Source organism: Brachycentrus maculatus, unplaced genomic scaffold (genome assembly GCF_059751285.1).
Source record: "Brachycentrus maculatus isolate JH-2025_06_01 unplaced genomic scaffold, ASM5975128v1 h1tg000049l, whole genome shotgun sequence".
NCBI classification, from domain to species: domain Eukaryota; kingdom Metazoa; phylum Arthropoda; class Insecta; order Trichoptera; family Brachycentridae; genus Brachycentrus; species Brachycentrus maculatus.
The window spans coordinates 2,010,459-2,132,354 of NW_028280803.1; the positions used below are offsets into that span (position 1 = coordinate 2,010,459).

The 121,896-nt window shown below is 33.8% G+C and overlaps 12 protein-coding genes across 14 annotated transcripts; 5 read left to right on the forward strand and 7 right to left on the reverse strand.

Moving 5' to 3' along the window:
* Positions 1–20,233: 20,233 nt before the first annotated feature.
* Positions 20,234–24,651, forward strand: Or22c (Odorant receptor 22c). Its single transcript, XM_088277641.1, has 5 exons — positions 20,234–20,237; positions 21,269–21,402; positions 22,775–22,876; positions 23,716–23,871; positions 24,595–24,651. Exons 1-5 carry the CDS (start codon positions 20,234–20,236, stop codon positions 24,649–24,651), a joined length of 453 nt encoding a protein of 150 aa, XP_088133767.1.
* A 16,661-nt stretch (positions 24,652–41,312) lies between these two features.
* Positions 41,313–49,094, reverse strand: scf (Calumenin B scf). 2 transcript variants are annotated; one of them, XM_088277720.1, is made up of 7 exons: positions 49,010–49,094; positions 48,374–48,600; positions 47,559–47,718; positions 46,523–46,649; positions 45,964–46,085; positions 45,262–45,374; positions 41,313–44,031 (listed from the first exon to the last, which is right to left on the reverse strand). In XM_088277720.1, the coding sequence occupies exons 2-7, from the start codon at positions 48,589–48,591 to the stop codon at positions 43,806–43,808; spliced, it is 966 nt and encodes a 321-aa protein (XP_088133846.1). In that variant the 5' UTR covers positions 48,592–48,600; positions 49,010–49,094; the 3' UTR covers positions 41,313–43,805. The 2 variants fall into 2 exon arrangements, with proteins under 2 accessions (XP_088133846.1, XP_088133844.1); XM_088277718.1 differs by having other exon boundaries at positions 48,690–49,054.
* A 1,575-nt stretch (positions 49,095–50,669) lies between these two features.
* Positions 50,670–51,894, reverse strand: LOC148312189 (INO80 complex subunit C). Its single transcript, XM_088277758.1, has 2 exons — positions 51,588–51,894; positions 50,670–51,497 (listed from the first exon to the last, which is right to left on the reverse strand). Exons 1-2 carry the CDS (start codon positions 51,751–51,753, stop codon positions 51,301–51,303), a joined length of 363 nt encoding a protein of 120 aa, XP_088133884.1. The 5' UTR covers positions 51,754–51,894; the 3' UTR covers positions 50,670–51,300.
* A 275-nt stretch (positions 51,895–52,169) lies between these two features.
* Positions 52,170–58,503, forward strand: Usp12-46 (Ubiquitin-specific protease 12/46). The gene is made up of 7 exons (XM_088277759.1): positions 52,170–52,239; positions 52,422–52,502; positions 52,761–52,977; positions 53,708–53,788; positions 55,027–55,460; positions 56,026–56,169; positions 57,139–58,503. The coding sequence occupies exons 1-7, from the start codon at positions 52,237–52,239 to the stop codon at positions 57,244–57,246; spliced, it is 1,068 nt and encodes a 355-aa protein (XP_088133885.1). The 5' UTR covers positions 52,170–52,236; the 3' UTR covers positions 57,247–58,503.
* A 1,507-nt stretch (positions 58,504–60,010) lies between these two features.
* On the reverse strand, positions 60,011–61,730 carry RpL21 (ribosomal protein L21). The gene is made up of 2 exons (XM_088277721.1): positions 61,351–61,730; positions 60,011–60,405 (listed from the first exon to the last, which is right to left on the reverse strand). Exons 1-2 carry the CDS (start codon positions 61,477–61,479, stop codon positions 60,055–60,057), a joined length of 480 nt encoding a protein of 159 aa, XP_088133847.1. The 5' UTR covers positions 61,480–61,730; the 3' UTR covers positions 60,011–60,054.
* Positions 61,731–61,891: 161 nt separating this feature from the next.
* Positions 61,892–79,129, forward strand: LOC148312192 (protein MMS22-like). The gene is made up of 14 exons (XM_088277722.1): positions 61,892–62,219; positions 62,290–62,587; positions 63,504–63,755; positions 65,935–66,246; positions 67,199–67,431; positions 68,503–68,791; positions 69,872–70,151; positions 71,820–72,153; positions 73,045–73,321; positions 74,210–74,380; positions 75,359–75,736; positions 77,057–77,259; positions 78,030–78,221; positions 79,021–79,129. The coding sequence occupies exons 1-14, from the start codon at positions 62,008–62,010 to the stop codon at positions 79,064–79,066; spliced, it is 3,477 nt and encodes a 1,158-aa protein (XP_088133848.1). The 5' UTR covers positions 61,892–62,007; the 3' UTR covers positions 79,067–79,129.
* An 87-nt stretch (positions 79,130–79,216) lies between these two features.
* LOC148312193 (N(4)-(Beta-N-acetylglucosaminyl)-L-asparaginase) lies at positions 79,217–86,537 on the reverse strand. Of its 2 annotated transcripts, XR_015839280.1 has the most exons (7): positions 86,076–86,522; positions 84,527–84,677; positions 83,657–83,882; positions 82,531–82,724; positions 81,654–81,761; positions 80,484–80,875; positions 79,217–80,208 (listed from the first exon to the last, which is right to left on the reverse strand). XR_015839280.1 is itself a non-coding variant. In XM_088277723.1 (6 exons), exons 1-6 carry the CDS (start codon positions 86,197–86,199, stop codon positions 80,617–80,619), a joined length of 1,062 nt encoding a protein of 353 aa, XP_088133849.1. In that variant the 5' UTR covers positions 86,200–86,537; the 3' UTR covers positions 79,895–80,616. The 2 variants fall into 2 exon arrangements, 1 of the variants encoding a protein (XP_088133849.1); XM_088277723.1 differs by having other exon boundaries at positions 79,895–80,875; positions 86,076–86,537.
* A 2,397-nt stretch (positions 86,538–88,934) lies between these two features.
* Positions 88,935–89,819, reverse strand: Tim8 (translocase of inner membrane 8). Its single transcript, XM_088277760.1, has 2 exons — positions 89,610–89,819; positions 88,935–89,255 (listed from the first exon to the last, which is right to left on the reverse strand). Exons 1-2 carry the CDS (start codon positions 89,709–89,711, stop codon positions 89,088–89,090), a joined length of 270 nt encoding a protein of 89 aa, XP_088133886.1. The 5' UTR covers positions 89,712–89,819; the 3' UTR covers positions 88,935–89,087.
* Positions 89,820–90,960: 1,141 nt separating this feature from the next.
* On the forward strand, positions 90,961–95,985 carry Clc (clathrin light chain). Its single transcript, XM_088277725.1, has 4 exons — positions 90,961–91,195; positions 91,477–91,581; positions 91,674–91,785; positions 95,510–95,985. Exons 1-4 carry the CDS (start codon positions 91,027–91,029, stop codon positions 95,691–95,693), a joined length of 570 nt encoding a protein of 189 aa, XP_088133851.1. The 5' UTR covers positions 90,961–91,026; the 3' UTR covers positions 95,694–95,985.
* Positions 95,986–96,136: 151 nt separating this feature from the next.
* On the reverse strand, positions 96,137–104,201 carry LOC148312196 (protein AMN1 homolog). The gene is made up of 5 exons (XM_088277726.1): positions 104,031–104,201; positions 100,592–100,863; positions 99,306–99,517; positions 98,941–99,106; positions 96,137–96,301 (listed from the first exon to the last, which is right to left on the reverse strand). The coding sequence occupies exons 1-5, from the start codon at positions 104,069–104,071 to the stop codon at positions 96,240–96,242; spliced, it is 753 nt and encodes a 250-aa protein (XP_088133852.1). The 5' UTR covers positions 104,072–104,201; the 3' UTR covers positions 96,137–96,239.
* Positions 104,202–104,423: 222 nt separating this feature from the next.
* Positions 104,424–107,310, forward strand: LOC148312197 (uncharacterized). Its single transcript, XM_088277724.1, has 2 exons — positions 104,424–104,520; positions 104,789–107,310. Exons 1-2 carry the CDS (start codon positions 104,436–104,438, stop codon positions 106,096–106,098), a joined length of 1,395 nt encoding a protein of 464 aa, XP_088133850.1. The 5' UTR covers positions 104,424–104,435; the 3' UTR covers positions 106,099–107,310.
* Positions 107,311–114,065: 6,755 nt separating this feature from the next.
* Positions 114,066–118,499, reverse strand: LOC148312198 (LIRP-like). The gene is made up of 3 exons (XM_088277762.1): positions 118,465–118,499; positions 115,560–115,722; positions 114,066–115,473 (listed from the first exon to the last, which is right to left on the reverse strand). Exons 2-3 carry the CDS (start codon positions 115,720–115,722, stop codon positions 115,274–115,276), a joined length of 363 nt encoding a protein of 120 aa, XP_088133888.1. The 5' UTR covers positions 118,465–118,499; the 3' UTR covers positions 114,066–115,273.
* Between the last annotated feature and the right edge of the window lie 3,397 nt (positions 118,500–121,896).

The following is a 121,896-nucleotide window of genomic DNA, read 5'->3' on the forward strand; positions in this document are numbered from 1 at the left end:
TTCGAAACATTGCACTTGAATCACTAGAATTTTCACTAGAGATATCTATTGGTTAGGTGAAGAAACTTTTGTTATTGAGCAGAAACTCTTTTATTTGTATGTGAGGTCTGAATCCTGGACTATAATCACATGCCAGAAAATATCATTGTCATTTAATTTTAGCTTATAATTTGACCAGATAATTTATTTACAACGTTTTGAGTATCCAAATTTTATGTGTTATTTTTGAACAAGCTAACATTTGTTCATAAATAAATGTTGTAAATATTAAATATGTATTGTTTTAATAATATTTAGACTGAATTAAAATACAACATCTCAATGACAGAAGCAGAGAAGATGACAGAAGGATCTGAAAAATACTTCACAAATACCCAAACCAATTGAATATAAGCCTTTATTTGCAATTGCCAGAAATCGAAAAAGGTTCAGTCTGGTCAGGAGTCGTAATAATCGATGTGTATGCATGAGAAGATGCGTGAATGCGATAGAGGCGAAGATTGTTTGCAAAGACAGATTAGTAGCATTCTATTTTCACTGCCTACCTCTACAGAAAATGGCGTGATGTTTAGATAGATAATCGTCCTATTCTCTAGTAACGCGTCACGTCCCGCGTAACTTGAGTCAGCGGGCGTCCAGGGTGGGACCGGGGAGGCGGTCATTCAATGAGATTGCCTCTGGGAGGTGTGGGGGGGAGGGGGGGGGTAGGGTAATGGATCTCTCCGGAATGGGCCGGATCAAGGAGCACCCTCGCCCCCCCCCCTCCTCCCCGCCCGTCACATCGCCAGGATATTGCGAAGTCAGAAACTCTTAAGATGTCAGTGATATTCCCATTCTTGGACTAACAACAATTTATTGTAGAAACGGTTTAATCTTTCAATTTTAGAATAAACCAATACATACAAGTAAATCACTCTCCTAATCATTCTTTCACTTTGTGTAATACCACTTTGAAGTGGTGTTACACAACCAATATCCAACCCTTAGCTGCACCCCAATGATGCATAGGGCACTGTATCATATAAACACAGTGTTATCTTGATGGTTAACACATGAAGGAAAGGTGATCAGCCCTCCGCTTCAGGTACCAGTCCAGGGTAAAATTAAATAAATATTAGAAAAAAAAATCACTTATATTTATTTGACCCCCCCTTGGGAATCGAACCAGGGACCTCCAGAAAGGTAGCCGAGCGTGCTGACCATTACACTACGAAGCTAATATTTCGGAAGCTAAGCTTCCATATTCAGGTCTGAATGATAACTAAAATTTAATTTAAAAAAATACTTTTCTATAAATAAGGAGAGGGGTGAGGTAGGGGGAGGGGGGCTAGTCAAGTAGGTGGAGTTTTTTGAAGACGGAAGCTTAGATTCTGAAACTAGTAGTCATAAATAAACTCAAGTGGTATAAAAACAAGTGTTGTATTTAATAATTTTAACATGTCTTGCCACAAAGTAAATGCCGAAACAATAAATAAGATAAGGAAAATGTTTAATTCAATATGTGTTTTTTTCTTCGGATATTTAAGGAGCTTACATTCATAATTAATTCCGGAATTTATCGCGAATTAATTGGATTTTTCTCCGCCCTAAGACCGCGCCATAAAATTAATTTTATTGGATCGTGTCTACCTGAGTAATTCCCTAAAAGTCAATTCGGGAGATCTCATTCCCCTTCCGTAATACTAAATTCCTGTATACTCCCATCACACGCTCCCGGGAGCTCGCAGTTTCCCCTTTTTCTATTAAATTGTTATATGGATCTGTCGTTTTGTAATTTTCTTGAATGGTTATGACTGGGCTAGGGCGCCCCGCCCGAACACCCAGCGCCGGCCCTGACCACATCTCCTTTCTGAATACATACTACTTTAAGTGGACGACCGCTTCAAACCTTATTAAATATTTATTTAAAATCCATAGAAAACACCCTCTCTGATAGACACACAAATACATACCTTTATATTATACTGATCCTTTTACGTTACATATACTAACATATTTTTTAGTCCGCCTCCGTGGTGTAATGGTCAGCGTGTTTAGCTACCGTGCTGGAGGTCCCGGGTTCGATTTCCAGGGGGGGTGAAAATAAATATTAGTGATTTTACACTGTAATATTTATTTAATATTACCCTGGACTGGTTCCTGAAGCGCAAGAGTGATCACCTTGCCTATATGTAAGTAATGATCAAGAAAACACTGCGTCAGTTCGATGCAGTGCTCTATGCACCATTGCGTACGGATAAGGGTTATACTTAATAAAATACTAACATATTATAATATATATTTTTCTTCTTCTTGGTATAGGCCTTGTGGCCTGTTTTTGAGAGGGATCAGCCTCCTGCGATGTCGATTCCCAGCTATCGATCCATCTCTTTGGTGGCCTGAACGGGAGTCGTCTACCATGACCATATAGTGCGATGTAGGGGAGTCTGGATGGTTTCATTCTCCTCACATGCGCATACCATTGTCACCTTCGTTGCCTTCCCCACCTAACGACATCTTCGATGTCGCATATTTCCCTGATCCTATTACATATAATATATACTAACAACATTTTGATTGTGTCCAAATACTTTGAATACCGTTCAATATGTATGACCGGTGTAGAGGAAACTAAGAGTGTATGCCAAGATAGAAAATTATGGCATTCTATCCTCTCTACGATCTCGTGGTAGTAGCAGTAATAGCCGTTTTAGTGTGTCCAAATCTTAGTGCATAAATGTGTGTTTCTAACCATAATTGACAACCACACTACTCAATTTTATGGAACTCCTACTTATGACATATCATTAATCTCACGACACTGTACATGTGATATCACTAGAGGAATCTTTGTTTGATTAAAAATGCTTTTATTTAGCAGATATCTTTTTATTTGGATGTATGCAAAATCCGAACCGTGGATTATTTTTACATACTTGGCAACGCCTGAAAACATTATTATAATTTTTATACAGCTTATAATTTGATCAGATTATTTTATTCACAACATTTTTCATCTATGTTGAGATGTCAAAAATGTAAAAATAACTCCTCAGTTGAAAAACCCAGATATACGAACAAGTATTTGGAAAAACTAAAAATGTTGTAAATATCAATAAATAATTTAAATATAAGTTTTTTTTAGGAATAACCCGCAAAGCCTCTATTTTAGAGGCTTGTCTGCAGGTAGGATAGTAAGGATAGGGAAGGTAGACGTTAAAAATACAGCACAAACACCCAGACTTATTGAAAATAAATATTTCTTGAATTAATTTTGCAACTGGCGGGAATCGAACATTGAACATCGAACGAAATTCATATGGAAGTATTATGAGCTTTTAATTTGATGAGCGTTTCCCTTAGCAAGGGTGATCGGTTTTTCGCTTCAGATGTTTGATGTTGATCGAGCCCATCACCTCGTGCGACGTAGTCAAGCGTGCTAACCGCTACACTACGGAGGCGGGCATTTAATATGAGTAAAGGAATAACATTCTCACCCTCCCAACCCCGTAATCCGATCTCCTCAGCACAACACACAGCCACCCCCATACAATTTTGTTATCAGTAGATTTTCTATTACCATTTGTCTATAAAAACTCCCTTTTATAACAATATTCTCCGAAGTGATAGCGTATTATATTTTGTATGAGAACATTCCATTTTCATATCGTATTATGTGAATTTCTTAAAATCTACATATGCGTACATACATACCTTTATACTTTCTTAGGCATTTGTTTATTTTAGTACTTGAATGTATATTTTGCAAGGTTTTATAATAAGAAAATTTCAAATTGTTTCAAATTTAATTTTAAAGTTATGGTTTGATTTCAACAAAACATTATTACTTCTATTCAATTATGTTTCTCAGTTTTTTTTTTGAAAAGCATCCGCCACCGTGATGTAATAGTTAGCACGTTTAGCTACCATGCTGGAAGTCCCGGGTTCGATTCCCAGAGGGAATGAAAATATGTATTAGTGATTTTACATTATAATATTTATTTTTTACCCTGAATCCCAGGAGTAATCACCTTGCCTTCATGTAAGTAACGAACAAGATAACACCGCGTCAATACGATGCAGTGCCCTATGCACCATTGGGTGTGCACAAGGGTTAGAAGAAGATTTTGTTCAAATCGGATTTATAATAATACATGTTTTATAGTGTAGTAATTAAAAAAAAATGTAATTTTTACAATCCTAATTTTATTCACCTGAAAAAAGGTCAGTTTTAAAATCACTTAACCTAACTTACTAACTAACTAACCATTATGCTGGTTTCTCTCAAAGGTAGGCAGAGAGAATAGATCGCCACACCAATCTGTTTTTGCCAACAAACTTTACCTTTTCTATTCCCTCGAACTCAGGCATCTAATCATCAATTCATTCATCTCCTCATAGATACCGCCGATACATATTCCAACTCCTGACCTGACCACGCCTAAGTATTTGAAATAATTGATCAATCCAATTTGTTCTCAGTCTTTTATCAATTCTATTACCAAGCACATGATAAGCCATGTCGTATAAGCCGTAGATAGATTTCAGAGTCACTTGGACGTTAGGTAATTTTAAAAAAATATCCACCCTTATCTGATGGCGTTACACGACACAAAGTGTTCATGATCCTGTGTTGAGTATGAATAACTACAGAGACACACATTTCATACAACCGCCGCTATAATGAAAATCAAACGGCCTCACGTAGAAGAAAGAGATGTACTGGAGGTAGGGGATGAAAAAAGGAAAGGAAAATTAAACCCTGCGTCGTTTACTAAGCAAAGGGGTCCATCCAACTCCGGATTTTCGAAAGGAAGACACATCCGTCACAATCAACGAAATGCGTCATACGAACAAATTGGCCTTTTGGATTATAAACCTCCGAAAATGCGAAAAGTGGGTGTTTGAAAATCTACCATGAATAAGGGGCGAGAATGAAAAGTAAGGTAGAGTGGCACATTTCAATCTTGAAATACTTTCTATTTCAAGGGCGGCTCAGGTTCGACCTCATTAAAAACTTGTATTAGAAAAAAATACAGAAGCGAAAACTTGAATCGAAATAAAAACACACGTTTAAACGTGTGCGTACTTATAAAGTTTACAAGGATAAATCGCTAAAATCGCTTACTCCTTTCAATAACGTCATATATAAAAAAACTTGATTTTTCAGAACATCTTTTTTAATGTTTAAGAATATAATAAAATGTATTAAAAATAAATATCAAGCCACTTTTTGAATTATTTATTGTGCAACAGATATTTTTCGATAAAACCTGAAGATTTTTGTTCCATTTTAAAAATATTTAGTTAAAAAATAATAAACAAAACCATTTCTTCAAATTGCAAAAACAACACTTTTTGCCCTGTTGTGGTTAAATATTATGATTATAATATGCCACTTTTGCTGGGATATAGAACATTTTCAGGGCATTCCAAAAACACGCACAACTGAAAATTTACGATTTTTGATATATGACGTTGTTGAAAGTTGTGAGCGATATGTGGAATTAATCACGTGACGCATAGCTTTTTTTATATTATATCACTTCTTTTACTTTTTACGTCATTTGACAAATAACAGCCAAAATTCGTACAAAACCTCATCTCGTTAAATGGATGGATACACCTAATTGTCCATTAAGAACGTTCATAGTTAATTTTATTTTAAAATTTATAATCAATATATGGGAAATAATTAAAGATGGTTTGGATATGTGGACCGAATGAGTAAGGAATGAACGGTAAATCAAAATTAAATGGTGAACACAATTAATGAGCTTAGTATAAAAAAGGAGCCAAGGAAGATCGAAGACAACTTGGCATGATCAGGTATGTCAAACACTTGAAAGTGGTCAGGTCAGGAGTTGAATTAATAGCCAGGCTGCCATTGCGGTAAAAAAATATGTTTTATCCTATCACAAGTAAAAACGCCTGGCACAGTTATAGGTAAAGACGGACGCATATTCAAAGATTTGTAAAAAATTCTACACAATTGGGGAATAATTTTATAAGATTTAAAATTTTGAACAAACCAACGTTTTAATTCATATACGATAGATGAATTGCAATGATGGGACATTGCTGTACGAGAAAGCACCTTGCAAAGATTGGTGTCTTTGACTCCACCATTTGCGAATGGCGTTTTGAAGAAGACCTTTACCATATATTCTTTGTTTGCCCATTAAACGACCAAATGCCGACCCAATTAAATACAACCTTTTACCGTTAAAAATTAACAGAATCAGTTTATAGTAAAAAAATAAGTTTCGCAGATACTTTGTGGCATATTTTATTAACTTTATAAAGTAAAACAATTTGGTTTTAACCACTTTTTTATTGGTACACTTTATCCAACCAATTTATTTATTTTTTATGATGACAAGGTTCTTGTCGAAACTGGTTGGATAAAGTGTACCAATAAAAAAGTGGTTAAAACAAAGTTGTTTTAGTTTTTAAAGTTTTCAATAAAATAATTTTATTAAATGCAACGCAACGCTATTCTATAAAAAAATCTTGCAATGAACTTCAAATAAGGAATAAGTAATTAAAATGTTTTAGATGCTTAAATGAAGGAATCAAGAAGTCATTTAATAAATATACAACATTTTGAGTGTGTCCATATACTTGTTCACAAAATCTGGATTATCTCAAATTACAGGAGTTATTTTCATATAATCTTTTGACATCTCATCAAAGATGAAGAAGAATATGGAAGTCTGGGCACTGACGGGGCTGACGACCGTCATTGGCTGGCTTAAGTGATCACTTTACACACGTGTAACATTCACCAATTCTACCCATTATTGACAACGACACTACTCAAATTCTTGGAAGTTCTATATATATGAACCAATTTTGAAACATTGTTCTTGAATCACTAGAACTTCACTAGAGACATCTATTGGTGAGAAGAAAATAAGCTTTTTATTCAGCAGAAACTCTTTTATTAGTATGTGAGGTCTGAATCCTGGATTTTAATCACACACATGAGAAATGCCAGAAAATATCATTTTTCACTATCGCCAAAAAAATATATAATAATAATAATAATTATAATAATATTTAATAAATACGTCACAATTGTTACAACCCTCCATATTGAATTACAAACAAACAACTAAAAAACGAGTTAACAAAGCGACATTTTCAAATTCACGTTTTTACATGAACTACCCTCGGGATTGCGGCTTCATGAAGAAAAATCTTCGCAAGTTTCTTAGGGCAGAAGTAGGTGGTGCTAATTGAAACAAAGTTGAGCGGTCCCCTCCCTCCCTCACTCCCTCCCCCCGCCGCTCCCAGCCACCCCCGAGAGTGCTCTGTGGGGATGAAAGCCGAACAACCCTGATGACATGTTAAACCCAAGAAAAATAACTTCTTACCCTTAATTTGAATGGTATTAGTTCAAACGTGCCCAACCACCTTAACACAGAGATTTATATTGTTTAAAATGTTAAGTCGGAGTTATAGGTTTATTTAGTGTATGTAGACAAAGTGTGTAAATATGTATATATATATATATATATATATATATATATATATATATATATATATATATATATATATATATATATATATATATATATATATATATATATATATATATAAATATATATATAATACTCTCTGTATCATTCATCGTTCACTTTGTGTAATGCCACTTCACACAATTTTTTAATGTGAACTTGAAGTTATATTAAGTCGGTTTTTTTATTATTATCATACTATATTTAATTATTATTAATATATTTATTTATTATTTTTGTATAAATATCAGACCGTAACAATTTCATTATAATGACCCGATGAAGAAATGATTTAATAAAAAGTTTATTAATTAATCTAGAAATTTTTATTTATTCTATCGCTTTGTATTGTCTCGTGGAGTCTCTTTTTCTCCTTCTCCCCGCGTTATATCTTTCTTCTCACTCATGTAACGAAATGTGCCTAACAAACGTGACGCGTCCTGTCACTTTCGCTTTTCGTCCGATTATCGTTTTTCAAATTGCTGAAGTTTCACTTCAAAAAACCGTAAAATAGTTAAAAATCAATTGAAAATCAATATTATTATGCTATTCAAATACTTAATAGGTGCATAGTTATCAAATCGTTAATTATACCCGTTGAAAATAAAAATTGCATTGATTTGTTTCAGTGTATACCTTGATTACTCATAACAGTACCAAATGAAGTAAGAAACCTATTAATTATAACTTGTAATATATACATTTTTTCAAGGTATTCCCTGAAACTAGTCATGAAATTAAATGAAAGCCACCATTCATGATAGCCGAGACACGAACCGCTACGTGCCATAGTACCATCTAACGGTGAAATTGCGAACTAAATAAAGACAAAAGACTTTGATGACGGCCATTGGCTTAACTTTGCTTTTGTTACCACTGTATTAACTTCACCAACCTCAAGGCACAATCGAGAACAGAAATCCAGGACAAATTAATTCAATTGTAAATACCGTGTTGCAATATTCGGCATGAATCCAAATCTTGGATTTTCACCAATTATGCATTTGATCCACTATGAGTAATTAATATCTCAACTTTTCGAAGAACTAGGGCTTTTTTAATCAAAAAAAGGTCCCGGAACTCACTTTATGTCAAGCTTTTTACTAAAAAAAAATATTACAATGATTAAAGAAAACACTTCGTTTTTTACCACTTGAGTTTTATTATAGACTACATGTTTCAGAAGTTAAACTTCCATCATTCAGGTCTTTATAATAACTAGTTATTATACAGACCTGAATGATGGAAGTTTAACTTCTGAAACATGTAGTCTATAATAAAACTCAAGTGGTAAAAAACGAAGTGTTTTCTTTAATCATTGTAACATGTCTTACCACAAAGTTAATGCCGAAACAATAAATAAAAAAAATATTTACAACATTTTGAGTGTGTTCAAATACTTGTTCACAAAATCTGGATTATCTCCAATTACAGGAGTTATTTATATATATATATATATATATATATATATATATATATATATATATATATATATATATATATATATATATATATATATATATATATATATATATATATATATTTTTTTTTTTTTTTTTTTTTTTTTTTTTTTTTTTCATCTCATCAAAGAAGAAGAAAAATATGGAAGTCTGGGCATTTACGGGGCTCACCATTCAACTCACTAAGCAGTAAACCATCATCTTCATCTATGTGGAGATATCTAGTATGTCAACTACTATCTGCCGGAGGGCCTTCATTTTGACAAACAAGAGCATTTGAAATCTGGAGGTGCTTTGTGACTAGAATGAAGAGTTCATCAAAAATATTATTGGTATACTAAGTCGGGTAACTTTGCACCAAAAAATATCACTCCTGGTACAATGTAACCCCACTTTATTTAATAATAATAATAAATAAAGCCCCTATCCGCACCCCAATGGTGCATAGGGCACTGTGTCATATTAACGCAGTGTTATCTTGATCGTTTACACATGAAGGAAAGGTGATCAGCCCTCCGCTTCAGGTACCAGTCCATGGTAATATTGAATAAATATTACAGTGAAAAAATCACTTATATTTATTTCCCCCCCTTGGGAATCGAACCCGGGACCTCCAGAACGTTAGCCGAGCGTGCTGAGCATTACACTACGGAGGCGGACAACAGTGTCACTTTACTTAAGGTGGTACAAAATATTTGACCAGTATTGTATTTCATCATATTTATTTTATTTTAAATAACGCCATTTATTTTTCTTATAGCAAATAAAAGCCTAACATCGAAAGCTAAACTGGCAGTGCACAACGGTCCTGGTACCAACGCTAATAAGTAGGAAAAGTAGACTGAACAAACTGAAATTGTAGAAAACACAGATTTGTGAACATGTATTTGGACACACTCAAAATGTTGTGAAATAAGAATCAAGTTGTGGTTGGTAGGTTAGAAAACAAAAACTATGACTTAAGAGCCGTACATTTAAACTTTTGAGAAGAGTATCACTGGATCACAAACTCCGTTGTGTCCGCCTCTGTAGTGTAATGGTCAGCACGCTCGGCTACCGTACTAGAGGTTCCGGGCTCGATTCCCAGGAGGGGGGGGTAACATAAATGTAGGTTATTTTTTCACTCTAATATTTATTCAATACTACCCTGGACTGGTACCTGAAGCGAAGGGCTGATCACTTTTCCTTCATGTGTTAACGATCGAGAAAACACTGCGGCTATATGATTCAGCGCCCTATGCACCATCGGGTGCGAATAAGGGTTCGAAAAACAAGAAGGATCAGAAACTGACTCGTTAAACAATTGATACAAGATTGGTTTTATATTTTTTGGGTAGGCACCATTGCTCTAGGTACCTACCTACCTCGTACATTAGTCGACTTTCCACCCCACTTTAAACAAACATGTCACACGCAGATTTAAAAACACATCACTTGCAAAGAGTTTGGCGGGAAAGCCGCTAAAGCACTCACAGTGTCCTCCATGTTTTCTATATCCCCACCCCTTTCGGAGCCTCCCCCACCCCCACCACCCGCTCCACCCGCTCCACCCACTCCACCCACTCCACCCCCACCGAGGCCGAATCCGCTCGGGACTAACCTTTCCGAATGGGCTTGGGCCGAAAATCAAAAGATTTGTTTTTCATATGAAGTAATGAAAAATGAAGGCCAATAAATAAATTAGATAATTCCTTTTGTAGTTCAATGTTTGTCTTATGGCATTCATACCTTTCAATAAATGAACATTATTTTTATTTTATTATTTTTTTAATACTTTAAAATTATCTTTTTTTACGTTTTCCAAAATGTGTTCTAGACTCTTCATCTTGTTGTACACCTTGTGGCCTATTTTTAAGAGGGATTGGCCTCCTGCGACGTCGATTCCCAGATATCGACCCATCTCTTTGTTCTAGACGCAAATTTAAAAAAAAAAAAGTGTTTTAAATGCAAACCTAAATGTAACTTACTTTACAACCACGTTACCTCCCCCCAGGGTTAGGCAGATTATTATTCTCACTATTGTTCTGACTCCTGACCTTACCTATTTGTACATGTTCAATTAATATTAATGCAACTAACGGAAATAAGGTAATGTGGTTACAATCATGGGTTGAATGGTGAATTTACAACATTTTGAGTGTGTCCAAATACTTGTTCACAATATCTGGATTATCTCTAATTACAGGAGTTACCTTCATATTATTTTTTGACATCTCATCAAAGATGAAGAAGAATAAAGAATAATTTGAGTAATGTGGTTGCCAATAATGGATAGAATTGGTGAATTTTACGCGTGTGTAAAGTGATCACTTAAACCAGCCTATGACGGTCGTCAGCCCCGTAAATGCCTAGACTTCCATATTCTTCTTCATCTTTGATGAGATGTCAAAAAATAATATGAATGGTAAATGTTACATATGTATAAAGTAAAACAAGCAAGTCAAGTATAACCACTATAACCAGCCTATGACTTGTCTTAATACCTGTGAATAACAACAACAAAAAAACATTTATTTGATGTATGTTAAAATTTCAAACGAATATATGTCCTATGCGATAGTGTTGTAAGTTCGTCACACTAGAAAAGGGTGTCAATCAAAGGATATATACAACCTCCGAAATTTGGATAGTGTGGTTGTCAATCATGGGTTGAATGGTGAATGTTCCGTCTGTATAATGTGATCACTAAACCTTTGACACATCGTTAGACCTATAAATACGCGAATAAATATGTTGAGATGTCAATACAAATATATCGTAGTCGTACAAGAGAAAGTGACCAACTAACAAAACGTAAAATGTTCAGGAGGGGCATTTAAGTCACTTTTGCTTGGCAATAAAATAAACATTAATGCAGTTAGTCATTTTTAACAAGTCAATATCTTATACTTCCAAGTTCAAAATCCTTTGGTATTTTTTCAGGGCAATATTAAGCTAGTTAGATATCAAATAATCAATGATCATGTATTTATAAAAAATGCACTTGGTCACTTTCTCCTGTATGACTACGATATGTTTTGGATGATAGGGCGTAGTATGTTTTTTTTTTAAGTATATGACGTAACAAATTGGTTGTTCGTCTGAGAGAATCACATATCAGGCTTGTGTATTATTTTTATTATAACAGAGACATCTCGTTTTTGTAAAAAACGCACTTGGTCACTTTCTCCTGTATGACTACGATATGTTATAGATGATAGGGCGTAGTATGTTTTTTTTAAGTATATGACGTAACAAATTGGTTGTTCTGAGAGAATCACATATCAGGCTTGTGTATTACAATATTTTTTTTATAACAGAGACATCTCGTTTTTGTAAAAAATGCACTAGGTTACTTTCTCCTGTATGACTACGATATGTTATAGATGATAGGGTGTAGTATGTTTTTTTTTTTTTAAGTATATGACGTAACAAATTGATTGTTCGTCTGAGAGAATCACATATCAGGCTTGTGTATTATTTTTATTATAACAGAGACATCTTAGTCGTATTGTGCATGGGATAGTAGGGCCGTATACAGTATCCAGCCCCCGCGTCACTACCCACCCCTGGCCCCCATCAATCCATTAGCCGCCAAAGATCCAAACGGTGTTCCACTCCGACGGACTTGGCGACACACATTTTCCATTTCTGTCCGCCCGCCCCACCCCTACACCCGCCCCCACCCCCAGCCCCTCGGGGTGGGTCCATAACTCTTAGCTCGTCCATAATTGAATGCAAACTGAGTCCATTGTCCAGCGAATGGATGTCGGAGGCCTGCAAGGGATTAAAATCACTATCGTAGTCTGTAAACAAAAATAAATACCCACCTTTTAAATCATGCACATTTTATTTGTCCGTCTCCGTTGTGTTATGATTAACGTGATTAGCTAGCGTGCTGGAAGTCCCAGGCTTAAATCCCAGGAGAGGTGAAAATAAATAATAGTAATTTTACACTCTAATATTTATTTAATATTACCCTGGACTGGTCCCAGAAGCGCAGGAGTGATCACGTTGCCTTCACGTAAGTAACAATCAAGATAACACTGCGTTAATAGGATGCAGTGCCCTATGCACCATTGAGTGCGGATAAGGGTTAGAATAGTATAATTTTTATGGACCGGGTAGATGATTTCGTTTATTTGGGTAGTATATTTTCTAGGCATGGAAAGATTGATAAAGTTATAGAAAGGAGAGTGAATGCTGAGAACAGAGTGAATGTTGCACTGAAATCGGTTATAGCAAATAAAAACTTATCAGCAAAACCCAAACTGGCAGCACACAACGAAGTCCTGGTTCCAACCCTTATGCATGGAAGCGAGTAAAAACTGGCTGCAAAGCAGCAACCGTCCAAAGAAAATAGAAGGATATGGAAAAGGCCTATATCCAGCAGTGAAGGACAAAAAGGTAAAGAAAAAGACGAAGAATATAAAATAAGTAATTCACTTTGGATAATTATTTCATAACACATTTTAAAATAAATTTATTCACTGAGTTCTGTACTTATTTTATATTATCTGTTTTAATATAAAATAAGTATATTTAGATTTTGTGGTATGGTAATATAATACCATCCTTATCATTCATCGTTTACTTTATGTAATACCACTTAAAACTCCTGAAAGTTTCAAGTGGTATTACGTAAAGTGAAAGATGAATGTTATTTCTGGAAAATATAAATTTGATTACAGATATTGTGATACTGTACCCAATAACGGATTGATTTCACCAGGAGTAGGCGTATGGTATACTCCGAGTGGATTAAAAGTTTACATTGTTCGAAAGACAATGTATTCAAAATCACAATATCGTATCCCGCGCAGGGCTCTTGTTGTCGAGCTTTAAGGAAATATCCTTTCTCTCTTTGCAGCGCCACTCGGCGGTAATGGATACGTCTCGTGAAAGCTCCCCGCTACACAACACACCCCACCTCGCCCCCACCCCCACCACTACCCCTCAGCCGAGCTTTGTTGGTCCATAATGCATACATGGAAGGCCTAATGCAAGCACTCTCAATTATTTGGCATTCAGTCAATTGTACAGCGGGAACAAAACGGGGTGTGGGGGATTGTGAGCCGTGCCTTTTTTCGACTTGGCATCTGACATAATTGACCGTTAGTGTATTTATTATTCGTACTTTTCAGACGTTACTATTTTGATGGACCAATTGATTAATTTATTTTATGATTTCCGGTGTCGGGTTGTGGTCCCGTGGTTAGTGTCGCGGACTCTTAAGTTAGAATTCCTGGGTTCGAACCCACTCTACCACAATTTGATACTTATTTTCAATAATGAGTCGCTTAGGCTCACAGAAAAAGAATGAAATTGAAGAATTTTTGTAAATTATAAAAACGATAATATTTCTATTTATCAAAAAAAATATGAAAAATAAAATGTATTACTTTTATTTATCATGTCGGATACTGGATTATTCACTCCACAGAAGAGATGGCAATTTTTTTAAAGGTGTCTTATATGACTCTATATATAACATGTATCATGATTTAAAAAAAGGAAAATGTGTTGAGATAGTTTTGGCATGTGATTCAAATGAGTAAAGAAAGGACGGTAAAACAAATTTATCAGGCGAATTTTGTTTGAAATAGAAGCAGAAGAAGACCGAGAAAAACGCGATATATCAAGTATTTCAGATACTTGAAAAAGGTCACGTCAATAATCGTCGAGTCGGAATAATCGGCGGGTATGTATAAGGAGTTGCGTGAATGTGGAAGAGACGAAGATTGTTTGCAAAGACAGATGAGTGTGTCGTTTTTTCTCTCTGCCTATCCCTGCGGGGAAGGGGCGTGGTGGTTAGTTAGTTAAGTAATATAAAAATTATTTACTGCACTATAAAAAACATACAATTTTTTGGTTGTAAAATAGAGTGATCTCCCAAAGTAATCTTTTAAAACGCAAAATGTGGATAGGACACAGAACAAAATCTCAGGTTTCTTGTAGGATATCAGCTTTAAATATTTTAAACCGACTTTTAGTACTTTCGCGACTGCTTACAATCCGATAAATCAAGAAACGTCAAAGTGGGGGCCGCGAGTCCTAGGATTTTTGTGGTAATTTCATACCTGGGCGAAAAAAATACCATTGAACAATCAAATCGCAGAGATTGTAACCCGTGAAGATGAAGAACTTGGACACTTTTAATTTATACAGGCCCCTTGAGAGCAGAATGAAAAATTGAGAACCACTAAGATAAGTGAAATACGAAACATCCCCGCTTAAACTAGATGGACCACAATATTTTGAGTGTGCACAAATACTTTTTCACAAATCTAAGTTATTTTACATTTTTAAATATTAAGAATAGAAGTCTGGGTATTTACGGAGCTTACGACCTATTGATTAATTTTAATTTTAAAAAAGAAGAGAAATATTTGTGTTTTTATTATTTACAGAAATATTCAAATTTCACTATTTCTATGAGCCCAAGCAGCTCATTATTAGAAAAAGGTATTAAATTGTGGTAGAGTGGGTTCGAAACGAGAAACTCTGACTTAAGGGTCCGCGACACTAACCACGGGACCACAACCCGACACTATCATAGGCTGGCTTGGTAAAATTAAAGATTTTTTTACCTTGCGCACAAGGTTTAAAGATTACTAAGCGGATTTTTGTTTCTTCTAATTTAAAAATGTATATTTTTTAATTTGTCTTGAGAACAGGACGGATAATATAGTGTGGTCCAATCAGGAACTTCTCAGCATTTGCTCATTGCTGGGAGAAAGCCACGTAAAACTCCTCAGGGGAAGCTGGACTGTTGTTGACTGTCGTCAACAGACCTTTCGTTCCACTAGAAGATGGTTCAGAATTTTTGTCCTAGCTTGAACATTAATGAATATTACAAATGTTTAAAAAATAACTTACTACAGGATGTAAGCCGTAAGTATGTTGAGATATCAAAAATACATGGGACAAATTATCTTCGACATGTGCTGTAGCGGGTACGCAAGTTTGAAAAGATGAGCAAATGATAGAGAAGACTGGAGACTGACCATCAAAGAACCAAACCAATCATCACACAAATTGTGATCCGCGAAGAAAAAGAACGCGGAGACTACTAATATATACAGGTCTCTAAAAAATTGAGAACCACTGGGATAAGTAAAATAAGAAATGTACATTTGTGCAAACTGGAATCCACTTTGTGTCCATTAAATCATCCACTACGGCAAGGGGATATGCTTCTCATACTTGTAAAACCTTTTTGCTGCTCGCTCCTACGCTGAGAAAATTTATTCAAGGCAGCTCTTAAAAGTAATATGTTATTTTGTAACTTTTCCATTAGATTCGGATAGGAAATATGTACATCGCACTGTATGGGTTAATCCACACGTTATCCTTCGGGCGGGGGGAAATCCGATGGAACCGAGCCTCGAGGAACTCATTACATAAATTGTATTACCAAATTTGAAAATGGTACAAAATCATAAAATCTGCAATATTCCATTTTAAAAAAAAATCTTCTTTTTCTTTTTCATGAGCCCTCTGATCTCCACTGCTGGATACAGGTCTCTCCCGTGTCCTTTTATTTTTTTCGGAAGGTTGCTGCTTGCAGCCAGTTTTAACTCGCTTCCATACATTGGAAGCGAGTTAACAGGGTTGGAACCAGGACTTCGTTGTGTACTCCCATTTTAGCTTTCTCTGATGTGTTTTTATTTGCTTTAACCGATTTCAGCGCACCATTAACTCTCTTCCTAGCATTCACTCTCCTTTCTATAGCTTTATCAATCTTTCCATGCCTAGAAATCATACTACCTAAATGTACGAAATCATCTACCTCTTCCAAAAAATTATAATATTCTTATCCTTATCCGCACCCAATGGTTCATAGGGTACTCCATCCTATTTCCTCTGGTCTGTTGCTGCTTGCAACCAGTTTTTATCCCCAACATTTATGTCGTCGGACCATCTCTTTGGGGTCTTCCGACACCCCTTTAGTTTTCTCAAGGTCTCCATTGTAAAATTCTTGGGGTACATGTCATGGGGTCCTGTCTTCCTATATGATATAAAAAATGTACCTGATAATACGAAATTGGTATATAACCATTTCAAGTCACTTCCAGTACGTAGAATATTGTCGATAAATATCATAGTGGAGCAACAAACTAATTAAAATAACTCCTGTAATTGGAGATAATCCAGATTTTGTGAACAAGTATTTGGACACACTCAAAATTTTGTAACTAGTAAAACGTATAAAAATCCTCTATACACAACTATGAGATCCGCTTCACCCACAACGAAGGGTTTTTTTTAAAGATAGGAGTCGGATTTATTATTTACCTTGCTCTTTATGTACAGGGTTTATGCGTAGATCATAAATTGGATTTTTGTTGGTACTGGCTAAAAAAAAATCATCTGTGATGGAGACAGGAGAAAAGATGATCAAATGCTGAGAAGTTTCTGATTTTCCCACCTGGGTGGAACTTCTCAGCATTTGCTCATTGCTAGAAAGAAATCACATAAAACTCTTCGGAAGAAGCCGGACTGTTGATGACTGAACTCTCATCAACAGGCCTTTTGTTCCACTAGAAGAAGGTTCGGAATTTTGTGTCCTAGCTTGGTTTATGGTACCAAATGTCCTTCACTGTTTTTTTTATCATAAATGATACCACTACCCATGCATGAATGAGGAAGAGGTGAAGAATGTTTGCAAAGACAGAGTTGTAGCGTTCTATTCTCTCTGCCCACCCCTGCGGTGGAGCGGTGAGATGGTTAGTTAGTAGTTTGTATATATATATATATATATATATATATATATATATATATATATATATATATATATATATATATATATAAATATATATATATATATATATATATATATATATATATATATATATATATATATATATATATATATATATATATATATATATAAATATATATATATATATATATATATATATATATATATATATATATATATATATATATATATATATATATATATATATTTATATATATATATATATATATATATATATATATATAATATATATATATATATATATATATTTATATATATATATATATATATATATATATATATATATATATTTATATATATATATATATATATATATATATATATATATATATATATATATATATATATATATATATATATATATATATATTAAGATGGTGCGTTATCAGTTTAAGAAGGGCATCCATTAGAAAGAAATACGACGTCAGGAATAATTTATGAGCTTTGAATAAAACAAATTTTTCCTGCTTTTAACGATTCAAAACATGGAAAATTACACATTGAAAAACTTTATATAAAAAACTCCCCTTGCCTTTGAATATTTGTAGGAAGGTAGGTACTCCACAGACTGTAATATAACAAAAGCCTCCCTATAACGTCACGAGAATCATGTAATAAAAATACGTTTATTTTTGCGTATAATCACTTACAAACTACGGATTCTGTTCCAATTTAACGATTTCAATTATTCATGAGAACTTTCCCAACTTACGAATGTCAGAAAATAATTTGGCCCGCAACATGTATATAGTTTAGCTTTTGTTGTTCTTTGTCTGACGTACTATTAAACTTTTGTATATTTACCAAATAAATTAAAAGCTTCTATTTCACTTATTTTTATTAACCTGTTGGCATCGTGTGTACGCTTTGAGAAAATACATTTAATATTTTGGGTGTTTAATATTTATATGACACATTTTACAAACTATATAAGTCCGCCTCCGTAGTGTAATGGTCAGCACGCTCGGCTACCGTTCTGGAGGTCCCGGGTTCGATTCCCAAGGGGGGTAAAAATAAATATAGGTAATTTTTTCATTGTAATATTTGTTCAATATACCTGAAGCGGAGGGCTGATCACCTTTCCTTCATGTGTAAAACGATCATGATAACACTGCGTTTATAAGACACAGTGCCCTATGCACCATTGGGGTGCGGATAAGGGTTTTATCATATAAAATAAAATTCAAATATTGTTTTTAACCACTTTTATTTTTGATACGTTTTCCGATTGATAACCGATTTCGACAAGTACCTTGTCTTCATGGTAATGGAAACGGGTGTTGTACAATTTTATTTCATTATAACCAAAGTTCTTTTGACCAAAAGAGGTTTGAATTTACAAAAAGTATGTGTTAGTGTGGTCATAAAAATTGTGTATTATAAACCTTTATTTTTTTCCACCTCCACTGTTTTTTTATTAATAACTCTTTATGTATTTTTTAAATGATTTAATGACTAATGGAAGTCGATTGAACTATATTGCATAATAATAACAACAAAAAAATGACTTAAAGATGTTTGAACTTATAAAAATGATGTGTTAGTGTGTTAACAAAAAATGTGTATAATAACCTGTATTTTTTCAAGTGTTTGAAAAAACTGTTGAAAAATTATTTTTACACGTCATATAATTTAAAAAGTTTACCGTGTTATCATACTTGTGCCTAAATACATACTTAGAGTTGTCCCTATTCATTATAAGTTCGACTGAAGTCATTACGTACGTAAATTCATTTTACACAACAAACTTTCAACTTAATACACCTTTAAAAGAGTTCCTTTCAAAGGCACTTACTCAGTTCTACCGAAGTACCGAAGACTTTCACGCGCAGAAAAATACACCTATATCATTTCAGGAGTTTAAAGAGAAACTTTCATTAGCGTTTCCCTCATTTGACTTTGAGGATTGGTTTTAAACGTTCTTAAAGTTATCAATGGCGAACTCAATGGAAAAAACGTTTATCGGACTTCAATTTACCCTTCAAATCAGCGGAATATGGCCTCATAATTTGTTTCCAATCAAATATAAAATCGCGTCTAAAATATATAATAAAGCATCGTGGATAAATATGGTTACGTATATAATCGTTATAATTTCTGAAATCGCATACGCTATCGACAAATGGCCCGATTTTGACGAAGTCACAACGACAGTCACTACCGTCATAACATCAGTGCTGACCTTCATCAAGATGTCAACTGTTTTAGCGAAAAATGACTGCATATCAACGACAGTCAAATCCCTCTTGCTCAACGATTTCGCGTTGAAGCTGCCGTTACTGCGGATTTTAAAATCGGTTGATTTTTCTAATAACAGGGCCAAAAAATCAATATCGAAGCTTGAGAAATACGTGAATGCGTCGTTAGAAAAGAAAACAAACGAATTTAGATACATCTTCTGGATTAATACGATTTTTATTATGTTAACTTTACTCGGATACTGCATCGCCCCAATAGTCAAGATATTTATTACGGGAAAAATAATATCCAAAACTGGAACTATTAATATGCGTAAGTATTTTCTTAAGTACACATCACAGGAAAACATAATTTATGAAATCACTCATAGAACTACACGATCTTTTTTTTTTTTAAACCCTTATCCGCACCCAATGGTGCATAGGGCACTGCGTCATCTAAACGCAGTGTTATCTTGATCGTTTACACATGAAGGAAAGGTGATCAGCCCTCCGCTTCAGGTACCAGTCCAGGGTAATATTGAATAAGTATTACAGAGAAAAAATCACTTATATTAATTTACCCCCCTTGGGAATCGAACCCGGGACCTCCAGAACGGTAACCGAGCGTGCTGACCATTACACTACGGAGGTGGACACGATCTACTACTCTCAAAGAAATCAAACGTGTACCACATACAGAGAAATCTTATTCACAGCATTTTTAGTGTGTCCAAATGCTCCTTTACCAATCTGGGTTTTCTCCACATCTGGGAAATTTTGGTATGTACAGGACTTGCGCATTTTTTTAAATCTTTTATTTTAATACGGTATTTTTCTTTTACTTCAACAGCCTTCAAGTCAAGAATGCCGTACGATTTAAGCACGTTTCCAGGATATCACTTGACATATTTGCTTCATGTGTGGGCCAGCGTTATATCTTTTTCAGGTAAGACTACAAAAACATGACGATTTTTTTAAATGTTACACTACTCACATTCGAGGAGTTGTATTTTTTTAATGAAAAAATAACTTCATTAATTGATTCGGCAGTCACTTTGTGGTAAAACCTATCCATTTTTTTCAAACTGAAAATGATGCGAAATGCATCGTAACATGTGTCATAGTAGATTTTAAGAAATTGTGGTATTTACTTAGTAAAAAATTAATTAAAAATGAAAAAATAACTCCTATGTGGAGAGAATCCAGATTACAGTCACGGGAAAACCCAATGAGGGTATATTATTGCAAATTTTAAATTGTAATTTTGTGTGTGATAAAGTATTACATTATAGCTCGACAATATATAAATAATATACTATCGAGCATTTTGTAAAAGCGCACATTCTGCAAAATATTTTTCAGGAATCGCCGGAGTCGACAACTTGATTTGCGCACACCTCATCATGACAACCCGTCAGTACGAGATGATCAGCCACATTTTGGAAAACCTGGAAGAGTACTCCTCCGCATTCCTGGCAATGCAACCCAAGAATAGGGTGACCGTTTTGCCTCAACGAAAAATTGGACGCGTCCCGAGAAAATGGTCTCAGCAGTATGAAGAAATGAAAAACCAAATCTTCAACCAGTGCGTGCAGCATTATGATAGACTTATGAGGTGACTGATCTTACTCAGAGCGAATGTCCAGTTACTGTTTGTTGAAGAAAATCCATATTAACATAAATCTATTTCCAGATTCATCGACACACTCAATTCTATATTTGGGTTGATTTTTATATCACAGCTTCTGATAAGTTCCATACAGCTATGTTTGGTCTTATTCAAATACAAAACGGTAAGTAAACATTATTTTGTGGTATTGGCGCACAAGATTATTCCGCACATAAACTAATTTATTCCCTACGTAGATTTTTAAAACATGTAAAAGATCTCTATGAGTCAGATACTTATATGCCTACCGATGCTTTTCTAGGCTTCTAACCTTCATTGTTTGAAATGGTTTTTGTCAAATTTTAATTTAACCATCCTACCTTCTGGTTATTTTCAGGCATATTTTTTTTATAAACAAGCAAAAAAATCACAACGTTTGTTGTCACAAAATATTGTCATGTATGAAACCTGACAAAAATTTGTCAGTGTATCCGGTACGCATTGAATATTTTTTGGAACAGATAGCTTTTCTCATGTGCGTAGGACATACGGGTTAGCGCGGAATGGTGAAGTAAAACCACGCGTATCACGTACGTTCATATGTGTAGCGCGGTTAAACATTTTACTTTCTTGAATGTTGTTTGAAGATACATTGTGGCACATTTAATTATGCATTGTTTTTAACCACTTTTATTTTTGGTACTATTCTCCAACCGGTTTCTACAGCACCTTGTCATCTTCAGTTATGGATATGTATTTAACTCAAACTGCGATATATTCATAGTTGTGCGAACAGGCGGGATAAATGAGTGAGTAATTTAATGAGGTTTGAAGTGAGGATGGATGTAGGCGTGTAGTTTTTATTACTAATATATCAAGGAATAGAGAAAATATTTAAAATAGAGCCATAACTTAAATTCAATTAAGTATTAATAATGATAAAATTTTGATTTAATGCTTTTAGAATTTCTAAAATCTCTAAATTATGCAATGAGTTTATTTTTTGTTGGAATGCAATATTTTTATACCATTTCTTTAAATTGTATAAAAATATGGTAAAGAATTATATAATAATCACTCAAATATCCTTATGATAAAAATGTATTCAACTTACGACAACGACACTCCTTCAATGTGTTTCGTCTTCACAAAAGAAAATAATTTGACATTCACGAAAATAAACTTTCCGTCGACGAACTGTATACAAATATTCATACATTACGTTTTTATATGAAGCGTTCTGTTTTTCTCATTACCAGGATCATAATCCAGAAAATAAGATGACCTACTTAATATTTATTGGTGCATCTCTAAGTCAACTCTTCTTGTACTGTTGGTATGGGCAAGCTATCATCAATGTGGTAAGTCATCATTCATTGGTATTTGTGTCATGTCGCTCACTTCTTTCAACAACGTCATACATTAAAAATCGTCAATTTTCAGTTGTGCGTATTTTCGGAATGCTAAAATAATGTACCATATCCCAGCAAAAGCGGCCTATTTTTAACTTAATATTTACCCGCTACAGGGCAGAAAGTGTTGTTGTTGCATTTTGAAGAAAAGGTATTCATTCAAACCCTTATCCGCACCCCAATGGTGCATAGGGCACTGCATTATATAAACGCAGTGTTATCTTGATAGTTAACACACGAAGGAAAGGTGATCAGGCCTCCGCTTCAGGCACCAGTCCAGGGTAAAATTGAATAGATATTAGAGTGAAAAAATTACCTATATTTATTTGACCCCCCCTGGGAATCGAACCCGGGACCTCCAGAACGGTAGCCGAGCATGCTGACCATTGCACTACGGAGGCGGAGGCGGAGTTTGAAGAAAAGGTTTTATTTAATTATTTTTTTTAATATACTAAATATTTTTCAAATGGAGAAAAAACTTTCAGGTTTTACCTTAAAAGATATCTTGCATAGTAAAAAGTTCAATAAGTGGCTTGATATTTTTTTTAATACATTTTATTATATTCTTAAACATTGAAAACGATCTCCTGAAAAATCTTATATATTTTATATATGACATTGTTGAAAGGAGTGAGCGATATGTCATATGTGTGTTTAGAAAACTTTTATCTAGCAGAAACCCTTTTCTTATTATGCAAAATCTAAACCCAGATTATTTAAATGCCATTTGTTGTCATTCATTTGGATACCCAATAATTATGTTTATTTATTTGTATGCGTTCACTCAGAGTTCCGCAATTAGTGACAGCATCTATGGAACTGCTTGGTACTGCTCCTCCCTTCGCTTCAGGAAGTCATGTCTGATGATCCTGCGACAGTCACAAAGGACTATTCACCTGTCCGCTCTGGGCTTCACCAATCTGTCTCTAGCCACCATGACGTCAGTAAGTTACAAATTCCTTCTTATGGATGAACATACGAGTACGTGGACCAAATTATCTCCGACATGCATTGTAGCTGATACTCCGAGTTGAAAAGACGAGCGGAGAATAGAGCCGGGTGGAGACTGACCATGAAAGTAGCAAACCATTCATCACACAGATTGTAACCCATGAAATGAACTAAATATTTTAAAATCTTTTCAAAATATCCGAAAATAATTTGTAGTAATCGCTTTGCATTTATTTAGTTTATTTTTTCAGAATTACTTGTACAGACGATTACATACATTAAATTTTCTTGAATGTTTTTCGCAGATACTTTGTGGCACCTTTTGTAAACTTTATAAAATTAAACAACTTTGTTTTAACCACTATTTTTATTTTATTATGAGTACACTTTAACCAACCGGTTTCGACAAGAACCTAGTCATCATCAGGGTTTATTAAATTCTAAAACATTGAAATACTAATAACATTAATAACTGTGTTCATTTCTTTGTTTGCATGCTGGTGTACGGAGTGTGTGGAAGTTTTTGGTAAGGGAATGTAATTAACTATGAGTATTTTAACGTTTTAGAATTTAATGAACCCTGATGATGACAAGGTTTTTGTCGAAACCGGTTGGTTAAAGTGTACTTATAATAAAATTAAAAAAGTGGTTAAAACAAAGTTATTTAATTTTATAAAGTTTACATACATTAAAATTTACTGACTTATATTTTTCAGATATGCAGTACGGCAGTTTCATACTTCACGTTATTGAATTCATTACTAGATGGATAAAACTCTGAAAATTTCATGACTGAAAACTAACTTAGTTAACGTCACTTCACATATATCTTATATATAAATTTATGGACCGGTTTCAAAGCAAACTACTTCTTTCTCAAGACTAATTTAAACTGTCGACGTTAAAATGAAGTTATTATAAGATATATTTATTATATAACAAGACGTTTTTTGAAACAAAGTTATTTTAAAGTTTTAACATGAAAATTTATTCAAATACTAACTTTATCTGGATAAACGTATAAGTATTATAATCACTTAGTTAATTTTAAAAAAAAGAAAACCTTTGTTGTATGTTTGATGGTTGAATTCGATAATTTATAAAATAAATGTATTCCTAGTAGAGCACAAATATTTTATTTTATTTTCTGTAACAACATAACAGTTTAGACATGTAAGGTGTCTCGAAAGAGACGAATCATCTTTTGAAACGAAGGTAATGTGGACACACAAAAAAACTGCTTCAACTTTTCATTTTTATTTATTTATTTGTTAAACAATACATACATAGATATCGGTCGTGTAATGGCAAAGGGGTATCTGTCAAATTTTTCATTTTCTAAGTTTGTTCCACAAAATGTCTAAAATAGTGTATTTCATAATCTGGCAAAAGGATATAGCTGTAGTTGCAATACTTATTTAGTTTTATTAAGCTATTGTATATAAAATGTATAAAACAATTCAGTTATTTAATTTCACTAGTTTGTTTTTGCTCTCCTGTAAAATTTGGTCTGAGACACATATACCCCTTTGCTTTTACACTACCGATATATACTCTTACATACATACATGCATAATTTTAATACATATTATTTTTTGCGAAGACCTATCAAACCACCTTACGTGACTTCTCGGTGGAGTTCTTTCAACACACTTTTTTTAATTAATCTATTTTAACATAATAAACAAACAAAAAAGGGGGAAAAAACACCATTTCGCACTATTCACCCTTGTTCATTTACCCTTTCCTTGATTTTGCTCTTTGGTCCGTATTCAGTTCATAACTTAACCATAGATGGTGCCGAAAACTAGCATGTGAAAGAAGGCGTCAATTGAAACAAAAATTTAATACTAACTAACTAACTAACGCCACACCACTCTGCTTTGCAAACATTCTTCGCCTCTTCCACGTTCATGCATCTCCTCATACATACCCGCCGATTGTTACGACTCCTAACCTGACCACTTTAAAGTATTTGGCATACCTGATCGTGCCATGTTTTTCTCGGTCTTCCTCTGCTCTTTTTTCCACTTACATTCGCCTCATAAATTTGTTTTACCGTTCTTTCCTCACTCGTTCGTTCTACATGTCCAAACCATCTCAACACACCTTTCTTAATTTTATCGATAATGCTTATCTCAGCTTTGCATTCCTTCCTTATTTCACTATTCGCACATCTACCATATATCGTTTTATCGCACATTCTTCTGAGAGATCGCATTTCGACTGCATTCAGTTTACTTTCATCCTTCTTTCGCCAACTCCATGCAAATGAATATGAAAATGAAATAAATTTAAAACAACTCTCGAAATTAGATTAGTATGGTTGTCAATCATGGGTAGAATGTGAATGTTACACGTGTATAAAGTGATCACATAAACCAACCTATGACAGTTCGTAAGACCTATAAATACCAATACTTCCATTCTCTTCTTCATCTATGTTGAGATGTCAAAATATAAAATTAATTCTGTTCAATTCTACTTGGGCATGTTTTTTTTTATATATATGTATAAGTACCTACCCACTTTATTTTGTGCAGGGATGTACTTAAGAGAATCTTCCACGGTCTGATTCATCCTTTAATGAAGTTCGCTGCTTCTGTAGTCTTTGGCGGAGTAATTAATGTAACGAGCATTCCCCGTTCGTTTTTCTAGTCCGCAAAAGGAGTATCATCAATATGCAAATGAAATTTCAGAGAACGTTCGTTCTTTACCGAGACGGCACTTTTATAGGGCCGGGACGCAGTCCGGGTCTGGTCACCAGACACTCCACACGTCAGCAACCTGAGACCTGCATACAATTCAGTCGATTCATTTCAAAACTGGACTTACCCACATTTCAGTAAAAAAATGCATTTTACCTTATTAAAATACAGTAAAACTCCAATTATCCGAAATCAGACTATCCTAAGCAATGACTTTGATTTACAGTATGGTACACTGACCATGGGCACATATATGAAGAAAAAAGGAAATTTTTAACGGCTTTCAAATAAAAAATAAACAAAATGCGAAGGGGCAAATTGAGAATAAGGCATGATGAAATGTTGAGAAAACAATCGTAAATCGGATGCGGTATCCCTACGAAGCTAGCTTGTTAGGTTGACCGAGATGAAGAAAGAAAAATGGCCGAGGGAGAAACCTTGTCAGGGTAGACTTTTCGTGACGTCACGAGTGTTAGCTAAATACACAAACGTAGTGTACTAATGTACATAGAACACTTGGAACCACGCTGTGCTTGTAAAAGCCTTTTGCATACATCTAAATACAAGGTTCATTGCTAAATAAAAGCTTTCTAGAACTAATCATAGATTCTGCCGTGAATTCAAACATAAAGAAATATGATATATTTTTGAGTTCCAAAAAATTGAGTCGTTGGTTATCAATCATGGGAAAAATGATGAATGTTACAAATGTAAAATGATCATGTAACCAGGCCATGACAGGTCATAGCCCTCTTAATATCCACACTTTCATATTCTTCTTCATCTATGTTGAGATATCAAAATGTAAAATTTAAATTTTCCTACTTTTTGGAAGTCATACATATACGTAATGAACAATCCCATGACGTTCTATGATTGAGTTCACAACAGCCAAATATGATTGGATTTAAAAAGCTTTTATTAAGCAGATACCATTCTTTATTTGTATGCAAGATCCGAACCTGGATTATTTTACATACTGGTCATCATATGCGTCTAAGACATCTGAGATGAGATGCCTAAAAATGTAATATAACTCCTAAGTGGAGAAACCCAGATTTATGAATAAGTATTTGGACACATTCAAAATATTGTTCCATATTTTTCTTAATCTATGTTGAGATATCAACAAAACAACTTGAAAATAGTTGTGAGTCTTATTTTTTAAATTTCCAACAATTTAATAACACGGAAAAGTCTCATTTTAACACTGAACGATTCAATTTGCGCTCTTGCATTATTCGAGATTTCATTTCTAAATCTACAGTTTCTTCAGTCGAAGTCCGTTATTTAAGTGATTTTATATATCTTTCCATCAGACTCGACTTCTTTTCAATGTTTTATACTATGCACAGTCAACAAGACCACACGTCTCATCTATATCTTTCAGAAATGCAGGTAACAAAATGCTGAAAAATCGTTATTAAAAACGACCTTAAGAAACCCTTGATAATGGTTTTTTGTGGTAATACCTTTCCATTTTTAATTTAAGTTTTGCTTAGTAAATATCACTTGTTTCTTGAATGTTTTTCGCAGATACTTTGTGGCACATTTGATAAACTTCATAAAATTAAACAACATTTTTTAACCACTTTTATATTATTAGTACACTTTTGCCTACCGGTTTCTACAAGAACCTTGTCATCATCAGGGTTTATTAAATTCTAAAACATCAAAATACTTATAATTAATTATATTCCTTTACCAAAAACTAATGGTAATAATTTATGAGTATTTTAATGTTTTAGAATTTAATAAACCCTGATTCTGACAAGGTTCTTGTGGAAACCGGTAGGGTAAAGTGTACTTATAATAAAAAAAGTGGTTACAACAAAGTTGTTTAATTTTATAAAGGTTAATATCACTTTAATTAAAATCTATTGTGACACGTGTTTCGATGCATTCAGCATCATTATAAAACACCGTATGTGAAGCTTAGTCTAAATATTAAAGTAGTGTTCTTGGGATGTTGAAATACGAAGAAAGGGTAGAGACATTATTGTATTCTTTATAATTGAGAATATGGACCATACCACATTTATTGATTTAGCATTAACTGAAAATAAAATATTTATTATTTTTATAAAAATAATAAGACAATTGTAAAACATCAAACACCGTATTTAATACGGTATTAGAAAATGATGTGGAATGCATCGAAACATGTGACACAATAGATTTTAAGAAAAAGAGATATTTACCAAGTTAAAATAAATTAGATTATAAAAATAAACTATTCATAAACAAATGTAGCTGTATATAACACAGCCGCTTTATATCGCAAATTCCACGAAATAACTCAATACACCTTTTTATTTATACAGCTATACTCAGCGATGATGAGGCTCAGTCTGGTTAAATTGAAAAGAGAATATAAAAACCCACGCGTATTTAAGTGCAACGTTGTGTCACAAAATCAAAGAAATCAATAAAATATTAAGGAGATTGAAGATTTGAGCAAACGCAATTTTTATTTACATAAATGGAGTAGACATTTTTAATGTAAATTGAGATTTTCGGGACACCAACCTTGTTGCGTTAGACGCCATTTTTTATAATTTTTTAAACTTAAAACTTAAAATGATATTGCAGTCTGATGGTGAGATATTTCATTGTTTTTTTCTGATTTGTTAAAAATAAACAATATTCAAGACGGTGTCTAACGCAACAGGGTTAGGGTCTCAGTCGATATGACACAGAACATTTCAGACTTCACAATATTGTTGAGTCTTTGTTGGATTGAGAAAGCTTTTATTAAGCAGAAACCCTTTTTATAATAATTTTAAAAAATCCACTAATTAAGACTTTTTATTTCAGCAATATTCAGAACTCCGTTTAGTACGTAATTAAAAATAATATTTTACCCATCCTTTCCGAAGTAATGAACACTTTAATTTTATTCAAATTAATTCGACTTCAAGGTGTTGACTTTAATTCGTCAACTTCTAACCGAATAATAATTTTCTAATCAAAACGTAATTTTTATTCCTAACGAGATGGAATCCAGGGGTAGTGAACTCGCACACCAAATTCCAATGCAAGCAGATAAATTAGACAAAACTTTTTTTGTGAATGGGAAGATGCCATCACAAGATTTAGTGTAGATATGTCCAATTTTTTTAAAATGAGAATGTGCGATCTGTCCGCCTCCGTAGTGTAATGGTCAGGACGCTCGTCTACCGTTCTGGAGGTCCCGGGTTCGATTCCCAGGGAGAGTCAAAAAAATGTGAGTGATTTTTTTACTCTACTATTTTTTCAATATTACCCTGGACTGGTGCTTGAAGCGAAGGGCTGATTACCTTTCCTTCGAGGGTTTAAAGAATGTGCGAAAGAAGGTATGTAGTTGACAAAAATTGATGAGGCAATAGGGCATAAAGATCTATCAGATTTAGTGGTGTCTTATTTCGATATGACAAATATATAAACTTTGTGAAAAATCTTGGTTTATATAAGATATTGAATCCATTATATTTATTGATCAACATAATTTATTTATTTTTTCAACACATTCACAATATTTTTTTAAATATATAAACTGAATTGTGCGTTAATTGTGCATCAGGCAAGGAGAATTTTCGTAAGCAACTAAAAATATTTTTAAAAATACAAGCCGAACCTCATGATAAGATTCAAATAAGATCTTCTTTAGTATAAAAACGGATGCTTCGTAGGATAAGATGAGACATCTTTTATTTTATTTATTTATTATATAAAACATTTTTAGTGTGTCCAAATACCAGTATTAGGTTAGGTAAGCCACATGAAAAATTAAAATCATGTTTTCAGGCGGGTCTTAAGTATGTGAAACATTACACAATGCAGTCCTGGTTCCAACCGTAATGTATGGAAATGAAGCATAAAGTTGGCAACATAAGAATGAAAGCATACTGAATACAGTCGAAACACGATCTCTCAGACTATTGTGCGGTAAAACAATGTATGATGGATATTCCAATGGTGATAATAAAGGCTAAGATATACATAATCGATAAAATTAATACAGGTGTTAAGCTGGTTTGGACATGTGTAACGAATGAGTGAAGAAAGAATAGTCAAACAAATTTATGAGGAAATAAAGTTGGAAACAGAAGCAGAAAAAGACTAAGAAAACTTCATCAATCATTTCATAACCAGTTTCGAGAACTACAGATGTTCACCCTATTTATTTATTGTTTGTCAGTTTTTTCATCTATTGATAAGAACATTTGTAGTTCTCAAAACTAGTCGTGTGTAAATCAACACACTCTAAAAGTGGTTTAGTCGTGTTTATTTTTATATTAAAATTTTTAATTAAAATTTTAAAAGTTAAAAAAATTAATTTATTACGTAGAATAATGAATCCAGATACATTTAAACCCCCTGGCGCAGAGGAAGTCAGAAAGTAGTTTGCATTTTAATTGCTGTCTGTCATTTTGTTATATTTAAAAATAAAACCATTAAATATTTTCATTGGATCAAAGGAAATGTCGCTAGACGAGATCATTTGAATTTTTTTTCGATAAGATTTTTTCATTATAATGATTTTTTAGTTTTCAAAAACACATTTTAGCCACATTAAGGATGATATTTTCTAATACAAAAAAAACTTAAAAATTAATTTGTTTTATAACGTAAAAAATAACTTTGTTATAAAATCATTATATGTTATGTCTTATTATAACGTCGTCCAGTTTCGAAGTATTTTTTTTTTCTTCAGGGCGAATTAACACCATTCAAACATCTCTGAAAGTTCCTGGCACATTCCCAGACCCTGTATAGAAGCTTTTGGTTTCTATCCGGACCCATCTATTTAAAAAAAACCTTTTTCTGAATCTTATTACGGTATTTAAACAATCATGCAGGTTTTTCGCAGTCAAAAATAATCGTAAAAAATACTAATGCTGTCAATGTACCTACCATCACTATCAGCGGGGCATGTAAGTTAGTGTGTATAATCCGCCACCATGTTCAATAGCAAGGGTGACAGCGGCAGGTAAGTTAGTAAACCTTCTAGGGGATCCCAGCGCCATCAGAAAACCACCTGCACTGACAGGCCAACCTCCAGCGATCTATAATATATACCCCCAAACCCAAAGTCCTAAGGAGGAATACCAAACAAGCTCACCTAACATCTATCATACATTGTTTTGCCGTACATTCGTATGAGAGATTCAGAGCAATCAGTCTACTTTCATCCTTCTTTTGCCAAGTCTCTGATTTACTTCCATACATTTGGGTTGGAACTAGAGTTCCGTTGTGTAGTGCCAGTTTAGATTTCACTGATAGGTTTTTATTTTCCATATTTTGAAAAATAAAGTACGTACGCAAAAATAACAAATCGTGATATATTAAATATGTAAGCACTCAGTTACCTAAATATGTGTATGTACATTAATATGAATACTTTGAAGGCACTTACGGAATATATTTCAGAGCACTTTGCTATGTAATATGAAAAACTTTTTTAATTTCCCAAATTCTTGAAATTTCCCCTCATCCGGATGTCAAAGTGAAGACGTAAATTATAAAATATCTAAGTATTACCATATTGGATAATTACATCTTCCAACGCGAGATGTTCCGTCGGCTGTTAGCTCTTATGAAATTGCAAACTATTTTTATTGAAATATTTTCATCCGGATTAAATAAAAAATTCTGAAATATTATCCGTAATTGCGTCTGATATCTTTTCTAACATATTTATTTCAGCTTGGAATTCTTGTGTTTGTAATATTTAAAAGCGATATTTTTAGGTATATTCTACGAAAAACAGCGAAAAAACATATCCTTGTTATGTCACGCGTCTTCAACCTCTCATTATGCCATCAATTGTCGCATTTTTTAGCATAGATCACGTGTGGTTGACATTTTACGAGTGTAAAACATATATATTTTTGTAGTATTGATCAGGAATCGGAAGGAGTTGAACGCATAGTAATATTTTTCACCAATAACAAGAATCAATGTGGCGTTTGTTTTTTTGTTGTTATTTGTTTGTATCATCAACAAGTTAAAATCCAAACTGTTTTATTTTAACTTGTCAGTGAAAACACGTGTAGTTATCGAAACTGGTCGTGTTTACATTAATAAACTCAAAAAGGAGTCTTAAACAAGCAATTTTAAACTTTTTTTTTTTCAAGTATTACTTGGTATAATGAATTTTTTAGCATTTTTAACCACTTTTCTTAATATCTGTGTACGGTGTGGTACGGTGTTTTAAAATGATGCGAAATGCATCGAAACACGAGTCACACTATTACATATTTAAGGAAGAAGTAAAATTTAAAAAAAAACAGATATTTAAAAAAATTAAACATTTTTACGATACCACATATTTATTTTTCTTTCATTACACGTGACTAGTTTCGAAAACTACATTTGTTTTCATCGACATGTGATTAGTTAAACTGTCGTTGAAAACAACAGTAGTTTTTGAAAATAGTTGTGTGTAATGAAATAAAACTCAAGAAGTAGTATCAACAAGTGTTTATTTTTTAATAAAATCAACATTTCATTCCACAAAATTAGTACCGAATCAATAAATATAATAAAAATGGATAGATATTCATGAAACCCTTTGGCTTGGAATCAATTAATGAAACACTTGGGCTTCTATAATTTATATTTGATAATTAAAATGATTTTTTTTTAAATCTCTTTAAATATTTTATTATAACTTAATTATAATGTCTACCGGTTTTAAAGCTAACCGTTTTTTTATATAGACTGATTAATACTAAAACACTATCTACTTAACAAAATTCAAAATATTTTAACGCTTAGGGAAAAAAGCTTGGGTAGATCTTGAGTGGCTTTATTTTTTTGTGTTGATTGGCAGTCACAGTCAAAAGGGATCAGGGATGATGAGTGAAATATATTTAATAACGGACTATTAGTAAAATCATTTACTTGTGTATTTATTAGTTGTAAAATATTATTTATTTCCTTTTTAATTTCTAATATTTCTAAGTAATCTAATTTAAGTCCTCTACTGCATGTGGGTAATATATTTAACCCTTTAATTTATCAAATGAGTGATTATTTTCTATGGAATGATTGGCGAATTGGGCTTCTTTGAGTTTTCCACAAAATCTATTACATTTCTTAATTGATCAGCATGTAAAACACCTTCAAGCCGGCTAATGAGGATTATAATATATTCAACTATTTACCACGGCTCGGGTGGGCGGGGGAGGGGTGGACGGGGTAGGGCGAGAGGGGGATGAAGGGAGCCGCATTATTTGCCTTGTTTAATTGCCCTAATTCTGTTGATTAAACCGCTTAAATCTGCTCAGCCTTAATTTCATCGCACTCAACGCTAAATAAAGTTCGCTCGTACCGCACGCACACTTTACATTAAAGGAGGAGATATTATTCATTTGGGTTAATACTCGGAGTCTCATGAGAAATTAATTATTCAAAATTAAAAGCAAATATTAACTTATTGTTTACTTGTTTCTCTCAAGAAAATTCGGGTTAGCGGTAAAAACTCATTAGAACTTCGTCGAACTAGAAATATTTTTTGAAGGAAAAGCGAGCGCACTCGCGAAATAATAAAATAGAAAATTTTAAAATTAAATTTGTGTAGTGAATGTTTAACTCCATCAAACACTGGATAACACACATACGTGTGTGTGTGTGTGTGTGTGTGTGTGTGTGTTTTTGTGAGACTGGCCACGCATCTACGCAGCAAATTATCTTTAAACTTTCTTTCATGTAAAATAATACTACCTAATAATTACATTTTTATTTAATTGACAATTTATTCGATACGAAAAATTTGAATGGTAGTATAAGCATCAATATGGTAGTATGAACATCCCACAGCTTACGACCTGGCACTAACTGGCTGTAGTGGTCAATTTATAAACTGAACGTTCACTATTCTGCCTACTAATGAATACCTATATTTAAATACAAAAATAAAATATTTGTGTGAGACCACTTTTTGTGTTTACGTGAGTTTTTGAGACGTTCTCATCAACAGGTAAAAATACAAACTGTATCGCCAACAGCCACACAGCCGACAGCCGTCATGAGCTGTATTCATGGTATCATGGAATTATCACCTCATAAAATAAATTAATAAATTAGATTTCTAATATCGAGACGTATCGATGACGGTGGCCAAAAAATAACTTTTCCATTTAAATATCTCTTTACGAAAATGTGATGTAGAGTAAGCACTACTTTTGTGCGTATATGGAATACACGCCTCTACTAAAGACAGATCAAAAGTCCTGTAAATGGCCAAATACTTCCAAATTCCCTTCCTATAATTTGCTTCGAGTCTAGTATACATATACTAGACTCAAATCAATTTATGGGAAGGCAATTTGGAAGTACTTGGCTATTTACAGGATTTTTGGCCTGTCATCGATAGATGTGTGCTTCAAACAAGCACAAAAGCCGTGCTTACCCTACCTTACTTTTTCGTAAAAGGATTTCGTAGTCGTACAGGAGAAAATGACCAACTACCAAAACGTAAAATGCTCAGGAGGGCCATTTAAGTCACTTTTGCTTGGCAAGAATTAAACACCAATGCAATTAGTCATTTTTAACGAAACAATATATTATACTTCCAAGTTTAAAATCCTTTGGGATTTTTTCAGGGCAATATTAAGCTAGTAAGATATCAAATAGTCAATGATCACTTTTTTGTAAAACAATGCACTTGATCACTTTCTCCTGTATGACTAGGATTTGTAAATGAAAAGGTGATTATCGGATTATTCTTACATAAGATAAAAAAAAATATATTGATAAAGAATGCACATTTTCAGTAGTATGCATCCCAGACAAACTTTTTCGATACCGATATTCTCCTTTTTCTACCTCCTTCCCCTATTATTACACACTTTTAATAATGCTTAGTATCACCGCGGCCACTCATTTCACACCTCACCCCTTTCTGTCGTAGCCACCCACTACCACCTACTCCACCCACCGCCGCCCACTCAGCCCACCCCACCCATCCCAACCCCGACCTCATATCTTCTCATCTTAATTTCCGCTGCTGAGAAAATTAATTAAATTGCCTTGGTCGTATTATGCAAGTCATGTATCATATTACGTTTGGGGCTTGTATATAATTAGTTTTGCCACCCAACAGGCTCGCGGCTGCACACTCGACGCGCTGCACTCCCCTCGACTCTCCAGCCTCCTGCTCCCCTGCGCCCCGGTGCCCGCTGCAGCCAGCTTCTTTATAATACGATTAATAATTACCCATTAAAATCGATCCGACATTTTCTTTTGTCTACGACAAAATGGCTACTACTACATTTTAACGGAGCTTTCCTCGTACGAGCGTGCCAGCCTAGCGTAAGAATTTCACATCTAATTAAAGTTGAGAAATGTATGGTCTGAATAATATATGTTTTTTAAACTGTAATATTTATTTAAGCGCAGGAGTGATCACCTTGCCTTCATGTAAGTAACGATCAAGATAACATTGCGACAATATGATGTAGTGCCCTATGCACCATTGGGTGCGGATAAGAGTTAAACGATTTTTTTATTTATTTATTTAACCATTTTGACCTTCTGACATTAATTCTTGTACATATGATAAATAATTATTCATCTTCAAAGCCTCATCTCCACTGGATGGTGCACAGGACACAGCAACATATAAACGCAGTGTTATCTTGATCGTTAACACATGAAGGTAAGGTGATCAACCCTTCGCTTCAGGTACCAGTACAGGGTAGTATTGAATAAATATTAGAGTAAAAAAATCACCTATATTTATTTGACTCCCCCTACTGGGAATCGAACCCCGGACCTCCATTATGGTAGCCGAGCGTCTGTTTTATTATATGTTTTTGCCAATCAGTAAATAATCCTCAGATTTAAAAAAACTTAACAAACAATCGGTGGAAACCGAACCCTTGACGCCAGTATACCCAAGAGTGTAGAAAAATCAGCCGTTATTTCGTATAATACTCGAACGTGAATTTTTAACAAGCTTTTATTGAACTTCATTTATTATTTTCCAGCGGTACGAATTTTGTGAGCTAATTTTAAAACACTTCCACATTTCCGATCGATTTCAAACTTTACAGACATGCCAGCCTATGTTAGCTCACAATATATTTATATCTCCGACCTGACGCCAAAATAATTTAATTTTTAATATAATAATGATTTAAATTATTATATTAATATTTCACCAGAACACGCCTGACCGATGAATAACATGATATTTGATGTGATAATATTTTCCTTCGTAAATTGGGTGTAAATAATATGTAAAGTGGGTGTATAATAATAAAATAAACAATGTGTTGCTTTGTAATTAAAGTTTATAATGAAAGTTTATTCTTAATTTATCTTTATAATATTTTTCTATCTATCTATCTGATTCTGACAGTTCAGAATATTCTATTTTTTCTATCTGACGTCTTTTGTTTTATTAAATGCGACGCATGCGACATCTGGTGGTGGATTTGTACTATATGTAGGTACTTAATAAAATCTATAGGTAGGTACCTGGGTATTTTATTACATTATATATATATATATATATATATATATATATATATATATATATATATATATATATATATATATATATATATATATATATATATATATATATATATATATATATAAATATATATATATATACATATATATATATATATATATATATATATATATATATTATATATATATATATATATATATATATATATATATATATATATATATATATATATATATTTATATATATATATATATATATATATATATATATATATATATATATATATATATATATATATATATATATATATATAAATATATATATATATATAATATATATATATATATATATATATATATATATATATATATATATATATATATATATATATTGTTTTCAGAAACCCCCATAACCCAAGCTAGGACACAGAATGCCGAACCCTCTTCTAGTGGAACGGAAGGCCTGTTGACGACAGTCTACAGTCCGGCTTCTCCTGTGGAGTTTCACGTGGTTTCCTCCCAGCAATGAGCAAATGCTGACAAGTTCCCGATTGACTTACACTAGATTATCCCCCTGTTGCTAACACAGATTCAAACAGGCGCCGCGCTCCGACTATGAATGGAGCGCTCGGCTCGTTGTACTGACTATACGAATGCTCGCATCGTAACGTGTTGCGTTACGACGAAATGACTCCGGTCACTCCCCATCATAATGAAAACATTCCCTTACATTTTGGAGAAAAAAATGACACAAAAAACAATATTCAAAATTCACATATAAGTATAAACATGTGACGCGCGTGAATGCTACACACAAAGAGAACAGTGTACTAGTATTTCCAAAAATATATCCCATATTTTTAACATAAATTTAGCGTTTTAAAAATTGGGAATTTTTCAGCGTTTCGTGACTTTTCGCGATATATTGAATGCATTGAACGTTTTTCAATGTGTCTCAACTTTATATGAAATATCTATCGTTCTTCCCTTTATGTTTATAAAAAAACGATGGAAGTCTGAGCAATCTAGAGCTTACAACCAGGGATTTGGCTGGCTTGAAGGATCACTTTATACATTTGCGTAACATTCACCACTATGTCCAATATATACAGTGAAGAACGATAGATGTTTCAAATCAGGCTGAGACACCTTTAAATTGACATCTAATCCGCAGGGTGAATAATCCAGTGCTGATGTAATAAATAGTATTAATGCTGTTTCTTTTCGGCGCGTGCGAGAACCCGCGTCTACTGTGGACGCACCCTCCCAGCTGCCCAGTCGGACAAGCTCCGCATTATTGGATATTTGACCATGGCGAAATGTAATACCGGCACCTGCCCCTCTCCAGCCCACCCTCCGCCGCCAGCAGCCCACGGGGCAGCGGGTAGCGGGCAGGACACGGCTCCGACTGCCGTACTGGCCGTTATTAAAGTTTTTTCTCCATATTAAACATTCCGTCCGCCGAAAAATACTGCTCCGGTTATGTATTGGGCAAGAAAGGCCACTTTTTGCGCGAGAATTCCGCCCGGCCGGCCGGAAAACTTGGGGTATTTTTGGAATGCAAATATTTGCGGGACTTGTCAACGATTTATATTGCATTTCAATTTCGTGCTTTATTTGGTTTCCCACTACGCGAAACTGAATTAAGCATTCCGAATTATGTTTTCTTTCGCAAAAACGCAGAAATAATGTAACTTACTAATCGTAACGCCATTTCCCCGTAGGGGTAGGCAGAGAGAATAGAACGCCTCACCAATCTGTCATATTTGTGCACCAAAGCATCTCCTCATATATACCCGTCGATTATTCCAACCTCTGATCTGAACAATTTCAACTATTTAAAATACTTTATTATACCAAGTTTTCTTCGGTTTTCCTCTATTTCTATTCACAAGTACACGCGCCTCATATATTTATTTACTGTTATTTCTTCACTCATTCGATTCACATGCCCAAAGCCATCTCAAACACAAATTTCTTAATTTTATCGGTAATGCTTATCTAAGCCTTGCATTCTTTCCTTAATTTTCCATTCGAACATCCATCATGCATCGTTTTGTCGCACGTTTGTCTAAGAGACCGCATTTTCATCCTTTTTCTGCCAACTCCATGCTTCCTTTACATACAAAATGACGCAAAACTGTGATTAATTAATATTGCTTTCAGTAAAGGGTAAAAACATGACATACGAGTATAATGAAAATTCGAAGGTTTTCGTTGATATAAAACACGTGCACATAAAAAAATATATGTAGATATACGTACAACACTAGCCTTGATGTAAGATCTTTGAATTAGATTGGCAATCAACCCTGAAGTGTAGCTAGCTATGAAAAAACTTATTATAAATCCACAACAAATTACATTAAAAAAATATTTTATAAAATAGTACTTCTTTTTTTTATTACATTTTCTCGTTGTAATACATTTTTTGGTTTCATATTTTTTTATTTATTATCCTTTTTGCTATACATTTTTCTTGGTTTAAATTTTACATTTTATTATGTTCAATTTTATTCACTTTACATTCTGTCTTTGTTATGGTGATTTAAGTATAAAAATAAAACACTTGTTTACGGCCACTTTTTTAGTTCAATAATATAACACGACTAGTTTCAAGAACTACAGATGTTGAGAACATCTGTAGTTCTCGTAACTAGTCGTGTTTACATTAATAAACTAAAAAAGTAATCTTATACGAGTACAAATCTACCGCCTCTTCAACCTTCAACGTCCAAGGACCCAACTCTAAAATTTGGAATTAGCTTCACATACGGTGTTTGAAAATGATGCGGAATACACCGAAACACGTGTCACAGTAGATTTTAAGAAATAGTGGTATTTACTAAGTAAAACATTAATTAAAAATAAATAAATGTGGTTTTAGTTACTTTTACTGTGTTCCCAAGTTTAGGTACCTGTTACTCAATTTATTAATTTATAATTTTGGTGTAATATGTTTTTGCAATATTTACTTATTCACAGTCTAGATATACCAAAAGCTTAGATTATGTTTCGTGTCATTACTTAGTTTCATTTTCACAATATTTACTTTGTTTTCGATTTTAAACCTGTTCTCTTATGATTTCTTTTTAATTGTATTAAGCATACTTTTTACATTATTCGTGCTTTATATTCCCTCTTACTATATTTTTTTCTGTACTTTTGTTTACATGTATAATAATTCAAAACATTTATTTGAAATATTTTGTATTCAATTTTATGTGTTTAATATATATGTATATACGCACCGATTGTTCCGATTCCTGACTCAAACATCTTCAAGTATTTGAAGTAATTGATCTTGCCAAGTTTTCCTTAATTTTTGTCAAAAGTAGAAGTTTAAAAATGGACAAATAGGTCATAATAATAGTCTAAACTCTTAGTGAATAAAAGTGATAATAAAAATCTAAACTCTTAGTCCTTTAGTGTAAAAGTTTAAACTAGAGGAACTTTAATTTTTGATCCAAGGAGTCGCCTTTTTATGGCCAAAAAATTATTGCATTTTTACCTTTTTTTCTTAAAAATACTATATTTGTCAACTTCGAGGGTTTCCTTTTGTTGACCTCAAGAATTTATTATTATTGACCCTAAGGGTCTACTACTATTGTACTGGTTCAATAAATTATGAAAATTAATTAAGGAAAATAATTAATTTAAAACATTGAGATGTTTTTAACAAATTTAAGTATGTAATTGATAGTGTCAGCCTCAATAATAAAGCTGCAAGCAAGTTTCAGTGGTGAATTGTGTGACGTCATAGGTTGCACGTTTCTTGTGCTAGAAACCCTGTACTGATCACTCCTTTCGACAACGTCATGTATCAAAAAACTTGATTTTTCAGGAGTTTGTTTTTAAAGTTTAAGAATATAATGAAATGTATTAAAAATAAATATCAAGGCACTTTTTTTACTGTGCTACTGATTTTTTTAGGTAAAACCTGAATTTTTTTTCTTCTCCATTTGAAAAATATTTAGTATATTTAAAAAAAAAATAAAACAATACCTTTTCTTCAAAATGCAAAAACATAACTTTCTGCCCTGTAGCGGGTAAATATTAAGTTAAAAATATACCGCTTTTGCTGGGATATGGTATATTTTCTAAGCATTCCGATAACATGAACAACTGAAAACTGTCAATTTTTTATATATGACGTTGTTGAAAGGAGTGAGCAATATGTAAGCAATGCGTCAAGATAACTCCGCAGCCATCTTATCTTTACACAACTAGGTCAGGAGGAAAATAAAATGCATAACAAATATTAGATAAGTGTTTATTACTAAGATCATAAAATTTTTGGCACTGTAGTAAAATCTAAAAACATAAACTAAGAAGACTAAGAAGTGTTCTAAATCATTATGTACAGTAAACATCATTATCTGCAATTGTGAATTTTGAAACTTGAGGTTAAGGGTATAAAAACATGGCATTTTATACAGTAAATTAATGGTTGGAGTTTAAAACTAGCATTTATTTCCATTTTTAATTTAAATTTCACTTGTTAAATAGCACTATTTCTTAAAATCATTGTGACACTATAGTTTTATTTACCTAATGAAATCTAAATTAAAACTTGATAGATATCACTACAAAGTGACTGCTGAATCAATTAATGAGAATATTTTTGCTGTTACTATACAGAGTTGAAAACATTTAATGCTGTGCTAGAGAATGGGAACAGAACTTTATTTTTTACCCTCCATTTTGTACATTTCAATTACTCCATCTAAAAGTTTCACATTAGTAAATTATCTTAGAAGAGTTTGAGTTTGTCTATGGTATAAACCAACCTCTTGAATGTGGATAAGAGAAACTGCGGATAGCGATGGATTACTGTACAATAAAGATCTAGCAAAGTACGTACACAAATTGTTTAAGATTCATTTAAAATTAAGTAAAATTCATGCACTACCAGGCACTTCCTCGGCGAATCTTAATAATATAGTGATAAATGCATTTGTCTAATATACTATACTAATCATAATAAAACTTTATTAAAATCTCATCATTTGTTCAAATATAAAGCAGCTTATTAATACAATTATTCTTTAAAAAAATATATTTGTTGACAACGACCAAAGGAACAAAAAACTAATCTTCTGATATTATAAGCCTTATTATAATAATTGTGCGGCAGTAAATAAAGGTGTATTTATTTGTAAATATTACGTGCATAACAATCATCTTTTCGGATGACTGATATTTTACTTTTCAAATTTAATTACATATAAGAATAAAATACATATAAATAAATAGATAGATAAATGAAATTATTGCTTGACTTTAATTGCTTTAAAAATACTGTTAAATCAATATTTTACATTAAAATGGTAAATGTAACTGTCAGTTAAAACCATTTATTATAACTAAAATAGGCAAGCAAAAAAAATAGGAATGAATTATTCTGGAAGAGAAAGGTATGTATGTACCTTCATTTAGATTAAATTGACAAAACTGAACTGGAAATGGAAGCAGTCAATTTGACCTATTTATGGTATAAAAATTAGGAAATAACATAAGATAATTACGAAAAAAATATGTATCTTTTTATAAAAATATTGGTATAAATTATGCATTACTATTTGTTCAATGAAATCATTCGCTTATCAGCCGACAATAATAATTCAACAGACATCATTTGAAAATTTAATATTGAATATAAACACAAAAATATGTTAAAGTAGATGTAAGGTCAAAAGCACCAAAAGCAAGGATATGAAGTACAGATCAACAATTCATATAATACCTTTAAACTGAGTACATAATATGGAAGAAGAAGCCAATATTCTCATAAAATATCACTCGGTCTACTGACAATTAGACTTCATAATCAGATCTGCGTAAACCATTCTACTCGTCCATTTAACAAGCTGAGATACAAAACCTACTCAAGGCACCATTAATAGAACATTTAGAGACTAGACTTTATTAGGCAATGATCAATTTTGTTTAATATACGTACTACCAATCAACATTTTCATTAAAATCCAAAAACCCGATATAAGATGTATATCAGAGTAATCTTATATTATATCAGTTTAATGCAACACCAACACAAGTTAAAATATGCAATTTTATGAAAAGGGGTTTATTTAAAATATATAAAAAAAAACAAACTTCAAATACAAATTTTAATAAAATAGGTAATTGATTTGGCAACATGCTACATAATTGCAACATGTTTGAAATTGACTACTTCGAATTTTGGAATATTTTTCAAGTTTTGGTCCCTTCAATTCCAAATTATTGAGCTTCACTGTTGCAGTTCCATCACATTTGATCACGTAAATTGATTACAACTACATCTATATTGTCAACAAAAAAACTTGCACCTTATTACATTTATTTCTTATTTAAAATAATCTCGCAAGTACTGTTAATGAACAAGAGAAAACCAGAATGGTCATCCAATTCATAAAATACTTGATTTAAGCTTGTAATTCAGATACACATTAACAATTTTTTACTTAATTTGACATTAAATACAGTGCTAATCTCAAAAAATTTAATTTTTGACTTGTTTTGATATTGCATTCACATTGATAAGTAATAACACCGCAATTTCAACGACGTTTTAATAAAAAAAATGGCAACACGATATTTAATTACAATTTACGCGCAAAGCATTGGAAAATTTCAAACATATCATTTGTTCATACGGAAGAATTCCACAGATGACAGAATCAGTTTTTATGCATGGAAGCAAACCCAATCATTGCTTAACAACGTCTAATTGACAAAATCGTAGACAGTTAAAACTCATCGTGTCTCGCGAGAGCTTCGCCGAAGTCGGTGGCTTGTGATCCGACAAACAGATCGTACTTGGCGAGGATCTCGCTTTTGGTGAGTTTCTCGTCAGCATCCGTGTCGGCTTCGAAGATCAAATGTCTCGCTTCTGCCTCGGCGTGATCGAAGTCTGGAGGAACTATCCATGTTCTCACTTCATCACCGTCCATCACTCCGTCCTTATTTGTGTCACTAAATGCATGAAAATCTCGTATAAACACTTTGTCGAAATACAGTAGACGTTCTCTTAACCGGCGCCACTTTAACCGGCCTCTAATCTAGGAATCTTTAATCTAGGAATGCTTCGCGCCCAAAATACTGCATACCGGCCTCTACCTAGGAATGCTTCGGGCCCAAAATACTGCCTCTATCTAGGAAGGCTTCGCGCCCAAAAGACAGACCGGCCTCTATCTAGGAAGGCTTCGCGCTTAAAATACTGCAGACTGGCCTCTATCTAGGAATGATGGCGCCCAAAATACTGCAGACTGGCCTCTATCTAGGAATGATGGCGCCCAAAATACTGCAGACTGGCCTCTATCTAGGAATGCTTCACGCCCAAAATACTGCAGACCGGCCTCTATCTAGGAATGCTTTGCGCCCAAAATACTGCAGACCGGCCTCTATCTGGGAATGCTTCGCGCCCAAAATACTGCAGACAAGTAGCAACTTAAACTTGAAAGAAGCAGAAAATAACAGAATTTTTTAATGGATTTATGCTTACTTTTTAAAAAGAATTGGAGTGATGTGTGGCTTTTTCCTGTACATATTTTTTACAATTTGTAAAATGTTAACTTTTAATGTGTGAGTTTAAAATAAAAGTTCTGTTTTCTTAGTGTTTTGGAAAAATTGTGTTTTTTTCTTCCTTGCAAAAGTGTATTTTTCTCCTTTTAAATCTCCAAATGTCACCACAATGGCGATACCGCCCAAGTGGGTAATGGAAATTGCTTAACACACTAAGGACGGGAACGGTATTTCTACCCGTTTGGTCGATTGATGCTTAAGGACGGGAAGGGTATGTTTACCTCTCGCGCCGGCTCATTTCAAAGTCAGAAAAGAAGGAATTATTTAATTTTTGGGTAATACGCGAATACATGTGTTTGATAATGTCCTAAGAAGACGAAACGCTTCTTGTATTAAAATATACATAAATAAATGTAGAATTCAACCAAATGAACCTTGTTTAATTTTTGATATATTATCCAACAATTCAATATGGAATTCTACCAACTGTCTGCAGTTACATAAATAAATTATTAAATGTTTTTATATGAATATTATGTACCAATCTCATTGTTAAGGTCATAACTACATGTACACAATTATCGAATCCCGTCGCCAGCACTCTGCAGGCGTAAAAAACACCCATTCTTAGTGTGTTAATAGTAAAATATAACCTTATATTTTATATAAACATGATCTCACCGGAACTCTGTAAAGTGCTCTTTTTCATTCTTAACCCATTCCGGCTCTTCCTCACCTTCCTCGTCTGGTCGGTACATGTCTCCGATATATTCCTGAAGGGATATCTGACCATCCTGTATTAAAAAAAAAATTTAAAATATATTGTATCATTTCGTATTATACTTATTTTTAATTACATATTTCAGGAAGTAAATTAATATAATAAATTATTTGAAGCGCAAGAATTAAACTAAAATTACTACTACTACTTACCTTCATATGCACCCAATGGTGCATAGGGCACTGCATCAAACAGATGCAATGTTAATTTGATTGTTTGTTATATGAAAGCAAGAGATCAGTCCTGCGCTTCAGGATAATATTACATAAATATATCAGGATAATATTACATAAATATATCAGTCCAGAATAATATTACATAAATATTAAAGTGGAAAAAACACTTGTATTTATTTAGCCCCCCTGAGAATCGAACCTCCAGTGTGGTATCCAAATGTGCTAACCACTAGACTATGGAGGCAGGAATTAAAGAATAAGAAAGGCCATGCTTCATGCTGTTTACATTCCCCGAAATTGTAAACGATTTATAACATTACGCTACGCCACACACATTTATTGGGGTCTTACTGCATGCACTTACATGCACTTACAGGTTATAATATGTATAGTGCAAAAAATAACAAAGAGATTTGATTTTCTTACCTTATTTTTATCAATGTCTTCCATTGTTTCAATTACTACGATATTCCTCATCAAGGGATGTTCTTCGGGGTGTAAAAATGCCTTAAACTCTTCTCGGTTTAGAGCTTCATCTTCGTCAGTATCTGAAATACGGAAATAAACCATTATTGAGAACTAAAACATTTGAAAATATCCTTTTAAATGAATGTTTTACTTAGTAAATACCACTATTTCTTAAAATCTACTGTGAAATTTACTAAGGTGTGATATTTACTAAGTAAAACGTTAATGAAAAATGGATAGATTTTAACACAAAGTGACTGCCGAATGAATTAATGAAATTTGAAAATATCTTTACAGTTTCAGGAGATAAAATATTAATTTTTACTGCAGTACACAATACATATGAAAAAAAAAATAAAAAAAGAGAAATATTTGTGTTTTTATTATTTAAAAAAATACTTCAATTTCATACTATTTCTGTGAGCATAAGCGGCTCATTATTAGAAATAGGTATCAAATTGTGGTGGAATGGGTTCTAACCGAGACTACTGTTCTAACCGGTACTAGTATTACTAACCAGCGTGAGACCAGCGTCTCCTGTCTCGTCTCAGCATAGCCTTGTATGAGAATCCTTCCCCTCCTTCATTTCCTAGCTCTTTCTCGTCCATTTCATCCATAAAACCATAAATAGCCTTTTTGTAGACCTGACAAAAGAAAAACTCATTTTTATTTTGATACTCACCTCTTACAATTGTACTGAAAATGCAAATAATGATACATGTAAAAAAAAATCACCAGTAAAATGAATATCATAAAAAATTATCTTAACACATTGTTGTCAGGTGGTTTTTTCATCAACCCCGAAACTAATTATGCTCAGTCTGCCGCCTGAACCTCAGTACACTAATCACAAGTAGCCGCAAACCCTAATGCCAGTACAATTTTCAATAGATTTGGAAGTATGGCTGAGAAATTTGTGAAGTATTTATTTAGCTAGCTCCGTTTGAACATAGGTAAAATTATTTGAGACACCAATAATATTGGCAAATCATCCATAGGGTGAATAATCCAGTGTCTGATATAAAAAATAATATAAATATTGAAGATATCAGCCTGGTATACCCCTGGAAGATAATATTTATGTAATTTTACAAATTAATTAGTCTAAATCATAGGTCGGCAACCTTTTGTTGTAAAAAGCACAAATATTTTACGTGGGATTAGTGCGGGCCGCACTTACACCATATGTTATTACAGTATGTCTACAATATTTGTCTACAAATATTTCAGTTTTAAGAAACATGTTTATCGTATATTTTTATGTTTATTGTAATTAATAGAATCAACGGATTTTAGCGGTTGCATTTCACTTGCAATTATTTTTACCTTAGCTTGCATTTTCGAAGTAGATAACCGCATCGATAACCACAAACAGTGTTTGTTTTTTCGATAGTTAGGAGTTTTTTTTCATTGATATGCTTCGTCGTTGTGGTGATAATCTTGCGCGCCGCACCAAGACGCCTTGCGACTTGCATGTCCACTGGTTGCCGACCCATGGTTTAAATTATCAGATTTTTTGTTGTTGTTAAAAGGGATTAGCTGACAATCCATACCTGCCACGGAATGGTTTTCTTATTATCGGGATTATGCTGTTTCCACTGGCGATCCACATCATCGTCGATATACCGGTTCTGGGTGTACCGGATCCAGTCCTGGAGCTCTACCATCGAGACGAAACCATCTTTGTCTGTATCTATTTTGTCCACAATCAATCTGTAAAATGAGTTCTATTTTAAGTACGTCTTCTGACCCTTTGGTGTAAAGACACTGAATGGATTTGATGCAATGTTATTTTGATTGTTAATGTAATAAGGTTCATAATCCCACCCCTGAAAACATTCTTAAATATTTGTTTATAGCAAAACATAAAGAGTTCAAATTGTGTTTTGTATATTTGACCCTTACCTGCACCCTATGATGCATAGGGCACTGATCGGGTTGACACAATGTAACATGATTGTTATTTACATAAAGACAAGATGATCAGTCCTGTGTTTCAGGTACCAATCCAGGGTGATATTCAATCAATATTAGAGTGTAAAATCACTGATATTTATTTTGACTCCCCTGAAATCAAACCTCGGACCACTGCCACCTAACCACAACAGTGTGGAGCCAGGCAATTTTAAATACAAGCATTTTTATGAGCAAATATCAGAAAATATTTGCTAGTGCAAACTGTACATCAATGTGAAATCTTTTTATGACTCTTATTTGGTAATGCATAGGGTACCCTATAGGTTGCACACTTGTGTGTGAACTAGCTTCTAAGACACTGCTAATTTGTTCCTTGAGGTGATGAGTTATTGAAGTAGTAACTTCATTCATTTAATGAGTTCAGTAATTAACTTCATTATATTAACGTTACCCTAATCTCCGTTGGCTTTCTTCAGGAGGCAGCTGGTCGAATGTCTTGGCTTGGTCCTCCCCCAGGAAGGCTTCATGATCGTATTGAGGACTGTGATGTTGGTTAGGAAAGTGCTCGGCATCGGATAAATCATGGTTTAGAATCCTTTTATCTTCCGGTTTAGGCACAGCCGAAGCCACGGCGATCGCGAGAAATGTCGCTAACACTAAGATCTTCATATTTGCCCTCTAAATAAAACAAAACAATAATTAGCTCTTTAAATAAAATTTAAATACGCGCTCTCAATTCACAAAATGTCACGTTAAATTAAACCGACCTAATTTTCAATCACCGCTGAAGAGGCGTTAAGTAAAATCAAACCGAAACCGGGATACCGAACGCGGAAATTCTTAATCTGGAAGCAATAAGAATCCAGCCTCTGACGTGGAAGTTACTTATCGTATATTTATACAGCATCAAAATAATGTACTTCCTCTATGACCGACCACACAGATAAGTCCACATCATCCCTTGAATTTTACGTTAAAATGAATTAACGCAACGATAAAACCACGATAGGAAACCTCGTAATGCATCCAAAATTCGGAACACGTAACAAAAAATTATATTAATTAAGAATAAACTTTGTTTTGTTACCGTATGAATTGGACAAATTTCCGGCGAATTGTCAAAAATATAAACAATGACCCAATTCGTAACCAATGACGTGTGACCAGTGTGACCAAACGGTAAAAATACTTTTGGGCTTGTTATAGGGGCGATTTGTCAACGCCATATATTTTGTAATAAGAACCTTTTTTGCTCGTGTATCCCTTCTGCAACCCATTTTTTTTTTTATTTGTTGAATTTTCAAACTAAAATACCTAGAAATATTATAGATGCTAAACAGAGACAAAGCAATTTATATGAAGAGAATTTTGGGCATTTACAATGTTTACAACCTGTCATTGGCCAGCTTGCTATAGAAAAATAAATACATGTGTTTATTTTGGGAAAAAAAGTCTTTAAAGGCCTCTGTCTTTAGAAGCTTGTCTGCGAAGATAGGGAAGGTAAATTTAAAAAAAATACATCAGAAACACCCAGACCTGTTGAAAAGTAATATTTCTTGAATTTATTTTGCAATTGGTAGGAATTGAACCCACAACACCAGTTTTGCAGTCGACTATCTACCCAACTACACTATGGAGCCTGTCCATACATACTATTCTATATCCAGCTGTGATATCCAGAATATAACCCCATACACATGAAAAGCGATTGTAATGCACTAGTCACATGTTAACAACTAGACATATCCAAAGAAGAAACAACTAGAAGGTAATTTATTCTCAAGAGTACACATTCCTAGTAAGTTGAACAAGCTTGTATAAGTAAGGGTATTCAGCCCTGAATGCTCTAGTTATTGCTGCTATTCTCCTTTTCCTCTCATAGAGTTTACCTACTAGTACACATACTCTTTCTTTCCCATTTTGCAATAATTTCCTTGACCCTGAGCTCCTTCTCTACTTACTGATATCATCCGTATCCATTCAATTATGTTACACTCCGAACCAAGTATTTGGAGAGCAGGGCTGCCAACCTCACCTTCACATAATAAACAGTATAGTTTACACCAAGTAGTTCCGATGCAGTGTCCTAGGCACCACTAGGGTCCAGATAAGAGATAGAAGAAAAATTATGAGCTACCAATTGAGGAACTGCTCTTGGCTTAAATTTTATTGTATGTTTTCAGCAAGTAATCCTTAATTTATCCTAATTATCTTTATATTTTAAATTTCTTATATTTATATCACGGTCCTTCTGATTCTGGCAGCGACTTTTCAGGTGTCTCAGTGTCTCTAAACTTCCATCATCCAAGATACTAGCCCAGATATTAAGTCCAAAACACGGCATAATCCTTATAAATAAAAATGTTCATTTGTTCGAATTTATAAATCTCTTCACTAATTGCATTACAATTTTGTCAAATTCAAAATATAGCATTTCAATATGCAAATGGTTTTTATTTTTATTAGAGCCACAGCATTGCGTGGTGGGGTATAGTTAGTAAATGACAAAAATGGTATTAACATCCTCAACGTTACTCCTTTTTTTCTAAATAATAAAAAAATATTGAAAAATCATAATTTATTTTATTAATTAAGAATACAAAGTTCAATTAAATACAAATAAATATTTATTTATTAACCTACATATAAAGAATAGATGTACATTATATTTTAACAAACCAAAAATTTGCAAGTAATTTTGAGAAAGGTTTACATTAACAGTTGTTTGAAGTAAAGAGCAGATAGTGCTTGTGCACAAGTGAAAAGACAAAAACTAAAAAATTGCAGTATGATCAAATTATTCCAATATTGTACATTTATAAAACTGTTAATATATAAATGCAATGAAGGCCTAGGGAGTAGGATCAAGTAAGAAGTTAAGGGGAGGGTCCAAGGAAGGGATGATAAGATGGAAAGTTAGGGTTCCATGGATACATAGTAATTTTTCAAGTATTTCTTGAAGCTCATCAGAGATAATGCATTTTAAGACGGAGAGGTAATTGATTCCATAATCTGGCCACTCGAACAGTGGAGAGATTATTGAAGAGTAGCGTGTTATGTTACATGGTACTTTATTTATTGATTAGGCTTTTAATTTGTAGAACTGTAAATTTGAAAATGCCATAACTAGGCGAAACAATTGTCACAATATTAATTTTTATGTGTTTTTTAATAAAATACAACTTTGAAGACTCAAAAAAATTGTGTTTAATTTAAAAATTAATACATAAATTACATGGTAACTGTCCACAATAACACATTTAGGTGAATTAGGGTTCTGAAGAATATTATGTAGTAGTGAGAGATTGTAAGATTAAGCACTACATGTACATAAATATATATGAACACAGAAACATTGTTCACACAAAATAATTTAACTTAGACAATACTGCTTGCCCCTCTCAATTGAAGGTATCCAGCGGATATATCCATGGGGAGGCTTTGTATAGTAGAATATTCTTCAGCATTAGCATACAATAATTTGGAATATGGATCGGTGTACGGTGCTATTAATCCAGATATATCAGAGTACTTCTTGTTGGGCTTGAAAGAAGGAGGTGCATTTATTGAATAATCTGAAAAAAAATATTAAGAACATCATTTACACATATTCACAATATGGTATTAATAATTTCGACATTTTATAGAATAAAAAAATATCTTACACAAAACGGAATCTTCAGACCAAGACAGTGTTCTTTCCGTGGCTAAGATTTGTTTTAAGGAACGCCATGCTCGCTTTTTGTTACTTGTCTTGCTTGTGTGTTTAAACAGAGCACCTTTGAAAGCATATTTTTTGTCTGGATCCGCAATTTCTATATTTGATGCCATTTTATTGATATATAATGCAGATTAACGATTTATTGTATCATTTCTCCAAATCAACAATAACAAATGTCAAATTGTGTCAAATTGAGCCGATTTTGACGTTTTTAAGCCTTGGCGCACGTGTCAGCTTTCCCAATTCGATATCAGATTTTGGAATTCCAAAAGAACAAAAATATAAGTGAAAATTATGCAAAAATTATCCTCGCGCAGGTTTTTTAATGAAAAAACGTCTATGTATAGGTAAAGTATTTGTATGGGTTTCATACATTCAAAATTTAAATTTCAGAAATCGAATTCGGAAACGTAAACGGTAAGACATTTCATCGATACCATAGACAGTTTATTTTAATGTTACCATTTAAAAAATATATTTATGCAATTTATATTTTGATGGCAGCACTCGTCGATCACTCCAGATCAGTCTTGTCTATGACTTAAAGTTGTCAAAATGTCAGGGATTTGAGCAATAATGATATTTAACCCAAAATGGTAAAAAATTACATATTCCTTTTTATAATTAAAATTTATCAATTTGGCATGCGTAAAATATTATTATTAAAATAGCGTAATGTTATTTGAAGCGATGCGACGGAAAATATTTTAATAAGTCGTTAATTCCTCAGCGAAATGAGTGCGTTATTTTTTTTTTCAAATATTCGTATTCTTTTCAGGGTGGAAATGTATCACAACTCGAGCGGGATATAGGATCTGATCAATTTCCTCCCAATGAGCACTACTTTGGATTAGTTAACGTGAGTATAGATGTGACAATTATATATTTTTCGACGTGTTGCATACACATTTCATAGATATATACGGTTTCCTTCCACCTAATCTAACACAATTACGCTTGTAATTAGCTTACTTATATAGCATTACGTGTTTTTGCTATGCCGCTTATATTAAAATTAGTTGTCACAAACCTGTGCTCATCGATTTTCACTCAAATATAAAACATCGATTTAAAACACAAATAATTACTTAATTTTATCCCCTTTTCTGCTTTCCAGTTCGGTAATACCTGCTATAGTAATTCAGTCCTGCAAGCACTGTATTTCTGTCGGCCATTCAGAGATAAAGTCTTGGAATACAAAGCTAAAAACAAAAGAACCAAAGAGACCCTCCTCTCCTGTTTAGCTGATTTATTTTATAGTATAGCAACGCAAAAGAAAAAAGTTGGGTCAATCGCTCCAAAAAAATTCATCGCAAGACTTAGAAAAGAAAAAGGTAAAAACATTACACTATTTAACACGTTACTTTTTTTCATATATGTAGGGATTAATGTAAGCAACATTTTGAGTGTGTCCAAATACTTGGACACACTCAAAAATCTGGATTATCTCCAATTACAGGAGTTATTTTCATAAAAATAATAGGAATAATATGAAAATAACTCCTGCAATTGGAGATAATCCAGATTTTGTGGACAAGTATTTGGACACAATCAAAAATGTTGTGAATAAATTATCTGGTCAAATTATAAGCTTAAATAATAAAAATGAAAATGATATTTTCTAGCGTTTCTCATGTGTGTGATTATAATCCAGGATTCGGACCTCACATACTAATAAAAGAGTTTCTGCTCAATAAAAAGCTTCTTTTCATCTCACCAATAGATGTCTCTAGTGAAGTTCTACTGATATCCAAGAATAATGTTTCAAAATTGGTTTATATATATATAGAACTTCCAAGAATTTGAGTAGTGTGGTTGTTAATAATGGGTTGAATTGGTGAATGTTACACGTGTGTAAAGTGATCACTTTAACCAGCCAATGACGGTCGTCAGCCCCGTAAATGCCCAGACTTCCATATTCTTCTTCATCTTTGATGAGATGTCAAAAAATAATTAATGTAAGCACCCTTGAGGTGGTATTTTATGTAAATGGTGCCAAATAAGTTATCCAAAATTATTATCATTATTATGATATTCTTATGTGTGTTTATCATTTCTTTACAGAGGAGTTTGATAATTACCTTCAGCAAGATGCCCACGAGTTCTTAAATTTTCTAATTAATCATATCAATGAGATAATATTAGGTAAGTTGTGTTTACATTTTTAATATTTAAAACCTTAACTTTGTGGTCAGACATTTTAGCAAAATGTTAGCTAAAGCTGAAACAGATCATTTTAAATCTAATTGGTTTGTAACTTACTTATCTTCCTCTCTGGTCTCAATCCTGCGGATTGGTTTGTAGCAACAGATGACATCTCTGTCGCCATTCTCGCCTATTTTCGGAAGTCCTCTTCAGCTCCTCATACGTCGAGCAGTCCATGTCTTCGTATAAGTCGCTTAGGTATTCGCGGCGTGGGCGTCCTGGCGTTTATTCCCTCGATCGTCCCCTCTATTATTCGGTGCAGGAAACCCTCTTGTCTTATCACGTGGCCGATCCATTCGGCGCGTCTTTTGGAGATAGTCGCGAGTAGGTGCTTCCTTTCCTTGATCAATCGTAGCACCTCGTCGTTGGAGATGTGGTCTCTCCAGGATATCCCGAGCATTCTTCTATAGATCCACATCTCCAACGCATTCAGCCTATTCTTATCCCTTTCAGATAGGCACCATGTCTCGCAGCCATACAGTAGCACACACAACTTGCTTATATATCTGTGTTATTGTAATAAAATATAGGTATTTACGAAAATAAATAAAAATTCACATAATTGTGCCGCATTGTGTAGATGTTACTACCGTTGGTCAGGTGTGGACTGTATTTGATTTCTTCTTAATCAAATATGGTAGACAATTTAGGGTTTCGCCCAATTTATTGCAGTAATTACACTTTTGATTAAAGTGTTAAAATGCAACAAAATGTAGTAAAATATTCAGCAACCAATGATTGACTAAATGTTATAAAAAGAAAGAGAGAGAATTCATGACAGTCAAGTCCCGTAAAACTTTGTGTAGCAATCTGAATTCAGTTGCGGTTGTACTGCAAATAGGGTTGCCAGTAAAAATGCTTAATCGGCCTTGATGATTAAGTACTTAGGGAAAGTAAAAATGACCAACCAATTGTGATCGGGTTAAAATCAATAGCTTGATCCCATTATTAATGATATTTGCAAATGGATAATGAAAGAATGACTAAGGAGGGTATGTATGACTACATGCATGGAGTGAAGGAAGCTAAGAGTGTATGTCAAAAAAGTAAAATGTAGTGTTTCATCGTCTTTGCCTATCCCTGCGGGGAAATGGCGTGATGGTAGTAGTAGTAGTATATTTCTAAATAGGAATCATTTAAAATTATAATTCTAATAATGCTTTTTTTATGATATTTAGCGGAACGGAATCAAAACCCTTGCAAGCCAAAACCCGGTTCGGGTGACAGCAGCAGTAGTACAAACCATGAACCCACGTGGGTGCATGAAATATTCCAAGGAATACTTACCAGCGAGACTCGGTGCCTGAACTGCGAGACGGTCAGCAGCAAAGATGAGGACTTCTTCGACCTGCAAGTGGACGTGGACCTCAACACTAGTATAACGCACTGCCTGCGATGTTTCAGTAATACAGAGACATTGTGCAGTGACAACAAGTTCAAATGCGATCACTGCAGCAGCTATCAGGAGGCTCAGAAGAGGATGAGGGTGAAGAAGCTCCCCATGATCCTGGCGCTGCACTTAAAACGTTTCAAATACATGGAACAGTACAATAGGCATATTAAAGTATCACACCGAGTTGTGTTTCCCTTAGAGCTTAGATTATTTAATACTGTAAGTTTACTTCATTTTGAACTTATTTTTTATTCAATTACTTCACTTTTTTATGTTATGTTTAATTATTACTCTGCTACAGCGTAGGGTTACCAAATTATGTCTGACCCGGATGCGACTCTTTAAAAATATTTTCTTTGATAGTTTTATTACTCTTTATTCTTTTGTTTACCTTCCAATTTTTCGGCAGACTTAAAATGCGAAACATTGCTTATTGTTTGGCAGTTTTCAAGAATCAACTGTCACATTAACAATAAATAATAATAAAAAAACTGCAATAGGATTAGATTTTCATTTTTATTCATAATAAGAGGTAATATAATGATTTTAACAATACCTTTCCAGACTCATTTTATAAGATTAAAAAAAAATATATTTTCTCACCCCGCTATCTTCAATTCACCATTCTAAAAAACAATTATTTTAAGTGTAACCTTTATTCAGAGTTACTGATGAAGCCAAATAACAGAATGTCCAAGTATATCCCCAGTAAATATGAGGCATGACGATTATTATTTTTGAATCTGGATTTATTATACTTTATATTATTTTATTTGAATTGCAGTCTGATGATGCAGTGAATCCAGACAGACTATATGACCTGGTTGCCGTGGTTATTCACTGTGGCTCCGGCCCTAACAGAGGTCATTACATCAGTATAGTCAAGAGTCACGGTTTCTGGCTGTTATTTGATGATGATATGGTAGATGTAAGTAAACAACTTTGTCCATACAATTAAGTCTTTAAGATGGCCGGATATTCAAGACTTTGGGATAAAAATGACCCGTCACAAAACCGGTTTTTTATAGTTTTTAAAAACCAGATATTTTTGTTAACATATATCCCAGTACAGCATATTTTCCACATCTGATTTGGGGGATATATGATTTTTTTAATATCTCCTTTGAACAGTTGTAAAAATATTGAACATTAGTTTTTTTATGCCCAAAGTCTTTAATTGTCGAAACATCTGTTTCTCAACCCCACAATCTTTACTATGGCTACTTCTCGGTAGCTTTTCTGAATATTCAATTAGGCTCACCAAGTATCATTTGGTAAGTCACCAAGACTATTTTTTTTAAAGTTTTGTTTGAAAATAAAAAATATTTGTGCATACTCAATGCTGTTTAATATCTGCAAAATCATTCATCCTTACTTGGACAGCATAAGAACAAGGGCTAAGGGAACATGCTTATTTTACGTTATATATCTGAGATTCCTGAGATATCTGAGATTGAAAGCAGTCCTGGATGGTGTATATACAAATTATATTATTTTGTATATACAAATTATACACCGCTGCAACAGTAGACTAATTTATTTATAAACAGATTATTATTTTTATATAGAAGTAGCCTAAATATTCAATATCATTACAATGTACCACTGCCAACTGTCATATCTTTTTCCAAATCTAGAATTTTTACAACCTTATTCCAGACGCACATCTTTCAAATTCTGTTAAAAATGTCCGGAAGAAATTGATTTATAATTCAGTTAACATCGACAGTACAAATCCAGCCTTTATGTATTAAAAAATTCTGGAAATAAGAAACTCACATTCCGTCTGTATGTGACTACACTTATAACATTTCTTACGCATAACTTATAATATACATTATAAAGTGTCCGTTGTCTACAAAATGTGTTTTGTTCTATTTTTTTTTCTCTTTTTCAGAAAATTGATGCATCAACAATAGAAGACTTTTATGGTTTAACATCGGATATACAGAAATCTTCAGAAACTGGATACATTTTATTTTATCAGTCGAGAGATTGTGTATGATGTAATCACTACTTGTTAGGTCACCAAAAAAATAGAGCATTTTAGCAGAATATTTGGATATCTGTTTTTATTATTTTAGAGTTAGCGTGGTCATTTATCAATGACTGCTTATCGAGAACTGAAAACTATTGTTGCTTCAAATGACTCTGTTAATATTAAACTGCCATTCCGTAATTATTTTTTAAAATATATATTTGTACACCAATGCCTCAATAAACAGAAAAGGTACATTCCTAAATATGTATTGAACTGAGTATAAAGAATGCATATGTTTCGAAGTTAGTAAAAAGGAATAAAATGGGTGGGAAATTATTTTTTTCAACTTTGAAAACTGAAGAAACTATATCTGTGGTGCAGGCGCATTTCTGTCCAAAAGACTCTTTAAAATTGAGGAATTGGTATATATTTTAACTGTCAAAACCTTTTTTTAGCAATCCTGTATTTGAGTGTGATAAGTAGCATGTTCTTATAAAAATGTGTTGTTTTTTTAACGCACTATGGTGTAAATAATATAATTTCGAATATTTTTTTAGAAATCATCCTGAATATATTTTTAATTATTTATATATTTGTATAATTTACATTATCGTGATTTATCTTTTTTACTGTAGTAAATATGCAGTTCAGTTTGTTTAGATTTTATAAATAATTTGTCGTTTTATAGCACTCAAAAAATTTGTTGATTATGCATTCTCAATGCCGTTTTCTTTGCAATGAACCGTTTTCTTTCTTTTCTTAAAGAAAACAGCCTTTTTATATTTGTTAAATACTATTATACACTATGATTTTATATCAAATTGAACTGTAGAGCATCACACTATTTTATTATAAATTTTATTCTATTGTGAAATGACGAAGCGGCATTTTTAAAACAATTATTATTTTTTAAATCTGTAATATCTTTCCCTATAAAATGTTCATTAATAGACAATTTCAAAAATTCTAATTATATGTTTGATTGCATAAGGCTTCCTCTTAACATGCCATTTTAAGAGGAAGCCTTATGCAATCAATGTTTTCATTTTATGTTTCATTCAAATTTTGCGTAAAGCTTCTTGGCCTTCAAATACTACAAAAAATTATCACCGTTTTCTTATCATAAGTCTATTAAAGAGAACCCTACAAATAATGATAATGTAAAAACTTTGTTTATTATATTGAAACGTACTGTTATTTGTTAATATCTATAATATTATGACATTTTATTGTTTGTAAATAGAAAAATCTCTAATATGTAATAAAAATTATCTACTTAAACTATTTATTATTTATGAAACTCCAAAATAATTAATATCCATCAGCATTTTTAACCTTTCCCGTACTGCTTATCCAAAATTACACGTGATACAAAACGGAGTACCAAAAGATCCCAGTTCATATTGTATGGAAATCATAGTAAGCAGCTCACAGCCAACTGGGTCATCAGAGTTGGGTCTTTCATGTTGGTTATCAAATCTATTATGTATTATTTCTAGCAATGTTCTATTTATATAGGGGCAATCGCGGATCGCATAGGTATTCATCGTTCCGATATAAACATACAAATTTAAATGTTTTCTCATCTCTCTCGAAGTACACACATTTATTAGAGAGAAACAAGTCGCTAGCAAACAAAAAAACTATCGTACGGCACCGACCGATTGTGTTTTTTATCAAAAACTTTTTTAATAATAAAAAAGAGAAAATTATCCTTTATATTATTAAGTTTACAAAAGTTATACAGTAAGTACCTCTTATAAAAAAACTAACTAACTAACCATCACGCCGCTTCCCCGCAGGGGTAGGCAGAGAGAATAGAGCGCCACACCACTCTGTCCTTGCAAACATTCTTCGCCTCTTCCACGTTCATGCATCTCCTCATACATACCCGCCGATTGTTACGACTCCTAACCTGACCACTTTCAAGTATTTGGCATACCTGATCGTGCCATGTTTTTTTGTTTTTCAGTTTTGGCAGTTTTGTGCCTACCTCTTATAATATTAATGTTATCAAACTAAAATTTATATATGGAGGATTTCGTTCCCCCTAGGTTAAGAAAAAGTAGCCCTATCAAAAATAATTTATGGACCCAATAGACTGCCAAGATTCTTTTTGAATTCAATAATATTCACATGTATTTTAAATATACATCTTTCGAATACCGTCAAAATAAAAATCTTACGATTCAGGATATTTATGATAGCAGTACAGATATATAATCTGTATAAAGATTCTGGAATTAAGAAGCTGACAATCCATCCCAGTGTCCCAGCAAAGACGTATCAGTCCTCCATGATTTGTCAACCCTTCAAAGACACGCTGAAAGATATTGCTGCACCAGAGTACTCTTCAAACACCTGACCTATCTACATTCAAAGATTTGTTGTAATCGATCATGCCGTGGCTTCACAGCCCTTTCCCCGCTTCTCTACATTCTCATCATAAATTTGCTACTTGAATGTTTTTCGCAGATACTTTGTTGCACATTTTAAATAATAAAATAAAACTACTATGTTTGAAACCACTTTTTATTGGTACTTTTCTTCAACTGGTTTCGACAAGATGATGACAAGGTTCGTATGGAAACTGGTTGGAGAAAAGTATTAATAAAAAGTGGTTAAAAACATAGTAGTTTGGTAGTTTTATGCCCAAAGTCGTAGTTTAGTAGTAGTTTTATTTTTTTGAATTCATTAATCTGTTTCACTCGTCACTCTTTTCTCATTCACCCCACATGCCTTAACTATCACAACAGTCATTTTTAAAAGGTTAAGTAAAACGAAATACTGGTTTTCCAAGGTGTTTTTTTTATTTATTATATATTATAAAACTTATGCGATGCACTCGTATGGGATGGGGGCAAGGACGATAGTTCCCATCTTTCCGCTGACGACGTGAGCGGGCCTCGGCTGCTTGGGCTGTCTCCTCAAGCTGAACTTGATCTTCTTCTCGCGGGCCATGCGCTGGAGCTCCAGGTTCTTCTTGACGCGGGTGAGGAAGTCCTGTCGGCACTTGGAGTGCTTGACGTGCTCGATGCGGATGTTGATCCTCTTGGGGAGGATGTTTCCGCGGACTCGCTTGTTCACAATGACACCGAGGGCGCGCTGTGTGACGTTGAACACTCGCCCGGTCTTACCGTGGTACGCCTTGAAGGGCATACCCTTTTGGACTGCACCATTTCCCTGTAAAAAAAATATAGCATCATATTGACATTGTAATATATAAATGAAAGATTTAAAAAAAAAATAACCAATAAAGAAAATAAAATGCCACTAATCTGTCTTTACGAACAATCTTCGTCTCTTCCACATTCATGCATCTCCTCATACATACCCTATCAGAGAAAGGTAAACTGACGGTACACAATGGAGTCCCGGTTCCAACCCTAATGTATGGAAGTGAAGCATGGAGTTAGAAAAAGAAAGTAAACTGAATGCAGTCAAAATGCATTCTCTCAGATGAATGTGTGACAATTGTGTACTTTTGAATTATATGGCCAAGGTTTTAACCCCCCCCCCCCTCTACAAGTTATTCTTATTTTGTAATGCAGGCCAGTCGGCCTGGCTGTAAATTGAAATATTTGCACAAAATATACTTTTATATTGTTGAATTTAAATGGCTACTTGACTAGATGAATATTTATATAATACTTAACTAGAGTTTATTTGAATTAACAAAAGTATACTACAATATTAATACTATACGATAAGGTTGTTTAAAAATCTCTAAATGTCAATTTTCGTAATCTTGAAATATCAGTAGCAATTGTAAAGACTCGTATTCACAATTGACTCAGTTTTATTAAAAATCTACGAGGAGAAAAAGGAGAAAGAAATTCATTAAGTACATTCAACTTTACATTATATTCCCTCTTTAATAGATAAATTTATAAACCACACACGAAATACTAACAAAACTCATGAAATAATAATGGCATACAGATTACTGAAAATTAAACCATTATCAGATACTAAGATGACAGTTTCCAACACGGATAAGCGAAAATAAACAATTTATCGAGTGGAACTAACGGCGTCAACAAGTTTCGACTAAAACAAAGCATTCAATTATTATTTTACAACAAATAAAATACAAATTAAATAAAGATTTGAAAAACAATGACTTACCCTGATGTCAACAATGTCGCCGACTTTGTATATTTTCATATACGTCGACAGTGGGATGACTCCATGAGTGCGGAATTTGCGGGAAAACAAATCCCTGGTACCACGACGATAACCCTTGGAATTGGTCATTTTGGCTTCTGAAAATAAAAAATACGGAGCTTTTACGGCATTCACAATGGCGACACGTGGTGTAAAATGTGCAATAATTTGACATTTAACATCGGAAATGTAACGTATTCATTAACCCGATGAAAAATACTTAGAAACTAGTTAGACTTCGCATCAAAACAAAACGAAACACACCTAAAACCCGATAAACTTTACAAATACCGTAATAAAAGAGCAACAGCACCCACCTTAGCAAACGTCTTGGAAAAAAGAGGTTAGAAACGGAAGCAATGCTGCCATATAGAAAAAAAAACGATTCTTGTCTATGGAAATGCATTTACTAAAAACCAGAAATTTTTATATTATAATAGCCATAAAATAAAAAAATAAAATATATGTCAAATTATTGGCGGGAAATAAGGGTGTCAAATTATAAATGTCAAACGTCAGACTTTAATTTGAAGTCTCAAATAAGTGTTTTATTTAAAAAAAAAAATAGTATCGTCGTAGTAAATACTTAAATTGTCACCTTTGGAACTCTGTTATAAAATGTTTTACTTAGATTGTGAAGGGCCACTAGTAAAAGAATCGTCAAAAAACAATTTTCTTATTCGTGAATTAAGTTCAGTTAAATATATCATTTCTTCGTATAATATACAGAACGAACCCAAGAAGTTTGAAACCGTTTCATTGTTTAAAAATGATTATCACCGCTTTTCATCTGTAAAGTTTCATTCTGGCGAACTATTTAACTTATCTAGGTATGTAGTATTAAACATTGTTCAATTCTTTCATTCAACATTCTTAAATTAATTTTTAAAAATTTTGCAGAAAATATTACCAGATTCTCAGCAGAGCTGCGAGAAACAGTAATATATCATCCGTGGTCTTAAATCCAGATTACCAAGACTTTGGCTTCCTCCGAAGATGTTTGACGGATTTCTTTATTCATATAAAAGATTCCTTGTCTGATATAGATTATATTATAAACAACAATGGTTCCACGAAAGCTCAACCCATACTATCAGACCTGAAACATTCCCTAATTAGCTTCCGACTGATGTTAAAATCATTCGATACCATACCTGACTTTGTTATTAGAAACTCTACCTCTGAGTTAGGAAATCAGGTAACTAGAATCATCAAAATTAAAATAATATATTTTTATTTTTATTGGTACCTTGATCTCCATTTGTGCCTTACAGTGAAAATTTGCTAGAATGTTAAGTGTTTTCATCAAAAACAAGGTTTACAACATTTTGAGTGTGTCCAAATAATTGTTTACAAAATCTGGATTATCTCCTAATACAGGAGTTATTTTCATATTATTTTTGACATCTCATCAAAGATGTAGAAGAATATGGAAGTCTGGGAGTTTAAAGGGCCTATGAAGTTTGTCAGCCCCATAAATGCCCAGACTTCCATATTCTTCTTCATCTTTGATGAGATGTCAAAAAAATATATAAAAACAAGGTTTATACAACTTCCTGGATTGGAGAACATAAGCACACAAGACCTTCTCATCCAAGGGTATTCAATTTTAATTTAAAATTAAATAATCGCTTTAAGAATTGTCCAACTCTATAGCACAGTGGTCAGCGTATTTGGCTACCATACCGGAGGTTCCAGATTCAATTCCCTGGGGTGTCAAATAAATATAAGCGATTTTCACTCTAATATTTATTTAATATCACCCCGGACTGGTACCTGAAGCGCAGTGCTGATCACCTTTCCTTTATATATTTAACGATCAAGATAATATTGTTTATATACGATGAAGTGCCCTATGCACCATTGGGTTGCAGATAAGAGTAAGATAAAAAATTTACATTTTTATTTCAGGCTTTTTTGTCTCCCTCCCAAGCATAAAATTTGAATCCTATCTATTAAGAAGTGTATCTATTGTAAAAATAAAAAGGATTAAGGTGGTATGGACATGAGGAGCGAATGGATAACGAGAGAATGACTTAGACTTACTAATATTTGACAAATGTGAACGGGGAAACAGAATGAATGAATTATACTACTAATCATTCAGTTTTTAGTGTTTTCTAGCATCGTTTCACTTATTCCACTGCCACTTGGAGTTGCAATGGCTACACCTGCTAATATCCCTAAAGATCACATCCCTGGAGCAGCTGTATAGGGAGGAGACACTCCTGGACACGGAAGATGATAATTTCCAGCCATTCCCTTGCACGCCCACATTTGAGACTTCTCACAATGCAGATATTGCCAAGGAACTTGAATGGATACTATACAACTTGATTCTGCTATCCAGCAAATGTTACGATAAGGTAGTATATATTATAGCCTCGTAGCGTAATTTTTTTTATTTATTGGAAATCAACAGCCATTAACAAAAATAATATAAATATACAATATAAGGAGCCGATAATGAGGCCAATTACTGATTTCACAGTTTATACAAAATTAATAGTTAGAGGTCCCGGGTTCGATTCCCAGGGAAGGTGAAAATAAATACATGTTAGTGATTTTACACTCACTAATATGTATTTATTTATTTCATATTACCCTGGACTGATCCCTGAAGCGTATGAGTGATCATTTTGCCTTCATACGATCAACGATCAAGATGTCGCTGTGTCAATACGATGCAGTGCCCTATGCACCATTAGATGTGAATAAGGGTTAAAGATAAAGAAGAAGTATATATATATAATATAAAAGTATGTAATATGTATTATAAATATGGAGGTACACTTTTTGGTAAACCTGTAAACGTCCGGGGGTCAACCATTATGGTCAGCCGGTGAACGTTTTGGGGTCAACCAATTTAGCCACCTGTAAATGTCGGAGGTCACCAATTTGGTCACCTCATGTGTGTGTTATTAAAGCGGGAAGCCGGAATAGGATATTTAAAGAATTCTTACTTACAGATTGTTTATTGATATAAATTCTTACACTTTAATTACTATTGATATTAACTATTATAATTTTATCTAATTAATTATGAAACTTTGAATTAAAATATGAAGCTAAATATACGTCCGTCAGAAACAAGCGATGCAGGCGAATCTCGGTCTCCGCAGTTCGGTTGGCCGCTTTTGTTGAATCCGTTCGGGAATCTCCGTGGCGAATTAGTATATTTCAGTGTTGTCAACCTGACGGCGTGGCCAGACGCCTACAACTTCAATACATAGATTCCTTCCATTTTTAATTCGTTGGCAGCGGGGTAAGAAGGGAATTGAATTACCTTATGTCCGAATGAGTATGAAATTTGACTACAGGTTATGTGTGGTACATGGAATATTTTGGATGGATATCATAGTTGTCAGGAGCTTGGTCCACTCCATTTTTTTCTATGCTGCTGAAACATGGACCATAAAAGCAGCAGAAAAGAGAAAAATTGATGCCTTCAAAATGTGGTGTTGGAGGCGCATGCCCAAATTCCATGGACAGCTAGACGCACTAATGAGTCCATTCGCCAGGAACTACGCTTGGATGGCTTGACTCTGGCCAATGTCTGTACCCGACGGATTCTCCAGTTCTTTGGACACGTTGCGCGTGGCAACGAGGATAGCCTGGATTAATTGTGATCGGTAGCCTGGAGGGAAAGAGAGGCAGAGGAAGATCCCCACACGATGGACCGATCAAATTAAGGCAGCAGCTGGCACCTCAGTGGTTGGAGAGTTACGTGCAGCGCAGTCAAGGGATAACTGGAGAAGAGTCATTGCTTCTGCAAGGGTCACAACCCTCAGCAATGAGGAATAAGACGGAGAAGAAGATCATAGTTGAGCAAGAAACTAGTAAAAAGTATAAAAATCGTCTAGAACACAACTATGATATCAGCTTCACCCACAATGAAGGGTTGATGGTCCCAAGAGGGAACGGCAAACATGGAAGTAGAACACTTCAATACATAGTTCATTCCATTCTTTATTTGTTGCCGACGGAAGTAAGAGGGCAAACAAAAATATGGACCAAGGGCAAAATAATGGAATGGGTAAATGATTAAGGGTTTTTATTGTAAAAATTTTATTTTTTTTCTTTCCTGTTTTGTGTATATTACTTTTGTTAAAATAGTTAACAAAAAATTTAAACAGTACCGTAAAATGGGGCTACTTGAACTTTGATGTGTTACTTGAGCCCAGTACAAAAAAAAATTTTTTAATTGTGGTATCGATCGAAGTATCGTGACAACAAGTGTCACCTGTCAGGGAAACAATGAATCATGTCGATACGTTCATTATTGTAGACCAAATACAGATTAATTTTTTTTTTTTACTGGGCTCAAGCAACACATCAAAGTTCAAGTAGCCCCATTCTACGGTACATTATTTTACTGCAAAAAAATCTCGTCTTGGCGATTTATTAATTTCAGTATATAACCACTCACTGAGATTTTTATGTCTACCGGTTTCGAGACGTACCCGTCTCTCGGTCAGGACAATCACTATTTTTATTTTATTTCTATATTATAATCTTGATTGATTTGATGTTGTTACTTTTTAGATTGACTCAAAACACATATTTAGCTGCAGTTGCGTTAAACAAATCTGGATAACGACGCAGATGCTGATAGAAAATTTACACAACGGAAACAAATGTGAAAATTTTTGGCATTATTACAACGGGATATTCAAAAAATTCATAGTAAACTCAGAAAAGGTTGATATGCCTCCCAAACGATGCGATGCTTTAAATGTCATGAATAAAATAGAATGCAACAATCGACTGGGCTTCAGTTTGACACTGTTGGTGAATGTGGTGCAACTACAAGGATATAATAATGAAGGTGAATATGTCGGAATAACTTCAAACAGGGTAAGTTCAGACAGTAACACCACTTCTACGTCGACCTTTCCTACATATACCTCCCTAACCCATTCACCGCATTTAAAACTAAGTATAAAAGTCACCGCCCGCCTCCATAGTGTAATGGTCAGCACGCTCGGCCACCGTACTGGAGGTCCTGGGTTCGATTCCCAGGGGGGGTCAAATAAATATAAGTGATTTTTTCACTCTTATATTTATTCAATATAACCTTGGACTGGTACCGGAAGCGGAGGGCTGATCACCTTTCCTTCATGTGTTAACGATCAAGATAACACTGCGTTTATATTATGCAGTACCCTATGCACCATTGGAGTGCGGATAAAGGTTTGTAACAACACCAAGATAAAGCTTATCAGGAGTTTGATCCACTCAATTTTTTCTATGCTGCTGAAATGTGGACCATAAAAGCAGCAGAAGGGATAAAAATTCACACTGTCTAAATGTGGTGTTCGAGGCGCATGCTCCGAATTCCATGGACAGCTAGACGCACCAACGCGTCCATTCGTCAGGAACTACACTCGGATAGCTTGACTCTGGCCAATGTCTGTACACAACGGATTCTTCAGTTCTTTGGACATGTTGCACGTGGCAATGAGTATAGCCTGGAACGGCTGGTTGTGATCAATAGCCTAGAGGGGAAGAGAGGTAGAGAAAAAACCCTACATGATGGACCAATCAAGTTAAGGCAGCAGCAGACACCTTAAGGATTAAGGCAGAGAAAAATAAAAATAAGACACTCGTATAAAACCAATTTTGAGTTTATTAATGTTAACACTACTAGTTGAGATCTACAGATATTCTCATTAACAGGTGAAAATACCTAAACTGTTTACGTTTATATTTTCACCTGTTGATGAGAACATATGTAATTACATTTACGTTAATAATCTCGGAAAAAGTCTTTTACAACCAACTAGAAATAATGGTTTTTACTTTCCAGATTGTCCCAAATTATACGATGCTGGAAGACATATTAAAACTTTATTTAAATAGCGATCAAGGAATTCCCGAGGCCACATTCCGGGAGCAAATGCGCCATGTGACCAAGCTGCTAACGGTTTGGTGGGAACCCAGGAATGAAATTGTCACCCTACTCTGGGAGTACTTTCACAAAAGACTGAATTCTGCATTTTCGGTCCCCGGAAAAGAAGATAACTCTGTTTCACTAACAAGGTAACATTTTTTGTTTTATTATTTATTGATTCGGCATTAACTTTGTGGAAAGATATATTGGACAAACTGCGAGAAATCTAAAAATAAAATCAGAGAACATTGCCGTGGACTTACTAGTAATTATTTTTCAGAATTTGCGAATCGCACAATAGAAACTAACCACTCATTTGACATTGGTGCATTGAGTATGCCAGTATGGTGCATCAAATAAACGCAATGTTATCTTAATCATTAACACACAAAGGAAAGGTGATCAGCCCTCCGCTTCAGGTACCAGTCCAGGGTAATATTGAATAAATATTTATTTGATGCCCTCCTGGTAATCGAACCCGGGACCTCCAGTACGGTAGCTGACCATTAAACTACGGAGGCGGAAATCATTTTCATTTTCAAAATTCTTCTTCTTCTCCGTCTTAATCCTCATTGCTGAGGGTTGTGACCCTTGCAGAAGCAATGACTCTTCTCCAGTTATCCCTTGACTGCGCTGCACGTAGCGCTCCAACCACTGAGGTGCCTGCTGCTGCCTTAATTTGATCGGTCCATCGTGTGGGGATCTTCCTCTCCCTCTCTTTCCCTCCAGGCTACCGATCACAACTAGATGTTTCTTTATGATGTTTCTTTTTACAAAAAGTCCTGTTCCTTAACCCCCCCCCCTCTATTAATTACCCCACCAACCTCTATATACTTAAACCTAAATATTGTTTTGCTCGTTAGTTTTACTATTCACCTGTAGATGAAAACATCTGTAATTTTGAAACTGTCGTGTGTAATAAAATAAAACTAATTAAGTGGTATTATCAAACAGTAACCAACTAACTAACTAACCATCATGCCGCTTCGCCGCAGGGGTAGGCAGAGAGAATAGAACGCCACACCACTCTGTATTTACAAACATTCTTCGCTTCTTCCACGTTCATGCAGCTCCTCATACATACCCGCCGATTATTACGACTCCTAACCAGACCACTTTCAAGTATTTGGCATTCCTGATCGTGCCATGTTTTTCACGCACAATACACACAAGACCAAATAAGTTAAAATAAATAATTATTTATCGCATGTCAATTTCAGTTCCTCTGTTCCCAACATTGTCAACGACCTCAAGTCTCGCCTGACCATGGACTGTTCGAGCAAGAGGGACTGCAAGTCCGAGAGCAGTTTCTCCACCTTTGTGACACTACTCGGAGTCCACCTGAAGAAGAGTACTCTCTCCAACCAGCCGGGGAATTGTCAACGAATAAAAGGAAGAATCCTACCCAAGTTCACACTGAGCAAGATCCAAGCCCTCAATGAGCTGGGACTCCAACACTTCACCACATTATTCCTGATGATGGCTATCTCTACCGACCTGGTTGATATTGTATGTTAGATTTGAGTTTTGTACTTACATTTCTTAGTGAAACTGCATTTTATATGATAAAATAACGATCATATAGTATTTTCCACATATATTTTATTTGACCAGTGACCGGGTTTCGTCGTTACCGACATCATCAGACTGATGAGAGGCTAGACAAAATTCTATGTTATATACCCAACAAGGCAGGGGTTGAAAACCACGATTTTATATAAAATCATGGTTTGTGACTTCTGACAAAATTAATTTAAATTGAGTGAATTTAAGTAGTGCATTATAATAGTAAAGACATATATGTTATGGTAAGGGTTTTAAGTATACCACAAACTTAATACATACATATCACTTTATATTGTGTATACGTAGCTCTCTTTTGTTCCACTCCCGTGGCGTCAAAATGTGTAGCTTTTTTCCTTCTATCTACGTTATATCTTTTTTCTCTCTCATGTAACAAAATGTGCCTAATCAATGTGACGCATCCTTGAATTTAACTAGTCTATTCTCTCTGCCTACCCCCGCGGAGAAACGGCGTGATGGTTTGAATTTTCACTATCAACTCTTATCATTTTGTTATTAAACGACATGAGAAATACGACAATACTTTAAGTGTGTACAAATTTTTGTTTACAGCGCTGGGTTTGTTCACATAGGAGGTATATATATATATATATATATATATATATATATATATATATATATATATATATATATATATATATATATATATATATTGATGCTAATTACATATCAATATATGAATAGCTACGTATCGAAATTAAGTCTGCCTGTTAATCTTCTTAACTTTTGCTATATTTTATTCTTTCTGTTTACTTTAACTCATTTAACATTTGTGAATTTTTTTAATTGGAATGTTACATTCACCTGTTTTATTTGTTATTCATTATTGTAAATGTATTTATGTTGATGTTCTGTTAAATTTCTAAATAAATAAAATAAAATAAAATTTTGATATTTTATGATAGAAATATTTATTTGTGAATGTTTCTTGAGATATCTTTCTCATTAAAATATTGAAATATCTACTTTTTTATCTCGTTATTACAAAGCTTCTTTTTTTTGCAGTGTTCGAAACTCCAAAATCTAATAACCCAAATTCCCTTTGATTCGCTTCCTTGGAACAAGAAGCAGATAGTGCTCAAGGCCCACCTCTCCATACTGTACGTGTACGTGGACAGCGCGGTGGATATCAGCGAGGCCGTGAAACCAGTCTTGCTCATCACCAACAAGTACTGCTCCACCAGAGAAACTGAACACATGGCCGTAATAAAGATGACAGTCGCCGGACTTATAGACATAATGGATGCAAGTCCCGACTTTGGGCAAAATGAATATTTACTTATTGGTATGATTTATTAACCCCTATAGTATCAGTACTTATTTTCACATATTTTGCATAAATTGCTAATTGCTTTTCATCATCACTACTTGACAAATTTGACATTTTGTAGGTAGAAATAAAAAACTTTTACTCAAAAAAATACAAAAATCAATATTAAATTCACAGCAAAATAATTTTAAATGGTTATTTATAAAGGCTATTAACTTATTAAAAACGTTATACATGCGCGCGCTAAGACACGTCTGTACAGGTCGATACCTAAATCAAATTGCGCAATAGTCGGTATTCCGACGCTCCGCTTTTTATACGCATTAATAGAGAGTCCATCTATCGACGGTTCGCACTCTAAGGGTTAACTAGCAAGTTTTGAAAATAGGTCCCTGATGCGAATACTGGTTATAAAGTGGTACGACTTCGTCAGGAATGACGATGTGAGGAGAAGAACCCAGCAGCCCCTCATACTGGAAGTCCTGAAGAGGAGAAGGTGGACATGGTTGGGACATGTCCTTAGAATGCCACCTGAGAGCATCAACCCCTCATGTCTCTTCTTCCAACCCCGAGGATTCCGGCGCCCTGGGAGGCCGCTGACGACCATTCGCCGACTATACTCAGCGGAACTTCGAGATACCAAACTGACCTGGGAAGAAGCCAAGGATATGGCGCGTGATAGAGTGACTTGGAGAGGTCTCGTGTTGGCCATATGCTCCACCTAGGGAGCGAACATGGAAGAAGATGATATATTATCACTACTGCTACCACCATCATGCAGAGAGGATGGAATGCCACACTCTTCTGTCCTAAAATACACTCTTGGCTTCCTTCACATCCATCCATCTCTAGTCCAGTGATTCCCAAAGTGGTCTATTCGACCCTCAGGGGTCTACAACAACTTGCAAGGGGACTCTGTCGGCGAAAAAAAAAATTGGGGGTCCATGAAATAGAAATGGGGATCAATGACGCACAGTTTATGTTGGAGCGTTACTCAAGATTCAAACCTTAACTTCTCTCGACTGAGCATTGATATCGTTGTGAATTTTAACTTAATCTTCATACTAGATTCTAGTCATACATGCTCTCCGATTATGTAGACTTTTGAAACCACCAGGATTTAGGTTCTGAATGATATTTTCCGCCCTCTTCATTCTGTTCTCCCGTTCACATTCGCCAAATATGCCAAATACACTTTTTTAAATTTTTTCAATTATCTCTAGTTCAGCCTTACATTCTTTTCTAATAATATTATGGGGAAACGTGTGTTTGCACTAATTACGTGCATCCACGTCTCCATTTGTTGCTCCTCAGAAGCTACATTTTATTAATGGATGAAAATTTAATAAATAGACTTACTTGAATGTTTCACATGAAAGTTTACAAATAATTAAGGTTACAAATTTTAGTACTATGTAGATTTTTATATTCATAAAAATTTTTGAAGGTTACAAATTTTATAACGATTACGCACTAATATAGAATGTAGCGGCAGTTCACGCTGATGGTAAGATGAAGAGAGAGAGTGTACCTTGCATCGTCAGTACTCTTAAAGGCGTGGTGACGTCACGCTGTCATTCGTTCACTCTGCTTTCATCCTGCCTTCAGTACCAGCACACTGTTGTGAACCGCCAGTTGGACTTCCATGGCCATATTTTAATTTGCACATTTTTATTATTTTAGATACATGGCTGACAAAATACTTATCCGTTTGTGCATTGCCCGATCTTTCCAATGCTCTCGAAGCCTTTTCAACTCTCCTGTCCAAACTCCGGACCCTGAGTTCCTACCACGACATCCCGTGCGGGAGTATGTCTGGAATGATCGATGCATTCTTCATCCACATATTCTCCTGCACCAAGACCCTGTACTCCAACGGAGTGTTGGCCCTGCAGATTGCTGACATGGCTTTCAATTTCACCAAATTTGTGTTTGAGAACACTTTGTACGCAAAGAAATATGAGTCATTTGAAGATGTGCTGAAGTTTTTTACTCTTTCGGAAACAAGCAATGAGAGGTAAACTATAAATTGAATGACAATACGATAGAGATGTGACGAATGAATAACTGTTACTTTTTTTTACTTTCGTCCGATAGAGATGGTATTCGTTACTTTTCTCGTTTAAAAATTTTTCCAACTTAAGCTTTTGATATCAAATTGTCAAAAACACAATACGCAACAAATTCGTATACCTGTAATAAAATGTAATTTGCAACTGAAATTAATAATAATGGATTAAAACCCATTACATATTTTCATTTTCGGAGTACTTCTGTAAATAACAAAAGAAAAATGATAGATTTTTGATGGTAGGTAGTGCGTTATTGAAATTTCATTCACAGTTATCTAATACTATATATATGTATATCATTTATATTTTAACATCTCAACAAAGAAGAATATGGAAGTCTGAGTATTTACAGGGCTTCTGATCTATCAAAGGCTGGTTTAGATGATCACTTTATACATGTGTAACATTCACCATTTTACCCATTATTGACAACCACACTACTCAAAATAAATAATCTAAATTTGTATGATACAATTCATACATCGCTTCATGTGCGAGTTCGTGGTAGTATCTGTGGTTGATTTGATGAAACTTTTTATTTAGCAGAAACCTTTTTAAATGTATGCAAAATCCTTACTGAATTATTTTACATAATGGGAAAAACCTTAAAACATGTTTTTCAACTTGTAGGATGTTTATAATTTGACCAGTTATTTTATTCACAACATATTGAGTGTATTCGGACCCACCAAAAATGTTGCGGATATAATTCATAGATGTAGACTTTATGGTAAAAGAATAATGTTTGAAATACATTTTTGTGATGCCCTTAAGCGATCATTAATTTAATATTTCTACAAAATATAAACAGTATTAAATCATGTTGGTGTTGGCAGAGTGGCCCAGCACTACCTGGTGCAGGTCCTGCAAGACGAGGCGATGTGCCGCCACCTGCAGGGCTGCGGGGCTGCGGCGGGGCGCGTGGTGCACTGCTGGCTCAGGGGGGCGCTGCTGTCGCGCGCGGAGCACTCGGGGGAGGACAGCCACCTGCTGCTGCTCGTGAGCCAGCTGCCCGACTTCTCGGGGCTCCGCTTCACGCCGAGCTGCCAGTCCGGAGAGAGGAATCTCTGCAGGTTCTTCCACGCCATCGGGACGGCGTGGAATAATGCGCAAGTGAGCACATTGCAAATTAATTAATGCATCTTTTACCCATATAAATTCATTTTTTACCCACATTAATTAATGAATCTTTTACCCATATAAATTCATTTTTTACCCACATTAATTAATGAATCTTTTACCCATATAAATTCATTTTTTACCCACATTAATTAATGAATCTTTTACCCATATAAATTAATTTTTTACCCATATTAATACATTTTTAAAGTATCTTGGAGTTGACGTTAGTAGCAACGGTGATCTCTATGGTGAGACTATATAACAAATCAACAAGGCTGCAACTATATCCGGATGCCTCAGAAATTCAAAAATCTCAGAATGAAAAATAAAATTAAGATATATAAAACATGTGTTCGACCAATAACCACTTATAAAATTGAGGCAAGAGCAGACACTTCAAGAACAAAATATCGACTTCGAACCTCGGAGATGAAACTCTGGGATCTATAATTGGAAATACGTTGCTAGACTGCGAGCTTGTGTAAAACAGAAGATATCGTGAGGTGGGGGCGACAATGAAGGCGATACTGGAACGAGCATGTAAACAGAGTGTCAAAAGACAGACTTCCACATATTGCCCTTCCAACAAACCCAAAAGAATATAGACCCCCAGGCAGACCCCCGAAAAGATAGAGAGATGGCTGGCAATCAACGTCCCGAGAGCAACAGGCGGTGGCACAGACAGATCCTCAGGATCTATAAAAAGAAGAAGATCTTTTACCCTTTAACCGTTAAGAGTGCTGATAATTCTTTTAACCCATATCCGCACCTAAAATCAAATATCATCCACACCAAAACATAAAATATTATCAATGCCCACCTCCGTAGTGTAGTAGTTACCGCATCTGAGTTTATTGTAAAACTTTCAATGCATTCTAGACTTTTCAAGAAAAGTGCCGTTTACGAGAGAGAGTGAACCAGTACCTCACTTCCCTGGACAAGTACGTCCTGTCAGCTCTGAAGGCGCCACCGACACAAGAATATGTCATGCAGCTCTTTATTATCTTGGGCACTTTATTTTTACACTGCTCACCCATCATTTACTCCAGAGTAAGATCCATTCCAATTTTTAAATCATGTCTCAATCTCAAAATCCAACATTTCCAATTTTTAGCCAAAAATTCACAAATCCAGTTTTGTAGAATGTTAAATATCCTTATGATTATTTTGAAAGCATAGTTATTGTCAAAATGTAACAAGTTCTCCACTCTCAGTACTAAAAACAGGGTTTTTAGCTCTGTGGAAACAGTATAAAGAGAATAGTTTGCAAGTCAAGCAGTGAGTTAATCTTGCTGCTTAACACACACTGAGATCATAGTATGCACACGTCCTTACCAGGCACGTTCCGCCTTTACATACTGTGGAAGCTCCAAACCCCTTAATTTTTTTGTTGAAATATCTTATGTCACGCCCATTTGGTGATATATACCAGTGGTCGACAAACTCATTGATCAACAGAGTCAAATATTCTCAGTAAAACATTGAGGTTTATTTTAGAAGCCAAATTTGTCTCAGAGATTGCATTTCGACTGCACTCAGTCTACTTTTATCCTTCTTTTGCCAATTTTTTTGTTTGTTTTTTATGTATATCGTAGTCATACAGGAGAAAGTGACTAAGTACATTTGTTTACAAAAACGTGATCATTGACTATTTTATATCTTACTAGCTTAATATTGCCCTGAAAAAATCCCAAACGATTTTAAACTTGGAAGTATAATATGTTGACTTGTTTAACTGCATTGGTGTTTATTTTTTTGCCAAGAAAAGTGACTTAAATAGCCCGGCTGTCCAAACTTAAAACACAGTAAGGAACATTTTTTTGTAGTACGTTTTTTTTGCATTTTTGGACTAAGTAGAATCTACTTAGTGCAAAAATGCAAAAGAAACGTACTACAAAAAAATTGTACCTTACTGTGTTTTGAGTTTGGACAGCCGAGCCCTCCTGAACATTTTACGTTTTGTTAGTTGGTCACTTTCTCCTGTACGACTACGATATATGTATATCTTTTTTATTCTTTTTATTTCAGGCTAAAGCAACATGTTTGTTGCACTCACTAGTCAGCAACATATTACTGCCCCCGCAAATATTTATGGAGAAAAAGATACACCCGTACATCACATCAGGTGTGTGCAAGAGTTGGTATATGTTCATGAAAGGCCTCTATTATTTGGACTACAAAAACGATATTTACATCGAAAAAACTATGAAGGACATGATAATACAATACCTGCCGTATTTTGCCAACAAGACACTGATGACAAAGAATAACACGTATGAAATCTCATTCAGGATGATTCCGAGCGAGTCTAGCTCTGACTTGCAACTTGAGAAGTATATCTTGGATAAAATGGCCGCTAATTTTATCACCTGTAGAGGAAAGCAATGCCATATTCATGCTCCCAAGGTAGGTCAACATATTGCACTCCATACTAATAGCGAAACTCCGCAACCTTTTTTCATCTACGACGCACCAAAATTCTTCCTAGAAATCTGCGGCAAACCAAAAGCTAAAATATTATCACCTTTAGAGAAAAACAATGCCATATTCATGTTCCCAAGGTAGGTCAACATATTGCACTGCATACTATATATATATAGCGAGACTCCGCATGATTTTCTCACCTACGACACACAATTCCTCCTAGAATTCCACGGTACACCAAAAGCTAAAATGTATAGACCATTGAATTTTTTTTTGTTATAATAAGTATTCTACATAACATTTCGAAAAGTAGACAATGCATATTATAAAAATAATTTGTCATAGTGCATTAAATATATAATAAAAAATGTCAAATGTCAAATACATACATTGAATTTGAATGCGGCACACAGGTTACGGAGCACTGCTATATAGCTTTTTTCACTTATAAAATTGGAAAAATTTATACGGTTGTTGTTTTATTATTCATTGCTGTAGCTTTCTGATAAAATGATAAAGAAATAAAAGCGCATATAAAAACATGCGTGTATTCAATTGCAAAGTTGTGTCAAGTATCAAAGCAATCGGTGAATAACTTTAGGAGATTGAAATTTTCAACAAATGAATATTTAAGGTGGGTATTGACCGGAGCATTTTGTCGTAACGTCGCTCGCGGCGAGCTCTCCAACTATGGATGGAGCACTCGGCTCGCTGTACTGACTATACGAATGCTCGCATCGTAACATGTTACGTTACGACCAAATGGCTCCGGTCAGTCCCTACCATTATATATATATTTGTAAAAAAAAGTATACAGTTTCACCAAGAAATATCAGTATTTAACTTAAATCTAATACTGCAGTGCATTGCAATGAAAACTCGTTAATTCTAACTCCTTGTTATAATTATAATTTTTTAAATACGTAATTAATATAATGTTTTTCTTTTAATGTTTATATCTTAAGTAATAATAAAAATACTGTAGATTAAGACATTTTGTCTTAGATGCTCACTCAGGCAACTCATTGCAAATATGCCAGACAAAATGTATTTAAATTCTTCTGTTACATCGCATTTTGTGGCGTATGATGTCATACCAAGAAGGGGTCAATATGGAAAATGATTCATCTTTTCTGTATGGAGTTTTCATTACCAGGTGAAATATTATATAAACAGGATTTGTGAATACAAATTTACAAAATTGTATATATTTTCTTGCCATGAATGTAATTATTACCTGTTTTTCTATAGCTTAATGTAAGTACAGATTGCAATACATATTAACAAATGACTTTTTTCCAGGCACTTGCAATTGTCCATCACCTGGTTTGCAATACAAGCAATATAAACCTTCTACGTTTGATTATAACGAGTACACTTGTATCTGTGTGCGAACAGTTTATGTTTTCGGATGAAGTAGGTCCAAACAAAAAAGTGGCTACCCAAATTTTGGAATCACTCTGTGATAGTAATCATTTTAAGACTGACAGCACAGATAATATTAGGTATGATCTTTATAAAATAATCTTAATAAACTATAAAATGATTTCTTTATTTTACTTTATGAGAGAAAAAAAACATTTGAAATACAATGTATTACATATTTTTGGGTTGTAGTCCCATGGTTAGTATCGCAGACTCTGAGGCAGAGTTTCTGGGTTCAAACCCGCGGTATCATGAGTCAATATCTATTTTAAATAAGATGTAAATAATACAACATGTTTAAATTACTAAACATGGCATTATTAAACAGATGTCACGAAAAAATAAATAAAGTGGAATCATCACATATCGTTAATTATATTAATACAGTGCCAACTCGCTAATCAAATCATAAATCGCGCACTGGGTTGTTCGGATTAGGGAATTGTTTTGACAAAAATGAGAGAGAAAGAGGAAATTTCGGTTTATGAAAATGCACTTAATTTTACGTTTTTAATAAGGTACTGAATGAATAATTAAAAAAAAATTAAAAATTATTTTAGCTTGAATTTTTTTTTGATTTTCTTATGAACCAACGAACCTTACTGGCGTTCAAGGGCTAAATCATGCATTTGTCTCAAAGAAATCAGTTCGTAAGTATTCTGTATGACTAGCATCAGCCATCAGGCTATGTTGAAAGCCTTCATGTTATTAGAAGGTGGAATTTTGCAAACTGGCATCAGCGAAATTGTTCGGATTACGCGCGTTTCAAATTAGCGAGCTGGCACTGTTATAGATTATGGAACTGTAAACCAATTTAAGAAGTAATTCAAATTGCCTGTTTATATTTCAGAAACGACGTAAAAGAGATGCTTATTGCGACTTGCAAGAAACATTTGGCATTTCATTCTACGCCATTCTTCAAATTATTGCTCAACCTTTTGTCTTCTTTGTTACCAGTTATGGATGAAATTTTGTCATTTCTAGACTCGGAAATTAGTAATGTGGAAAGAATGAGAGGTGTTGGATTCGACCACGGCCTAAGGTAAACTAGCCACTAAATAAACTCAATAAACAAATCAAATATTTTGTAATGTAATAAATTTAACCGGATCCACGCGGCTCGCATAAGCGTATGTGTTTTAACAAGACATGCCCCATACGCGGCTGACATAAGCGTTTGTGTTTTCACTTTGCTCCAAGTTTCGAACCTCAGTTCAACTTGGAAGGATTTTTTCATGGTGTGGAACTTTGGATAAAATAATACGTCAATCCTCGGCCTTATGACATCTGTTGAAATATCTGACTAATAATTTGTAACATAACAAGGATAAATAAAACAACAGATCCCTGATTTTTCTTGCGGTCGGTAATTAGTCCGCGCCATAATCATGCCCTATATCTGTCTCACTCTCGACGCTACGCATCGCCAGTGGGTAAGAGTGACACACGATGCGTGCTTTGATTTATTTATGTTACGATCTAATTTGTTTATATTACGATATATTTCAAGAATAATGTGACACACGTGTATTATAGAGTACCAAAAAGGCACAATGAATACCATTGAACGTTTTTGTTTAGGAAAATAAATCGTTTCATAACTAAATACATGATAAAAGTAATCATTTAAAAAACGGCGAAATACAGCCGCGCACGAGCGTCTCTTAGGAACAAAGTTAATGCGTTTAAAAGGTTAATTATGGGGTGGTAGACTGAAAAGAGATTTCAAATCAAAAATGTATAAAATTAACTATTGGTTGCTCTAACTACCATAGACAAAAAAATATCCTTACCATTTACCGCAATATATTATCCATGCTCATTTTTTTTTTTTTTTTCAGAAATGGACTAAATGAAATTATAAAGAATTATTCAAGAATAAAATAAAGTTAACAAAGCTGTGATATTTTTATGAATTCCGATATCAATAAAAATAATTGGAAAAAGAAAAATGTGTATTATTAATATGTATTTAAATTTGTGCAATATGTAGTGTTTTTTCAAAATAAATGTTTTTTCTCTTTAATTCAATAAATATGTAGTGTTAATAAATACGCATTGGCATATAAGAGTCAGCAATCGCAAACATTTATATGCTATTCTCCATTCCATTCTGAATGACCATTTGTAAAAACAGTTGACTGCAAAATATGTAAAGTAAAATTTCAAAATAAGTAAAACACTTCACTTCAATTATAACCTCAAATGAATAGCTAAAACATCAATCCTTTTCTACTCATACCATATCCGACTGAACAGTTTGAATTTTGGATTTGAAGTTTTGAGTAAGTAAAAAGTAATTTGTACGTAGTAAGATCAATAAAGTGCAACAGGGAAAGCAAGAAAATACTTCAGCCTTTTCATATTTCTACATACGGCGTAGGACGCCAATGACATTATGTCCGCACCCATAGTGCAGTGGATCATCAGGCTTAGCTACCATGTTGAAGATTTTGTGTTCGAATATTGGTTTTTAATTAATCAAATTTATTTGAACCCTCGGGGGTTCAAATAAATTTGATTAATTTTTCAATCTTATGTTTATTTAATACAACCCTGGAATGTTATTTGAAGCGCAGAACTGATTACCTTCTCTTCAAGTAAATAACAGTCAAGATAACACTGTTGATATGATGCAGTGCCCTTTGCACCATTGGGTGCAGATAATGGTTTAGAAGAATAATAATTTAAAAACAACAAATAAAAACCAAATAAAACATTTGTGTTCTGAGAATGTATTTTTTAAATAATTTTCAATATATTTGTAATAATGTATATAATTTTAAAAGCCCTGATTACACAGCTTTGTTGTTTAAAACATTGATAAAAAAATTACTTACAAATAATAAAACTTATCATGTAAATATAACAATGGAACCCCGGAAATTCGAACTAATTGGGGCTATAGCCTGTTCGGATTTGTAAAAGTTCAGATTAGCAGAGAAATTTGTAATACAGTACATAATACTTAACACTACAGTAGTTACGTTGTACACGCCACCCTATGCCACCTAATGTTCAGTTAGGATCTAGCATATAAATAAAAGAGTCTGCTTCATAAAAGCTTACCTCAATCCAACATAGATAGCTGTTGTGAACTCACATGTACTGTGTCACGAGATGTATATGTGTACGAGTTCCAAAAATTTGAGTATTGTGGTTGTCAATCATGGGTAGAATTGGTGAATGTTGCGCTTGTGTAACGTGATCACTTAACTAGCCTATGATAAGTAATAAGCCCTGTAAATACCCAGACTTCTATATTCTTCTTCCTCTATGTTGAGATGTCAAAATGTAAACATACGATATATAAAAATTTTATGTTTTAATAAATGTTTTCTTAGCGTGTTTTTAATGTTTTGCTACAAAATCTTGTTTGGATTTCCCGGGATTTCAGATTTCCAGGGTTCCACTATATATATGTATAACTAAAAATATCAGACTTCATTGGTATTCAATTTGGCATCGACGACTTGACAGGGGACTGTTTGGACTGTGACTGTGTTGGTGGAGGGCTCGCCTACCGAGAACGGGAAGGTCTCCATCCCGTGACAGGCAGCCCCGTAGTTACCCTCCGTATCTACGGCAATAACACCTCCAGAGAAAGAAGGGTAGTGGGAAGCGATGCGCTTTACTGCGATCTCACAGGCTTGCGACGGGGTCGATCCCCTCCGCATTTCATCCACAGCCAGGAAACTAGAACAAAAAGTGAAAAAACCGTTAGTTTATAAATAATATTGTCAGTGTGAAATATGCAGATACACAGCGATCCATGAAACGAACCATGCTTGGTTTAAACCTCATGGATAAAGTAAGAAATGAAAATATCAGAAACACAACCAAAATAGAGGATATCATAGATCGCGTGGTAAGCCTCAAGTGGGAATGAGCGGGACATATTGCGAGACAGGACCCCACAAGATGGACCCCAAAATTTTGAAAATTGAGACCTTGGGAGAATAAAAGAAGCATCGGAAGACCCCAAAAAAGATGGTCCGACAACATAGCCGCTATGGGGGGTAGAAACTGGCTGCAAACAGCATCCGACCGAAGGAAATGGAAGGATACATAAGAGGCCCAGAAGGCTTGAGAAGAAGAAGTGTGAAATATACTGATAAAATTGTTGACACATTGGTTAAAGAGAATGTAATTTGATAAGGGCGATATTAGATCGAATCAAAAGAATGATGACAGAAAATAATCAATAATATTTTTGTACTGTAGTGACTGACACCTATCCACAAACAGCAAAGCAAACACAACAAGAAATTAGATGTTCAAGACGTGTTTTTTATATATGTATATATGAAGTTGAAGGTAACCGAAACACACAAATGTGTGCACACATCCACATGAGGATACTGAAACGCACAAAGTCTTCTGGTTAGATAGCCAAGTGGCTGATTGGTCAGTTTAACCGACGAAATCCGACTGGTTGGCGTATCTCCAATAATAAATATTTTGCTGTACCTACCTAGGAGAGAATCTGAGCATGACATCACCATCTCCGGTTGCTGCTGCAGCTCCAACTTTACTGTCCGCGTATGCTCCAGCTCCAGGTATAGCCGAATCACCAACACGCCTACAGCACAATCAATTTTATTTCTTTATCTTTTGTCTATTAAGATAGATATGTATATGTAACAAAATATATAATAAAAATTACAAACATAAAATTGAAAAATGATTTTTTTATTGATGTTTCAACAAACATCAAGAAGAATACTGAAGTGTGGAAATTTACAGGGATTACGACCTGTTATTGGCTGATATAAATAATCACTTTGTACACTGTGTAATGGTTACCATTCTACCTATGATTGACAACCACACTACTCAAATTTCGTATGTTATATTTACGCTTCAATTGAAAAGATCAAGTAGGTAACTTCAGCGATATCTATGGTTGAAATTATGTTTTTTACTATGTAGCAAAAGCCTTCATGAAATGCATTTGAAAATCTTGATATAAATAACTCCTTAGTAGAACGAATCCAGAATTTGTGAACATAAATTTGGACACACTCAAAATATTGTCAATAAAATTCCCAATAAACTAGGATAGAAGAATTTTGCAATTGCATTCTTAATGTTTAAATAAAGTAAATAAAAAAATAAAAACATTAGATATTAAATAGTAAACAGAATGTTAAATAGTATTTATAATTTATTTATTTACCCTACTATGTTACAAAAAACCAAATAAATCAACCAATACATCCATCTGGTGTAACTTATTTATAATCTATACAATTAATAACCGTGTAATAATATTTTAAGATGCATCTCTTCAATACCTCATCACGGGTAACCTGTCAATAGCATTATTTTTAATATGGTTTATAGTTTACCCGGGTATTTTGTGGCTGGCTCCGTTGGTAGACGTCCCTGCCGCAATATTTCCCGACTTGTCAATAGCGACCATCCCAATGGTGTCGTGATTATCCGGACCTACATTGTAAACTGCTCTAGAATAATCCACAGACTTCCATATCTCACTGAGGGTGTACGGTCCACAACTCTCCTTAGGATCAGGAACTACATTCTAAAATCATAAATATATGGTACTCATTACTACCATCATTATTTTCAAAAAACTTTTATAATTTATACTGCCCACCTCCATAGTGTAATGGTCATCACGCTCGGCTACCGTTCTGGAGGTCCCGGTTTCAATTCCCAGGGGGAGGGGGTCAAACATTCAGTGATTTTTTCATTCCAAAATTTATTAAATATTACCCTACACTGGTACCTGAAGTAGAAAGCTGATCACCTCTCCTTCATGTGTTAAAGATCAAGATAACACTGCATTTATATGATGCAGTGCCCTATGCACCATTGGGGTGCGGATAAGGGTTTAATTTTTTTTGTGGGCCTGAAAAGGACCTTTTGATTGAATTTATGGTGTAATTTGGAACGGTATGCTGCCCCTCAATAAAGAATTTATTACGCTTTCGGGGGTAGCTACTGTATATAAAAAGTAAAGTACCTAATAATACTATGAAATACGTGCGTAGAGCATTGCCGACAAGTATATTCCGTCACGGGAGCTGTTTCCCAACTGACCGCTAGAGACCACTGCCGTTGCCTTTTGTACGTGAAGGCAAGCGATATGGAAGGGGTACGACTCTCGGCAGGAGGTAGGGTCTCTTTCAGTGGACCGATTATATAAGGGAACAGTTGTCACAATAAATCGACCAAGTTAGCACTACGAGCACTAAGGAACTAGCACAGTACCGGTCTCTTGTGGTAAAACGAACTGAAAGATTTATTTGCATCACCACACCACGCTTTGCTCTCAACTATCAAGGAATAAGCTGTATTTACGACAGCGCTTCTAATGGGATTTCCCCATTCCGCACCGTAAAAGAGACCAACGCCTGTGCAGTTTTATACAGTCTTGTGCAGACAGAGGAGTCTCATACAGTACTTCACACAATCGACATAAGATTGTTAAAACAAATATAATTTATTTACCTGCCAAAAGTTTGGCTGACAGTTTTGGCCTTTCCACTTCAACCAAATTTCTTGAGAAGCGTTGGTTGACAGGGTTTCCTCCTTCAATCCCATTTGTTTGGCAAAATTTGTGGCCTTTTCTCCTGCCAAAATCGAATGGGACGTGTGCTCCAGCACAAGTCTGGCTACATAAATGGCATTTTTTATATTCCGCATTGCAATCACTGATCCGACATTCATCGTATTTCTGAAAATAAGTCCAGTCTCATTCATTACATTAATAACATTTGGCATTTTGTCCTGCAAAAAGAGGAATAAAAGTTTACATCATATCATAAGGAAAACTCTCAGATCTTTCCGATTCCGCGGCTTAACATGTTAGCCAATGCTTTTGAGAATATAGATTTATTTAATATATTGTTATCCACCTTGAAGTCTATACTTTCTCAGAATTTCTTCTCCATGTTTTAATGGATAAATTTAAATGTCGTGTTTCACTCTCTCTCGCTGCTTGCTGATAGTGATGATTTTTATTAGTGTATTCTTTATTATTTATTGTATTGGATTTTTATAGATATTGTAAATATTTATGAAAATCTTGTTAAGGGCATTAGACATACATAAAAAAAAATCAAAATCAAATAAAAAAATAAAACAAATGTTTGTACATATTAACAAGTACAGCCTATTTGTTTCACAAGAGCTCGTAACAGGACGATTAAAAAATATTTCCATTTATTTACAGAAATATACACAGAATAAAGAACTTATTAGTTTTGAACGTTGAGATGGTAATCTATGAATACTTCTCATTGAATTCTTATGAATTCTCAACTCGATAGATTTGTTCGTAATAAGATATTCTTTTAATAAGAAATGTATTATGTTTACCCATCCATCAGCATAGCGTCCAACGTTGTCTCCCCATCTTCATCGGGACTCCCTCCGTATCCGACAGTACCATCACACTGGACGATTTCGCAGACAGAACAACCCGCCTGGATAGCATCCAATGCTGACTTTTCCAAGATTGTTTTCCATGCTAGAAAGATTTTATTAATTTATTAAAAGGGGAAAAAACATATCCTTAAGGAACTCTATTATACACTGCACAACTATATTGTACACTGCTAATGTGTACTTTAGTACATATTAGCAGCGCACAACTTTCACAAGCTACGAGTGCAAGTATGCAATCCCAAGTGCCGTAGCCATTGCTGCTATTCTTCTTTCCCTCCCTGTAGTACTTATTATTTCTCCTCCATTTCCTTCCATATGACCTTCACCCTGAGCTTCAACACTGATGACATCTGCGTCCCGTCAAATATTTATGAACCTGGGGTGCAGGACTAATCACTCTGCCTTTATGATTGATTTAGTTAATCGATTGAGTCAATACCGCATCGATACAATGTCCTATGCATTACTTGGGTGCAGATAGGGTCAGATAATTTTTTTATTAAAAGGGTGTGTATATCGGCGGGTTTATCGCTACAAAGGAATATCTTACAAGTAACCAAAAATAGTATGAGCGATCAAGGTTGCACTATTAAATATACGAATTCAACATAATTACATGACTGCAGTCAGGAGACATAATGGTCGAGACTGACCGGAGCATTTCGTCGTAACGTAACGTCGTAACATCGCTTGCGGCGAGCATGTTACGTTACAACATTACAGCATTCCTGACTGACCGCGATCAGTGATAGTTTAGAACACAACTGCTCGCTTGTGGCCTTGTGCTCAGTGTTGCCATATGCCAAACCAAAAAATCTGAATTACAGCAATCATAGTTATGACAATGAATCATTGCAATCGTAGTTATGACGATGAAGACGTGATTCTTGGTTCTGTGATGTCAATAAATTACAGCTTACTCCAGATGAATAAAAAACAGATTCCCTGCAGTTGGGGAATTTCCCACGGATTGGCAACCCTGGTACTGACCTAAAATTGCACTACTGCAATTTTATTCGTAGAGTCAGTACTACGGCTCGCTGTACTGACTATACGAATGCTCGCATCGTAACGTGTTACGTTATGACAAAATGGCTCCGGTCAGTCCTTACCATAAGGTGAACATGGAAGGTGCGTAAAGATAGGAAATGAGTTGAGGAGGAATAGTTCAAGGAAGAGATGATACGATGGAAAGTTCAAGCTCCAAGGAAAGATAGTAATGTTTCATGTTTATTTAATGTGGTCATAGAGGTAATAATAATAATAATTTGGATAATATATGTAGTGCCATTTTCGTAAAATACTACCTCAAGGGCGCTATACTTGAATTGGGGAATGAGGTAGTATTTTACCAAAATGGCGCTATATAAATTATCTAAATTTATTATTATTCAAAGATGGCGGTGAAAATGATTTAGCATAGGTAGGTTCTTTCGTGGTAACAAATTTATAAGTAGGGAATCTTTAAAATTCTTTTTACCTTCTTCAGCTGCTGCAACAAATCTCCAGGTAGTTACAACAATCGGCAACTTCTTATCAGCGCTTGCGACAAATGCGGTCGATAAAAAAAGTTCAAAGAGCAATATATAATATTTGGTTGACATTATTCAATATATTTGACACAAAAATATTAAAATTGATTTGTTTTTTGTCAATATTTCAAACACACGGAAAAAATATTAATTTATTCATTATGATCCTACGCATAAAATAATTTTATTTTCGCAGATAAGAGATTGTTATTCTAATTTTACACTATCATCACGTCGGGAGCTCATACAATATATATAATACTAACACATCACTTTACTTTATTTTTAATCTGTTAATTAAAATTTAGATATAACATTAAATAAATATTTTTAAAATATGACAAAATATCAGCAATTTGAAAATTGACGTTTAAAAAATTACCATAGATGAAATTACAAAAGCTCATAATAATTGCTAGTATTTAAAAAAATATTCCTTAAAATATGTAGCTATAAATGTACTTTATTTAGTAATATTATCAATTATCCAATTTATCCATATCGGAATCTCCAGTTTTGTTAATCTTTAAAAATGCTTGACGTTATCAAAATAAATAAAGGTACGTTTTTTTAAAAAAAAAGTCTCTTAAAAAAAATGATTTTTTTTTAAGTTTTAAAAATATTACTACATAATTGAAAACTATTTTTATTTTTCCCTGATCTTCACTCAATAGACATCGAGCATGAGATAACGCATGGCCAAATAATATACCTTGTGTAGGAATCTACTACTCTCGGGGTTTGAAGTGTTACTAACTAACTAACTAACCATCACGCCGCTTCCCGCAGGGGTAGGCAGTGAGAATCGAACGCTACACCACTGTCTTTGCAAACATTCTTCGCCTCTTCTACATTCATGCATCTCCTCATAAATACTCAACGATTATTACGACTCCTGACCTGGCCAAGATTGTGCCGAGTTTTCCTCGGTCTTCCTCTGCCTCTTTTTCCAACTACATTCGCTTCATAAATTTGTTTAACCGTTCTTTCCTCACTCATACGTTACACATGTCCAAACCATCTCAACACACCTTTCTTAATTTTATCAATAATGCTTATCTCAGCCTTGCATTCTTTCCTTATTTCATCATTCAAACATCGTTTTGCCACACATTCGTCTGAGGGATCGCATTTCGACTGCATTCAGTCTACTTTCATCCTTCTTTTTCCAACTCCATGTTTCACTTCCATACATTAGAGTTGGAACCAGGAGTCCGTTGTGTACTGCCAGTTTAGATTTCGCTGATAGATTTTTATTTGCTAAAACTGATTTTAGTGCACCATTCACTTTGTTACCAGCATTCACTCACCTTTCTGTCTTTATCAATCTTTCCATCCCTAGAAAACATACTACCCAAATCATCTGCCTGTTCCAAAATCTCCCCATTTATTAAAATTTCACACTCAGATCTACTTTCATCTCTTTCAAAAATCATGATCTTGGATTTGCTAACATTCATCAATAAATCACTTTCCTTGCACACATTATACACTTTTGTCAACAGCGTTTGCAGGTCTTCTCTGCTATCGGCAAGAAGTTTGAAGTGTTTGATCTCTTTAAAACAGTTGAAACTGTTCTTGTTTCATTTGTTTTGTTTTAGCATTCATCTAAGGTACTTTCGTTTGGATCGCTAAGTTACAAATAGAAGACACAGTTCACAAGCGTACCCGGGAAATCTTTGATGCAGCAAATAGTCATCCCAATATGTAAAATAATGAAGTATATCCAGAAAACGGTCTATCAAAAGGAAATAAACGAACTATTAAGAAGTAGATCCGCATTAGATCATTGTATAAATTGGCCATTTCAGTTTTTATAACACTTAATGCTACATATATAGTTTTATTGTATTAACATTAATATTTTGAAAGAATCCTCACATATCTGCAGGAAACAAATTTACTAATATTTTAATAAATAAAAAAAAATCATGTTTACCATATGAGTAAAATGGTGTGATCGCTTACCGATTGAATATTTCAAAGATTAAAATTCATTGTGGTTTTTATAAGCTTCTATAAGTGTTAAGATTGTAACATCAGTTATGTAATGGAAAGTTATGGTTTCCCTAAATTTCTTTTTCGTACATAAGAGTCGTAGTAAAAATTGGTCCTAGTATCTGTAAGATGATGAAGGTAATTTTAACAACTCGATGTTTGCAATATGAATATCTGTGGTACCCAAAAACTGTTAATTTAACATAAAAATACAAAAGTGGGTAGGACATTGGCTTTATATATTATATTTACTTACTTTCATATACAGGCAATTCATAGTATTTTTGCTAGAAAATGTATAGACTACATTTATATCAGATCTCGCGTATCTATCAAGAGATGCAGAACAAATCTCAGAATCCCGAATCTGCCTTGATTAAATTTTACAACCAAAATATAAGCATGATCCAAAGTTGCCATCTCGGAAGTATTATTAATAGAACTTTACATAACAGCTGATGACCAAAATTTATGATAATAAATGTGAGCGGGAAAACAGAACAAAGACGGCCGAAAAAGACTTGGCATGATCAGATTAATCAAAATCTATAATTTGGTGGTATCAAAAGTCTGCGTAATCGGAGGGCCATGTATGACTAGATGTATGGATGTGAAGGAGGCGAGGAGTGTATCTCAGGACAGAAGAGTGTGGCGTTCCATCCTTTCTTCCTACGCCTGCGAGGAAACGGCGTGATGGTAGTAATAGATTAAAAAAACCTACAAAGCCATTCAGTCTGGCAAAACTTGTGAATAAACAAAAGTGACCAAAAATGTGAGTGCAAAAGTAAAGGGTTCTGTTAAATAAAATATGTTTTATAAGAAAACTATAATTATATATCACCAAATTATTACGACCACCACAACACAACAATGTACACTCTTCTTATGTAGCTAAAAAGTAAATATATAACACTTTCAAGCATCAACATTCTACACTATTTTTACATTATTTATTTATTCAATTAGCCGCTGCCCTTCTGCAAAAGCTGAGCAAATCTGTTGGTGATGAGTAATGATACATCTATAAATCTATCGACGCAATTGGTCATGCATGTCTCAGTCTTGGAATCCAACTTGTTTCCGGGTTTTTCCATACATTTATCCCAGCAGAAATCGTTGAATTCGTGGATCTGAAGAAAAAAATGGTTATTATGATTTGAATTCATTAAAAGGCAAGGGGGAAAGATATTTCTTGAATTGAAGCTAGGTTCTGATTTGACCGGTAAAGTTTTTTTTTAATCTTGCATATTATAAGTCTAGTTGGGCAATTAAAGTTTATCTAAGTATGACTTCGATATTTAATTATTTCGAAACAAAATTTCGGATTGCATTACAGAATCCACATTCATTGCTGATGCAATGGTTAATCAACATTACTAGGTAATCCAAACGAACGGCTAAGAAGCACCCGCAATATTAATAAGAAAGAAAGAAAAGTTACAAATAAACTTCATTTACTTGGGATTTAAGAAATCTCTACTGACCTGTGCGTTGAATTGTGCCTTTTGTTTCTCTACCATTAAAAATTCTTGTAACTCATTTTCGTTTCCTTTTCCGGCAACACTTGAAAAATCAAAATCGGTCATTGTGGAGTTTTAATTTGTTTTTATTTCCCTATTTCAAGTTAATTACCAGGTCTAGTAAAATAAGACAAGAAGAAAAAGCCAGGTTATCCAGAGACAACACAATATGTAATATAGAAAAGACTATGGCGTAGGTACCAAAGATTACGAACGTAGGTACTGTTAATGATAAATGACACTCATTGCCTTCTGTATAATGTTTTATTCTACTGTTTCCACCTAGAATTCCGTTGGCAGAATTTGGATATCAAATTGAAATAAAAAATCAAAATCATAAGGAAATACATTTATTACAATAACTATTACAAAGAAGGAAAGTGCGGATTTTATTTCTGGAAAATTATTTCGTCTAAATGTAGACCGTCACGTCAAACACACTTTTGGATTCTGGCCTTAGTATTCTGTGCCACTTGCCAGAGAACTGACGTCAAGATGCCATTAACTTTACGAGAAATAATTTCTTTTAGTGCAGAGAGGTCGCAGGGTCAGTTTGTAAAATTTAATTCAATTTAATATACTCAAAACAAACTATTTCACTAACTGACCATCACGTCGCTTTTCCGCAGGAGTAGGCAGAGAGAAAAGAACGCTACACCACTCTGTCTTTACAAACATTCTTCGCCTCTTCCACGTTCATGCATCTCCTCATACATACCCGCCAATTATTTCGGCTCCTTACCTGACCGCTTTTAAATATTTGACATACCTGATCGTGCCGAGTTTTTCTCAGTCTTTTTCTGCTCCTTTTTCCAACTAAATTCACCTGATACATTTGTTTTACCTTTCTTTTCTCACTCATTTGTTCCACGTTTCATAACCATCTAACACACCTTTCTTTATTTTATCGATAGTGCTTATCTCAACTTTGCATTCCTTATTTCACCATTCGAACATCTAAAATACATCGTTTAGCCACACATAAGTCTGAGAGAACGCATTTCGACTGCATTCAATTTACTTTCATTCTTCTTTCTCATTCAACTATTTTAGAAGTCTTCAATTCATAATGGATAAATATTTAAATAAATATACCTACAAATTGTTTTTTATTATATGTATCAAGTTTAGGCAGGTACTTACTTATATTACTAGATGTAACGGTCAGAGCGATATAATCAAAATTAGGTCATCTTTTTATAGATATAGACGGCATTGGTGAAAAATAATGTTGCCATAAAGCAACCTAAAAAAAACACACCTATTTGCAAACATTATGGCATTTTGCGTGCGTCATTCTTCTTCATTTTTCTATGATTTTTTTTTGTATCGACTTTTTGGGTTGACGTTTTCTCGTACTGTCATCTTAATTTCATCAATAATGGACGATTTTGGAGATAATTTTGATCAACCAGAAGTAGATCCAGCAGCAGATTTCCTGGCTAGACAGCAAGATCAGCTTGCAGGACTTGAAGATGAACTCGAGGCAACGATTCCAGCAACTGCAACTTCTCTTGTCGACGATGTACTAGCTGCTGCGGGTGCCCCAGGTCTGTGGGCGTAAACGCGAACGATTTTACTTTTTATCAATTTAATCTGAAAGTGAACATCCTATTTATTATGTCAACGATTAATTTTAATTGATAAATAATTTTCGTGTATAACTTTTCAGTTCTAATTTACTGGGTGCACTCTCGGATTTCGACTACATTTATTAAATCTCCACACATATATTTTTTGATAAATATGTGTATTTAAATTTACACGTATTTATCAAAAAAAATATTAGTAAATAATTATACTCGCAATAATGAAATTTCCTCTTTTTTAGCTTATGACAATCCTTCTCCTACACCATCTAGACAAATAGAAAGAGAGGAACCGGAAAAAATCAAAATATGGAGGGAAGAGCAAAAACTGCGGCTTGAACAGAAAGGTAATAATAGCAAAGCATTTTTTTTTGTATAATATATTATTATAATTATAGTTGAAAAATTACCAATCTCAATGCTGAACTTTGCATTTTAGATGCCGAAGAAGAATTAAAGAAGGAAGAAATGAGAGTAGCTGCTAAAAAGGAACTCGAAGAATGGTATGCCAACCACGAGGAACAAATCAGCAAAACCAAAGCCGCAAATAGGTCCATAGATTATTATTTATTACTAATAAATGAATTACTCGCCTGTCCAAAAGCAAAACCATGTATCTAACATTCTAACCAAAACCATTTTTTCTTATTCTTTATCATCACTGGGTTACGGTGCATATGTTAAACATTCTTAAATGATTATATCTCATATTTTAATATAATATATTTAAGACTACATGTAAGAAGGTTTTGCTTTGGGACTGCTGAACTAACAGTGACTAATTAAATTAATTTTTAAAATTAATCTCGGATTTCTTATATGGTATGATGCTTCTTTTGGTGTCGATGCAAAATCGAACAGATTTACAAACCATAGAAAGTGCAAACATTTAGTTCAGATCTTATGATGACACAACAATATTCATTATCCACAGGCAGAATATGTAGATTGTAAACTACATTTTCCGTGGATATTTGTAAATACTGAGCGTGTTACCGTTTTATTAATTGATCTCTCGAAAGTACCTACTGGAGAAATTTGGCGGGGACAATAGTGGAAATTTCATTTGATGTTGCCAATCAAAGATTGGAAGATCATAATATATATATATATATATATATATATATATATATAAATTTGCTATAGAGAAACAGAAATGTCAGAGAGCGAAAAAATCCCCATTACGTTTCCATCACAGCTGTCGTTACAATTTTTATGTTATTGATTTGATTCAGCTTTTTTGTTGCATTAATGTACTCTATTTAAATGTGGAAGTCCTTGGTAAAGGTGAACTTCATAGTGAAAATCACATTTCAGAGAGAGTTTTTTTTGCAATGTTGATAAATAAATAAAAAAGTATGCTGGGCTGCTTACATTGTATTTAAGATTTCTGAGAAAAATAATGGCTTTGATAGATTTTGAAACACATAACATCACTAAGAATTTTAACCAATGAATTTTAAACCAGTGCACAGTGGTGAAAATTTATTATATGTATAATTCTCTAGGCTCTCGAATTACCAAGTAAATAGTATATTTTATTATCGCATAATATTTTATATTTTACTTGTAACTATGCTTTTTCTTTATATTTTTTCCTCATTCCATGCTAACCAGAGAGGCTGCCAAGTAAGTTCACCTATTTTTTTCATTTTAAATTGTGCTTTCATTCATTTAGAGGTTTCTGGAATATATAAATCTGTATTGTATTTGTAACCAAGACAAAAATATTCTGCATATACACAGTATAATTGGCAGTGAGAGGATGTGAAAGGCATTTGTAAGAAGAACGCAAAGAGCTCTAAAAAAACAGTATACAGCGATTATATTTACTTTTTTTAAATTAATGTTTTACTTAGTACATACCACTATTTCTTAAAATGTACTGTGACACGTGTTTCGGTGCATTCCGCATCATTTTCAAACAAATTAAAAATGGATAGATTTTACCACAGAGTGACTGCCAAATCAATTAATGAGATTATATTTACATTTATTTTGGGTTTTTTCTTTCTACAAAAGTTCGGAACTCAAAAATTAATGTCATATCTTTGCCACATGCTCGATTGTAGAGACCTTTGTGTACTTTTCCCATATACATATTCTTACTGCGCTTAAGCCTCTGTATTCCAGTATTATATAGCAATTGTACTTGCTTGCAATTATGTGTGTTTTCTTTGTTTTCTCAATGCATTTTTATTAAGATAACTTAACATAAACTAGCCTTACCCAACTATGTGGTTATTGGTTGATATATTTTTGTATTTCTATTTCTATTTCCTTAACCTTTTAACCGCGTTCACTTTGTTCTTGAGAGACGCCCGTGTGCGGCGGTATTTTGCCGTTTTTTAAATGATTACTCTTATCATGTATTTAGTTAAGAAACTATTTATTTTCCTAAACAAAAACGTTCAATGGGATTCATTGTGCCTTTTTGGTACTCTATAATACACTCCGTGTCACATTATTCTTGAAATATATCGTAATATAAACAAATAAGATCGTAACATAAATAATTCAAAGCACGCATGGTGTGTCACTCTTACCCACTGGCGATGCGTAGCGTCGAGAGTGAGACAGATATAGGGCATGATTATGGCGCAAAAATCAGGGATCTGTTATTTTATTCATCCTTGTGATGTTACAAATTATTAGTCAGATATTTCAAGAGATGTCATAAGGCCAAGGATTGATGTATTATTTTATCCAAAGTTCCACACCATGAAAAAATCCCTCCAAGTTGAACTGAGGTTCGAAACTTGGAGCAAAGTAAAAACACAAACGGTTATGTCAGCCGCGTACGGGGAATGTTTTGTGAAAACACATACGGTTATGCGAGCCGCGTGGATCCGGTTAATACTAATTCAATCATCTTATTGTCTTCTAATCCTCACCTGCCCCCAATGGTGCATAGGGAGCAGATGCACTTTTTTTGTATTTGTTAGCTATTCTCTCAAACCATATATTATTTGATTGGATTTTTATTATCCTCATGATAGTAATGGTAGTATTATTTGTATTATTTTATTGCGAATTTTATTTGTAATCTATTTAATTTTTTATATATATATTTTTTATTTATAGATTTTCATACCGTTTATATTATGGTTTGTGTGTGAATTTATCTAATCTGATTATCTTGTGAGTCTATCTAGAAACCAGCTTGAATAGTACTGTAGTAAAAATAAAATTTGTGTGTTTTTATTGATTCAATATAACTAGCTTTACCAACCAGATTGGAACCAAAAGAAAATTAATGTTTGCAGTTACAAAAAAATAGGATTACGTCTTCAAATCGTTAAATCCATATCCAAAATATGCTGAACTTATCATTCTTCGTATTACTAACAATTTTTGGTAAACATGGTGCTGTTTCAGAGATTTCTTAATAATTTCATTAAATATTGTGCAGAGTATGGTGGGATTAGCATGATAAATAGAGTATGGTTGGGATTGAGGTATCTAGATTCAGTATTGTGCTACAAATTATTAGTGAATCTATTGCATTTTACCTGGATATGCTTTGTATGCTACATCAAATTTATATCGTAATATCTTATTTTAAGTATTACAATCTGCATAGTAATTTTTTTCTTATTATTTGTTTATATTATGGCTTTTTGTTATTTGCTACAGTATTGTATTTATTACTCGGAGGAATATCAGATTAAACATACTCTGGATGTAATCACAGTGAACCGCCCTTGAGGTAGTACATATTTTACAAAAATGGAGCTATATAAATTATCCAAATTGATTGTTGTTATTATTAGTAAAGGGATTTTTTTAGATTCAATAATTCCCTTCATAATTAGCATTTGCACAATTCAGTTGTGGAAAAACATTGTTTTAGCAAATTCGAGGTCACAATTGAAGATGATTGCGATCAGTTAGTTAATTTCTCTGTCCATAGATCAGTAGTGTAATGGCATAGGGGTATATCTGTCAAATTTTTCATTTTCTAAGTTTGTTCCACAAAATGCCTAAAATAGTGTATTCCATAATTTGGTAAAAAGATAAAGCTGTAGTTGGAATCTTTATTTACTTTTATTAAGATATGTACATATGCCATCCGAACAAAATATTTCATTTCGCAAGTTTGTTTTTGCTCTCCTGTAAAATTTGGTTTGAGACAGATATACCCCTTTGCATTGCAAAGACGTTCACATAGTTTGTCATTAGAGTTACGCGTATTAACACATTGAAGCACTATATAATATCCTACTATGATCTCGCTATTTCTGAGTTTATCATGCTTAATATTTTGTACCGCAGAAATGCAGAGAAGCAGTTTGTTGCCGAGAGTGATGAAATGGAGCCCGGAACAGAATGGGAGAGAATCGCCAAGCTGTGCGATTTCAACCCCAAGTCAACTAAATCGAGCAAGGACGTTTCCAGAATGCGATCCATTATTCTGCAACTGAAACAGTCAAACCTAGTTACTCCAAAAAAGGCATAAGCTACTAACATACTTCACACAAACTCATTCCTTAAGCGTTTATAGCTTTCCGGCCAGTAAAGGCTCCCATGTATCAACTTCTATTATGTACTGTTATAGATCCATGTCGGTTTGACTGTTTTCTTTATCATTTATATAATATATATTTTAAGTATATAATTTTTTTTTTAATTACGCAATTTATTTTTAAAGAAATATTGTGTTACGATGCATTATAATAACATAGTATTATTATGGAAGTGTAATATGTCAAATATCAGACTGTTATAAATAAAAATATATTAAAAAAATATTACATGTTTTTTTTCACCGCTTATGAAATTCAAAATACTGCAAATGTGATTTAAAATTCCGGAGCACAGGACTGTCAATGATCAGGTAAGTGTTGCATCAATTTGATGCAGTGCTTTATGCACAATTAGGTCTTAGAATTAGAAGAATAATGAAGGGGTAAAATATTTTTAATGGCATTAATAATTTGGAAAACACATTACATTAATTACATTTTAAAAATCGTAATATATTCAAAACTAAAGCTATTTCTTTTCAAAAAGTCCATGATATCTGTTTCATCCTGGGTACTTTGCTGCCAAAATCTGTAATTGTACCTGCAAATTAAAAAAAAAAAAATTTTTAAAAATATATATATATATATATATATATATATATATATATATATATATATATATATATATATATATATATATATATATATATATATGTAATACAATGAAACATTTAATACTTTCGTTAATTTTAAAGGGTTTTTTTTTTAATTCTTAGAAATAAGATTTAAAAGTTTCTGAATACAGTTGAACTTCCATATTCCGAAGATGGTAAACTTAAAAAAAAAGTTTTATTGTAATGGATGGTGAAAAACCTCAGTAAACTAATATCCTAAATTAACAATTAAAATATGCACTAGTATTTTTAAAAAATATTTTAAATGTTAAAGAATGCACAAATATTTTAAATGTTCAAAAATGCGCAAAAAAAAACTCATTTCCTGACAACTTTAATTAAGTAAAAATTGTATTTAATTTTTTTAGAGGTACAAATCTGTCGATGTCTGAAGAGAAATGGTAATGAAAATATATATTTTAGTATCTCATATTCTTTTTTTTGGTAGAAACTTTTATTTTTTTATTTCTATATAATAAACAATTACTGGGGGGCTGTTAATTTCAAGTGCCTAAGTTGAAACAGTAAACCGATAAATAAAAGTCTTGTCCACAATATTTGATTAAAGAAATATGAAGATATTATATTAATTTGTTTGTAAATATGTAACCTCTAAAACCCCTGTAACCTTAAAAAAATATAAGGACTCTGTATATATCACTCTGCCTACCCCGCAGGGGTAGAATGCCATACCACTCTGTCTTTGCAAACATTCTTCGCCTCTTCCACGTTCATGCATCTCCTCATACATACCAGCCGATTATTACGACTCCTAACCTGACCACTTTCAAGTATCTGGCATACCTGATTGTGCCATGTTTTTCTCGGTCTTCTTCTGCTCCTTTTCCCAATTACATTCGCCTCATAAATTTGTTTTACCGTTCTTTCCTCACTCATTCATTCTACATGTCCAAACCATCTCAACACACCTTTCTTAATTTTATCGATAATGCTTGTCTCAGCTTTGCATTCCTTCCTTATTTCACTATTCGAACATCTATCATGCATAGTTTTGTTGCACATTCTTCTGAGAGATCGCATTTCGACTGCATTAGTCTACTTTCATCCTTCTTTTGCGAACTCCATGTTTCACTTCCATACATTAGAGTTGGAACCAGGACTCCGTTGTGTACTGCCAGTTTAGCTTCCGCTGATAGGTTTTTATTAGCTATAACTGATTTCAGTGCACCATTCACTCTGTTCCCAGCATTCACTCTCCTTTCTATGTATTTGTCAATCTTTCCATCCCTAGAAAACATACTACCCAAATATACAAAATCATCTACCTGTTCCAAAATCTCTCCGTTTACCAATATTTCTCACTCAGATCTACATTTATCTCTTTCAAAATCCATAATTTAGGATTTGCTAACATTCGCCAATAAATCACTTTGTCACGCCTGCAGGTCTGCTCTGCTATCGGCAAGAAGAACAGCATCGACAGCATACAAAAGGCAACAGACAGTCAAATGATTCATTCTAGCTCCAACATTTAAACCTTTCAGTTCTTTCATGCAATTATCCATGTATAGGTTAAACAGCCACGGTGACATTACACATCCCTGTTTAACACCTTTAGAGATGCTAAACCAGGATGAAAATGAACCACTTACCCTAATGCATGCAGTGCTATCCTCGTACAAGGATGCAATGCCTTGGATAAGTTTATTGCTTACCCCATACTCAGATAACACCTTCCATAGCTTCGTTCTATCAACTCGGTCATACGCTTTCTGCAAATCCACAAAAGCACAGATAAGCTTTTGGTTTTTGCCCAAAAACTTTTCTGTAATGTTGCGCAAGGCAAAAATTTGATCCGTACGTCCTCTCCCATTCATAAATCCATTCTGGACATCCCACACATTGTCCTTTGTTATGGTTCTCACTCTTTCAATAAGGATTCGACCATACATCTTACCAACAGCACTCAATTGACTGATCGCTCTATAGTTCCCACATTCCACCCTAGAACCGTTCCCCTTGTAGAGAGGCATTATAACTGTCCTTCTCCAATCAACGGGAGTATAACTCTCCTCTAGACAACGGTTAAAGAGCCTATCCAACCATGTGAGAACTATTTCGCCACCATTCTTGACGTATTCTGTGGCAAAATTGTCGAATCCTAGAGCCTTTCCATTTTTCAAGGACTAGTGGCATTCTTAATTTCTTCCATACTTACCTCTTTTGAAATATCATTCACACATATTCGAGGAAATGTGCATATATCACTAGCGTTATTAATCGTATTTGTTTCATACACCTCCTCGAAATACTCTTTCCATCTCTCTTTTATATCTTTTTCATTCGTCACCATTTTTCCGTCTTTCGCTGCAATCAATTTCATACATCTTGGAAATTTTTTATATTTTCTTGGAATTTTTTTGTCATTTTTACTCCTTCTTCCTTTCTCATCATACGTTTTCATTCACTCACCCCTTGCTTAACTTTAATTTTACATTCCTTGTACACTTTTTTAACCTAATCATTATTTATTTACATACAGGCTTAACCGGTAAGTTACATAATTTAAAGGTTTTGCTTTTAGGCTGCTATGTATGTTACTTACCTTCTGGAAATCTAGCCTCTTTAATTGTTAATACAGTCAATTTTGAGAATGTATTGAAAATTGCAAAAACTGTTTCATCCGAGAGTGGACATCGGAAAAGATTTAATTCAGTAATTGTATTGGCGCAGTTTCCTTTCAACAATTTCCATATTCCTCTATCTGTTATCTGAAATCATAACTTATAAATGCTAGCGGAGTCAAACTAATTCTGAACATTCAAAATAAGTTGACATTTTAAATTTCTGTATGAGTGAGATCCAATCAGAAAGAAACATGAAATTTAATATATTAATTACATAATTTAATCACACTGGAATACATACAAATCATTGAGAAGTGCAAAAATAGTAAAAAAAATGTCTTACATTTAAATCGGCAAGTGATAAAGCTACAATATTTAATTTGGACAATTCAGCCATTGACCGGTTAGTTACATTTGTAGATTTAGCCATATCGAGATTCTTTAAATTGGGACATCTGTCCACCAAAATGGAAATTAATCTGTCATCCAAAACACTGCATTCTCTGATAATCAAGTATTGTAAATAACTAGTTTTGGAAAATAACTTTGCCAATCCTGAAAGTAAATAATGCATAATAAATTAATAAGAATCATATTCTTTTTTGACATCTCATCAAAGATGAAGAAGAATACGGAAGTCTGGGTTTCTCATGTGTGTGATCATAATCCAGGATTGGGACCTCACATACTAATAAAAGAGTTTCTGCTCAATAAAAAGCTTCTTTTCATCTCACCAATAGATGTCTCTAGTGAAGTTCTACTGATATCCAAGAATAATGTTTCAAAATTGGTTCATATATATAGAACTTCCAAGAATTTGAGTAGTGTGGTTGACAATAATGGCTAGAATTGGTGAATGTTACACATGTGTAAAGTGATCACTTAAACCAGCCTATGACGGTCGTCAGCCCCGTAAATGCCCAGACTTCCATATTCTTCTTCATCTTTGATGAGATGTAAAAAAATAATATGAAAATAACTCCTGCAATTGGAGATAATCCAGATTTTGGGAACAAGTATATGGACACACTCAAAATATTGTAATAGGAATCATACTAGGAAGACAATATTATTCCAAAAATTTCATACGATGTCACCAAAATTTACCCACAGGGCGAATGGTTTGAGCGTTTTATTAATCATAATTAAAAACTGGTCGCAAACATGGTGCAAGTAGAAAAGGATTGATATCTTACTTATACATTTAAGGTTATAATAAATGGAAGAGATGTCAGAAATGTTAAAAAAGACTCCTTAGTGGAGAAACCTAGATTTCTGAAGGAGTAATTGGAAATAATAAAAATGTGAGCCATGTTTAGTATTGCGTATGTTGCTTTTACATTCAACAGATGGCGCTACCATTGCGGTAAGAATCTGATTTAAAAATACACATTTCCCCTGTCACAAAAACACATTACACAGGTTTAGTATGTGAGCATGTATATTTTGATGTTAGATTCAACAGACGGCGCTGCCATTGAGGTGAGAAAATGTGTTTTATTTAAATATGTTTTTACCTGGTGTTATAAAAAAAATATTTAGATAATAATTTGATCAATTCTTTTAGATTTGTGAACAAGTATTTGGACACAATCAAAATGTGAAAATTCTTAGAAATTAATAACTTGCCTTTGAAAGTGACACCGTTGTAGCATTGCATATGTAGATTTTTGAGGCGTGAGCAAACTCTTATTGCGGAGAGCATGTCATCACGGACTGCACAGTCACCAAAAATAATAGTTTCCACATATGGATGTACCAAGCTTTTCAATAAATCGATATCTTCCAGCATAGGATATCTCTGACTTGCAATTTGAAGAAACTCATCTTTTAAGTTATTTGGTATTTCTCGCAGAGCATATTTGTGTAACTTAATATTTTTCAAGACTTCATAAATGCAACTAAAATAAACATAATGAATTTCATCATCAGCAATTTCAAATATGAAGATTAAAATTTGACTGAAAAATAAGAACGTTAAACCATGGCGTTGTTTCCATGTAACACAGTGGAACGGCGTTCCGGCATATTTTTTCACGGATATATATATATATATATATATATATATATATATATATATATATATATATATATATATATATATATATACATTTATACATATATATATATATATATATATATATATATATATATATATATATATATATATATATATATATATATATATATATTGGGTTGATGCAAAAGTTTTGACCGTTTTTTACATATATTTTATTTTTAATTTAATATATATATATATATATATACATTTATACATATATATATATATATATATATATATATATATATATATATATATATATATATATATATATATATATATATATATATTGGGTTGATGCAAAAGTTTTGACCGTTTTTTACATATATTTTATTTTTAATTTTATTATGTGATATTATATTTATATTAGAGTGTGAAATCACTAATATTCATTTTCACCCGTCCCTCGGAATCGAACCCGGAACCTCCAGCATGGTAGCCAAGCGTGCTGACCATTACACTACGGAGGCGGATATTTATATAATTTGTCAAAATGATAAAACATGGTTTTGTAATGAATAATTAAATGATATTTGATCATATATTTTTTAAGTAAAAAGCTTCACATGAAGTGAGTTTCGGGACCTTTTTTGTTTAAAAAAAGCCCTGGTGAAACAGTGTTATTAAACCATATCCGCTCCCTAGGTGGAGCATATGGAGTCCACAAACTGTCTCCAGGCTTTTCTGTCAGCTGCCAGCTCCCTTGGATCCTCCCAAATCAGATCTGCGTCCCGAAGTTCTGACGAGAACTGCCAACGAATTGTCAGCAGTGGTCGTCCTGGGCGGCGCGAACCTGATGCCTTGTAAAAGAGGCAAGCTTGATTAAGGCTCTCAGGAGACATGCGGAGTACATGGCCAAGCCAACTGAATCGCCTTTTCTTGACGACAGTTGTGACCAAGATTTGCTGCGTCCTACGCCTTATCTCTTCATTCCTCACAAAGTCAAACCACCGCACGCCTAAAATTCATGTCACCTATTCTCAAAGCTTAGTGCACAGCTGCTCTGGGCCCTTGTAAGGTGCCATGTTTCACAACCGTATAAAAGAACAGGAGCAATGCAGGCATTGTATAGGCGGCATTTGGTCTTCACCGAGTATAAATCCGATCTCCAGACAGCCTTCATACTGTTAAGTGCGAACCCTGCGAGGCCTAATCGCACTTCCAGTTTCTTTTGAAGGCTGCCATTTTCAGTTGCGTACACTCCCAAGTACTTGAAACTCTCGACTCTTTCGATAAGCTGGTTACTCAACATCAAGGGTTGTTGGGCATCTAGGCATGTAAGCCCCATGTGCGTAGAGTACTTATTTATCCTGTCGACGATTAATTGAAGACCCTCGACGGAGTCATCAATTATAACAGCATCATCTGCGTACTCTAGGTGGCAGAGTTTCCGGGAGGGGGAGATGGTTATACCTCGGTCAGATGGTAATGACTTTCGAAGAATGAAATCCATGAGGATGATGGAGAGAAACGGCGCAAGGACGCAGCCTTGTCTGACTCCGGTAGAGACCCCAAACCAATCCGTGACAACATCGTCAACTCTCATACGGCATTCACTATTGAGGTGAAGGGACTTAATTAGCTCCACTAATTTTGCAGGCACCCCATAAGCTTCCAGTACTTTCCAGAGTGTGGGCCTCTGCGGACTATCAAACGCTTTCTCATAGTCTACAAAACACATCGCCAGAGAACTGTTAAATTCCTGACTCTGCTGTAGAATGTGGCAAATATTATGGATTTGATCCGCACACGACCTGCCAGGCAGAAACCCTGCCTGGTTTTCTCTGAGCACCTGCATAATGGGGGCTCAGATTCTCTGCAAGATTACGTAGGCACGCACATTCCCACGTACGCTGAGTAGCGTAATGCCGCGGTAGTTGTCACAGTTGAATGCATCACCCTTCTTATGTAACACGGTAATTTCCCCATTTACCCAGTCTCTTGGGCATCACTCTTCTTCCCACACACTGGACATTAATTGGTGTAAAGGGCCAATAATGCCAGTAACGCTGCATTTCAAGAATTCCGGGTGGATACCATCAACACCAGGGGCAGTCCCATTTTTCAATTTCGACACAGCAGCTATAATTTCTGCCTGCGTCGGTGGCCCAGGCGGGCGACCGCCCGCGGAATGCTTGACGCAACTTCCGTGGGAATATCGAGGATGGTTGGTGAAGGAGGGCGATTCAAGACCCTGTGGAAATGATCACGCCATATTTCCTTTATACGATCCGCGTCAGATTTGACAACTCTGTTTCTGTTGTTCACAGCTCCAGGGGTTATCGAATTCTTTCCGCAGATCTTTCTCTTTATTTGGAATAATTTCCGCGTGTCATTTCCTTGGGCAGCATGTTCCGCCGTTACAATAAGAGAATCGAGATGACGGCGCTTATCGAGTCTACATGATCGTTTGACCATACGATCTTGGCGCCTGTAGCCATCTCTGAGGGTGTCCAGTTGGTAGGGGTCACTTTCACTGTCCCTCAGTGCTTTTAAATGAGCGCGCTCAGCTATCTTTCCCCAAGTCTCATCTGACACCCAATGGGGTCTTTCTCCTATCCTGGGACCAAGAACCTCATTGGCGGAAGAGTTGAGAGCCAATTTGAAACTAGCCCACTGTGCCTCAATCGAGTCAACATTAATGGTAATGGAAACAGTGTAAATGTTATTATCCTAAGTAATGTTGATGAATGCTTGCTTGAGGAAATACCGTAGTTGATGGTGTTGATATCAACAAAAAAAAATGCATTTTCCAACCCTATTTTAGCTAGCCAGCGACCGGGTTTTGTCCTTACCGACATCAAAGACTGGTGATATTAAGAAAATATTTTATGCAAAAAATGTAATTTTTAGTAATTGACTCATTTTTAAAAAAGCGGATAATATATTAATTATATATGGTAATATATAGATACATGGATTATACAAAGTATGGCGACAGCAAATAACAGGGTCAACAAAAGTAAAATATAAATTTAAATATAGGTAGGAAAACAACAAACTCACCAATCTTTTAGAGAACGAACTGGTGAAAATTGTATAGACATAACGTTATCAATTTTTTCAAGTTAACCTTTATAATAATTATATTTTTTTATTAGGTAAATAATCAGTCTCTTATTTTATTTGACAGTGACACTAGTTAGGTGGTTAGAATCAATGACTAATCGTTTGAATGACATTTGTAAAGTTGCCAGACTATGTTTTGTTTATAAGTCTTATTGTATTATTTTTAAATGAACCTTTAAATCTCAATCTGTTTAAATAAATAAGCATTGTAATTCGAATAAATATTTTATACTTTATATTCAAAGCTTTGTGGTCTCGATTTATTACTAATCATTGAGTAGGTAATGTTTTGTTACATTGATGCGAATGGCAACTTTCGAGGAAAACCTCAATGATCGTAAAATGGCGGATGTCTCTATTCCCGACCGCAAAAATAAATCGCAAAAATCTCCTAAAACACCAAAAAAACGGACACGAAACCCTGAAGGTTGGTTTAATATATTTAAAAAAATATTTTTTCTATCTAATTGTTCCATCAAATATTTGCTATAATATGCCAATGTCGTAGAAATACTGTTGTTTTGATGGGCCTTTTTTACCACTTACTTCCTTTCAAGCGTCTTTCGCTACTTGCGTTGTTTTGCGAGGTTTAATATTGCCGCTTAATTATAAATATTTTATTTCATCGCAATCCCATATTTTTCTCGGTAAATCATATGTACTCGTACGTTACTCTTTATTCGTTTAATTTTCAGAATGGCACAAACAAAAACAAAAAAGACTCCGTATAGCGGGAAAAGAACATATAAATACAAACGGAAAGATCGTTCCCGAAAAAGTTCCCGGCCCGGACTGCCATTGCAGAAGAGGTTGTTTTCTTAGAGTGCCGGAACAAGTGAGACAAAAAACTTTCGAAGGATTTTACTCCCTGAAAACGCACGACGAACAAAATGCTTATCTCTTCGGGTTAATGAGGCAGATCGACATCAAAAGAAAAAGAAAAAAGGACAGCAGCAGACGGACGTGCACGTTCGAGTACTTTGTGAGGGTGCGAGGGAGAGAGACCCAGGTGTGTCAGAACGCCTTCAAGAATATTCACGCCATCACGGAGCGCAAGATCCGAGTTCTGTGCAAGAAGATGGACGACGGAGTCATGTTCCCCAGCGACAACAGGGGCAAGAGCAGCGGCAACCGCGCCGGGGAGGTCCGCCTCGACGCCAACATCATCGAACAAATCAAAGATCACATTTTCTCCATAGTTCACACTCATCGACTCAAGGACTACATAAGGATAGACAAACTGACCGGACTAGAAATAAACATTTCAAAAATGTGGAAAGATTATACCAAGATATACGATCCGGACTACGCTTTTATCGCCTCGGCTAAAGCGAAGAAGAACGACAAACCGTCGGAGGAACCTCCCGGCGTTATGCAAAATAGTTACCAGCAGGAGATGCCCGGCCCGTCCGCCGACGCTACTTTCCATTCCCTCTCCTACCCGGGCAGCGGCCACCTCATCAACATCGCGGAGAACTACTTCGCGCAGGCCATGGTCACGCAGGCGCAGTACCCGCCGCAGCACCTCAGCGTGGGCAACTACATCCACGCGGACAAGATGAGCTACTACCAGCAGGGTCAGGTGGTGGTGCCGCCGCCCCACCCGCACCCCGACACCAACACCTACGTCATCTTGCAGTCCATGCCCGCCGTGGCCCCGGAAGCCATCAAGAACGAGGCGGCTGCGGAATCGAACAAGTCCAAGGAGAAGAAAGACAAGAAGCGCGGCCCGGCCGTGAAGCAATGGAGGTACACCAGCATCTTCCACGAGGAGATCAACGGAGGCGCTCTTTCGGCCATCAAGACTCGCCTGGCTAACTATTTCGCCGAATCTGAAGCCAACAAAAAGAAAGGAAAGAACGGGAATAAACTTTCATCCCCCTCGGCCCCTCAACCTTTCAAAGCTGCCGTTGGAAATAAAAATCTACAACACGTTACTCAAGAGTTGACTACGCAAACTTTGTTAATACCTTACAAATCTCTCGAAGTGGACGTCAATAACTGATCTTTTTCAGAGAATTCTTCCTATTAATGCCATGGCTTAAAGAGCGAAGACTTTCAATTTATGAGAAAATATTACTTATATTTTCTTGGTGAAACAAAACATTAAATCTATATTATTTATGTAAAACTGTATGCTTTTTATGTTTTCTAGTTATTACTGAAAATCAGAGTATTCGTGGTGTCGGATATGCGAGCTGATTTTGCCATTATCAACTTTGGGATAGGTACCGTATTAGACCATATTTTTCGATTATTCCAAAACAGATTTGTACACTGCAGTTTGAGTCAACCTTAAATAATGATATTTCCAAATCATTCATTGAAATAATTCAATCTCAGAGAAATGTAATAGAAATATCTGTCTAATTAAGCCGGTCGTCAAGATAAAGATATTCCAATTTTATGTAACGGTACAAAAGGACTTCTTTCTCGGGAGACTTCCATGTCATAGGGTAAAGAATTAGCTACATGTCAAGTAATCATCATCACAATGTCTACTGTCGAACCATTGAAAATGAGGTTTGAATGATATTGGAATCTCACTCCCCATAACTGTGTGATAAACGCATGCTAGGCATTATCAAAACTGACAAACTGCCAACCGTGGGTAAATAGTACATGAAATATAGTATGTATATATTTTACAATATTACTCATTAAGATCACTATTTTTACCATTACACAAAACATATTTATTCTAATTTTGTTCTCATTGATCATCTGGATCATTTGCAGAACATATTTTCTATAAAAAAAGACTACATGACCTAGTCTCACCTTTAAGCGCTCAATTAAAATGGCTTCATTTCTTCTTCAGCACATAAACCTATAAGCTGTAAGACTATGGAAGAAATTAATTACTATCGGATTCCTTATCTGATGGCCTTCAAGAAACGGCTGAAATATTACTAAAGCTCCTTGGATCCTCTCTTCCCCCCAGCTCCTTACCTGATCATACTACTTATGCCTTCCTTGCTTTCCGTTTATTTACAATACCATCCAAATATGGTTATTATTTAAATTTTCAAACCGCAACTCCCATATACCCATTCATTTCAAACAGCTGTGGCAGATACTTTTTGTAATTGTGTTTGATAATTGCTTGTTTTTTGTGGGTTGAAAGATATTGCTTCATATCTATAATGTACATATATATTTTTTGTGCAAGAAGTTAAATAAACAAATCAAATGTCGCAGAACAAAATTATGCAAACTCCAGATATTTAAAAATTATAATATAACTTATTTATCTTTATTCTAAACCTTGAGTTAAGTGTGCAAGCCTCTTAGGTTCATATAACATATACGTTATATAAAAGACAATGAAAAAATAGAAACTAAGGTAATAACATTAGAATAATCACATAAAAGTTATCAGAGAATCATGTTCCCCTTTAAAATACTCAAATATATTTCTTATTATATTGTGATAAAAAATACTTAAAATTTATGTGTAAATATATATATATATATATATAGAGACCACTTTTTTTTATCTGATTGATCAAGCTTTATTTATACTTTGTCTAATATATTTATATGCAATATGCTCTAAGCTATCTTAGATTTTTTAAATAGAGTTTTATCTACATACATTAAGAGGTGGAATTTCCATTTTAGAAAAGCTTAAATCAGTCATTTTTATTTTATGGAAAATCATCATCACTTATGGAAATTTTTATTGATGTACGTATTTTCTACAAAAATAGATAAGAACATTTATTTTGTTGTAAATAATATCTCCATACTTTTGTTTGCTAAATATGAATAAATATACACATGGAAACATATATTTAAAACTAATTGTTTTAATTTACCTTATTTTATTATATTATTATTTATTTTTATTTTATTAATATTTCGTATTTAAAAAATATTAATATAACAAAATATTACTATATAACCACTCACCGAGATTTTAGTCAACTGGTTTCGAGACTTACCCGTCTCTTCATCAGGACAATCACTACCACCGCATGCAGTCAACACTATCCATCTCTACCAATGCACTTTTCGCACGCTTACGCAAATTCATCATTTTTTTTATTAGTTTTACCGAAATCAAATAAGCCGAGTCTGGTTTTGGTCCCGTGGTTAGTGTCGCGAACTCTTAGATCAGAAATTCTACGTTTGAACTCACTCTACCACCATTTGATTCATATTTACGACCACAGGCCGAATAGGTCTATGAAAATAGTATTTTTCTTATTGTAATTATTATAGGCCTTGCGGCCTGTTTTTAAGAGGGATTAGCCTCCTGCGACGTCGATTCCCAGCTATCGACCCATCTCTTTTCTGGTCTACCCGGGAGCCGTCTACCATAGGGTTGGCCGTACAGTGTGATGTGGGGGAGTCTGGATGGTTCCATTCTCCTCACATACGCATACCATACGAAAATAGTATGAAATTAAAATATTTGTGTACATTATTATGTAATAACAGGACAATTTCTATTTTTTTTTGCTTTTTAATGAAGAGAGATCATTATTCAGGGTTTTTTAAGAAGTAGGTGTTACTCAAAAATTCAAAATAAATTATATACACACATATATATATATATATATATATATATATATATATATATATATATATATATATATATATATATATATATATATATATATATATATATATATATATATATATAATATATATATATATATATATATATATATATATATATATATATATATATATATGTATATCAACCATGTTACACGTGTATAAAGGGATATATGGGTTAGAGAGAGTAGGAGGAACTAAAGCGGATCTCTCTTTAACCAATCAATGATGTCTAATCAAATGGAAAATTGATGTGGTTTTAATTAAGTAATGCTATTTTAAGGGTTTTCCAAATATGAACAAGTTCCATGCTATTTAATTCATGTCTTTTTTATATGGTTTGACTCTATGAAATGATTAGTGATTTCGAAGAAGACATCTTTAAAAGTAATATTAAAATTTCGCGAACTCTACCGATATGTCTGATGGACATGAACTAGTTTTTGTTTTTATTATTTTATTGAAATATATTTTTACACGTAACATGAAATTACATGGCTTAAATTTATATTCTTCTTCAAACCCAATGGTGCATAAGGCATAACGATCAAGATAGCGCTGTATCATATAAACTCACTAATACTAGTTATTTTCATAGATAAATTGCTTTAAAATATTATATTTCTTGAGTATCTGTCCAAAATATATAGAAAAAAATGCTAATATGGAGAACTTATCACCAAAATGGGTTGGAAAATGTGGTAATTTTTTTTAACACCGCGTGGTGAAAGGATATTAACAAAAATAGTCTTAGAAAGCAGACAGGCAACGAATGATGCAATTATTAACAAATTAGAGGAATGTGGAATCAAGATCTCCAACCGAACAGTTCAACGCGTCTACGAGATCTTGGTTATAATTCGAGACATCCAGCAAAAAACCGAAATCGACCCAAAAAAAATATGCAAAAAAGGCTACAATGGCAAAAAAATACAAGAATTAACTGAAGATGATAGTAAATCGGTTTATTTTACAAATGATAATTTCCAAATTTTCACCTATTTACTGAAATGGTTAATGGAGCTATTGTATTTTAGGTCTGCCTTAGTGACGACAGCACTTTCCAAGTATTGACAAAAAAGGCACAATATGTGAAGAGAAAAGTCGGAGAAAAATATTTATCCATCTGCATCACTCAGATGGTTAAACATCCAACATCAGTGATGATTTGGACCGTGATATGTGGCAGAGAGATGGAACGACTGTACATTGCCGAAAAAAATGAAAAATCAAGTTCAATACAAAAATGTCATGGAAAAAAAAACTGTTGCCCCAATTGGCAGAATGGTTTTCTTCAGATGATAAAAAAAAAACTTTATGCACCATGCCATGCTAAATCAGTTGTTAAAAAATCTAAAGGAACAGAATACTTCATTGTTAGACTGACCGGACCTTGATCCAATAGAGAATGTTTTGGAGTTGATAAAAAAGGAAATAGCAAAGGAAAATATCTCAAATAAAGTGACTTTGACAGAAAAAATCATCTACTACTGGAATAGTAACAGTAGACTTAAAGAAATGGCACAAAATTGTATTGTAAGCATGCCGAAAAGAGTCCAGGCTGTAATAGAGGAAAAACAGGGAGTAACAAAATATTGATTCTGTTGACCAATTTTTGTAATTATTTTTTAATAAAGTGAATTTTTGAAGAAAAATATGTTTGGTTTGTCAAAAGAAACCCCATTTAATAAATTGTGATAATTTTTTAGCAAAAAAAATACAAGAAAACATTTAAAAAAAAACATACTTTACCACAGTTTTGCAGAGAAATTGAGGGTGGCCTTAATAAATTGTCTACGACTGTATATATATAAAATGTCATACGACTGTATAATATATAAACATGTAGGTGCTGCTTCATTAAGAATTACAATATTTAAATTAATATTTGATTAAAAGTCAAATGTGTTACTTTTCAACTAAGCTTGACACCATTTACCACGCAATATTAATTACAAACAACGATGACAGGCGCCGCGACGCGACGCGACGTGTTGCGTAGACTGAGAATCTGGCGTCAACATTTACCCTCGCTATATATATATATATATATATATATATATATATATATATATATATATATATATATATATATATATATATATATATATATATATATATATATATATATATATATATATATATATATATATATATATATATATATATATATATATATATATATATATATATATATATATATATATATATATATATAAATAATGCAAAAAAGATGAGAGATAGTAATAAAGAATTAAAATTAATGCTGCAACTAGTGCTGAATTCTATTCAAATTTGCACATGTTATTATATCCCCCGCCAACATATTAAATGTTTCGGATATATTATAATCTAGCGTTCTTAATCTATTTTTATTCTTATATTTTGGTACTTGTCCAGTGGTCTCCAAACTCAATAAGGATGTAAGCTACTTTCAGAAATCGAACTTGACTGGTGAGCTACCTTTACAAATTTCCTCTTTATGGTTTTTTTTTGTCATCGATCCTTTTGTACCATACATAAAATTTTTATATTAGTTTAAATAAATTAGAACATCAAATTGACAAATGCATACTTTAAACATTTATTTAAAAATAAAATAATAATTGAAAATATGTGTGATGAAAAATAAACATAATAATAAAATTTGCTAGGCAAATTTAATGTTTTACGCGAGCCACCTCGGCGAGCTACCGGTAGCTCACGAGCTACCGTGTGGCGGTCACTGTACTAGCCTATCCTGAGATGTAAACTATGCTCATATTTGTTTTCATGAATAGAATAGTTGTATTTATAATGTTTTACTCGGTGGGAGTCCGCGTGCTGAAATTAATAATAGATAATATCTAATAGGAGGTATTTTGGGCATGTTCGCTTGGCAAATTCCGCAAAAGTATACGAAAGCTGGAATTATCAAAATAAAACTGATATTTACTTTTGACCATTCCTAATCCCTACCTCTGTCGTGGCACCTTCCAAAGCCCAGAGTAAGAAACTAGCAAGTTTTGGAAATAGGTGCCTGAGGCGAATACTGGGTGTAAAGTGGTATGACTTCGCCAGGAATGAGGATGTGAGGAGAAGAACCCAACAGACCCTCATACTGGAAGTACTGAAGAGGCGAAGGTGGACATGGTTGGGACATGCCACTTGAGAGCATTAACCCCTCGTGTCTCTTCTTCCAACCCCGAGGATTCCGGCGCCCCGGAAGGCCGCTGACGACCATTCACCGACTATACTCAGCGGAACTTCGAGATGCCGGACTGACCTGGGAGGAAGCCAAGGAGATGGCGCGTGACGGAGTGACTTGGAGACGTCTCGTGTTGGCCATATGCTCCACCTAGGGAGCGAACATGGAAAAAGAAGAAGAATCTCTACACGATTCTGACTCGATAAAACTGCTAGTCTGTTCGTACGAAAGTATTGATCCTCGAAGATCGGGAGTTAATTAACAAAGAAGCACATTAAATAAGCAAATAGTTCAACGCTACACAAATAAACCTACACAAAATTAAAGTGTCATAATAAAGGAAGTGAAAATAAACATAATTTATATATTTTTATTTAAGTTTTACTTGGTAAATACCACTGTTTTATTAAATCTACCGTACAGTGTTTGAAAATGATGTAGAATGCATCGAAACTCGTGTGACAATAGATTTTTTTTTAAACTTAAATTAAAAATTCATAGATATTACCACAAAGTGACTGCAATCGATTGACAAAATAATTCATTAAAATAAAATTATAAGTAATACAAGAAAATTTTAGGCTTTATCAATATATAATAAATAGAAATCATATCTAGTGTTAAAATAAGGGATAAACAAACAAAAAAACATGTCATTAACGGGACACCACACCCTATCAGTAATTATTAATAAAAACCATATTTCTAAAATAGTCCTATACCTAACGTCCCAGTGTCTTTGAAATCTAGCTACGGCTTATGCAACACCGCTCATAATGGCCCTAGGTACTTAGGTTTCAACTTTATAAGTTTTATAGCCTATACCTACAGTGAGTGAATTTACTCTTTATGTTTAAAGTTACTTTAATTTCGTGTAATTCATGTGTGAAAATTCTAGGCTAAAACACAGTTATTAACTGAGGGCTATAATGAATTAATTTTTATATGTTTCATTCACGTGCGCAAGCTTGTGGGAATACTGGTATGCGACCTCAAGTACTCCATCCATTTCTACTATTATTTTTTTAGTTATTTCAACCTATTAATCCTCCTCCGTTTTCTTTCCCATTTAACAATTATGTTCTTAACCCTTAACTCTCTCGCTTACCTTGTCTGTATCTTATAAAATATATTTCACTCGTAAGCAGTGATGGGATTCAAAATTTTAAAGAACCGGTTCACTCTTGAGGTACTACCCCTACCCCCCCCTCCTATAAAAAAAGAGTATATAGGTATCTAATGGAAGACCTGTTGAATCAATCGTCATCAAATTAGCTCCGATACATGATCTATTGTGTGACTACCAAGAGTTAAGGACCGGTTCGGCGAACTCTAAAAATTTTAGGCACCAGTTCTAGCGAACCGGCTGAATCCCTAAGGTCCAAAGCGTTAGACTGACCACTTTGCCTTCATATGATTAACGATCAAGATAACGTCACATCGCCCCGATGCGTGCCCTATGTACCATCGAGTGCAAGTAGGGACCAAGAAGAATAAAGCCCTTAAAACCACTGCAAAAAGAATTAAATATACATATGCAATACTAGCTCTACCCGGCCACGCGTTACTGTGGCTCAATTTGGGAAAATAAAAAGATAGAAACCACACGATTATAATGTTTTTATCACAATGCTTGTGGAGCAATGAAAATATTTAAAAATCTATAAAATAACAAAGTAAAAAAAACATTCATTGTAATGGAAAGCGACAGCAGCTGTTAAGAAGTACGCTACCCATGGGGAGCCATGTTATGTATTGCGTGTGTTGCTATTACGTTCAACAGAAGGCGCTGCCATTGCGGTAAAAACTTTTTGTTAAAAAACATATTTTGTATTTGTCATGAAAAAGCACGAGGGTATTCAAATGCAACAATGTATGCAAAGTTTAAAGCAATCCTTAAAGTACGAGATTAAAGATTTTAAATAAAGGAATATTTTTATTTCTACTTATATGTATTTATATTGGGCCTTCTTTAATCGAGTCTGTTATCTTTTAAACATATATTTATCATAAAACTCGTATTTCAAAATTACAAAAAAGACCCTGGGCTGGTACCTGAAGCGCAGGACTGGTCACCTTCCTTCATATGTCACATGTCTTTATATGATCAACGATCTACTAAAAATTGTGTGGATTTGTGCCTTTGCACCATTGGGTATGATGGATCAGGGTCAGAAAAATGATGTGTCAGGTTAGTATACTAATTACAATAAAGCAACATTTTTTTGAAATTCATTTAATTCAAGTATAATATAATTATATCACAAATTGATGATTTATGAGAAGAATATAAATTATTTTAAATGAAAATCCTTGAAGATAATGTTCGTTAAATAATATTATCTAATTGCGCAATACAGTGTATAAAAAGCGATTTCTATGAAAGAAGCAACAAACATATAATAAATACATAAATATCGAATATTTGCCCGAAAATAGATGAAGATAGATGAATAAACTTGTTTCGAAGTATCTGTGTTTTAGTTGGAATATAATAAATGTGTTATGTATTAAAAACATGTAAGTAAAAAAGTAAAGTTTTGCGCAGACAATAAAAAAAGAGGCGACATCAAATCGCATAATTATTATTTATGAGAGAGCGCTAAAGTGTGAGGAATAGAATTTTCATGTCAGCCGGATTATTTGAGGTAATGGCAATTTTCGGAGTGGAAATGTATTGTAATATAAGCAACCGCTCGGGCTTTTGATTGACTTCACCGAACATCGGAATAATTTGCAAATTAATTTAAAATTTGATTGGACAAACACACTTTATCCTATTTTAACGCGGTAAACACATTTCACAAACACCGTGAAAAGACTCGTTAATTTGAAAAATAATTATTTTGGTGCGAATGATTTTTTGTGAAATATTTACACGCTTTCGCATGATTACACGATTAAACTCTTTATGCTTGGTGCTATTTTTCAATTTTTCACTTGGCAAGTACCTTGTCTACCATTATTTATAGTGGACAAGGTACTTGTCAAAACAAGTCATAAAATGGTACCAATTAAAAGTGGTTAAAAACAATGTTTGTGTTTGATTTGAATTAAATTGTTTAAATTGTATATTATGTTTATGAAATTGTTAAGTATCAAAAACAAAAACTTATATTTAATAGAAAATTGGAAAAAAAATTATGTAATTTTTGATGGATTCGTTTCATAGAAAAAAAAATAAATACTGAGTTTGATATTTAATAAAGTAGGTACTTGGCAAAACCGGGTCACGATATAGTACCAAATAAAAGTGGTTTAAAACGACAAACTTTACGATACGATATATCGACAAGGCGAACTGCGTAAAAATAGAATAAGGTGTTTTTATTTCCGTTTAAAATAGTTAACATTAGTCTAAATGGGGAATATATGTTTCGTATGATCGTTAGCGTCAGAAGGCCGTAGTCTGGTTTGGTTGGTCAATTTAAGGGCAGTAGCTCTTCAGCTCGTTCAGGGTGCACGACTTGTGGCAGCATTCGTCGAAGATCCCTCGCCGGAATCTGCGGTAGATTAAGTCGTTTCTGGGCATCAGGGAGTTGGCGGCTTCGCGGGACAAGAAGGGCCATTGCGGTTCGTCCGGAATCTGTTCGAAGATGTACTCGTCGCTCTTTTGAATATCGGGATCTAAAATATTAACGATTCGAATAAATAAAACGGCACAAAGTACATTTTTTCCCTAATTAGAGTTGACTCGAACGGTGTTTTCTTACATATGGTGTCCTTCTTCTCCCAGTTGCTGTTCGAATGGCAGATGAGGGAAACGGTGTCGGCCAGACGTCTTCCGCACAACTTCTTCCTCACGGTACTGTCCGACTGAGAATAGGTCACTAGTAGCGAGAGGCACATCAGGGAAACGAAGCAAAAGAAATTCATCTAAAACGAGAAAAATAAAACATCGATTGAGCACCTACGATCAAAACTATAACCTGTTCATACGCAAACATCCAGCAGGTGTGAGCTGCGCTTTCATATAATTCGCTTGCAAGAAAGGAAACATCGTGTTTTAATATTTTTATTTCATTTTACCCCTTTCCACAACCAAAGGGTACATTGGGGACCGCATTCGATCAACGCGTTTAACTAAATCATAGATTATATGAAGGAAAGGTGATCCAGATTCTAGGGTTATAGGAGTAGAATGTGTTTGATGCGAAACATATGGAGTGTAAGTAGTTCAGAGCTCTGTATAAACCTGTTAGCTGAAAATATGAGCATTGCAGAAATTCGCGTTTAATCGATCTGAAAAAATGTATTATCCTTAAGGTGTTCTGTCTTCGATCGGACAAACAAGCAAACATACAAACAAATGCAGAGTAAACAGTACAATTTATTTCAATACAAATAGACTATGACCCCACTTAAGGTTGGTTCAATATTACGCAGTGGTATCGAGATACACCAAAATAGAATGTGGTGTTGATGTTCCCGCAATCGTTACTTTAATACTCGGACGCAGTCTAAAAACGCGTTTGATAAAAAAACATCCAGAATTATACTATCGATCAGTAAAATTCCTAAACGGTTAGCACTTTTGACAATTTAAATATTCTCGATCATTCCTGAATATACCCACGTATATACAGTTTTGTGATAATAAAAATATAAAAAAACTACAGAATGAAATTTTTCTCCCAAATAAATTCGATAAATGATTTATCGGTTTTTATGTAGTTTGTAAGAGCATGTAAGAAGGTTCAAACTTCGCTATAATTTTAATATTCGTGTCAAGCCGTAGGCCTAATAAGTTAAGCGCAACATGTCTTCGGGGGTAATTTAACTACTCTGCGCGAAATTAAATGCGTCACCTTTTATCAGAATTTTAAAGGAAATATGAACTTTTTTCCAATAAGTTAGATGTAATCTTTTACACAAATTCTCCATCGTTTTCGTGATTATATTTTGAATTAAATTTGATAGATTGACTATCGTACAAAAAAAACTATATATCTTTTGACTGTTCCTATCTACGTAGTTTATAAAAATTATATTTTTATAACCTTTTAATGTACCCAATGGTGCGTAAGACACTCTATACATAGTATCGTAATTATTCAGTCCTGTGTTTTAGATACTAGTCCAGGATTACATCAAATAAACATTCGACTAAAAAGTCTATAATATTTATTTTTACCCTCCTTGGAATCGAACCCGGGACAAGAACCGAAAGCGGGCAAGAACAGAATAAATAATGATTAGATTTTAAGTGTTTGTATTTTTTTTGGAAAATTTTAGTTGTGTTTATAAACGAAGTGATAATCTTATGAAAAAGGAAAAAAAAAGGTTTTTCTCTATTCAAATTAATTCTATAAAATATGGCCATTTTGATTAAAATACCCGATCACGTCATTGGGTCATGAATAATAAAATGCCCCTAGATAAGTTCTTTACCACGTATATATGTACTATTTAGGTGTGGTAAGTTATAGGAAAATTTCCAGTAAATTGTGAAAAGGGGAGAATGATTTAAATACGTGTACACGTCACGGGATAGAAATCGGCTGAAATCGGCACGAATATGCACTGAAAGAACAATAAATAATAATAAAAAAACAAGAAAAATTATAGTCAACGATGTTTTCTCTTGCTACTTTCCCTCTTTACAATGTTTTAATAACGTTAAAATCTTCTATTTATTAACGAGGAAAACTTTCCTATAATCGTAAATCGCCACTAATTAATAAGTAATTTATATTATTAATGGTTTAAATTTACAATAAGTTAATTGATAAAGCTGAATTAAGATGGGGTGAAAAATAAGAGTTTGATAATATTTCAGAATAATTGTCTCTTTGGTGAAAGCTTTATTACTACGCAGTTCGTAATTTTTTTAATTTGTGTTATTATGCCGGAGAACATATTACTGTAGGTCCAGCGCTCATCCAGGGTGATATGGAATAAAAACAACATATAAAAATCTGTATTATTTATTTTTCCCCTTTGAGGATCGAGCACGGGATCTCCATCACCGTGTTCAAGTACGCCAACCACTGCAATGCGGTGGCCAACAAATTGAGATTTTAATCAGCTTTATCATACCACTATCCACATCCAAACGGTGCGTAGGGCACCGCATTTGATCAGGAAGCGGGGTGATCAGTCCCGCATCCTGATGTAGAAGTGGAATGTGTTTGATGGGAAATACATGTAAAAGTTATTGTTTTTAGTTAAAATGTTAATAATAAAACTCATTTGAAAATAATTATGAGTTTACAATTCAAACTTAAATTGTTTTTTTTTTCAAATAACAGATAACAATGTAGCGATAATAATACATAATAGTGTAAAAAATGTTTAATTAAATAAGTGTGTAATGAAAATGTCAAAATGTACTTTTTTGACTCTAAGTTTAAATATTTATTGGTACGATTAATTTGGAAATAATAAAGTTAATTCTTGAATGTACCGCATTAATTTACAGAGATTAATGTCCAATTTTAAAATTGTAAATGTGATTTTTTTCAGTAAGAATGTTAATAATGGAAGTCTTTTTGGAAAAAATTAAAAGTTTACAATTTGAACATTGAAGTTTGGAAAAATACTGTTAAAATTAAATATGGAACAATAATTTCCATGTTTTAAGCGTGACAAGTATTAAAAGGGTAAAGTTGAACTCACCTTGAAGCCTTGCGATCGAGGACCAATATGAAAGTGACTGGGTTGGTGGAAAATCCGTCCTTTTATAGCCGCCTGTGACTAAGCGTCGACGTTTTCTTCAACTTCGGAAAAAATATTGGCTCGCAGACCCATAAGAGAGAAAGTATAAATAACTACAAATTTCGTATACAAAGACGATTTAGTTTATTAATTAATGCTTTAAACAAACAATTTTTATTGTTTATTATCTTCACAACTTTTATTTTCACACAAATCTCTGGAAATAAAATCAAATAAGAAATAAACCACCTAAATTCTCGCTTTATTTGATTTCTAAATGTACTCGAACAGCGTGTTTTACAAAAATAACATGAAATTTATATTTGTATCCGTAATATTTAATTTTTAATGTGTTTGCCATCTTACTATATGTAACAAATAATATATTTTGACATGTTAACAGAGATGAAGAATAATATGAAAGTCTGGGTATTTACAGGGCTTACGACCCGTCATAAGTTAGTTTGATTGATCACTTTATACACATGTCTAACCATGATTTCTAACTACACTATTCACATTTTTGGAACTGCAGAATTGTTTTGTGATTTTGAGGTGAATTTTTATGATCAACTTGACACGTCATTAAACCCGTACATTTCTATGGAGGTGTTTTTTTTAAAACAGCTTTTAATTCAATAATTGAAAATGAAAATCAATTTACAAAAATTTAAAAATAAACACTCATATAAGACCACTTTTTTAAGTTCATTATTGACTATAATCGAGATCTACAGATGTTCTTATACAGTTTTTATTTTCGCCTATCGACAATAACATTTGTTGTTCTCGAAACTAGTCGTGTTTATATGAATAAACTCAAAAAAGTATGAACCTTATTTAAATATTGAAATTATCATCTTTTTCACAAAGCTCATGTTAAATCAATAAACAATATCATTTTTTTATAATTAAAAAAGTAATGAATTACAGACTTAAACATATATATTTCTTTTTTAATTTATTATTAGATTAAAACCAATATTTTTAGCTTTTCCACTTTTTTATTTGACCAGCGACCGGGTTTCGTCGTTACCGACATCATCAGACTGGTGTCTGTCAGTCTGATGATGTCGGTAACGACGAAACCCGGTCGCTGGTCAAATAAAAAAGTGGAAAAGCTAAAAATATTGGTTTTAATCTAATAATAAATTAAAAATGCAATTCCATCACGAAGTGTCAGTGGATAATATAAATTTATATATATTTCTAATTAAATTAATAAATATTTTATTGTTTTGAACATTTTAACTTCACTTAGAATAAACTCATACGAAAATAATTTATCAGTGAAATTGCGCCTGCCAAATTAGTTATATGCAATCGTTTCAGCATCTATTATGTTTGTTCGATCAAGCTCTGCAATAGGAGATGCGAAATCTCGATCATATCGCTTGGCGATATAAACTCAATAGCAAGCCATTTCCAAGGAAAACATAGGAATTTTCCATGTACGGTAGACCTACATATTATCTATCAAGGCCTTCTAAATGTGTCGATACAATAAGAACCTCTTATTTGGTGAGTATTCAGTAGTTTTCAGAGTTTTTGAGTTATCGCTTTATATAATATAATTACAACTGGGAGGCCTGAAATTAGTGCAAAATAAACATATAAGCCGGTTGAATTAGAATCACAATAATTATTGAACAACAAACTAGACAAAAATATCGAAATCTTCATGATACACGATTTCCCCACAACGAAGGTTTGATAGTCCCGTTATATTGAAGTGTTCGACTCCCATAAACATGGGAGTCGAACACTTCAATATATCGTTTCAAGCATTTTTAATTTGTTGCCGATGGAGGTTAGAGGAAACGGAGGTTAAAGGAATGGGTAAATGATCAAGAGTTAATTCTATGAAAATTGAAAAAAAGTTTATATTTTTAATTATATCTCTCTTTTTTGTGTGTATATTAGGTTAAAATGGATAAAAACAATATAAATGTACGTAAAAAGAACTTCACCGACAAGACACACAAGGTGGCGGCTTAGTGGGTCTTTGCAAAAAAAAAATTATATGTTTATAATTATTCTTTAAATAAATGCATACAATTTATGTAAACAAAACAATATTTCATTCAACAAATGTTGACACCATTTACCACTCAATATTAATCGCAATCAATGATAATGACAGCTGCCGTGTCGTAGTTGGATAGACGCTCGACTGCAAAACTGGGAACAAGGGTTCGATTCCTGCCAGTTGCTAAATGAATAACAGAAATTTATTTTCAATTGGTTGTTCAAGGGGTTAGAATTTATTTCACATATAATTATAAAATCAGCTCATTTTGCATTAAAAAAAAACTGTTTTTTTTTTAAGTAAAATATATTAAATGTAAAACTGTTTAAAAGTAACGTAAATTGAACAAGTTTTTCAAATAACTTGCCAGGTTAGCGTCATATTTTTTTTCAGGGTGAAGAGTCAAAATTACCAAAAGATTTATTTTGAAATCGTTAACCGGGCATTAATATTGTTTTCCACCAAGGCAAGCCAGTATTGGTAATAATTTGGACTGTTATCAACAGAATAGTTATTCAGTATTGTGAAACATAAATTAAAATCCTAAAATATGAAAAATTGAAAAAGTGTCACTCTAAAAACTGATCTAAGGCGTAGATGTTCGGGAAAATCATGAAAGTGGAAATATATATATTTATATATATACATATATATATATATATATATATATATATATATATATATATATATATATATATATATATATATATATATATATATATATATATATATATACATATATATATATATATATATAATATATATATATATATATATATATATATATATATATATATATATATATATATATATATATATATATATATATATATATATATATATATATATATATATATATAAATAGAACGTTTTTATACGAGTTTTGATTAATAATTCCTTTAAAAAAACTTCCAGGCACTCGATTGATAATGCATGACCAAATCCTTATTGCAGGTGAATATTTTCCTATTTTTACAACGCGATCCTTATCATATGTCTCTAATAGTCTTCTCCTATCGAATTGTCGGCTTTACATGACAGCCTCCAGGTGAAACTCGTTACTGAAAATCACCTAAGGAATCAATATTCAATTTTAATTATCTTCGCTAATGTAAATTTTTTTTAAATACAGAAAAAATATGGAGACATTTACATATTTTTTTGCATTTTTTTTCAAGTAAAACGTCAGCACAGATAATTAAAATTGATTTTGTTTTCTAGGTGATTTTCAGTGACGCTTTTCAGCTATACTTTTAATTCATATTAAATTGGATTTATAGAGGCGTCACCTTAGTGTGGTCACAGATATATGAATGCCCTCTTCATCCAAACTAATTTTTGATTGTCACTGGAGCACTATGACT

What these genes read in the sequence shown, in the direction of transcription:
- LOC148312193 (XM_088277723.1), bottom strand. Translation starts at nt 86,199, where the DNA reads ATGTCAACCAAATATTATATATTGCTCTTTGAACTTTTTTTATCGACC. An exon ending in TGTTGCAGCAGCTGAAGAAG is followed by an intron (nt 84,678 to 86,075) that starts GTAAAAAGAATT and finishes AAATCTTTCTAG; the next exon opens with CATGGAAAACAATCTTGGAA. An exon ending in GACGCTATGCTGATGGATGG is followed by an intron (nt 83,883 to 84,526) that starts GTAAACATAATA and finishes ACTTATTTTCAG; the next exon opens with AAATACGATGAATGTCGGAT.
- LOC148312192 (XM_088277722.1), top strand. Translation starts at nt 62,008, where the DNA reads ATGTTTTACTTAGATTGTGAAGGGCCACTAGTAAAAGAATCGTCAAAA. An exon ending in CCTCTGAGTTAGGAAATCAG is followed by an intron (nt 62,588 to 63,503) that starts GTAACTAGAATC and finishes TTCAGTTTTTAG; the next exon opens with TGTTTTCTAGCATCGTTTCA. An exon ending in CACCCATCATTTACTCCAGA is followed by an intron (nt 74,381 to 75,358) that starts GTAAGATCCATT and finishes TTTTTATTTCAG; the next exon opens with GCTAAAGCAACATGTTTGTT.
- scf (XM_088277720.1), bottom strand. Translation starts at nt 48,591, where the DNA reads ATGAAGATCTTAGTGTTAGCGACATTTCTCGCGATCGCCGTGGCTTCG. An exon ending in GAAAGCCAACGGAGATTAGG is followed by an intron (nt 47,719 to 48,373) that starts GTAACGTTAATA and finishes CTCATTTTACAG; the next exon opens with ATTGATTGTGGACAAAATAG. An exon ending in GAGCACTTTACAGAGTTCCG is followed by an intron (nt 44,032 to 45,261) that starts GTGAGATCATGT and finishes TCATGCATTTAG; the next exon opens with TGACACAAATAAGGACGGAG.
- LOC148312197 (XM_088277724.1), top strand. Translation starts at nt 104,436, where the DNA reads ATGGCGGATGTCTCTATTCCCGACCGCAAAAATAAATCGCAAAAATCT. An exon ending in ACGGACACGAAACCCTGAAG is followed by an intron (nt 104,521 to 104,788) that starts GTTGGTTTAATA and finishes TTTAATTTTCAG; the next exon opens with AATGGCACAAACAAAAACAA.
- Or22c (XM_088277641.1), top strand. An exon ending in CAATGCAACCCAAGAATAGG is followed by an intron (nt 21,403 to 22,774) that starts GTGACCGTTTTG and finishes TCTCATTACCAG; the next exon opens with GATCATAATCCAGAAAATAA. An exon ending in GGCAAGCTATCATCAATGTG is followed by an intron (nt 22,877 to 23,715) that starts GTAAGTCATCAT and finishes GCGTTCACTCAG; the next exon opens with AGTTCCGCAATTAGTGACAG.
- Tim8 (XM_088277760.1), bottom strand. Translation starts at nt 89,711, where the DNA reads ATGACCGATTTTGATTTTTCAAGTGTTGCCGGAAAAGGAAACGAAAAT. An exon ending in AGGCACAATTCAACGCACAG is followed by an intron (nt 89,256 to 89,609) that starts GTCAGTAGAGAT and finishes TTTTTTCTTCAG; the next exon opens with ATCCACGAATTCAACGATTT.
- Clc (XM_088277725.1), top strand. Translation starts at nt 91,027, where the DNA reads ATGGACGATTTTGGAGATAATTTTGATCAACCAGAAGTAGATCCAGCA. An exon ending in AGCTGCTGCGGGTGCCCCAG is followed by an intron (nt 91,196 to 91,476) that starts GTCTGTGGGCGT and finishes CCTCTTTTTTAG; the next exon opens with CTTATGACAATCCTTCTCCT. An exon ending in AAAACCAAAGCCGCAAATAG is followed by an intron (nt 91,786 to 95,509) that starts GTCCATAGATTA and finishes TTTGTACCGCAG; the next exon opens with AAATGCAGAGAAGCAGTTTG.
- LOC148312196 (XM_088277726.1), bottom strand. Translation starts at nt 104,071, where the DNA reads ATGTCTATACAATTTTCACCAGTTCGTTCTCTAAAAGATTG. An exon ending in CAACGGTGTCACTTTCAAAG is followed by an intron (nt 99,518 to 100,591) that starts GCAAGTTATTAA and finishes ATTTACTTTCAG; the next exon opens with GATTGGCAAAGTTATTTTCC. An exon ending in TATCACTTGCCGATTTAAAT is followed by an intron (nt 99,107 to 99,305) that starts GTAAGACATTTT and finishes TTATGATTTCAG; the next exon opens with ATAACAGATAGAGGAATATG.
- LOC148312198 (XM_088277762.1), bottom strand. Translation starts at nt 115,722, where the DNA reads ATGAATTTCTTTTGCTTCGTTTCCCTGATGTGCCTCTCGCTACTAGTG. An exon ending in GGAGAAGAAGGACACCATAT is followed by an intron (nt 115,474 to 115,559) that starts GTAAGAAAACAC and finishes TTAATATTTTAG; the next exon opens with ATCCCGATATTCAAAAGAGC.
- RpL21 (XM_088277721.1), bottom strand. Translation starts at nt 61,479, where the DNA reads ATGACCAATTCCAAGGGTTATCGTCGTGGTACCAGGGATTTGTTTTCC. An exon ending in GCGACATTGTTGACATCAGG is followed by an intron (nt 60,406 to 61,350) that starts GTAAGTCATTGT and finishes TTTTTTTTACAG; the next exon opens with GGAAATGGTGCAGTCCAAAA.
- LOC148312189 (XM_088277758.1), bottom strand. Translation starts at nt 51,753, where the DNA reads ATGGCATCAAATATAGAAATTGCGGATCCAGACAAAAAATATGCTTTC. An exon ending in GTCTGAAGATTCCGTTTTGT is followed by an intron (nt 51,498 to 51,587) that starts GTAAGATATTTT and finishes ATTTTTTTTCAG; the next exon opens with ATTATTCAATAAATGCACCT.
- Usp12-46 (XM_088277759.1), top strand. An exon ending in AAGACTTAGAAAAGAAAAAG is followed by an intron (nt 52,978 to 53,707) that starts GTAAAAACATTA and finishes ATTTCTTTACAG; the next exon opens with AGGAGTTTGATAATTACCTT. An exon ending in TTGATGATGATATGGTAGAT is followed by an intron (nt 56,170 to 57,138) that starts GTAAGTAAACAA and finishes TCTCTTTTTCAG; the next exon opens with AAAATTGATGCATCAACAAT.